Here is a 144179-nt window from a genome sequence, read left to right as displayed (position 1 = left end):
TGAGGCACCATTACATATATCCATTCTTCAAGAATTAACACATTCTCCTCTTGTTTACCTTCGCCATTACAAGGCAAAACCAGTCCAGCATTTTCTTTGTTTGCCTCCTGGATATTCTACTTCACTGGTCTGATACATCCTTATCTTCACACCACCAGTCTCTGCCCATATCTTAACTCCACGGGTCTGATTTACCATATCTTAACTCTACTGGTCTCATCTACCCATATCAACTCCACTTGTCTGATCTACCCATATCAATCCATTAATCTGATTTCCCATGTCTTACATCTCAGAACTCCTCTAACACACGGTAGCTACACAGTAGTTCTGTTTTCATGAATTTCGATAAAAAGAAAAAGAATTTGAGATTTCAAACTATTGCGATGACTGAGTGATGCTGACGTGTGTATTTGCGTGTGTGATTACTGGTTGTTTGTGACGAGGAGAGAGTTTTACACTCGCTTTGTCCTGTCACTTTACCTTATACATATGTATAATGTCTTTCTTCATATAGATAGATAGATAGACATATGATAGATGGATAAACAGATAGATATAGAGATAAATAGATAGATATAGAGATAAATAGATAGATAGACATGTGTTAGATAGATGAATAGATAGATATAGAGATAAATAGATAGATAGATAGATAGATAGATAAATAGATAAATATGGAGATAAATAAATAGATATAGAGATAAATAGATAAATAGATAGATAGATAGACAGATAGATAGATATGCATATTAGGTTTAGTAGAGTTGAGGGACAGTTCAGTTGATGTGTCATTTTCAATGGAAAAATATCGGAGGAATTTTTTTTCTTTTTTTTTTTTTAGATACCTGGGAGTGGACATGACAGTGAATGGAACCATGGAAGCGGAAGGGAGTCATAGGATGAGGAGGGGGCGAAGGTCCTGAGAGCGATGAAGAATGCGTGGAAAGAGAGAACGTTTTCTCGGGGAGCAAAATGGGTATGCGTGAGGGGATAATTGTCCAAATCATTTTCTATGGATGCGAGGCATGGGCTATAGATAAGACTAAGAGAAGGTGGGTAAATGTGCTGCAAATAAAATGTTAGAGGACAATATGTGATGTGAGGTGGTTTGATCGAGTAAGTGATGAATGGGTATAAGATATGCGTGGTAATAAAAAAAAAAGTGTGGTACAGAGAGCTGAAAAAGCGTGTTAAAGTGGTTTGGATATATGGCGAGAATGAGTAAGGAAAGGCTGACAATGAGGATATATGTCAGAAGTGGAGGGAACAAGGAAAACAGTGATACCAAATTGGAGATTGAAGGATGGAAAGAAAAAGACTTTGAGCGATCGGGGCTTGAACTTGTTGGAGATGAAAAGTGTACACGAGATAGAATGAATTGGAACGATGTGGTATACTGGGGTGGACATGCTATCATTGGGCTGAAACAGGACATGTGAAGCTTCTTCGGTAAACCATGGAAAGGCCTAAGGGACCTGAATGTGGATTGGGAGCTGTGGTTTCGGTGCATTACACAATGACAGCTAGAGAATGGATGTGAGTGGATGCAGCCTTTGTTCGCTTGTTCTTGGCGCTACCTCGCTAACTCGGGAGACTGCGATCAAGTATGCAAAAAAAAAAAAATATTCCAGCCCAAGCCACACACCCTTTTGTTGACTCGCCCCGAAGAAAGGATGAACTCCTAGGCTTGATGTGGGCTTAGGATTCGATCCCATGGGGGCCTGACCCCGTGCAAGCCCATGTTGAATCATAGTTAGTAGCGCTAACATCACAGTGGCCCTTAAGTGTGTGTATGTTTGTGTGTATAGATTACTTGTGAGTTTTTGTATGTGTGCATAAGGAAACATTCGTTAATCTGCATGTATAAGTGTGTGAGAATATATGTGTCTTGTAGGTTTTGGTGAAGTTCTTCACTCATACAGACCATCTCTGGCATTTTCTCCTGTACTATCACACAACTTTTTCCATTTGTATACCAATCTGTGAACATGCGTTTGTGTTTAACATGATGTTTCCGTAATTACCTATCTACCTATCTATATTTACCGACTCGAACTGTACTCGTGTTGGCCTTATCTCTTGAAAGTTCTTTACCGTCATAAAACTTTTACAGGACTTCTGCATTCCGTCCACTTTCACAAGTTCATCATTCAGCGTCTTCCATTCCTCCACGACGCCTTTACTGTAAGGTATTTCTTTATATGTTTTCTAAGAAGCAATTTGTTTGGTTTCATGTTATGTCATCTGGGTGTTCCATCTGTGTCTTCGTCGAAGAACTGTTTGTTGTAGACATCATCAAACAGGCGTAGAAACAAAGGTTGTATCAGGTCATCCATGACTCTTCTGACTACCATGGGCGACAAAAATTCAAGGCTAGTAATATCTTCTCGTAGCTCAACTCTCTTGATAATTCTATAATTATATTTACCAACTTTTTCTTGACCATTTAGCTCTTTGTGGTTGGTGTATGGTGACCAAAGCTTGAAAAGCTTTGGCCGAAGATAGAATGTGAATAGATTGCTGAATATTTCCTTATCTACATGTGTGTGTGTGTGTGTGTGTGTGTGCGTGTGTGCGTGTGTGTGTGTGTGTGTGTGTGTGTGTGTGTGTGTGTGTGGTATATATGCCATTCAACAGGTTTACAGCACACATTAAACCTATCCAAAAGCTAGCGAGAGTAAATCTTTACGAAATTATATTTCTGAATCATCGAGAACTATCGCATGACCTTTGACCTACAGTGAATGATGCCCCTCACCTTTTTCTTTACATACACATTTTCAGCTTCGTGATAACTAAACTTAGCCATGAAAAAGCCTCACCAGCCACGACCTGTTGAAACTCACACTAACCACGAGTTTATTCTAAGTAGAAACAGACGTCCGTAACTCATCCTCGTCTGTAGTTTATTCACCTCAATTAGACAAATGGAAAATGTCATGGGGTGTTGGGCTGGGGCTGGTGAGGTGGGGGTGGGTGGGAGCAGCGTCGAGTGTGCCGCGGTTAATGGCTGTTCCAGGAGAATGATGTGGTTGTTTGCTGGCAGGTAATGGCGCCGAGGGGCTACTAACTGGCCTGGAAAAAATCTGGCATGATGGTACATGAATAGTCGGCCTGATGAAAAATGTATCATTATACACACACAAGCACGAATGATTCAGTAACACACACACACACACATACACACACACACACACACACACACAAATACGCGCGCGCGCGCGCACGTAGTGTAGCTGTTAGCTTTACTGACCGTAACTCGTTACGACCTGCTTTGGGTCGGGCCTGCATAGGGTCGAGTCAGATGCATTGCAGCCGGCTTACAGTCAAGCCCAGCTGGTCATCCTCTCCTCAGGGCTCGTCGATAGATGGGTACCTGGCTTAGGCCGGGGTGTGTGTGTGTGTGTGTGTGTGTGTGTGTGTGTACATAAATAGAATTAAGAACATGGCACACGTATGTTAGGTAATGAGACGGGACAACACGAGTGTAAGATTCTCTCCTTGTAACACAGAAGGAGTAATCACACTCACTCACAACATGGAAAAGTGAAGAGTAAGGGGTGACCTGAGCAGAACCTTAAACTTTCTGTTCGATGACGCGAATAATGAACAAATTTTCCCCAGAAATTAAAAAGTATAACAATCGGACGTTATGACAAGACATGCAGCACAAAACCTGTCAGTAAAAATTTAAGGAAGTTCCTCAACGGTAGAGAATTAGTGGATGAATGGAGCAGACTGAATAAGGATATTGTCTATGCAGAGGGGAGGACACAAGGGTCGGGAAAGTTGTATAATTGCACAGAAAGCTCAAGAGACAAGACCTCACAAGCATGAAACTCCCTCCCTTCCCCCTACACTAAAACTAGATCATTAAACAAGAACACAACCAGACTCTAACACGAACATAATTGCGCGTAAATAAAGGCAACGAAGTGCTTGTAAACAACCTTACAACCGTCATAAATAACGCGGGGGAAAAAAACAACTTTCACAGTTGTGTCATTAAGGTCCAGCCAGCCAGGCATGGTGTGTAAATAACAGTCACCTGAGACCAGGATCAGAGTTAGAATAAATACCATGAGGACACCAGCAGCACAGCAGACTGGCTGCTGAGGCTCTGAGCTGCTACTCATCACGCATACGGAGCATGGGATTCACGCACGACGCACGCACGCACGCACGCCAGCAGAAGGACGGACACATGCGTTGGTTCGATGTGTGTCCGGTCGGAGGGCGGGAGTGTCTCATGCTGGGAACCATGTGGTGTTCACCACATCCCATTGGTTTTGCCGTGGGCGCTGAGGCAGGGAGGACCCACCTTACGTAAATAGCACTCTCTCTCTCTCTCTCTCTCTCTCTCTCTCTCTCTCTCTCTCTCTCTCTCTCTCTCTCTCTCTCTCTCCATCCCTCCTCTTTTTTCTAACTAATCCTCCAATAATTCAATGGCAAATGACAGTATATATGTCCCCCCTGCCTTCCACTCCTAACGCCAGACCGACACCATAAATTTACTTATCAGCGCCATTAGAATGATTTCGGTTTTCACGTATTGAGGTATAATTTGGCAATTACTGACGCATGACGTTTCGCCGGATGCATTAGCGTTATGAAGCGGTGATGACCCACGCTTCAACAGTGAAAATGCTCGAAATTATTGACGTGGTTTACTGCCTCAAGACCAGGAGGGTAAGAATCCGAAATCGTTTGAGCTCGATTGAACCAGTGAGTCACCAGCTTTCGTGATCACACCAAACACGTGTCCTGAAGACGCCAGTATCGTATATTGAGGTTCCAGCCTACGGCAGCCAGTAACCTCGGGTGGGCAAAGGAACAAAGCTGCGACAGGCCTAGCCACCCCAGCAGATTGTAATTCGGTTCGAGATTTCCCATGGGGGTGTGTGCTGGTCCGGGGGACATGGCCCACACTGACAGGCCCAATGAGCCTTCCTGGGCCGTCCATGTCCAGGGACATGGCCCTCACTGACAGGCTTTATCAACTATCAAGGGCGTCCTAACCTGGTAAATTCATGGGTTACACTCACAGTGATAACTGAGCCTAGCAGAGGGCGTCCATGCCCTGGCACATGACCCTCACTGACAGGTATAATGATCCAGCCTGAGAATGAGTACAGTAAGTTCTTAAGGACGACAGTTCACCTTAGTTATGATGCCGTAGCATTAAACGTAACCCTTAAGGTTCAGGTCAGAGAAACGCCTTTATTCCCAAGGGTCATAACGTCGTGCTCGACTGACTTGTTCTACCACAAGGATGTGCAGGTGGAGCTTATTTCGAAATCAGTAAACCCCATCATTGGCCAGGTCTCTCTCCGTGGGAGGAGGAACATATTGTTTTTGGTCAATATTTTGATATCTTTTTATTTTTTCTAAACTTTTCGGTTCATCAATCAGCTTTCAATCCTTTGGCCATTAACCTTGTCAGGTCAAAGGTCAGTGGTGTTCAAGGAAGTAATGAAGGATCAGGTCATCAACCGCCGGTGATATCGACGGTGTAAAGTTGCGTCTCTCGAGGCTGAGGAGAGAATGGACTTGCTGAGGGTGAGGTGAAGATGAAGGGTGAAGATGAGTCTGTCGAGGATGAGGTGATGGTGATACTGTCGAGGGTGATGTGAAAATGAGTTTATCGAGGGCGAGGTGAAGATAAAGTCGAAGGTGAAGTTGAGTCTGTCGAGGGTGAGGGGAAGATGAGTTCGTCGAAAGTTTTGTGATATTAGGGATTTTCTAGGGTGTGTGGAGGATGCATTTACCAGTGCCTCTCTCTCAGTTGTAAATATGATATTGAGTAATAGTGATAAGGAAAAGACATACTTTATTTCTTTTCTACTTGGAGTGTGTGTGTGTGTGTGTGGGGGGGGGGGGGGGGGTAAATCAATATAGCGCAATTCGAGTTCACTAGAACCAATTCTTTTCTTTATCTAATCTCTTCATCAGATATTTGATGACCGTTTCAAAAACGTCAAACCTTCCTCTCCTGCACAGATAATGTGAAGATGTTCAAAATAATGGGAAGAACTCCATTTCGACGTCATGTATCGTAACTAGGGCCACCACACCACCAGGGGAACCCCAGCCAACTTGCTCATAACATCACAATGAACGAAGGGGAGAAAGCTGGCACGTAAGGACCTGGGCATTAATGATGCAGAGAAATTTGTGATGACAGTTGTGATGATAGTGACAGTTGTGATGACAGTGACAGTTGTGATGACAGTGACAGTTGTGATGACAGTGACAGTTGTGATGACAGTGACAGTTGTGATGACAGTGACAGTTGTGATGACAGTGACGGTTGTGATGACAGTGACGGTTGTGATGACAGTGACGGTTGTGATGACAGTGACGGTTGTGATGACAGTGACGGTTGTGATGACAGTGACAGTTGTGATGACAGTGACGGTTGTGATGACAGTGACGGTTGTGATGATAGTGACGGTTGTGATGACAGTGACGGTTGTGATGATAGTGACGGTTGTGATGATAGTGACGATGGTGATATAGTAATGGTAGTGACTGTTGTAGATATAGTAATAACCATAAGTAGTGGTGGCGTAAGTGATTGTGACAGTAGTTGTAGATGTAGTGGTGGTTATGTTGTTGACGATCATGATGGTAGTGGTGTTAGTGGTAGTGGCTGGTAGTAGTGCTGATGGTAGTGGTGTTAGTGGTAGTGGCTGGTAGTAGTGCTGATGGTAGTGGTGTTAGTGGTAGTGGCTGGTAGTAGTGCTGATGGTAGTGGTGTTAGTGGTAGTGGCTGGTAGTAGTGTTGATGGGAGTAATAGTTGTGGTGGTATTGGTGGGGATAATATTAGTGGTGGTAGTGGTGAAGGTTGTAGTTGTGGTTTGGAGATAATTGGTAGTGGAATACTGAGGATGGTGGTGGTGCTCGCAGCTGTAGCGATGGTGGTAGTAGGGGTACTGATGGTGATGAGGATGGTGGTAGTACTGGTAGTGGTAGTGGTGGAGATAGGGAGGTGGTAGTGGTGGTGATATTAGTGGTAGTGGTGAAGATAGGGAGGTATAGTGGTGGTGATAATAGTGGTTGTGGTGGAGATAGGGAGGTGGTAGTGATGGTGATGATAGTGGTAGTGGTGGAGATAGGGAGGTATAGTGGTGGTGATAATGATGGTGATGAAGCAGGAGGTTAGGGTTTGGATGGTTGTGGCGATATTGTGGTAATGATAGTGATGGTGATTGTGGTGGTGATGATGATACGGTGGTGGTGGTGGTGGTGATGGTGATGATACGGTGGTGGTGGTGGTGGTGGTGGTGGTGATGATACGGTGGTGGTGGTGGTGGTGATGGTGATGATACGGTGGTGGTGGTGGTGGTGATGGTGATGATACGGTGGTGGTGGTGGTGGTGGTGGTGGTGATGGTGATGATACGGTGGTGGTGGTGGTGGTGATGGTGATGATACGGTGGTGGTGGTGGTGGTGGTGGTGGTGATGGTGATGATACGGTGGTGGTGGTGGTGGTGATGGTGATGATACGGTGGTGGTGGTGGTGGTGGTGGTGGTGGTGATGATACGGTGGTGGTGATGGTGATGATACGGTGGTGGTGGTGGTGGTGATGGTGATGATACGGTGGTGGTGGTGGTGGTGATGGTGATGATACGGTGGTGGTGGTGGTGGTGATGGTGATGATACGGTGGTGGTGGTGGTGGTGATGGTGATGATACGGTGGTGGTGGTGGTGGTGGGTGGTGTGATACGGTGGTGGTGGTGTGTAGGTGGTGGTGGTGGTGGTGGTGGTGGTGGTACGGTGGTGGTGATGGTGATGATACGGTGGTGGTGGTGGTGGTGATGGTGATGATACGGTGGTGGTGGTGGTGGTGGTGGTGATGATACGGTGGTGGTGGTGGTGGTGGTGGGTGGTGATGATACGGTGTGGTGATGGTGATGTACGGTGGTGGTGGTGGTGGTGATGGTGATGATACGGTGGTGGTGGTGGTGGTGGTGGTGGTGGTGATGATACGGTGGTGATGGTGATGATACGGTGGTGGTGGTGGTGGTGATGGTGATGATACGGTGGTGTGGTTGGGTGGTGGTGGTGAGATGGTGGTGGATGTGATGATACGGTGGTGGTGGTGGTGGTGATGGTGATGATACGGTGGTGGTGGTGGTGGTGATGGTGATGATACGGTGGTGGTGGTGGTGGTGGTGGTGGTGGTGGTGGTGGTGGTGATGGTGGTGATGGTGATGATACGGTGGTGGTGGTGGTGGTGATGGTGATGATACGGTGGTGGTGGTGGTGGTGGTGATGGTGATGATACGGTGGTGGTGGTGGTGGTGATGGTGATGATACGGTGGTGGTGATGGTGATGATACGGTGGTGGTGGTGGTGGTGGTGGTGGTGGAGATGCTACTAGTAAGTTTAGCGATGATGGTACCGGACACATAGTGCTTGTTTTGGTTGTATTAGTATTAGTGGTAGCGCAGATGGTGGTAGTGATGGTGGTAGTGATGGTGGTAGTGACGGTAGTGGTAGTGGTTGTGGTAATGGTGGTGGTGGTGGTCGTTGTAGTTGTGGTAGTTGTGATCGTGGTACTGATAGTTGTGGTTATGGTGGTGATGATTGTGGTAGTGGTTGTAGTGGTGGTGGTCAACATCGCTGTGGTTGTGGTTGTTGTGGTGCTGATGATAGCGGTGTTATGATAATGAAATGATAATTAAGGGTATATTCGATTAAATTCAGCCACGGGCTTAAAGCACAGAGAGAAGGTTAATCCAATAACCACTGGCGTTATTAAGGTGAATCATCGACACATTCTTTGTACAAACACAAAACTGGAGGTCAGTACACACAGTCTGCTGTGTGCTGATCGTGTTTACAGTGACGGAGTTATGGTACCGTAGTTATACTGGTGTAGTGGGAGCAGTTATGATCAATGGTACAGATTATTGTCATCATTGTCATCAATATTATCGGTAACTATCATATCATTATCGTTATCATTATCGGTAATAGTAGTTGGAATAGCAGTAGTAATAGCAACAGCAGCAGCAGTAGTAGTAGTAGTAGTAGTAGTAGTAGTAGTAGTAGTAGTAGTAGTGGCAGTAGTAGTATTAGAAGTAATAGTAATAGTGGTAGTACTAGTAATAGAAGTAGCAGTAGTAGTAGTAGTAGTAGTAGTAGTAGTAGTAGTAGTAGTAGTAGAAGTAATAGTAATAGTGGTAGTACTAGTAACAGAAGTAGCAGTAGTAGTAGTAGTAGTAATAGTAGTAGTAATAGTAGTCGTTCATAGTTATATCATTATCATCATCATTACTAAAGGCGATGATACTGTGCTGGGCCTTATCACAGCTTGAGGCATTCGATATCCTAAATTACGAATCCTCACCTCATCTCGAAGACGGTGCTCAGACCTGGTCATCCTGCTTGATGAAAAAGACTGATATGGTTGAGACAAGGTCACCAAGGTCACCAAGACTTCGGAACTGATAAACAAATCCCAAGAAAGCCGTTAGAACGACTTGATCTCACTGAGCTTTGAAAAGAGAGGGTTAACATGTGATCTGATACGAGTATTCGCTATCGTCAAAGGATTTGAAGACGATCTCATGCTGCTGTTGAGGCTAGATATGTCTGATATGAGTCACTCGTATTAACACATACAAATTGCTGATCTAACATTTTGTCTTGAATAACACACTGTACGTTTTCTTTAAATGGACCGTAAGAATACTTTACCAGTGTTATTAGTTGAAAGGAACACCTCAGATACGTTTAATATAACTCTTTATAAAGTATACGACCCGATGATACTTTGCGCCTCTTTTGTCGCAAATGATAATTACAGATACATGTATTTTCTCCATAAAGAATGTTTGATTTACTGCTCTTACCACACCAATCTCGGTGTTTCTAATACCTTCATATTTCATGAACATCACCAAAAGGACGTAGTGGTTTATTGATGATTGCTTTTCTTTGTTATAATAATAATGATGATAATAATAATGATGATACTAATGATGATAATAATAATGACAATAATGATAATAATAATGACAGTAATAATAATAATAATAATAATAATAATAATAATAATAATAATAATAATGATAGTAATAATGATAATAATAATGATAATAATGATGATAATAATGATAATAATAACTATTACCATTATCATTATCATTACTATTATTATTATTGATATTATCATTATCATTACTATCACTATTATCATTATCATTATCATTACTATTATCATTATCATTATTATCATTATTATTATTATCATTATTATTATTATTATTATTATTATTATTATCATTATTACTATCATTATTATTATTTCTAAAACATGTATCTTCCTTCCACTTCTCTTCGCCCATTTTCTCTACATGTCCATACTATTTCAGCATATCCCTCTTCAGCTGTATAAACCATACATCTCTTACTACCACTTCCCTACACCACCTATTGTCCTCAACACATGCATTATCCTCCGTATATTCTCATCTACTGTTCATGCCTCGGATATATACATCATCCTTTGGACTACTGTATCTAATGTATTTTCGCCCTTCCAGATATCACCTACTTTTTCACACATTTCACACTGTTCCCAGAACCTTTACCTCCTTACTCACGCTATGAATCACTTCCACTTCTATGGGTCTATACACTGCCATATCCACTCCCAGGTAACTAAAACTTCCTCAAAGTTTCCTCCATTCAAACTCACAGCCCAGCTAGCCTGTCTCTCTGCACTGCTAAGCCTAATGTTAACCTTACTTTATTCACATCTACTTCCAACTCTCTTTCGCACTCTCTCAGACGCCACTTTCTGCAGTTTCTCAACAGTAGCTGCCACCAGCGCTGTTTCATAAGCAAACAACAACTGACACACCTCCTAGTCCCCCCTCAGTGACCTCCAGCAGACTGCGTACCAGCCCCTGTATTCAAGACACTTGCATTTTTTCCTGCGTCAGCCAGTCTATAAACGAATAGAACAGTCATTGTGACACTATTCGCCTCTGCCAAAGACCCACTTTTACCTCCTCTTTGTCCGCTTACATAAACGTATTCTCTTGATGAAATCTCCTCACTGCTTCTGATAACTTCCCTCATACACCATATAAACTCTATCACTTTCCATATAGCATCTCTATCAACCCTATCGAATGATTTTTCCAGACCCAAAAGTCATAGAAACAGATCCTTTCGTTCCTGTATAAATCACACAAATTCTTTTAAGTAAACACCTGATCCACACACCCTCTACTACTTCTCAAATCACAATATTCCTCCCAATCTAATGCTCTGTTCGTGCCTTCATCCTCTCAATCCCTTATCTCCCATACAACTCACCAGGTACACTTAACAAACTTATGTCTCTGTAGTTTGAACACTCACCTTTATCTCACTTGCCTTTCTACAGTGGAACTATACATGCATTCCACCAATCATCAGGCATCTCACCAAGATTCATTCATACACTGAAAATCCTAACTAACCAATCAACGATACAGTCACCCTCTTTCTTAAGAAAACTTAGCTGCAATACGATCTACTCTAGTAGCAATGCCACATTTCTTCTTAAGTAATGCTTTCAACACCTCTTCTCTCTTCTCTCTTCGCCAAACCACTCACCATTCAAACACCCTTCATCTGCCACCTTAATATCATAAACTTTTAACAGACCTCCAAAATACTTAATCCATGTCCCCTCCACCTCATCACTACCTGTTATCACTTCTTATATGCCCTCTTCACCGATGTTCCTATTTGTTCTCATGTTTTCCGCTCACTATAACCTCCTTCCTAAACATCCTATCCTCCCTGAAGTTTACTGATATTCGCCCACCCCAACTCTCACCTGCCCTCCTTTTCAATTCCCGCACCTTCCACTCGATTTCCTGCCGCTTTTTCTTTTACCTCACCCAATGATTTGCATTTCTTCCCTGTGAGTACCGCCCATATATATCTCTCTTTTCTCATTCACTAGCATCTATACCTCGTCATCCCACCATTCACTATTCTTTCTAATCAGCCTGCCTCCCACCTCACTCATGCCACACGCATCTGTCGCTCATGCCAGCGCTGGTTCCATGAATAACTCCCATTTATCACCCTCTCCCCTGGCTTCGTTTACTCTCACCTTTTGCTTTTCTATTCTCAGTCTCTCCTGGCATTTCTTCACATATGTCTGTTTTCCAAACTCATATACTTTCACCACTCTCTTCTCATCCATAACGTTTCTATTTCTCCATTTTTTCAAATCATCATCCTTGCCTCCACTAGGTCATACATCTCACCAGCTGCACCTTTCAGCATATTCACATCCACAAGTCTCTCATTTGCATGCCTGTCTATTAGTATGTGATCCAGTAACGCCCACTAACCATCTCTCCTACTCACATAAGCATACTTGTACATATTCATCTTCTTAAACCAGGTATTCCGATCTTTAATCTTTTTTCAGCACAAAACTCCACAGGCTGTTTGCCATTTCCCTTCGCATCATTGAATACCTTATGCACCCTAATCATACCTTCAACTACCACATTACTCACTTTCGAATTCAAATCACCCATCACTAATGCCCGGTCTGTTACATGAAAACTGCTCACAAGTTCACTCAGCTGCTCACAGAAAACTTGCCTCCCATGACCTCTCTTCTCATGGCCAGGTGCATAATCACAAACAATCAATCGTCCCACGCAATACACTTTCATTATTGCCCAAAACATTCAGGAGCTCACTTCCTTTCACTCACACATACTCCCAGAATTCCTGTTACAGGTACAATTCTATTCCATCCTTAGCTTTTGCCTTTATGCCATCCCATGACTTTACTCCTGACCATTCTTCCCCGCCACCCGTGAGCTTTGTTTCAGTCAGCGACAGAGCTTCCAGGCACCTTTCCTCACACATACTACCCATCTCTCTTCTCTTCTCATCTTGGTTACATCCACACAAAATCAGACACTCCAGCCTGAGCCTTTGAGTTGATGAGAACTAACACTCGTGTCACATTTCTTTGTGTATTCAATAATAGAAGATTCAGTGATATTTCTCTTGGTAAAGGAGTTGCAGTTAATAACTGAGTTAGCGTTATTCCAGTAAATACAATGGTCATGATTTTTAACATCATTAAAAAAGCATTTGATTCTTATCCTTTTCCTATACTCTACTTATGTTGCTTAAGTTTAACATAAAGATCCTTACCAGTCTGCCCAATATAAAACATATTACAGCTTTTACAAAGTATTCTGTAAGCACAGCCTGGGACTGTTACTCAGAAATTCTTAAAAGTCTTCTTATTGCTGAAGGCTACATTTACATTTAAGGATTTAAGCAACATGGGGAGTAGCATAAAATTATCATAAAATGGGACAACTAAAAGGTTCTGGGTATCAAGGGGTTAACTCTGTGATTTCATTGCCAACTTAAGATATCTATCAATGAAAGATCTAGGATACTCTAACTTAGTTCCAATGGATTATATCTTCTTCATAAATTCTGGACTGCATGTACGTCATGCCGCAAGGAACATCGACTCGAATTACGTCTGTCATGAACCACATTTTGAAATGTTGCAAATGATGACGGTGCCGTCTACATCATGTTGACTAATGTACCGTGTTCCCTCAGAGTTCATGCGCTGTAGTGTGGTCGGTAAGGGCCATATTCGATGGGTCAACGGTTAGCGGGTTTGCCCGAGGTCACCGCACCTGGGAAGTCCTTTTGAGGTAGAGAGTGGGGTCACTGGGATGCGGTAGAGAACAATTGTAGAGTACTAGACTGTCCTGTACTTTGATGATTTATGAAGTATTATATCCCTTATGTACAGGGCTTCTGCTACTTGTAGTTTCGTAGGGTTGTGGCAATCTTTCAGTACTGTCATGTATTTAGTAAGATGCTGACGAGTGAGATTCATGTTAATTTGTTGTTGCATGTGTAGGCTAGGACCTCCACTTTGAAGATGAAGTGTTAAACGTCAATTGAGTGACGTAATGGTCATATCGACGTGGGTCACGTATACCGGTACGTGACCTACAAATCACATGAAGAGGAAAATTAAGATAAAAGAAACAACAACGGAAAGCTCACGAGTGTTGAATATGCATTGGTCTTTAACAAACAGCGTATAAAAGAAAATGTTACTTAAGCCTGGCAAGGAAAGCGTACCTCCAGGCGATCCACCACAACTCACTCTGTGCGTAAACGTAAGATCATCTACAACAGCTGCCAACCTTACCGTAAACTTCTAACAAGTTTGTACTTTTTGAGAGATGGAAGATCTCGAGGCCCTGGGTGCTGAAAGCTCCACTCTAAATCCCAGCGTGACCTGCTGACCTATGCATCTCCTGGACATGTTTTCCAGCTGAGGCAGGATGCCAATCCTGACCTATGTGAAGGCAGTGGGTCAACTGCCCTCCCGCAAATCCACTCTCGTACCCTCCCCTCCAGCAGCGAGGCTTTTGTTTATCACAGGGGGACTGGAAACTTCGTGGGGAGGTGAGGGTTTATCCCAGGAAAATCCTAATGACGGAGGCACTTCCAGTCACTCTATATTCTTGCAATCTGGAGAAGCAGGCGGGACGGCGACTCGTGTGGTGGTAAATGTCTGCTCGTTGCAAATCTTTTCAGTTTGGTAACCTTTCAGGTCTGCCAGCATTCATAAGTCTTTCACTTGTTCTCGTTCCTGGAAATCTCTGGTGGCAGAAATGATCCATCAGGCTCCGGGGCACTGGCAATAATCGTGTTGATTTACGTCATTAAGCAATCAATTGGCTTCCATCACTGCTACGTTTTGCAGAACGTGTCCTCACACACTGCAAGCAGCCAGCCACCTCAATGCCGAAAAAATGTCATGCCTCCTGAAGTAAAAGGTTAGCGAAAGCTCCACAAACCGTACTTCAGGTGAGACCATCAGCGCATAGCACAACCTCCTTATCTTCGGCAACGCCTCCCCCTCTCCCCCACCCACCACCCCCCGTTAGTGGGTAGCAAGGCCATAGATTCTGTCACAAAGGTATTAACTAAATACACTTGAACTGGCAACTAATCTGATTCCTCTCCGTCCCTGTGATGAAAACGACCATAAAACCAACATTCCCGAGAACCTTAACATCAGAGTCCCACTGTGCAGTAAGACAATGACGGCAACACCACTGCTGCATTAAGCAGTGTCACCACTGGGGATACATTAGCACCCGACTCAAGCTCTCCGTAACACTACGATCATCCCAGTGGGAGTATCGTCCCCCTTACAGACGTCTTTCACCCCACCTCACTCTAACCCTTAGTGATTTAAAGGATTATATAACAGCTTTATCTTTCATCTCAGATTCACTTGGATGCATCACTTATGTAAGACCACATCACATTTGAGGCCAATTTAAACTCGTTTTAGGTTCGGTTGATAAGAACTCTTTGATTAAACAAACCAAGTTTTTCTCATCCAGTCCCTTAACAGCAAGATTCCAGCGATAACCGGACCCCTTCTACATATTGAAGAAGAGAAACAGTGGCATCATTACCATTGCCGCTATGAACACCATACGCTGTCAGGTGGTGTCAGTAGTGAGGGAACCACCTTCCAGAGTCGTTAGTGATTTGACTGTGGCATTCTCCTGGGCAGTCGAGCAGCCGCTCACAACAGCGCGAGCCAACACTTGTAATCTCCCCATGATAAACTCATCGTCGTACTTGGGTTCAAAATCTCTCAACCATGATGAAAGAAACACTGTCACTATTGCAGCTCACTATTTTCCTACAGTATTTCCTCTCCGTCGTATGTACTTTTTGGTGAGCATGATGACTGTTTCACTTGAAGGTCGCCAGCACTCCTCTCTCTCGCTCCTGTTTCATTTGCGTCAAGACTCCCAAACAGTAACAGACAGCCTGGCTAGTGAACAGAATCACCTTGGTAGTCACAGAAGAGCTTCTGTCTACTGATGTCACTCGTGAGAAAAAGGGGATAGAAATGATAAAGCTTCACCGTCACGCTAAACGTACCTGACGGCTTATCCGTGATGCTGCTAGGATCCTCGGCAATTAATCCGGTTGGCAACGCTCTACTAGTTAAGCTCTTGGGTTCCAGGGTCATTGATCTCGGTTCAGATAAAGAGATAGTATCACATAAATGGAATCTACATCGTAGTTACTGACCATCATTCAGTACTGCCAGCCTAAGGGAATATGACGAGACAGTGACATCTGCATGTAAGATCTTGCAACTCAGATCAAATGAAACCCACTGAAAGCAAACAGTCTTCGTTCCTAGATTCGGTAATGATCGTACCCTCGCTGCCTTCCAGATCGCCATTCCAGCTTTCTTGGCTTCCACTGGAACCTGGAGTGAACTCCTACCTGAAATTCTACCAGTAGTCCTGCAGCACTCCTCAGGTGTATACACTTTGATCATCTCTGCAGCCAGGCCCGGAATAACCCTTGGCTGTAGACCTAATTGCAAAGCTGCTGGAATGAACCCATCGCGGAAAGCACGATCTTAGTCATACTGGACCGAGCCTCAGCCATGCTGGATCAAGCCTAAGCCATAACTGAGTAGGCCTCAGCCATATTGGACCAGTCCTCTACCATGCTGAACCAAACAAACGTTCACATAAGGAGAACCCACCTTGTTGTCCCTAAACCCTACCCTAGACATTCGTCTCGACTCACATGTTCTGGCCACATCCACACTGGATACCAGTGTATCTGTGGCAGAGATGACCAGTATGGCCAACATACACTGAATTGTAACAATCGTATGGGACGGTACGCCAGACACAGTGAGATCAATGACACTATTTCAATCAGCTTTCCTTCTGACGACGTAATGTGGAAAGAGAACCCCAGTTCCTCAAGGCATGATGGATGTTGCAAGCGGCCATCATGACATGCCTGATAGAGCGACAGGCAGCTGGTATCTGGAACACCACACCTTTGATTCCATCTTGGCAGACTACACGTATATGGTTAGGACCGCAGAAGTTCAAAGTGGTATTGCACACTTCAGGGGCACAGCAAAATACAGCAAAGCGTGAAGCTCCGAGATCACGGTGCCAGTTTGTTTCGACTTGCTCAGGGACGTTGGAACTGTTCTTCACCTCCTCAGTAACCTTGGCTCCAGGCTAATCGAATCAGGTGAGGACAAAACAGCAGACAGGATCCTATCTAAATGAGTCATCATCGCTATCTAGCGGGGGAATGCAAGTTGCATTATCGCTTGACATCCCCCGCTCACAGGGACGGGAGGAACTGAGAAACATGATATTAAGACCTGTTCCACTTTAGATTTTCCTCATTTTCATTTTTGTTATTATGATTTAGTTGAAAGAAATTAGCGGCAGTGAAGTTTTTCTTTATGGCTGATGTTCATTTTCATTCCTAATGCTTGAGACCACTTAGAATCAACGCACAGGTGATGTCCACACACACACACACACACACACACACACACACACACACATATATATATATATATATATGTCAATTGGGAGGTGAGTTTGAATGGAGAAAAACTGGAGGAAGTGAAGTGTTTTAGATATCTGGGAGTGGATCTGGCAGCGGATGGAACCATGGAAGCGGAAGTGGTTCATAGGGTGGGGGAGGGGGCGAAAATTCTGGGGGCCTTGAAGAATGTGTGGAAGTCGAGAACATTATCTCGGAAAGCAAAAATGGGTATGTTTGAAGGAATAGTGGTTCCAACAATGTTGTATGGTTGCGAGGCGTGGGCTATGGATAGAGCTGTGCGCAGGAGGATGGATGTGCTGGAAATGAGATGTTTGAGGACAATGTGTGGTGTGAGGTGGTTTGATCGAGTGAGTAACGTAAGGGTAAGAGAGATGTGTGGAAATAAAAAGAGCGTGGTTGAGAGAGCAGAAGAGGGTGTTTTGAAGTGGTTTGGGCACATGGAGAGGATGAGTGAGGAAAGATTGACCAAGAGGATATATGTGTCGGAGGTGGAGGGAACAAGGAGAAGAGGGAGACCAAATTGGAGGTGGAAAGATGGAGTGAAAAAGATTTTGTGTGATCGGGGCCTGAACATGCAGGAGGGTGAAAGGAGGGCAAGGAATAGAGTGAATTGGAGCGATGTGGTATACCGGGGCTGACGTGCTGTCAGTGGATTGAATCAAGGCATGTGAAGCGTCTGGGGTAAACCATGGAAAGCTGTGTAGGTATGTATATTTGCGTGTGTGGACGTATGTATATACATGTGTATGGGGGGGGGGTTGGGCCATTTCTTTCGTCTGTTTCCTTGCGCTACCTCGCAAACGCGGGAGACAGCGACAAAGTATAAAAAAAAAAAAAAAAAAATATATATATATATATATATATATATATATATATATATATATATATATATATATATATATATATATATATATATTTTCCTCCTCAGTAATTCCCATATCGTCAGGACAACCTTCCCACTCAACAATGAAAATATTTTCCTGAAGATATTTTATCCCAGCAGTGAAAAAATGCTATCCTGCCAAGGAATTATTGGCAACTGTAAATGGTGGGGGGGGTCATGATCGTGCGTCTGTCAGCGTGCTGGACGTGTTTACAACTATGTATGAGAGTTTGATATGCGTCACCCGGCAACAACATCGTCCTGTCTACAGAGAGCTGAGGGAGACAGAAATGCCGTTTTAGAGTATAGGTTAGGTAACTGATAGCTAAGTAATGTTTATTTGATTTACCAATTACTCCACATATGATATGAGAGTTTCCCCTGCATTGTGTTATTTGCTATGTTAAACCAGTTATCATCTTTGTCATTTATATTCTCTACCTCTTTTTACCATGAATTGTATATTATAACACTAGCGCTCAAAAACTTGGATATCCTGTTCCCACGAAATTCTTTAACCATTTGATACCTGAATGTTTGTTTTTATCGGTAAAAACTGTTTATTCATTATTCATTCATTTACGTGTGCTCGCCTTAGGACTCCTTTCTAGGAGAGAGTCTTGTTGTTACGTAGGACATCCCTCCAGTGGTTTCTAAAGTCCACACTGTGCAATTTCTATTACCAGGACAATGTGGACTGCCTGAGAGATGGAACTGAAAAAGGAGAGGAGCTAATAAGATTTTGAACGATCAGGGCCTGAACGTGCAGGAGAGTGAGAGGAGTGCACAGGATAGAGTGAATAGGAATGATATGGTATACTGAGGTCGACGTGTTGTCAGTAAGCTGGCCAACCCATGACACGTGAAGCGTCCGAAGAAAATCGTGGAATTTTCTGTGTAGCTTGGATGTGCATAGGAACTGTGGTTTCGGTGCATCATACATGACAGCTAAAGAATGGATATGAGCGGATGCAGCTTCTCTGTGTCGTTCCTTGCGTTGCTTCGCAAACGCAGGAAACGGCGATAGAATAGATAATCAAATATATATATATATATATATATATATATATATATATATATATATATATATATATATATAACAATGTATGATTTATTTGGGTGCAATGTTCACCTTATTAAAGAATGTGTTGGGTTTGTTATGAGTTGGTCGACTCCGCACGTTCGACCGAGGTACTCACTAGTCCTAAAGTGTATGGTAGACTGGTAGTACGACCAACATACCAGTCATTACAATCAGGACATGCAAATTTTTACATTACATTTGACATGGGGTTCAATGTAATCATGAAATATGTTCCAATAACGCTTCTGAAATAGATCATGGGAACTGCATTATTACCCCAGAATTTTTGAATCACTACATATCAAACCATCTAAACCTGGATTGAACAGAAACAACACATCAGAATCAGAGTTACGTTAGCTTCCCTTTAGTAACATAACGTTGTCTGATATTTTGAGTTTATATTATTACCAATTAAATTATATCTTCTCTACAGAAGAATACTCTTTTGTCGTCTCTATCAACTGTTTGTGCGAAGTGTGAAGAATATTTGTGACCTTTTTACCAGCCCGTAAAATTTGGCTGGAACATGTTAACGGATCTCCGTTGGAGCTAACGACCAAGAATTGGGAAGAAAATGAGTCAGTATCGAAACAGACGCCGTGAAGAGTGGGTACCCTCCTGGTCAAGAAAACTTTGTGCTGTATAGATATTATGTGGAACTTTTTTTTCTGTGAATCTTCTCTTATAATCTTAGATGACTCAGGTAAGTTTTGATCTACCTTCATGTATAGTTCTGTATCTACATAGAGAAGATACTCTTTAAACCCTGAACAACGTTGTTTAATTGTTTGTGAATGTTTCATGAAGTGAATCAATTTGTTATGAATAAATATGTCACATTTTACACAACACACACACACACACACACACACATACATACACGACCAGTGGGATTCTCGAGACCGAGCAGTAGTTAACAAGAGCCTGTGTCAAACTTAACTTTCACAAATCTTTAAACGAACACATTTTGTGAAGTTGTAAGTTTAATTTCACTTGTTATTTCATAATCTTAGTTCTTTTAGATAACTTTTAGAAACTTTATATGAACTTGTAAGTTTCATTTCATGCTTTGGTTTTATTATACATGTATTATTTCAACGAACACTTCAAAATTGGAAGAGATGTCAGAAACGTAGATATGAGTATGTAATATGAATGATTCGTATACCTATAGCACTTTGGCCTTGGCCCTTCTATTCATACGTATGACTTACTTCCCGATTAACTCATCTCTTACTGGAATATATATATATATATATATATATATATATATATATATATATATATATATATATTCTTTTCTTTTTCTTTCAAACTATTCGCCATTTCCCGCGTTAGCGAGGTAGCGTTAAGAACAGAGAACTGGGCCTTTGAGGGAATATCCTCACCTGGCCCCCTTCTCTGTTCCTTCTTTTGGAAAAAAAAAAAAAAAAAAAATAATGAGAGGGGAGGATTTCCAGCCCCCCGCTCCCTCCCCTTTTAGTCGCCTTCTACGACACGCAGGGAATACGTGGGAAGTATTCTTTCTCCCCTATCCCCAGGGAGGGAATATATATATATATATATATATATATATATATATATATATATATATATATATATATATATATATATATATATATTCTTTTTTCTTTCAAATTAGAGGTTCCAGTCAAGGACACGGACAAAAGTCCACATCAAGGCTTGACCCAAATTAAGATATAGAAGGGCTGATGTATGGGAAAAGGAAGAAAATAGAAAAAGTGTTTAAAATGTTTGGAGGAAGTGTTGTTTGAAAACTGTCAGGTCATAGTTATTTTGGAAAGACATGATATGGTAGAGACTTCCAAATCTTTGACGTGTAGGGAAAGAAACAGATATCAAAACGGCCCACTCTTGAGTTATTAACGGCCGCACAGTAAGCTTGTAACGCAGTAGCTTGCCGAGTATAAGGTGGCCTAGTTAGTGGTCGGGGCACACAAACAGCCAGCTCTCGGGAGCAAAAAAGACAACGTAATACCAATAGAAGAGGGAAAGTGAGCCAACATTGCGGAGTGGGACAAATGGTTCAAGTTTTAAAGTTAACTTGGGAGAGTTGATAAGTCTGGTCGCTTTCGACTCGATGCAAGGACGGATCAATCCTTTACATAAAGGGAGTAAGTGTTCGGGCGAAAAATAATTCTACATTTAAACAGGACTCCCAGTTTCCTGGAGGCAGCCATAGTTATTTACTTAATGTGGGGTTTTTAGGGTAGTGTGGCAGCTATACTAATACCAAATATGTTCAATGACGCAAGAGGTGGAATTACAGATCTTTCAAAGGAGACAGGAAAGTTGCAAGGAATTTTCGATAGAGAGATGGGCAGAAACTGGGTCTTTTGTCATTAAACTTAAGCAAATTTTGTCTACCCAACCTAGATATCCTGCTCTAGTCTTAGTTTATTGAGAAAATGTGTCGAAAAGAGATGCAGATCGAGTGAGAGAAGAAGAAACAGATTTGAAGAATGTGGAGGAATGCAGTGTTGGCTCGTCAGCATATGAGTACATTTGGCTATTTGCAAAAGAATGAAAATCGTTGATAGAAAGTAGAGAAGGTATAGGAGACTAGACTGAACCTTGATGGAGAAAGGTGGAGAGTTTGATCCATCAACAACCACGGAGCTAGATTTCCCAAAGAAGAAGCCAGATGTAAGGGAACAAATTGAGGGAGGGAAGCCAGATGAGGGAGCTTAGAGATGAGTCCCAAATGCCTTTGTCAAAAGCTTTGGATATGTTGAGTGCAACTACACATGCCTCCCCAAAATCTTTCAAGGATGATGACCAGACATTAGTAAGATAGGAAAGTTTATCACCAGTGGATCTTGCCTTACGGAAGCCATACTGGTGATTAGAGAGAAGACTGTAAGATTCAAGATGTCTGAGGATATGGGAGTTTAGGAGAGATTCAAAGACTTTGAAGATAGATGTCAAAGCAGCAGGATGATGGTTAGATCGATCATCTTTCTTAGGGATGGAATATACAAATGCTTGCTTCCAAGAAGAAGGAAATGTTCTAGTTTTTAAACAGAAACGTAACAGACGAGCGAGCACAGGCGTAAGTTCGGTAGCGCACTCTTTCAGTACACGGGGATGGATGCCATCAGGACCATAAGCCTTGCTTGAATCCATACAGAGAATCGCTTTTCTAACAGCTCGGAAAGAGATTGCGGGAAGGGACATAGACTTAGTAAGAGGAGCATTAGGGGATGAAGAAATGTCAGGCATCCGAAGCAGAATCAGGGAAGAAGCGTGAACCAAAGAGAGTTGCTTTGTCCGTGGGACAAACAGCAACGGTGCTCTTAGTAGGAAAAACTAAAGGGAAGGTGGAGCGATATGCCTCATCCCTTTCGTGAATGGCTTTAAACCAGGAATGATTGAACCGTGGATTAGGAAAGTGGTCGTTCTTGGAGGAGGAGGGGGAAAAATGCTTCCATTCCAGTAACAATAACCTCTGCTATGCGTGTGGCGGAGACTGAAGCATCGCCTCATAAGCGACAGTAATTTACCCAAGGAAAGTCAGAAAAGAATTTTTGTAAGTTATGTCAGTCAGCTTTGTCGAGGTGACAATATCTACATTTAGAAGGGGCTGCTGGAGGGGGAGGTGCCGTAATAATAGATACATTTACGAGAGTGTGATCAGATAAACAGCCTCATGGGGGAAGTTTAGGAGCTGGTCAAAGAAAGTTATAGAATTTGTAGAATTAGGATAATAGTGGTGTAAGATGATTTGATCGAGTAAGTAATGATAAGGCAAGAAAGAATTGGGGAAATAAGAAAAGTACGGTTGAGAAATTAGTAGAGGATGTGCTGAAATGGTTTGGACATATAGAGAGAATGAGTGAGGATGTTGACAAAGAGGATATTATGTGTCAGAGGTGGCCGGGACAAGGACACCAAATTGAAGATGGAAGGATGGTACAAAATGTTTTGAGTACTCGGGACCTGAACATGCAGGGGGGTGACAGGCGTGCACGAAATTGGAACGATGCCGGGGTAAACCATGGAAAGGTCTGTGGGGCCTGGATGTGAATAGGGAGCTGTGGTTTCGGTGCATTACACATCACAGCTAGAAAATAGATGTGACAGGATGTGGCTTTTCGTACTCTGCTCCTGACGCTACCTCACTAACGCAGGAAACGTTGGGCAAGTATGAAAAAAATTATGAATGTATTTTGTCTATGTAAAGGTTACCTTAAGGCAATGACTAGGGAATATCAGACATAAACGCTAAGGAAAAAGGAAAACTTGAAAAATATTATGTCATTCTTGGCTGGTCGGGAGACTGTAATGAAGCGCTAAGTGGAAAGTTTGTGAAGTTTCTGCACACTCAAGTCGCACTAAATGAAAATACTTCGCAAAGTTCTTGACAAAGTATGTGTTTGGTTGTAGTTTTTGCTGGTACCTGGTGTCATTTGCCGCACACGTTGCTAATATAGAGAGGCAGCCGTGCTATTGCGATGAGGTCATGAGGTGGCCCGGCGGTGTACACGGCTAGCTGGTACAGTGAGGTCATGAGGCGGGCCATTGGTGTACATGGCTAGCTGGTACAGTGAGGTCATGAGGCGGGCCGGCGGTGTACATGGCTAGCTGGTACAGTGAGGTCATGAGGCGGGCCAGTGGTGTACATGGCTAGCTGGTACAGTGAGGTCATGAGGCGGCGCAGCGGTGTACACGGCTAGCTGGTACAGTGAGGTCATGAGGCGAGCCAGTGGTGTACACGGCTAGCTGATACAGTGAGGTCATGAGGCGGGCCAGTGGTGTACATGGCTAGCTGGTACTGTGAGGTCATGAGGCGGCGCAGCGGTGTTCAGGAATCGCTATTGTTGCGAGGTTATGAGGCAGCCTAGCGAAGTGTAGAGGGATCGCTATTGCCATTAGGTCATGAGGCGGACCAGTGTTGTGCAGGGGTCGCTGTTTCTGTGAGGTGTTCAGGAGTTGCTATTGTTGTGAGTTCATGAGGTAGTTCATGCACAGAGCTCGCTTTTGTGACACGACCTTATCATTACAGCACGATTGTAATGTGGCTTCGTGTACAGAACAACTCTTTATGATTCACGAATTCGTTAATTAGCCTTGCGAGACTGGCCAGTGTCCATGACTTCTGTTGCAGAAGCGGGGAAAATTGCTGAACGTACAAGCTCTTATCGTACACGTTGGGCCTGGCGAAAGCACTACATCGTGAGCTGGTTTCGTGCGCACTTCGCTGTTAAGCACACAAGCGTTCGTGAATCCCCCGCGCGACGGCCCGTGTCAGGTGTACAGTAATGCACGGAGGGGAAGTGGAGGAGGGGGTCGGCTGGGCGCTCGATGTGGCATTAAATTCGCCAGTTCTGTTTATGCTGTCTTTGTACTGCAGTACCTCGTCAATACCAGTGTGACGTGAGCCTTCGTTAGATATATACAACAACTGTGTGAAACTGAATATCTAAGTAACCTAAAAGTTGTGTATGCATAGCAATACACTTGGCAATTATCATGGGAACACTAGAAAGAGAAATTCCGAATGCAAAACGACTTAACAAGTGTTCATTCCTAAGCACTGGAATATCAAACAAGCTCAAGATAACTTCTCTATTTTATATTTCCATTAAGAAATCAATCGGGAGTCAATAGAACTAAAAGGATAGCTTAACCTTTCCGTTATTCGCCTGGAGCTAAATGTGCTGCTAAAAGGTTCAAGGAATGTTTAGTGATTAATGTGTTTGCTTTATGTTTACTGGTCAATTGTCGAGCGCGCGTGTGACCAGTAGATGTCACGCCCACTCCGCCTGACACACACTAACCCAGCTTAGCCTGGTGTATGTGTGCATACACACATGGAAGTAAAGACGCAGTTCATATATGCATGGAAGGTTGAAAGGGCAACACGAGTACAAGACTCTCTCTCTCTCTCTCTCTCTCTCCCCGTAACATACAAGTAATGATCACATGTACACACACACGGTGTTAATAGCCCACTCTTCTCCTGCCACCACTCTCGCTACCTACCAGCAATATGCTGTCGTCTACTGTACCAAAAAAAGACACAGACATAATGAAGAGAGCAGAGTGTCAAGCTTCCAAAATGATTCCAAGCCTGAGACACAAATCCTATGAGAGTCGACCAAACGACTTAAATGCATTCAGCTCAGAAAAGAGAAGGTTAAGAGATGATCTAATATAAGTACTCAAAATGATCAAAGGCTTCTTTATAATCTTGATCTACCAAGATACTTAAGAACAGATTCGTTAGGTTACACTTATAGTAATAATCATAAACTCATGGGCCAGTGTGTTATCTCGAATGAGGTGAAGTATTTTTTCTACAAAACAATCGTTAATATATGGAATTTCTTGCCAGTTAGGATGGTTGAAAGAAGTACCAAAGATACGTTTAAGAACAGACTTGATAAATATTTCACTTTAAATCCACGACTGACATCAATTGCGCCTCCTTAGTTACATAGAAAGTTTACCGTATTTTCCTTCTTGAAATACATATTTCAACTCTCATCAAATTGCTGTGTGACTTTCTGATATCTTCTGTCACAAACAGGTTCGGAAGGAGTCGGTGGTATGTAGATGCTCGTATTCCTTTATATTCATTTGTATTTTTCATTAATATCATTATCATCATTCTCAACTTTTTGTCATTCGTACATTTTCTTTACAATGGACATATAGAAAGGTTAACGAAAGGGAGAAAGATGAGACAAAGGAAAGGATTTACGAGTTTTGGAGGAAGTGAAAAAGTTGTCTTTTGAATATGCCAGGTCACGGTGGGAGGGACATGAGAGGGTAGAAAGTTCCAAAGCTTCGAGGTGTAGGAAAACAAACTGTAATGGTCATAACTACCATTCTTTAAAATCATTTTTTGGACAATAGTTTTGCTTCATGTCTCGACCAACACCATTAAAGATAATTCATTAATATCATTATCAGTTGTATGATAATTGCGATTATTTCTATCATTTACCGTTCCCATTAGTAATATTGTTACTTAAAGAAATTAATATTCTGATATTCAAAAAAGTGAAAACGATATTAGAATCATGATAAAAGTATTAGTTTTAGCATTGGACTCCCGTGGTGTAGCGGCTAGGTTCCTAACCATGACGCATTCACGGGCCGCCCAGGGTCGAGTGCATAGGTTCGAATCCTGATGCGGCAGTCGGTCCACAGTCAACCCATCTGTTCATCCACCACTAAGGGTTGGTTATCAATATGGCTACCTGTCTCATGCTAGGTATACATATGTACAGCGATAATGGGTTGGTTTGACTGGGGCTTAAGTTGCCCGTGTCGCCTAAGCTAACATAAAGTAATAAGAAAATCGATTATCACACTTAATCACTATTCTTATTGCTGAACAACAATAATTCTTGTGAGATTTCATCGCAGTCGATATCTACTTTATATTCATAGTTATCATTATTTTATCATTATATCAAAAGTACTATTTTTCTAGATTTTATTAAAATTACGATTATTACTGCGAAAGAATTGTCGGGTTTCACCATGATCATCATTGATATGATTGTTATCCTTAAGATGTAATGTCTTCCAGAAATAACGAGTATAATCTCTCTCTCTCTCTCTCTCTCTCTCTCTCTCTCTCTCTCTCTCTCTCTCTCTCTCTCTCTCTCTCTCTCTCTCTCTCTCGTCTGGGATCATTCATTTTTCGTGCATGAGGAGAGACTTATCCCCTATCCGGCCAGCCAGTCACTTCCCAGCTTTACCTTCAATACAACCTTGTGAGGGAATCAGTTTACTGTACACGCCAGAGTTCCATTATCAAGATGAGTGGCATTTACTCCTTGGTTACTCACTGTAATGTGGAAGTATATATATATTCTCACGTCATTTCTTTTTAATTTCCTTCTTGGTATATCTGATACTGCTCATATCAATCAATTCATCCTTCTTGGTATATCTGATATACTCATATCAATCAATTCATCCTTCTTGGTATATCTGATATACTTACTAATCAATTCATCCTTCTTGGTATATCTGATATACTCTTATTAATCAATCCATCCTTCTTGGTATATCTGATATACTCTTATTGATCGATTCATCCTTCTTGGTATATCTGATATACTCTTAATAAGCGACATTTTTCGTTCTTTCAGATCTGCTTTGACTTGCGTTGTCAAACTGACCAAGTTGTATGTTGTCAGCACGTCTCCTCTCCACTGCTCTCTGTCAGTGCAGGAGGCTAAGCGGCTGCTCATGGATGCAGTCAGTCTTCATCTGCAGTTCACCTTCCGTCTCCCAGGTATAGTCTTTGTTGCATGTCATTAGAGCAAACTGGTAACGGAAACTCAATTTTTTTCAATTTCTCCGTTTTTTTTTTTATTTTTTTGTCGTTTCCCGCGTTAGTTAAGTAGCATCACAACAAACAAAGAACGGGCTCGTTTGTTTTCTTACTCTCTCTTAATGGCATGTAAAATGCACCAAAACCAGAGCCAAAGTGGTATGACTTTCTACAGTCATACCACACAGCCTCTCCGCGGTTTTTCCCGACTGTTTTATATCCGTGGTTCATCCATGTGACAGCACGTCCCACTCCCTTGTTTACTACATGGATTTAATTCTCTTTAACATATGCTCATCCCTTATCCGCCTGCATATTCATGTAGCGATGGTTCAAAGCCTCTTTCACTTCTTCCTTTTATCTTCTTAGTCTCCCCATCTCCGTGTTCCCTCCAGGTCTGACACATATATCGTCTCATTCATTCTCTCTTCACGCATCCTCTTCATATGCCCATATAATTTTAGCACAACCTCCTTAACTCTCTCAGACGTAGTCAGGTTACTACCATCCATCTCTTATACGATATAGTTTCTTACACGATGGATCCTCCTCGCACCACACATTGTTCTCAGATACTTCTTTTCAAACACTTCCACCCTCCAATGTTTTTCCATTTAGACCCCAAGACCCATACCCAACGACGTTGACCCCTCTTTCCAAACACACCATTCAGTGCATCCAGAGTCTTTGCCCTTTCATCTACCCTAGAGTTCATTACATTTACCATGCTTCCATCCACTGCCCTATCCACTTCCAGGCGTCAAAAACACTCATTTCATTCAAAATCATACTCAGTTTGTTCTCGCCCACTTATTAGACCTCATAACCTTACCATTATTCATGTTAACTGTCAAGTTACATTTTTTTCATACATTCTACCAACCTCAGACACCAGCTTCTGCAGTTTCTCACCAGAATCTGCCACCATCGATATGTCATTAGCAAACAGCAACTAACTTACCTCCCTGTTACCTCTCCGCCCCCCAGCCTTAATGTTTTGCAGATCCACCGTTTAGTACCTGACACTCACCTTTACCTTCTTCACCACGCCATCCCTAAACATCGCAACACCCTGAATCTGAACCAATCTTCCTCCTCCCTTCCTTCTCGCACACACACACACCTCACTTTTCCGTTAAAAACTCGTAACTGCATCCAGTAGCTTTTTGTACCACCTTCTACAAGGCGTCTTTGTGAACTTCATCATACGCTTGTTCCGTACACATATATGTCAACCACAAATCCCTCTCTTTCTCAAGGTATTTCTCATACAAATTCTTGAACTCAAACATCTGGTTCGAACATGATGCGCTACTCCTGAAGTTATACTGCTCCTCACCAGCAGGAAATTCTGCAGTCTCCACCACTCTTGCCAAATATATTCAATTGACCTACACCTCTGTAATTCGATCATGCACTTTTGTCTCCCTTGTTTTCATATAATGGTGCTACAAAAACATTCCACCAGTCTTCAGGCACTTCATTTTGGGCCACACATTTAATACCCGACCAACCAATCAACAACTGACACCCAATCTTGAGATGTTGAACTGCAGTCCTATCTCCCACAGCTGTTTTGTGATACACACTAAAGATGGCTTTAATCGCATCTTTATTTTTCGCAAATCATTCGCTGTAAGTCTCTCTCTCTCTCTCTCTCTCTCTCTCTCTCTCTCTCTCTCTCTCTCTCTCTCTCTCTCTCTCTCTCTCACACACACACACACACACACGCACACCTACACACACACACCTCTTCCTTCTAGACAACCCACACAGGCCACCTTATCATCTACCACAATTAACAATAATCAAAAAATGCTTCCTCCGTCTTCACTTTACGTCTTCTTTGCCTGATACCACCTCGCTCTCCACCCCCTTCACTGATGCTCCCAGCTGTTCTCTAGTCCTCCTCACACTATTCATCACCACCTCTAAAACAACTTCTAATTCTCTCTGAAGTTTTCGATACTCTCTCGCCCTATTTCTCATCGCCCTCTGTTTCATCTCTTGCACCTTTCTCTCGACCTCGTGCCACTTTCTCCTGTACGTCTCCCATTCACCCCCATCCTATAGTATCATCCTAACGCCTCCCTTCTCTCCTTCACTAGCATCTAAACTTCCTTCTCCTCCCTATCACTACCAGTTCCCCAACAAACCACATCCCACCTGCGTGCCACGCACTTCCCACATATAAGACACCATTCCTCGCATATTCCCTTAGTATGATTATGCCATTATTCACCCATTCTCTCTTGGTATCTCTGCACACATGTCTTTTCAAAAGCTCACTCACTATCATCACTCTCTTCCCCCGCATGTCCTCTCCGCTTTCCTGAAAGTCACAACCAATTTTACTCTCAGCCATACCAGGAAGTGATCAAACATCTCAACAGCTGCCACTCTCAGCATATTCACTTCCAGATGTCTAACTTTTGCAAACCTGTCATAGAATGCAAAGTATAAAAATGACCGTCGACCCACAACCCTTCCCACACACGTATACAACTTTAAACCAGGTATTCCTGATCGCAAATCTCTTTTCAGCACACAACTGGACAGGCTGTTCATCATTTACATTTATACAGTGTACCCTGTTCCCCTAATGGTACCCTTAACCGACACATGAGCCACTTCTGCATTCAGATCTTCCACTACTATTACGTAATCCCTTACATCAGACACATTCACTTAGCTTCTTTCGGAGTATTTACCTCTTCCTCGCTCCTCTCGCAGAGCTCCCATCTTTCGTGATATACTTTTACCCACATCAGTCTGGTACTCGTATCCTTACATTGTTTATAGTACATTCCCACTACTCCTCCTTCATCAGACGCGCCAGTCTCACGTTTGCTCTTGTCACCACGCAAATCTCACACATTAACACTCGGTTATTGCCAAGCCACACTTCCTACTTCCCCTTGAGTATAGTTTCACTCAAAGTCGAGAACATCCAGGACCCCCTTCCCAAATATACTTCCTATCCCCTCCTCCTGCTTATCCTGGTTACATCCATGCACATTCAAACACACCACCCTGAGTCTTTGAGGAGCACTCCTTGCTCGGCTTCTTCTTCTGTTCCCACTCTTACAATGGAAAATACGAGATATGGCAGTTTCTAGCCTCCGCTCCTGTCCTTTTGAGTCGCTCTCTATGACACGTTAGACATACGTAGGTGTTATTTCTTTATTATCCTGCATACTATAATATTATGAAATATAATGCTATATAATGTATACGAATTAATGTAAGTTGACGTTGTTTATCTTATACTAGTTCCCATGTAGCAAGGAAGCACCAGGAACAGACGAAGAACGGTCTTATTCACTCACATGCATTCTCTAGTTGTCATGTTATGTATGAGTTACCAAAACAAGAGTCTATTACCCACAGCTAAGCCCCTGACTGGTTCAGCATATTGTTTGCACATCACCCCTTGTACACCACATTACTCAAATTTGCTATATCCCATGCATGCTTCACACTTTCCTGCATGTTCAGAAACCTAAGCCCAGAAAGCACCTGTCACTCTATCCCTCCCTCTCCTCTAAGGTTTCCTCATCTTGTTCCCTCCACTTCTGATATGTATACCCTCTTAGCTATCCAATTTTTGCGCAACCACCTCATATGTCCAAACTATTTCAGCACAACGTCTTCAGATCTTTCATGCATACTCTTCTCACTATCACACCTCTCTCATACCCTATTAATTCTTTTCTGATCAATCCTCCCCACACTAAATATTGTTCTAAATTATTCAATTTCCAACATATCCATCCCCTTCCCATGCTTCACATGCACGCACCGTCGGGACCATTGTGCCATGTAACATACCAATCTTTACCCTTAGGGGCAGTGACTTCTCTTTCCACACTCTCCCCAACTCTCCCAGGACCTTAGCCTCCTCACTCACCCAATGTTTCTCTCTACGTGTTGCTGCAGCCTTCATGTCGCTTTTCATATGATTTTAGCATCATGCACAAGCATGTTAATGTATCATTCAAGTTGTATCAAACTATTTACGTAGAGATTAACACCAGCCTCAGGACTTAGCTATGCAGAGCACCAATTTGAAAAGACATATTTAGCATCTTCATTTAAGTTCCTTCCACTTAGATAACAACTGATTTAGTGAAGAAGTCTTATTCTCGTGCTTACATGAAATTTCAGTTGTAACCTCTAATGGAGGACATTGTCCAACCCCACCTGGTAGTCCAGGAACACAGAGTTAACCATCATTCTTGGTCTCCCTTACAAGTCCTTACACTATCATAGAAATCTGGATAATAGTTGGACAAATATTACATAATTTCGATACAAAATGAAAAGTTTGTAAAATTCGAATGCAAAGACTGTCAGTGTCTTCAGATTAAAGTTTATGTTAGTTGTGGCGACATGAGCGACTGAATACCTTAACGAAGGCCATATATGTAGGAGCTCGAAGAAAAAGTGAAGCGAGAAGAGATGATACATTATTATTGCTTGAACTATTTACTAGAGATTATTATTTGACAGTTGATGATGTTCAAATGAGATTGCCATGGGAGACCATAGCCATGGTTTAAGTAAAAACCCTTTAATTCAGACACTAATGACCCAACTTAGCCTGTGGACTGCCAAGCATACCTTGACTACATACTTTCCTGTAGACTTAGGAAGAGTTGATAACCTTCATACTTTTAATACCTAAATAAATTGACACGAGTCCACGTAACATGATAATTAAATGTGGAGTGACTGGAATCTTGATATCTAACTGGTTGCAACACTACTAACATAATCAGTCATCATGCAGGGGTCCGTAGACGTTATTACACTGTCAGAAATAATGTGGCATGCATCCCAACACAAATGCTAGTAGTACCTAAACATCCTAATTCACAATTGCAAGGGACTTCTTGTTCTCTGGTGCTAAACTTTCACTTGAGTGTGTAACACATGGTCTTAGCTGGATTTTTGTGTTGTGGCAGAATTAGACGAGGTTTGGTTAGGTATCGTCCACGACCCGTGCTGCTGGTGAGGGATTCTCCCCACTTAGATGTCGATGTGTTAATATCTCCCACCATGATGGAATTTTGCTCATTACTGTTGTCTGTCAACTGATCAGAAAATCTTTCGTCTACATCTGTTGCCTGTTGTCTGTTATTTTCTACCGAGGTACATGTTTAATATCCACAAAAATGGAATTGATTTTGTCAAAAGTAAAAAGATCTTTATTACGGGATAAAGATTAGATTTAACGAAGAGCAAGATACCTCCGCCATCTTGATTATCACGATCACTGTTAGCAGAGTACAATCAAGAATCACATAATTCGTCGAGGAAATCTCCATTTCTAATACCTAACCAAGAATGAGAAATACCAATCACATCGTAATTTTCGTCCGAAGCAAAAGTTTCTAACTCCTAAATTTTTTGCGAACGTTCGGTGCGTTATTAACACAGAATATTCCGATATATGACTGGAACTCTTCGTCATGGCACGTGTGTGTGTGTGTGTGTGTGTGTGTGTGTGTGTGTGTGTGTGTGTGTGTGTGTGTGTGTGTGTGTGTGTATGTGCGTGTGTGTGTGTGTGTGTGTGTGTGTGTGTGTGTGTGTGTGTGCAGCAATGGGAATGATGATCCGAGCTTTTATGTTCAATAAAATGATTTTCTCCTACGACTTGTGAGCACCTTTGAAATTAGTTTCCTTGGTCAAGTTATTGGCATGTGCGTTTAAAACTCGGTTAGTGTGTGTGTGTGAGTGTGTGTGTGTGTGTGTGTGTGTGTGTGTGTGTGTGTGTGTGTGTGTGTGTGTGCAGCATTAATGGGAGAGAGAGAGGCCCGACGGTAACCCCATATTGACCTGTCCCTCCGCAGCTCCCACCTCCTCCCTACCCCAGACTTGAGACATGGCCTCTACCTGGGAACCACCTACCCTGCTCTCTGCTCCTCTTTCCAAGCCTCCTAAACGTGTTCCTTGTACTCCTGGTCAGACCAACCCTCTGTCTCTACATACCAGCCATGTTCTGTGACTTGATTCCCTCTCTTCGTACTCCCATCTTCTATGTACCTAACTAATCTATGATTATCGAAGAAAGAGCTGCATTCATATCCTCTTCTGACACACTACCAAGGCGGGCTTTCCCTACTCCATTCAGATGGAGACCGTCCCTGGCATACACACTTCCATCAGGAATGAAATGGTCCCATAAATCTATGTAAAAGACTCCGTCCTCCTCCCTCCTACAGGGAGCTCCAACTCTGCTGTTGATCTCCAGCATCCTGCTGAGGATACAGGAGCTGACGTCATATCTAAGGAGCAATTCCGGTACGATTAATCTTCCTACGGCTCTCTTCAAACTTCGATGTGATGTTCCTATATTTTGCAACAAGTTTCTTCCAACTTCACGCTAGCTAGAATCATAGTGCCAACCTTGACTACGGTAATGACCTCCTCCGGAGTGCTTGAGACCGTGTTGTCTAACGTTTGCAGAATATCCTCCATTTTACAACCAGGAAAGCACAGAATTTTTCACCATTTCTCCTCACTACAGAACTCCAGGTCCTGATCCTTAACAAGGGTGTCCCCAACCAGAATGATACTAAGATCATCCAATCCTTCGTCATGTAGTACGCTAAACTTATTCTGAGTAGGAGTCTCCCTGGCCTGAGACTTTGAAATCCTACAAGTCCATTTAGGAGGTTGGGAGGTACAGATATCCTCTGACTTCGTCTTCGTGGCCACAACGCTGGTTTGAAGATGATCTACCTTCCCTGAGACTAAGGATTCCCCTCCGCTCTATCTCAACAGATTTTCCCGTAACAAAACCTGTCTCTCCTTCCCAGAGCTTCATCCTGTTTTCATATTTCTCAATTTTCTCACTGTTCTTCTTGACATCTGAACTAATCCTATCAATATACCTGAGAAAATGAGTATAATATGAAATTGTATTCTTCAAAGAGGAAATCACTTTAGCAGTCCCTCACACACTTGGCACAAGGGAAGCGAAGTGCGGAAGCCATCTTGTTTGTCACAATAGCAACGCTAAGAAATGTCTTCTCGCGAGTGTGGCTAGGTGGAAACTTTGTATGAATGCATATCTTTCTTGCTAACATTTTTTGTGAATATCTTACAAAATCTAGTAGTCAGTAATACCAGCTTATAGCTCAGTCCATCGTCTGCATTGTCTTTCTTTAAGATGGGTAAGACAATTGCTTCCTTTCTCATCATTGTTGCTGATCCTTCCACCAGCGATTTCCTGAAAGGCATTTCATGTGACCAGTCGAATGTTTCTGCAAACAAGTTGATCACATTTCATTCCAACAAGCTCTTGATAAGGATCAAAATAATTCAAAAGCTTAGCTGCATCTTACATATAGAGGAGTCTTAATGCTTTCCATGGTCTCTCTCCTGTCTTAATTCATGCATTGAGGGTAATGATCCGTCACTGTTTAATGCTTTGAAAATTACTTACTTTATCTTTATAAATACATCCTCCTCTGCTCCAGTATCATTTTTATTCACGTTCTTCTATCATACTGTTTGTTCTTCAACTGGGAATCTGCCTTGGATGAGTTTTTTGTTTCGTCCATAATGTCTTTTACATATTTTTCGATTTTGAGCTGTCTGTTCTGCCCTTTGTATCGTCTCACCTCAATTGCTTATCGTTACCTTTCTTAGGTACATGACATCTTTTGTTGACCCATATTTCATGTTTTCTATCTCCTGTTCCCACCATTATCCCAGTATCCTGCCACTGGTTCCCATCCACTGACGACGACCTTATCTTATAAAAGTCAAATAGGCCTCCGTAGTGTAGCAGTTAGCGCTGCTTATCGTGACGCATTTATGGGCCACCCGGGGTCGAGTACACATAGGTTCTATTCCCAGTTGTAGCAGCCGGTCCATAGTTAATCTAGCCGTTCATCTTCTCTTAGGGGTTGATCGATAAAATGGTTACCTAGCTTAGACTAGACTAAATATATATATAGCGTTAATGGGATGGCCTTGGTTAGGAGGACATTCAGTTGCCCGCTCCATCTTGGCTAACATAGCAAAAACTCTCCAAACGTATTTCCATATTGTGTGTGGAGTTCCATAGCCCGGGTTGTGTTACGACGAGTAAAGTAACTGCGTAGCATTGTAGGTATTACCTCACTTGGCGGAGGGTTTCTCTCTGGTTTTAGTTCTTCTGCGTAAGCTACATGCTCAATTCCCAGCGGAGCTTGACCACTTTTCTGCGTACCCGCTTAACGTACGTGAGATGATTATATCAAGTAACTAATGGCGTATCAGCTTATCTGACGTGTTGGCCAAGGGACTTCCCGGTGCAGTAAGGTTTTCTAAAAACTCTCTCAGACTTATTTTCCATAATTCTCTCCCCAGCACCAGCACGTCTGCGCTACAGGGAAGGTTTCAGGCCACCATTACTGCTGGTGGTGATGGCGTATGGGGTGTAGTGTTGGTGATGGCGTATGGGGTGTAGTGTTGGTGAAGGCGTATGGGGTGTAGTGTTGGTGGTGGCGTATGGGGTGTAGTGTTGGTGGTGGTGCATGAGGTAGCAGTGGTGGAGATGGTGATTGTGGTAGTAGAAGTTGTGATACTGATGGTAATGCTGGTTGGATCGTTACGTTGATGTTTGTGATCAGAAGACTGTAGTGGTTGTGGTGGTGATTTTGGTGGAGGTAATGTTGGTGATATCAATGGTGGTGATAATTCTAGTGAGGGTGATCATGGTGGTGATACTGTTGTTGATGCGAGTGGTGGTGTTAAAGATGGGTATGATAATGATAGTGATGGCGGTTGGAGATTACAGTGGTGGTGATGATGTTGTTGGATATGATACGGAAGAAGATGCTATTAATCTGATGGTGGTGATGGCAATGACGGTGTTGGTAATGGTGATGATGATGATGGTGGTGAGGGTGATGACGATTGTGGTAGTACGATAGTGGTGGTGGTGGTGCTGCTGCTGGTAGTTGTTTTGCTTTCCTTATGTTTTGTGGTGTTGATAACGGCCGTATCTAAGTAAACTCTGCCTAAATTCGCTTGATATTTCCCTAGTGCATGTAGCTGAGAAACATACTCGTGAATATAACATGTCAGATTTAGTTCCAGCAACAAACGAGGATTTCATTGATAATATTAAATTTGGAGAAAAGTTTGGTACAAGTGATTACCGGCAAATTACTTTTGCAGTGACTCTTGAAATTGTATGTGATATTGGTCATCAAGAAAGTTGAGAAAAAAAGATAACCAGATTTTAGACTTGCAAAATCTAATGATCTTAGCATAGCTCTTCATAGGCAAATCTAGAATGATATAGTTAATGAAAATAATATGGACGTTGTTTGGAAAAGCTTCAGTATAACTTTCAAAGCAGTTGAGGAAAATATTTGCAAATGCATGAGCCTTTTTCCCAAAACGAGACCAAATTGTTGGAACTATTACATATAGATATTACTTTTGATTATGAGAGTAGCATATTAGAAACTCAATGAGTTCAATAACCTGCATGATAAGATATGCAAATTTGCGTAAAGAAATTAAGAGATACGTCATTGTCGGTAGGAGGGACATGTTGCTGAAAAACGCAGAACCCCTAAGACGTTTTATGGCTACGTTAGAAACAAGTGAGTCATTACCTAGTCAATTATTCTAATAATATTGGAAAACGGTAACTTCGTTCATAGTAATGAACTCGTGGCAAAATCTCAAATGATATTTGGAAATTGTCCAATCTGTACAACGTTTGTGTTTGTAAAACGTATGAAAACCCTCATTCGGTACAAAATTCTAAACCAGTTTGAAGACACCTCTTATCTAACGATGTTCAGCATGGTTTTCGACGGAATATGTTATATGACGTCTGACAAATTTGCTTGTTTTTAAAACATAGTTAACATTTCTAATGAAAGTAAAGCAGCTAATGTCACTTAGCTTTGAAATAAAGCACCCGATAAGGTGCCATATCAAAGGATAGTAGCAAAAGTGATGTCAAATCTTAAGAGAGCCAATCAAAAGATGTAGATTTATCTAGCTTAGAGAAGAGAAGGTTGAGTTGATGATATATAGATATCAAAGAATGACAAAACTGTCGATCATCTGGATATAAGAAGCTACTCAAAGCTTGATTTGTATGATTCCACTTGTAGTAATGGATACGAACTCGTAGGAAAATATGTTACCTCGAATGAGGCGAATTTTTTTTTTTTTACAGGACTGTTAACTTATGAACCGAATTGCTAATTAGAGTTAGTGAAAGCTGCATTTCAGATATGTTTAAGATCAGACTTGAAAAATATTTCGCCTCACATCCACGACTCAAATTGTTTGTAGGTATTACATTGTGAAACATTTGTATGCCTCTCTACTCCCACCACGCTAATATATTGGTCCCTGGCTTCATCCATTATCACAAACTGGTACGAAAGGACGCAGTGGTCAGTCACTGCTTGAGTTCCTTCTTATTTCCTTGTAGTGATGGTGGTAGTGTTGATGATGGTAGTGGTGATGGTGGTAGTCGTGATGGTGGTAGTGGTGATGGTAGTAGTCGTGATGGTGGTAGTGGTGATGGTAGTAGTCGTGATGGTGGTAGTGGTGATGGTGCTACGTAGTGGAGATGCCAGTTGTTCTGGTGACCTTGGTGACGGAGGTGTTGATGGTGTGGGCTCTGGTGACTGCCGCAGTGGTTTTTCGAAAGTGAGAAAAAAAGAAATAGCGAGAGGCAGCAACAGGAGCCATCGTTGCGAAAGGAAAAAATGCTGAAATATTGGATTGGAAAGATAATCCCTTTGGATTTTTGTTTTATTTTCTATATACACCTTTGTCTATACTCTCTGCCAGGAACTCTTCCATTCTTTTATTCATTGATGATTCGTAATGGAACGAACATTGCCAATTCTTTATTAGTATCAGTATTTTCATGCTTCATATATAGTTTATTTGCTTCGAAGAACAAATCATCATTGATCTGATAACCAGAATTGTAATGCACCAAGTAGAATACATTTCTTCGTTGCAAGATATAGAATTTCTTATTTATAACGTAATATAGAAAGTTTCTTATTATCTCTAGATATAAGATTTTCTTTTCCCTCCCCAAACATAATGATATAGCAGCACAAAAGAGGTTTTATAGTCATATACGTTTCTCTTGCCTCAATTCCATTACACCCACACGTCGTTAAGGCAAGTGATCACACACCTCACCCCCATAACAACTACTCTAGACACCAAGTACTATATAGATCCCAGCCTTTATATCCGCCCAATAGGGCTATTTGGATATCCTCCTGGGAGAAAAAAAAGATATCCAAGGAATAACATAATGGTATAACTTCCCCGGACACTAGATGCGAACTCCCCGTCTTACACGACTTGGGAAATGACCTCTAGCGAGGTATTATGAGCAGGGGATCCTAGTTCTTCCCCTCCTACATTAGCTCCCGAGAGATTATTAAAAAGGAAGACGACTTTCAGCGGCTGTCTCATTCAGATCCCGGGACAGGCTGGAGGGAGAGGGACATTTTTGATTCACTGGCCCAGCTTGGAGTAGGGTGGCAGTAATATGAAGCCTGAAGTCAACAGACTTAAGGACTGGCGTCTTCGCTTTTTTTTTCCTGGCTGATACGCGACGTATGTCGGAATGAAAATGAACCTGCCGGTGACTCATGAAGGTGCAGGAGGACAGGGGTCTTGAAGGGTGGGGTGCACGGTGTGTGGGTAGCAAGGAGTAGCAGCTCTCTCTCTCTCTCTCTCTCTCTCTCTCTCTCTCTCTCTCTCTCTCTCTCTCTCTCTCTCTCTCTTGATGACTTTAAGGTTTTGCCCTGATTTTCGAACGTCTTCTTCTTCTTCTTCTTCTTTCTTCTCATTCTTCCTCTTCTTCTCTTCTTCTTTCTTCTCTTTCTTCTTCTTCTTCTTCTTCTTTCTTCTTCTCTCTTCTCTTTCTTCTTCTTCTTTCTTCTCTTTCTTCTTCTTCTTCTTCTTCTTCTTCTTTCTGTTCCTTTTTTACTTTTTCTATTTTCTTCTTCTTCTTCTTCTTCTTCTTCTATTACTGTCTGCTATATTTTTCTTTTTCCTCTTTTTCTTTTCTACTTCTTCTTCATCCTCCTTTCTCTCTCACTCTCTTCCTTCTCCCTGGTCAAGGAATATTCTCATTAAGGCCTGTGTAATGCCTTGCCATGATTACTTTTAAAACTCGCTTAATGGAATTCTTGCCAAGCGAGATGGCACTAGCGCTGGTAAGGGGGATGGGAGGGGGTGTGTTCCACACTTCCTGTTGTGAGCGGGAAAAACTCTCTTTATAGCCTCATCCGCTAAACTGGGAATTACAGAACTACTAGCTCTGGGGTGGTTGTCTCTCACCCTCATTCCTTTATGACACACAGATTGAATGGAACTATCTTCTTCGTACTTACATACCCCGGCCATAATGAAACTACGCTGAGTTAAGTGAGATATTTGGGTAAATGGCGTCGATATCTTGATTTTCTTGTTTACCCAGGACAGTGGCAACACTGGACGTCCTGTAAGATATGATCATACCTAAGGCTTGACAGTGTACAGTAGCTGCGGGACAATGGGTTCAGTTGTACATATATATATATGCAAATCAGCTCTCTAATCGCTTGCTAAAGGCAATTTGCCTCCGTTCTTTCCGTAATTTCAGAGACTAAACTATACTTAAGGACAAAAATGTGAATGATATGTGACTCCTGTAGCAAAGATAATGACTCCTGTACACAAATACAGTCTCTCTCTCTCTCTCTCTCTCTCTCTCTCTCTCTCTCTCTCTCTCTCTCTCTCTCTCTCTTTGTTCTCCCTTTGCAGGAGGCGCCTCCGGGGCAAATTAAGGGAATGTTTTAAGATATTTAAAGGATTCAGCAAAGTTGGTATTGAGCATTTCTTTATGGTATCACAAACATTACCGACGACAATGTTTGGACGTAAGGCTTCGTGGTCAACCAGTTAATCTGGACTGAACGAAATGCTTCTTGACCGACGACATTATTGATGAGTGGAATTTGCTCCCCATTTTTTTTCAGAGCAACACCCTTAACGTCTTCAAGATTAAGCTTGATCATCACTTGTCATTCTCCGATATTGAATAATTCATTTAATCAGGCATCATCACGCAATGATATATGCAAGTTAATATTCGGTACAAATGATAACAAACTTTAACCTGAAGTAAGTTTTCTATACAAATCTTTTCAAAATGATGCGCGCTTACACAGGAATGTTATGGAATTCCATCAGCAACTGATCACTGGGTCCTCCCGAGGCTGTTTGTGATGGTAGATTTTACAGGAAACTCATAGATCAGTGGGGTACAGTAGAATGACCGATGCTTCTATGAGAAGAATACTGTAGCAAAATGTTCCATGTGATTAAGAAAGCGCAAATAATGTCAGTCATGGATCTGAAGCGAAATAATCATTAACGCTTTTCTTAAACCTATCTGTCGTACTGCTTTTAACCACCCCAATTGGCATATCATTAAATATATCAATAATCCTGTTGAAGAAAATTGTACTTCGAAGTAAACAGTTTTCCTCTGAGTTTCCAGCTATTGTTGCGACTAAAGTCAGGCCTATTCTTAAGAAGCTGTTTAGGTTAAGATTATTGAAGCCGTTGAAAACATTTTATATATGCATTAGATCTATTCTTGATTTCTCTTTTCTAAACTAGATAGCTTTATGTCGTTCAGCTCTCGCTATGAATACAAAAATTTTGTCCGCTGTTGTAAATGCTTATTTACACTGATTACTTGGCTTTACATCACCAGAGATTATTGCAACCAAGTGTTTCTTCCCATTTCCCTTTTGCAATACAACAGAATTCATTGTATAGCTTGCCTTTCCGTTTTTACAACCGATATGTAAAACTGTGCATATGTCGATACAGAATTTGTTTGCGAACCTGTGAGCCTTGTCTATTATTTTGTCCATGACTGCTTGAAGCTGCGGACGTTCAATATCTGTTGTAGATGTATTTCCCAACTTAGTATCGTCTGGGAATTTCTATATTGCAATACAGTAAATATATATAATAAAAAAGTAGACCGGTCCTAAAAATGATCCTTGTGAGATTGATCCTTGTGGTAAAGCACTTCGTTACTTCAAACATTCCGAGGTTGGATCTTTTACCACAATTGTTTGATTACGGCCAGTCTACAGATCTTATAAACAAAGTACAACCCCATCAATACCATGTGTCTTCTTGTTGTGAGCTAACAACCATAGATGTGGAACTTTATTGAGGCTTTTTGAAGATGTGAATACATGACATGATCTGCTTTACTTTCATCATATATGTTGATTATGTCATGGAAGATATCAAGCAGATCTGTCACATATGAGCGATAGTGTTGTAAACCCAGCTGAGAAGCTTTTACTTTGTGGTTTTCATGTAACTGGCTTACGTTCGATCTCATCCAAAATGATGGTTTCCATGCGTCTACCACCTACACATGTTAGGCTAAGTATACGATGATTTACTGGCGGTGATTTGGTATCTTTTTTTCTTTTTTAAATGGATGTTACATTAGCAAGCCTCTATTTCTCAGCAACTTTTCCCGTTCAAGAGACTGACTGATAAGAGCAATCGGGCGTTTAACGATCTGGTTTTTCGCCTCTTTCATTGTCTTCGTGTAAAATTGATTTTGGGCATTCCGTTTTATTGACTCTACTTCTGTTTAGTGTTGATGATATATCTCTGACTCTTTCGTCAGTATGTCACAAAACCTTTTCCTCTCTCAGCAATGGAACTGCTTTCGAGACATGAGTTGTGTCTTCATTTGTAAATATAAATGAAAAAATATATATACTTTGATATGTTTACCATTTTCCCGTTGCCTTTAACCAAGGTCGGTGTGTTGACCACATCGAACGGAGGACTGAGGTGAGGTCAGGTCATTTTACGTGTCACGAGGGAAGTCAGATCGAATCCCTTCCTCACCCCAGCAGACAGCGACGGTAGGGGTTCGAGTCATGAGGGCTTGTAACACAGTCTTAAAATAGCCTGTCACCAAATCATGCCACCAGTCTCGTACACAGATTGCTCAAAGAAAATTAGATGGACTTCATATGAATGTAAGGTCCATACTAAAAAAGTATCTGAGTTGCATTTTTTGGTAAAGTTTACCTAAACCCCAACGAAATTCAGACTGCAACGTCTGCTGCTGGTGAACGCTTGTGTGTTCAGATTAGCTCAGTATTTCACCAACTTTACACGAACTTCGTTTACAGATATTGTCTCTGTCATGTATACGACAGTTTACAATAAGCCATACAGGATAAAAACTCAATCATTCTTGAGAATTTGATCTTTCAGTAATTAACTGGCGAACTATATCAGGTGTGGAAAGTGAATCTGATAGACTTATCACATTTATCGAAGACAGTTTTCTGTGCCAAAGCTTCACCAGTTCGACGAGGGAAGCTAATATATTTGATTTAGTTCTTGCATCTTAGGAGTTCCTGGTTACTAATACCCGTATTGGTGAACATACAGGCACTAGAGTAAATATCAAAACCGACTTCCCTAAAGCCAGTATCATTATCCCTAACTTTAGAAGGCCGGATTCTGACGGGCTGCACGACGCATTACTCTCACCCTTGTTGGTTCATGCCCAGAGGAATTATGGGCCAGTTTCAAGCGTCAGTTTGTGCACAATCAATTCACATTCGTTCTCATGCCCGACAGAAACAATAAAATCAACATCAAGCTTGAATGGTACTCCTAAATATTTCTAGAGTTAGACGGCGCAGAAATAAACTCTACAAGCTTATGAAGTCAGACAATGACCCAAATATTACAACGCAATTTATAACACAATGAGAAGGTACATGAAAGGTCTTATTATACAAACCAAGAGAGAAAACGAAGTGAGTATTGCAAGAGATGGCAATAAAGATCCTAAAAGATTTTATAGATATATCAGTAACAAGAAACATCTCAGGAGTGGGCTAGGACCCTAAGTAAACTAGGATTTTTAACCCATTGTGGACGACCAAAACAACGCAACAACCCTGAACAAGCTTTTTAGTTTTGCTTTTAGACTAGAAAGGAACGACGACGAATTTTGAGAGTGATGAATAACACTCACACGATATAAGAACTTACCCCTACAGGTTAGAGAACCACCAACACAGATTGATCAGTTAGAGACTAATAAAATATTAGTTCCTGATCATTTCTATCCACGAGGAATTAAAGACGTCAGACACCAAATTGCCGGAAAGTTAACTCCTATTTTCAATGAATCTCTCCAAGACGGAATATTCCCGCAGGACTGGAGACTGACAGACGTCACTGCCATATATAAAAAGGGAAGCAGCGAGTTGCCTGGGATTTTCTGTCCTATTAGCCTCACATCAGTTATATGTAAACTTCTGGAATCGATCACTAGAGATAAGATCGTAGTCTACCTGGACCAAGATAGCCTGCTCAATAATACACAACATAGTTTTAGAAGGCACAGATCACGCCTTACAAACCTTTTTGAATTTCATCATGAATAACTCGATACCCGCTACAAGATAAAAGCAATTGATGAAATTATTTCTTGACTTAAAGAAAGCTTTCTAAAAGAATCCCCCAGGTTAAACTGATGCATAAAATATTGGCCTTAGGGATCACTGGTTATATAGAAAATTGGATAGAAGCTTGGTGACGTGATGGAGGCAGAGTCGTAATGAATGGTGAATCATCACCTGTGGTCACCCGTTACTACTGGAGTCCCCCAGGGATCCGTACTTGGGCCTAGACTTTCCATTCATTTATACTAACGATATTGACGTAGGGTTGAATAACCTAGTATTCAGATTCTCAGATGACACAGAGAACAGCAATGCCATATCAAATGAAGAAGATAGACTAAGATTACGAGATGATCTAGATAAAATCGCTGAATGATCCAGAAAATGGTAAGTGCCATCAATCGTCAATAAATGTCAGGTGTTACAGGTAGGAAGCCCCATCAAACAATTAGATTATAAACTGATGAACTATAAGACAAAGGACACGCCCTTTACTGTGCGAGATCTAGTCATCAGTGTCTCCAGTAACGTTAAGGTCTCCCACTATTGTACTGAAGCTGCCAAGAAAACAAATAGAATCGTAGTAGTAGGTTTTATTAACAGAAACTTTACGTACAAAAGCAAGGATGTGATATTGCCACTATACCTGAGTCTAGTTAGACCCCCACCTCGAAGCATTGCAGCTTAAAGAGCCACTAAATTGGTTCCATCCTTGCGTAACAAACCATATGAGGAGAGAATGCAAGAATCAAACTTGTTTTCCCTAAGCAAGAGGCGCCTCCAGGGCAATTTAGTAGACTGTTTTAAGATACTTACAGGATTCAACAAAGTCGATACTGAAATATTCTTTACAGTAGCGCCAGCATTACCGGCGGGAGTAATTGGATTATAACTTAGAGGTCACCGAGTTAATCTGAACTGCACGAAATATTTCTTTACCCACGACATTGTTGACGGGTGAAATAAGTTCAAAACAAATATATCTCAGAGCAACATCCTCATATCTTCAAAATTAGGCTTGATCATCAAATGTCAGTCTCCGGTATTGAATGATTTATCTTAATCAGTCATCATGACACAGTGGTATATCATGATACACTCTCAGCCACTGATCTCTCCCTGGCCAAGCTGCGGTAACATACCAACATTGATTAACCCGTGTCACCTGCTTTGAGAGAGTAAGAATTATTGTACCATTCTTCAACATCAAAAATGGTATGGGGATGGTAAGTCGAAAGGCTGGAGCTCAAGTTTGTCCTCAGTATTGTCTGTATAACAAAAAGTGAAGGGATGCATGTCGCTGGTGATGGGATGCATGATATATTCATGCTCATTCTACCATACGACTTTTCTATAAACATTTCCTTCTGGCTTATTTATCCTGAAAGGTATTTTTTTCTACCTGTTTTCCATCCAGCGTATTGCCGAAGGGAGTAGAGGGTGGGGAGAGAACCTTTGCTTTACTTTCCTTTTCTTCTATTGCTTTTAATGGGACCATATTTTTTTTCGGTTTTAGTAGAGTTAAGGCCAGACCAACTCGCTTAGACCTTGGGTCTGCGTGGTCTCTGTATCTATGTAACTCTTTCTCTAGCTTCCCTAGGAAGGCCATACCTTGAATATGCAATCTATTTCTGGTTCCAAGATTACAAAATAGGGTAAGAAAAAATATAATGGCACCTATACAGAAAATGGTAACAAAAGTAATTCCGTTTCTGAGAAATCTGTGGTATGAGGAGAGAGTACGATGATAAAGTTCAATGTAACCTAATTTGACAACGTAAATCATGAAGATCTTGAATTACAAAATTTACAGTAACTAAGGTAAATAGAATATAATTCAACGCTAACAGATGTAACACTGACGTGGGAGAATATATCTTTGTAAATGGATGCGTTGAACACTGAAATGAATTACCATCAAACGCTGTTAATGCGAAAAGTATACATATACCTTCATTAACCTGATGGACCATTTTTTCATCAGTTCAGCTATGTATCAGATGTACAAAAGGAAAAGATACATCACGTATACATGAGTTATTTTATCTCATTCCATCTCTAAGTATATATATTGCAGTGCAGCAGAGGATGGGATGACGTAGTAAAATTTTACAGTAGGGAGTTCTCTTTCGTTCTCCTCTACTAAATACCATACAAGTTCACATTAGAAATGCATGGCTTTGCGTGGTTTCCTTCTCCTTCCGGGTCTTGTTGCCGAAGGAAGTGGAGGGTGGGGAGGAAAGAGCCATCTTGCTGTGGTATTCTTGCCTTTCCACTTGGATGTAAGAGTGCAGGGACTTAAGTCCAAAAACAAAAACTTCTGTACAGGCCAACGAGCTCTCTGTTGTCCGTCTTTCCTAAGTACACATGTTCTCCCTGTGCTCACTAATTATATCAAGTGGAATCAAAAGCCTTATGTCTTGCTGATTCTCCTGGCATCACGTAAATCTGAAATCCCTTTCTCGCTGTCATAATGTTGCTGCTCTCTACTTGTCTGGCAGATATCATTCAGGCCACTGCTCCCACGAGCTGTCTTGACGAATGCTTCCCATCAAGGCTTGGGCCCTTGGCAAGCGTTTGGATGCTGCTTCTTATATTTCCGGTGTGGAGTCTAACTATACGAGGATTGGCCGTTATGATGCCTCCTCTTTTTCTCGAACAGCACAGCTGTGGAATTCTCTTTCGTCTTTGGTTCTTCTACAAACATTTCTGCCTTTGGGAGTGACTCAGGTTCACAAACGCCTGAGGACCTCGTATTCAATTATTCTGTTTCTTCCTCCTTCGTGCATTAGAGTCTTTTCATCCCACATGGTCATGACTGGGGCGTGCTTTGCCCGTGCGATGTCGAACACTGCATGACGGAAACAGAGACAGAAAGAAGCGATTACGTAGATCGAGGAATGCAAACAACATGGCCGAAAAAAAGTCGAGAAGAGAGAGAGAGAGAGAGAGAGAGAGAGAGAGAGAGAGAGAGAGAGAGAGAGAGAGAGAGAGAGAGAGAGAGAGAGACTGGGAAACTCAGTGGCAAATATGCAGATTGACAGAGAGACAGGAAGCATAAAATGTAAATAGAGGGAGACTATTCTTGCATTCAGGTCAAGTGTGAAATAATCACACAAACACATTTTATAGGAAGGTGTAACAAAAGCAAACACACACAGAGATAGGCAGTCAGAAGGACAAATAGTCAAAGACTTTGACAAGCCTTCTTACTGAAGGACACATAGAGACGCAATGACAAAGACAAAGCAGATATCATCCATGTAGGTAGATAGTTGATAGACATCTTTAGTGGACACATAAAAAACAAACAGATATGTTTATTAGCAGGTAAACAACGTACGGAATGAAGACACGCACCCAAGGTGACTGGCAAATAAACAAACAAGCGAGCAGGAAAGGAGACAGAATGATTGAGTAAACAGAATAAAGAAAAACATTATTACGTATAAAACTCGTCATGAAATACGAACTTCTATAAAGGCAGGAGGGAAATGAGGATCTTTGATGTGGCTGGTAAATCCTACAGCCATAACACAGCAGTCTGAAGAGGCTGGTGAAAGCCAGGAGCCACAACACAGTAGTTTGTCTGCAGTACCGAGATCTAAACGAGCCACTGCGGGACTGACATAAACATTATGGCTTTGTTTTGCCACCATCCTGCAGGAACATTATCTGGTGTACACAACTTGGGTAAAGGTTACGAGGATTAAAGTTCTCGGGATGGGAAATCAGCTACGGAACATCCGTTGAGCACCAAAAGTTCGAAAAAAAAAGTATATGACCTCCCTAAAGACAACGGCAACGCTGCTTGAGTATATAAACCTCGCTCATTAAGTTTTCCTTGATTACCTACGGCATAACACTCCTAAGTTAAGGCAAGATGACATCTATAGAGCGATGATATGTCCCCATTACTATGATGAATACAATACTAGGTCGCAAAGACTCGATTTCACCAGATTCACAGCTTGGGAGACAAACGAATAAATTCTTTTCAGTAAGGTGTCTGGTCTCGTGATATGATTCACCACTGTTTACAGTGACTTACCCATCAGATGATGCATTATGTACCCTTGGATAATAATTACACTACTCAGGAATATCACAGAGGTACGTCTACCAACTGAGAGCATTTGATTGCAATACAGCGCCAAGAATTCTTCTATTGGGCTCCTGCATCTATGAATATGCACTTCAAGCAGGAGCAGAGAAATGATGGGAAACGGCCGTTAAGTACACACACACACATATATATATATATATATATATATATATATATATATATATATATATATATATATATATATATATATATATATATATATATATACACACACACAGAAGTGTATGAGCCTAAGGTTACTGCTAGATTTCGTAATGTACCCGTTAGTATTTCTAGGTTATAAAAGTGTTTACAAGTTTAAGCGTAAAATGTTCCCTGGGGGAACATTTTCTTAAGAGTGTGACTTAACTACGTGTGCAGAGTGAATATTAACGTTATACAAACACACAGACACACACGCACGCACGCATATATATATATATATATATATATATATATATATATATATATATATATATATATATATCCCTAGGGATAGGGGGAAAAGAACACTTCATAGAAGGCGACTAAAGGGGACGGGAGCGGGGGAGCTAGAAACCCTCCCCTCCTTGTATTTTAACTTTCTAAAAGAGGAAACAGAAGAAGGAGTCACGCGGGGAGTGTTCATCCTCCTCGAAGGCTCAGATTGGGGAAGCTAAATGTGTGTGGATGTAACAAAGATGAGAAAAAGGAGAGATAGGTAGTATGTTTAAGGAAAGGAGCCTGGATGTTTTGGCTCTGAGTGAAACGAAGCTCAAAAGTAAAGGGGAAGAGTGGTCTTGGGAGTATAGTCAGGGGTTGGTGAGAGGACAAGAGCAAAGGAAGGAGTAGCATTACTCCTGAAGCAGGAGTTGCGGGAGTATGTGATTGAGCGTAAGAAAGTAAACACTAGATTGATATGGGTAAAATTGAAAGTGGATGGAGAGAGAGATTGGTGATTACTGGTGCCTATGCACCTGGTCATGAGAAGAAAGATCATGAGAGGCAAGTGTTTTGGGAACCGCAGAGTGAGTGTGTTAGCAGCTTTGATGCACTAAATCGGGTTATAGTGATGGGTGACTTGAATGCATAGTTGAGTAATGTGGCAGTTTAGGGTATAATTGGTGTACATGTGGTGGTCACTGTTGTAAATGGAAATGAAGAGCTTGTAGATCTGTGTGCTGAAAAAGGACAGGTGATTGGGAATACTGGTTTAAAAAGAGAGATATAAATAAGTATACGTATGTAGGTAGGAGAGATGGCCAGAGAGCGTTATTGGATTACGTGTTAATTGATAGGCGCGTGAAAGAGAGACTTTTGGATGTTAATGTGCTGAGAGGGGGAACTGGAGGGATGTCTGATCATTATCTTGTGGAGGCGAAGGTGAAGACTTGTAGAGGTTTTCAGAAAAGAAGAGAGAATGTTGGGATGAAGGGAGTGGTGAGAGTTAGTGAGCTAAGAAAGGAGACCTGTGTGAGGAATTACCAAGAGAGATTGAGTGCAGAATGGAAAAAGGTGAGAGCAAATGACGTAAGACCAGTGGGGGAGGAATGGGATGTATTCAGGGAAGCAGTGATGGCTTGCGCAAAAGATGCTTGTGGCATGAGAAAAGTGGTAGGTGGGCATATTAGAAAAAGTAGTGAGTGGTGGAATGAAGAAGTAAGATTGTTAGTTAAGAGAAGAAAGAGGCGTTTGGACGATTTTTTGCAGGGAAGTAGTGCGAATGACTGGAAGATGTATAAAAGAAAAAGGCAGGAAGTCAAGAGAAAGGTGCAAGAGGTGAAAAAGAGGGCAAATAAGAGTTGGGATGGGAGAGTATCATTATATTCTAGAGGATGAAAGATGTTTTGGAAGGAGGTAAATAAAGTGCGTAAGACAAGAGAATAAATGGGAACATCGGTGGAGAGGGCTAATGGGGAGGTAATAAGTAGTGGTGAAGTGAGAAGATGGAGTGAGTATTTTGAAGGTTTGTTGAATGTGTTTGATGATAGAGTGGAATATATAGGGTGTTCTGGTCGAGCTGGTGTGCGAAGTGAGAGGAGTCAGGGAGAATGGTTTCGTGAACAGAGAAGAGGTAGTGAAAGCACTGCGAAAGATGAAAGCCCGCAAGGAGGGTTTGGATGGTATTGCAACGGAATTTATTAAAAACGGGGTGACTGTGTTGTTGACTGGTTGGCAAGGATATGTAATTATTTATGGTTCATGGTGAAGTGCCTGAGGATTGGCGGAATGCATGCATAGTGCCATTGTATAAAGGCAAAGTGGAAGAAGGTGTGTTCAAATTACAGAGGTATAAGTTTGTTGAGTATTCCTTGGAAATTATATTGCAGGGTATTGATTGAGAGGGTAAAGGCGTGTACAGAGCATCAGACTGGGGAAGAGCAGTGTAATTTCAGAAGTGGTAGAGGATGCGTGGATCAGGTGTTTCAAGAACGTATGTGAGAAATACTTAGAAAAACAGATGAATTTGTGTGTAGCATCTATTGATCTGGAGAAGGTATATGATACAGTTGATAGAGATGCTTTGTGGAAGGTATTAAGAGTATATGGTGTGGGAGGTAAGTTGCTAGAAGCAAAGTTTTTATCAAGGATGCGAGGCATGTGTATGAGTAGGAGGAGAGGAAAGTGATTGGTTCCCATGGTTGTTTAATTTGTTTATGGATGGGGTTGTTAGGGAGGTGAATGCAAGAGTTTTGGAAAGAGGGGCAAGTATGCAGTCTGTTGTGGATGAGAGAGCTAAGGAAGTGAGTCAGTTGTTGTTCGCTGATGATACAGCGCTGGTGGCTGATTCGTGTGAGAAACTACAGAAGCTAGTGACTGAGTTTGGTAAAGTGTGTGAAAGAAAAAAGCTGAGATAAATGTGAATAAGAGCTAGGTTATTAGGTACAGTAGGGTTGAGGGTCAAGTCAATTGGGGAGGTAAGTTTGAATGGAGAAAAACTGGAAAAAGTGAAGTGTTTTAGATATCTGGGAGTGGATTTGGTAGCGGATGGAACCCTGGACGCAGAAGTGAGTTTTGTGGATGGTAGACATAGGCAATGGAAGAAAATGTTCGGGGGAAGGTGAATGTGTTGGAAATTAAATGTTTGAACACAATATGTGGTGCAACGAAGGCTGAGCAAGCAAGTAATAAAACGGCAAGGGAAAGATGTAGGCAGTTTTGATAACTGTTTCTTTCCCCACACCTTGAAGCCTTGGAGGTTTCTACGTTATCATGACTTTCCCAATAACTATGAACCGGCACATATTAAAAGACGGGTTTTTCACCTCTTCCATAGTTCTTAGATACTTTCCCTTTTCTTTTCTTTTTCCGTTTCATAATTCTCTCTGTATTTCAATCAAGGCCCGGCCTTGATGTGGACTTTTCTCCGAGACTGAAGCTCTCAACATAAAAGAAATAGTATGGTTGAGGGAGTTGAAGATGGTATGTCGAAGTGATTTGGATATATGGAGAGAATAAGAGGTTGACGAAGAAGATATATACGTCGGAAGGGAGGGAGACAAAGTAAAGGCGGAGACCATATTGGAGATGCAAAGTTGGAATGAAAAGGATTTTCGTATTTAGGGCCTGAACATACAAAAGCATGAAAGATGTGTACAGGATAGAATGAAATTAATCTATTTGGTAAACATGGGTCATCGTCTTGTCAATGGACTGAGCCAAAGCATAAGAAGCGGCCGAAGGAAACCATGGAAAGGTCTCTAGGGTCTGGTTTGATACCGAGCTATGGTTTCTGTGTATTACACATGGCAGCCAGAGAAGGAATGTGAGCGAATGAGGCGTTTTCTTCGTCTGTTCCTGGTGTTATCTCGCTAACGCGGGAAACGGCAAACAAGTATGTATGGGGTAGGGGAGAATATGTTCTGTCTCCGTACTCCTTGTATTTCGTGGAAAGCGACTAAAGGGGGCATGAGAGGGGCAGATGGAACCTCCTTCTTGTTTTTCGGTTTCTAAAAGAAGGAACAGAAGAAGGAGCCAAGCAGGAGTGCTCGAAGGCTCAGGCTGGGGTGTCTAAATGTGTGTTCGTGTAATTAAGATGCGAAAGGTAGTATGTTAGAGGAAAGAAACCTGAATGTTCTGGCTATGAGTAAAATAAAGCTCAAGAGTAGGAATGGCTAGGAAATGTCTTAAGAGGAAAGTCAGAGGTTGGTGAGAGGACAAGAGATAAGGAAGAAGTAGTGCTACTCCTGAACCAGGGGCTGTGAGAGTGTGTGACAGAGTGTGAGGAGGAAATTTTGGGTGGATATGGATAAAGCTTAAAGTGGATGGCGAAAGATGGGTGACCATTAGTGCTTAAACATCTGGTCATGAGAAGAAAGATCATGAGAGACAACAGTTTTGGGAGCAGCTGACTGAGTGTGTTAGCAGCTTTGATGCACGAGACTGAGTATTAGTGATGGATGATTTAAATGCGGTGAATAATGTGGCATTTGAGGGTATAATTGATGGACACTGAGTATTCAGTGTTGTGAATGGAAGTGGAGAACACCTTGTGGAGTTGTGTGCTGAAAAAGGACTGGTGACTGGGAATAATTGGTTTAAAAAGAGAGAGACAAATATACGAGTGTGAGTAGGGAAGGTGGTCAGCGGATATCATCAGAAGTATTTCTAATACCTGGAATTGCATGAATGAATGGAACCGTGAAAGAGGAAGAGATTCATAGGGTGGGTGGGGAGATAAGGCTCTTAGAACGCTAAAGAATGTGTAGGAGAGAATGTTATCTCGGAAAGCAAAAATGGGTATGTTTGAAGGTATAGTAGTTCTAACGATGTTATTTGGTTGCAAGGCGTGGGCTATTGGTAGGGTTGTGCGGAGAAGGGTGGATGTGTTGGAAATGAAATGTTTGAGGACAGTATGTGGTGTGAGGTGGTTTGATCGAATAAGTAATGAAAGGGTAAGAGAGATGTGTGGAATTCTAAGAGTTTGGTTGAGAGAGCTGAAATGGTTAAGACATATAGAGAAAATGAAGAGAGAAAGTTTGACAAAGAGGATATATGTGTCAAGTGGAGGGAACAAGGAGAACCGGGAGACCAAATTGGAGAGGGAAGGATGGAGTGAAAAAGATTGACCGATCGGGGCCTGAACATGCAGGAGCTAAAAGTCGTGCACGTAATAGAGTGAATTGGAATGATATGGTACACAAGAGTCGACGTGCTGTCAGTCTACTGAACCAGATCATGTGAAGCGTCCTGGGTAGGCCATGAAGAGGTCTGTGAGACTTGATTGCTGATGGCGAACTGCTGTTTCAGTGCATTACACATGATAACTTTAGAATGGATGTAAGCAGAAGTGACCTCTCTTCGTCTATTTCCTGGCGCTACCTCGCTAACGCGGGAAATGTTATCTATATCTCTTGCTGTTGTTAGTTACATCTTCTTTGTATTAATTTCGTTAACAGTCTATGACCAGTTTAAGTTTTAGTCCTTTTCACTACTTATTTTCGGAGTCACCTTTTTCTACAATTCATCGCTATTCCTACAGCTCTTGCTGTGCAACTTACTTCATAGGTCATTACTGGGTCTTCCTCCTCTTGATACTTTTATAACACAGGTTATTCAGCTGGTCCCTAACTGGGTTGTCAATGCTGGCCGAGTCTAGACTGTAAAGCTAAATATTCATATCTTATCATATCATATCATATCACATCATGTCATATCATACCATAATCATATCTTTTTGAAGCGCTTTTATCCTCCATTTTCTTTTAACTATTTTCATTCCAGGATTTAAGGTCATCAGTATATTTCTTAAGCTTACTCACTTTAACGTGCAGGTCCTGACCCATTCTTTTCTGTTCGTCATATACTTTAAAAAATGTTCATTTTTCTGCAAGCATATATACCTTCGTACATTAAGTTCTGGTTTGGTCATCCACAGGTGTCCATATCATCCGAAATAAGAGCATTTCAATAAAGATGTGACCAATTCCCTATACTTTAACAGAATGAAGCAAATGAGTGATAAACCCGTGCATATGACACCTTCTAAAGCCTTAGTGATATATTTTTCTCTCTCGTCACAACTTGGCTGTTTCCTTTAGCCTCTCTCGAACAAGACACGTATTGTTCTCGAGGTGATTCTTCTCAAAATATCAATCCAATTACTATTCGCCATCACGTCATTGACCTATTTCCAGTTCATGTAGTTAAACTGGAACTTTAAAAGTCTTCGCCTCTCTTTCCCTTGGCAACAATTATACCACTTTCCCCGCCTCTTTTTCTTGCCCTCATTTCAGTTTTAACTTATAACCCAACTTTGTCGTCATCCGTAATTTCATTACTGACTTTACACTTGACACGAGAATACTGTTACTGACCACCCAAACTCCACTCCATTGTTCTCTATATCTTCTTACTGACTGTCTTGTCCAGTTGCATTTTCCTCGTCCCATTAGTATCAAAATCATTATCTTTATTATTACATTATCGTTGTTAGCTATAGTGGCAGTAGTAGTAAAAGTGGTAGTTGAAGTATTATCATTATTATCATTATTATTCATTATTGTTATAATCATTATCATCATAATTAGTTATTATTATTATTATTATTATTATTACTATTATTATTATAATAATAATTATAATTATTATATAATTATTATTATTATCATTATCATTAGTATTATTATAATTATTATTATTATCATTATTATTATTATTATCATTTGCTTAAGATATTTGGGGGTTACGGGTGGCAAATGAGTTTCAAGCTTTGAACTACAAATGTAAATGAAGGAAAAGACTTGAGCGTAATAATCTCTGGTGACCTAAAGCCAAGTGAGCTGAGCACAGAAGCGGTGAAAAAGATGAGCAAAAATTGTGGATTCTTAGTCTCAGGGTCTTCGAATTTTGAGAGACTATCCTCACTATCTACATCCACCTTGAATGATTGTGTTCAAGTTTGGTCATTAAGCTTGAAAAAGAAAGACGTTGAAGGTTCCAGTCATGGGCAGAAGTCCCCATCAAGGCCGGGCCTTAACTGAAGTATACAGAGGAATATGAAAGGGAAAAAGAAAAGACTAGGGAAAGTATTTACGAATTTTGGAGTGAAAAATCTGTCTTTTGAAATGTGTCAGGTCATAGTTATGGGGAAAGACGTGAGAGGATAGAGAATTCCAAAGCTTCGACGTGTATTGAAAGAAACTAATCAAAACGGCCCACCCTTGAACTGCTAACGGCCGCAGAGTAAACATATGACACAGTAGCTTGCAGAGTATTGCGTGGTCTAGCTAGTGGTGGAGGCACACAAGCAGCCAGCTCTCGGGAGCAAAAATCAAAGTAATAGGTATAGAAGAGGGAAAGCGAACCAACATCGCGGCGTAGGGCAGGGAGATAAAGTTTGGAAGTTATCCCGGTAGAGTCTGTAAGTAAGACCGCTTTCGTCTCAACTCTAAGTGAAGATGCAGAATTAGAACCATCCCAAATGTGAGAGTATTACTCCAAATAAATGCTTTGTATAAACGGAGAAACTGATCACGACGGAAGAAATTTTGACATTTAAGCAGGACATCCTGTTTCTTGTAGGCAGACTTAGCTCTTCCCGTAATATGGAGTTTCCAAGAAATAAATCTAATGAGCCAAATACATTACATAAATCAATTTCGCTAAGAAAACAGAAGGTTAAGATGTGATTTAGTATAGGTTCTCATACTTTTCAAAGGCTTTGCTTATATCAATTTAAAAAGCCACTTTAAGGAACATTTGTCTAGTTTCATTAGCTGTGATGATTTGAAGATGGTTGGCACTCCTTTTATTTCGGATACGGCAAAGAACATTTTCTTCTCGTAAAGAGATTTTTAACATGAATAATAATCAATTGGTCAGACTTGCTGAAAGTAGTACCACACATATGTTTATGAATAGGCATGACATGTACTTAGCTTAAAATCCACGTCTAACATTATTTGCGCCTCCGAAGTTGATTTTATAGTTTACGACTCTCCATCAATCATCCAAATGCTTTTCTATTCTCACTTCACCAACCTCTGGCTCTCTGATATCACAAAGTGCCTGGAAAGGAGCAAATGATACGTTGGTGCTTGACTTCCTCTGTACTCCATGACATGTTTTCCTTGTGTGTGTGTGTGTGTGTGTGTGTGTGTGTGTGTGTGTGTGTGTGTATGTGTGTATGTGTGTATGTGTGTGTGTGTGTGTGTATGCGTAGTGTGTGTTTGTGTGTGTGCGCGTACTGTGTGCTTTCTATATAAGTGTGTCTGTATCTATGCTCAATATGTGTTTGACAGTGTTTATTGGTACATTTGTATAAATTCCTGTGTATGTGTATTTTTGCAGACCATGTCTGTCTGCATATGCTTGTTTATGTTTGTATGTTTCAGTGAGTTGTGTGGTTATCATCTATATATGGGGGTATAGATTTGTGTGAATGTTCAAGTGTAAACTTGTGTGTGCGTATGTGTGTGAGCGTGTTAGATTGTGTGTATGTTTGTTTGTCTGTTTGTTTGTAAATGTGTCATTTTTACTACATGTGTTTGTCCTTTGTTTCTGTGTGTGTGTGTGTGTGTGTGTGTGTGTGTGTGTGTGTGTGTGTGTGTGTGTGTGTGTGCATATATGCGTGCGTCCACATCTGTTTATATTTTCTGTGTGTGTGAGTGTGTGTGTGTGTGTGTGTGTACGTGCGTCCGTGTCTGCACCAAGGAGACGTATGAAAAATTCATTGCTTTAATCTAGTTTTCCAGAGATAACTTTCCCCAAGAATTCCGTTTCCCGCTGTGTCCTCCCTCGCACTTATGTATAAGAGGCGCATGTATTCCGGTTAGAACGGCCACCGAATCTAATCTCAGGAGCGAATTTCTCCCGAGGAAAGAATCACCACCATGCATTTCCTTCCTCTTTATTATCTTATTTTCACAGGCTGATTATAAAAGCAATTTAATAATGGCGGGCGAGAAAAATGGCTGTGTGTGTCTGTGTGTGTGTGAGAGAGAGAGAGAGAGAGAGAGAGAGAGAGAGAGAGAGAGAGAGAGAGAGAGAGAGAGAGAGAGAGAGAATATCTATGATACAGAGGGGTGGTGAGTTTGCCACCCCCAGCCACCTGAGTTATGTCTCCAGCCTCACAACACTACCGGTGCGATTTTAATCTCAGGCGCTCCCAACGGTGGAGCAGGGTCGTGGTGGTGCCTTTGTTTTTTATTTTTTATTTCTTAAATGAAGTGGCAACAGAGGTGTGTATGGGGGTGGGGTGGTTTAGGTTACCTCGTGGGTCGGAGGAGTTCGTGAGGGTGTATTTGTGGGTTCGTGTTCGTATATGTTTATGGTAATCTTATTTATGTGCATGGGTTTTTTTGTGATTACTACACGAAAGTGTACTTGGGAACTTATCGTATTTCATTTCCCCCATGGATTCAGAAAAAAGAATGTATATATATATATATATATATATATATATATATATATATATATATATATATATATATATATATATATATCCCTGGGGATAGGGGATTAAGAATACTTCCCACGTATTCCCTGCGTGTCGTAGAAGGCGACTAAAAGGGGAGGGAGCGGGGGGCTGGAAATCCTCCCCTCTCGTTTTTTTTTTTAATTTTCCAAAGGAAGGAACAGAGGGGGCCAGGTGAGGATATTCCAAAAAAGGCCCAGTCCTCTGTTCTTAACGCTACCTCGCTAACGCGGGAAATGGCAAATAGTTTAAAAGGAAAAGGATATATATATATATATATATATATATATATATATATATATATATATATATATATATATATATATATATACTGCAGTAAACTCACGTTAATGCCTGTGATCCTCGTATTTACTGACAACCACAAGAGAAATGAAACACAGTAAGTCCCGAGTGTACGTTCGCGTACGTTATGTCTTGAGGGAGAAATTCAGAGCAATGGTTCAGATGATTTTGTTCATTATGTAATTTTTCAATACATGAAACACTACATGTTTCACGGAAACAATCCGCTTCATCAAGGTGCAAACAAGTCAAAGGTTTTTCTAAATCCCAACACCAACACAAATATTTCGTCTCTCCTCTTCCGTTCAAGACGAAACACTCTAACTCTGAACACAAGCTCTTACGTATGTCCTCTTGTGTCTCAGCGACACCTGCCTGAGTGAGTCCACCACATTAATCAACTGTGACTTTTATGCTTTCATATTCGCCGAGTAGTCAAGAATTACAACTTCAATTATTCCATTCATTTTTCTCAATTCCTGTGTTGTTACTTCCATAATCTATGATACTTACAAACCTTTCTCTCCTGTACCTTTCATACGCTGTCTTGCTGCTCCACCATATGTATCACCCTCCTTGTACCACTCTACCGCCTGTGGCCTCATAACATCAATTGAATCACGTCCCTTTCATCTCTTGTCTTCCTAGTCTTATAATGGCACAATCGGCACCCATATACTGGACTCCCTCGTCCCAGACTTCAAACAACCTTATACAACACAGTTCCTTACCGTCACAGTGAAATTCTCTATCAGATGAGATTCAGTTTAATATAAATGACTTCCATACATATCCCCTTGGTGTGTGGAATATCCTCTCAATTCTTATTAATGTTATTCACTAAGTTAAGTCTTCCTGAGGATAGATAACAGCTATCACCCGCCGGGTGGATGTAGAGAGCAAATCTAGTAACAATGACCCTCATATGTTTCATGGTTTATTTGTACAGTTAGTTTTCTTGTAAAGATTTTACCAGTTTACCATGCCGTGTCCTATCATATCCCTTTGATCTAAGCTTTTCCTCTCAATTTCCCCGCAGTTAAACTCACCCTAACACTACTTGTCTTGCTCCCTCGTACATCTTAATATGAATTTATCATTGTAAAGAACGCTTGGTCTGGTTTTGTTTCAGACGACTGTAGACTTTAAAACCTCTGAGGAAGGCTTTCCTCGCTATTATTTCCCGCATTATATACTAACTCCCTAATCCTTCTCCCACATCTTGTTCCAATGTGCTTCGGGATATGGTGTGTGTGTGTGTGTGTGTGTGTGTGTGTGTGTGTGTGTGTAGCTACCTATCTGTGTTGTACGGGAAGGGAGTTATACATTGTTAAGGACCAATCTTAAAAACTTTCTCGACTGTCATAAAACATTTTATACTTCTGTACGCTGACCACATTCCTTAACTCAGTTTATTCCCTTCATCCACCGCTCTTATACCGTAAAACTATTTCTTTAAGTCATTTCTAACAAGTTTCTTTCACACGTTCATGTGCATCTGGTTGTTCTATCTTAACATCTTTTGAAAACTGTTCAATGTTTACATCACTGAACTGGCTTAAAGACTTGAAGGTTATGATCAACCACTCAACGCTCTTGTTTCTTCCATTATGAGGAAATTAAAGGCCTCTTACCTTCTCCTTTAAATCATATTTCTTAACCAAAATACTATCTTTATTGCTTTACTCTGGACTTTATTGATTATTTGTGATCCATTAAATGCGCAGACCAAGCTTAAGAAGCACCTAGCTTTGGCGCACTGTAGGATGTGAACTGCTTGCTGAATATTTCCTCATCCGTGCACTTGAATACTATCTTAGCAGCTGCTCGTAGGTAGCTTGTCTCCTTTGATTTTCTCCCAATGTAGGACTGGCAGAAGGAGAGGGACAATGTCCTCTCCCAAGTCTTCTTCACAGACAGATTCTGCATCTTACCTCATACTGGATGACTTTCATACTTAGGCCATCTTTCTGCGAGTCAAGTTTCTTCACTGATCCTCCGTATGTGTTCCCTTTAGCCATACATTTAGAATGCAGCTCCCTTTTGAGCACCGTTCCCTGTCGACGTAGCATACTTGACTTCCACTTACGTCATTTAAGGTGAGGGGACCAGGTCAAGTAGTGAAGCTGAATCATTGGTGGTCTCTCTGACTCCGATATACTCAGTGATGTTCATCGGTTCTTGCAAATTACTGAGGTATCTGTTCTTGGAAACACCTAAAGTATCTGTTCTTGGAAACACCTGAAGTATCTGTTCTTGATGTATACTTCAGGAACTTGAGTCTTTATGACTGTATTTCCACACCAATGTAGATTCTCCAGTCTATCTCCATGAAGCTGTTACCCTCCAGTATCTTATCTTGGACTAGTTAGTGTCTCACTCCATCCCTCAGCATCCTAAATGTTCCTTCGTTGTTTTTGTTGTACAATCGTTATCTCTCACGATTGTGAATTATCAGAACCACTGTGTTCGTCTTTCCCGGGGTAGCTCTTCCGTCTACATGCTGCCTGAATGGGCCGCCCGACAATATTTTCTGGAACTTAATGTCATTCCTTATCAAGAGCGCCATTCCTCCCTGACCGTATATCTTTCCAGTCCCTCCCAGCTGATGTGTACCCCTCTGAACACATCTCCCAAGACGTTACTTCTTCAGTGAGTGTAGTTTCCGTACCGCAGTTATAGTAGCATAGTCTTCCCTCACTGCAAATGAACTTTAGCACTTTACCGTTTACTGCCAGCCTCGTGTGTGTGTGTGTGTGTGTGTGTGTGTGTGTGTGTGTGTGTGTGTGTGTGTGTGTGTGTGCGTACGTGATTGCGTGTGTAAATAGATAAGCAGATAAATAAGTTGTGACGGTTTGTTGGATGTAGGCAGCCATTTGGCTGAAAATACAAAGTTGAGGTATTACAGATATTACAGAACTGGGAAGTCATGATAGTTGTTTGTCAACTAATTATATAAAAGCTAAAGATCAAGGTGCGCTGGATACTTCCACGCTTTGGATAAGCCACTGGGTGTAGCATATCTAGATGAACAGGGTGGCAGATATACAGCGATGTTTACAACGTAAACAGTATGGTTTATATAGTATGCACTTAGATGAACATCAAAGTGATGAATACATACAGTAGTGAAGTAGTTGACATACTACATAGCCTAACCAACAAAAACTGGGATGTTCTTTTGCATACTATACACTTATTCATGGTCTGTTTGTGAGGATTACAGCGGTATATATAAAGGAATGCTCTCATACCTGATTGCACGAGATGTGATCAAAACAAACCAATTGTGGTGACGAACGTGGTGGAGGGGCGTCGAGGTGAAAGAGTCTTCTGTGACGGGAGTGTGTCAGCAGTGCATTGCTAAACTGCCGTGTGAGCTGCGTGATCTGCCAGTGTTGGTCTGAGAGGATGAACAGTTTCAACAAGCTGAAGCCTCTTGATAGACGGTGTGAAAAGGGCTCAGAATGATTCTGCATGTCATATTTCACACTTTCTTAGCTGGTCCCTCTCTGTGGCTGTTAGTGAGGAGGACCAGGTTGGGAACGCGTAGGTAAGCTTAGGTAGAATGAAGATGGTCTGGGTGTTCCTGAGCTCAATTGGTAGGACGCCAAGTGATTCCAGTTGATGGAGAAGGTACAGAAGGTATGACGAAGATCTGATAACACAGCTGACATGACTCTTCCATTTTAAACCGTCGGGTACAGTGACAGCAAGATGCTTGAATTCTCTGATTACCTGAAAGATATCAGGGCTTAGTGTGATGTCATAGGGGCAGATGATGTCTGCACTCAGGTTGATATGCAAAGTCAGTCTTGGTGTGGTCGTTGGTCTTATCCTTCCATTCATCCACCACTCTTAAAGTACTTTGTTACGTCACTTCATCTTATATTTGGTTTCTGGTTGGGTTGTGTGCTGCTATACTCTGGTTCTTCTGTCATACATCCTTCAAAGAACTGTTCACTGTCTTCGTCATCAGAATGATTTCAGAGCTTAAAGGCTGTGATCAAGTTACCCCTCCCTTTTCTCTCTTCCACTGTTGGCAAATTTAATTAAGGAGGAGCCTAACCTTCCCCTGTGACTCAGCTCCCTTAATTCCAGTGCTATTTTTGTTACCCAACTCTGGGCCTTCTCTATTAGTCCTCTGTCGTCTGCGCTCCTTTAAGTGTGGTGACCAAACTTGAGAAGCAGAGTCTAGCTTCGGCCTAATGTAGTTTAAGACCAGCTCGCTTGATACATCCTTATCAATACCTGGATGGCGGTCTGATATGTGCCAGCAGATAGTGTGCTTCTTTTATCATATTCCTTTTTCAAGACTCTGGAGATGGGTTACGGACGATAATCGCTCCCAGATCCCTCTCATACACAGGTTCCTGCAGTTTATTCCCTACCAGATAATATTCATATTTAGGTCTTCTTTCATTGTGTCACATTCTCAGCACTTTATATTTACGCGGATGAATTTCATCAGTTATGAATAGGACCAGCTTTGAGGATTCTTTGTAAGCTAATACAGGGCTCCCCACTTTTTACTTCCCTTATGATCACGGCATCATCTGCAAACATGTTCGAGTAGGAGTCCACCTCTCCTGGCGAGGCATTGCGCCAACACCCAGATTAACGCTCAGAACACTTTCCTAGAAAATCTTGCGCTAAGCGAAGCAGTGCTTTACGGGGTCATGTACCACTGCATATATATATATATATATATATATATATATATATATATGTTCTCCTGATGACGTTGTTCTTTTTACTATGAGATATATATAGTATGATATATGAAGGTTACAGGTATTAACAAATACAGAGTATTGCGTAAGCACACTTTTGCCCATAAATGAATAATGAATAAACAGGGCAAACTATCATATCGTGAATGACAGTCGTTTGATGAATAGTGACAACTGTTGTAGAATGAGAGGAGCAGCGTGTTGGTGAGAGGCGGTGGTGGGTGGGTGGGAGGCGGGAGGCGATGGAATATCTCACGGCTCCGCACCGGATGAAGCTAATCTACCTCTTTATAACTGGAATTATAATATAGGTGGTGATGATAGTAGTAGCGGTGATGATAGGGGATGGATGATGATGCTGGAGGTGATGGTGGTGGTGATGAGGGAGACTGTGGTAAGTGGTGATGCGCCCGTCGGTCTCTTGGGTAACATCGGCCGCAGAACTGCCAGACACTACAGAACAGCCAATGGCCACCTTCAAGATTAGGTGTAGAATGCAAGAAGGTGTGGTAACCCGCGACGGGTGTATTACTCAGCGCTCCTCACAACTGCTGACAGTCAACCCTCCACCACGCCCACCACATACGCTACCACCACACCTGCCACATACCCTACCACCACACCCACCTCATACCCTATCACCACACCCACACACTTACCGCATACCCTCCCATCACTAGCCTATCCTCTATCTCTTTCTTCACCAACTGCTCCTTGTATGAGTCACCTTCGTTGCTGTTAACTTCGTGTTTTGTCATGGCTGAGGCTGTTATTTTGTCTGCATTCTTCAAAATGGGTCAAACCTTCGATGAAGCCAATTTGAAAGAGTCACTGACATCGACCTGACCTTCACCAAATTCCAACCGCCTCAACTCGTAAATTCACACCCAAGATGAGGCATTTTCTAGGCACTTTAAATGCACTAACAGTGATAGAACTTGCAGGCTATGTCTTCCAAAGATGATAAGTCAATGATAGTCACAATAATATTGAAAACTCAGCGAGTCAGCAAGAATATGTATACAGAGGAAACGCAGCAAAAAGATAAAAAAAAAAAAAGGTACTGTACCAATAGATATGAACACTCGACGCTGATTGGTGTAATCGTATATGTGTACAGCACTATGATTGGCTAAGTATAAACAAAGAGAGCTGCTTTCGGCGCAGTGTGAGTGTTCGAACTCGTGACTTTTGACTTCTATAGTTTTCTATAATTCTCTTTGTCTTGTAAAACTAGATCTCAAAGATGCAAGCAAGAGCGCTACAAAAAAAATGCGCTCTACGGTGAAGCGCCAGCAGGGGCATAAGTGTACATAGATAAAAAGCAATGGTCCCAGGACGTAACCCTGCAACACACCTCTGGTGACCTCAAATCATTAACCCATTTTGAGAAGTCTCCCCTTGACATGAGCCTTTTGTTCCCTTCCAGTAAGATAATGACTATCTACCCATCAATCGAAGACATCAAAGATGATACTATAATTAAGAAAGCTGAAGCACAATGAGGAATTAAAGGCCGCAGACTTTTCCAAAATGAAAGAGAGAAGAGTAAAACATAACTTGATCACAAACTTTAAGCTTCTAGCCAGTTTGATGGTGTCAATATTGAAATGTTCATTGGATGATGAAAAGATAGAACAAAACCTGCCAGAAATTTGTAAGAAACTACATGAAAAGTGCTTTTATATCATTAGAGTAGTGGACAAAATGGAAGATGATATAAATTATGAATTAATCATTGCTAAAAGCGCTCAAAGCTTTCGAATGAGTAAGATAATAGGGAAAGTTCAAGAGATGAGGCCCACTTACTTAGGCCTAATTTCCCGCACAGTATGAATACGTAAATTTGAATATAAAAATGAGAAGACTAAAGGAATTTTTGGTCACATGTTCATATATAGAGGAAGGAAGAGTATGGGTTGTGACTTGATCACAAACTTTCATTCTTCAAACCAGTGTGAAGGTTTCACCACTGAACACTTCTTAGAAAAGAGGTAAAGATACAACGGAGAGAGGTCATGAAATAAGATTAAGCACAAAATTTTAAATATTCGCATGATAATAGAAAAAGTTCAAACGATGGGGGGTGTCTCGCGTAATTAGAAATCCATTCCCGTACCGTAGAAATGAATGTAAACAAAAGTTAATTCTGTAAACAAGCACACGCACACCCTTAGACACACACACACACACACACACACACACACACACACACGCATTCAGCTGGGATTCCTTCATAACATTCCCACAAATTAATATTAATAATTCCCAACTTTCAATTAAGAGAAGTAATGCAGCTCTTTCATCTCGGATGCATATTCTTTACGTCATCACTTAACAGAAATACCAGCCACATCCAATTGGTATTTACGCTCTGGGCTCAAAAGAAGTAACGCGGGACGGATGCTTCCAACAAGCAGGATTGCAATACTTTCCCTCAGCACCATGAAATGAATATTCCTGTCTGCGTTGCCATGGAGATGAGAGAGAGACAGGCAGCCTGAGGCACAACGTCGCCTAAGGCTTTTAATAATTCTTCAATTGACATTCTCTCTATGTGTAACCCACTTTCCAACACACCCTGATTTCGTCGTATGATATGAGCACGTATGAGCATAAGCATGATATGAGTATGCGTGGAGGAATAATGCTAAATTGCTAGGTATATCGTAGGTATAATATGCATATGCATGTGTGCTATTTTACAAGCACTCAACATCCATAAAATATAAACAAAGATCATCCCAGCGCAATCCCACCTCAGTATGTTCAACTCACAGTTCTTTCCAACAACACTTACATCCATCCCATTAACTGTTCCATAGATGATAACCAGCCTCTACGTAGAATTAAATGAATTACCCCTACTTCACACTTCAACAACCCATATCTACAGATCTCCTCACCTAGCAACCACCCTCCCGACACAGTCATCAAACATGATCTCATCACATACACACATCGACACTTTGAAACCAAACGCCCCAGGCATTTACGAGTTACACTCTCTCTGCTCACTAAACACAACCTATCTCTACAACATTACCAACGCAGACTTGTTATATCACAAGGCCTCCCATGTCTAAGATGCAACTTTCATGCTGAACTCACAGATAATTTTCCCCGAGTCTGTATTGTATGTATTTTTGTTTCATATTGCAGGTGCCAAAAGTTTGTAGCTAGGAGGCAGGTGGTGATTATTCTGAGTGCTCTGTTTTTTCGAGTTTATCATATTTGCCTTTGATAGAATGGACGACCAAGTGGGATAAGTTTATTTTGTGAAGTGGATGAACTGCACAGAGGCAAGCCGTGTAAGGGTGTGGTGATTTACATGCACATATGTGGAAAAAATGTATAGAAAGACAGAAGAATTTGCATGTTGCATTCATGGACTAGGAGAGGATGCATGGGAGGGTTGATAAAGATGCTTTTGGAAGACGTTACGAATATATAGTGAGGAAGGAAAGTTAAATGAAGCAGTGAAGAGTTTTTATCAAGAGAGTAAGGGGTTTGTGCGAGTAGGAAAGGGATGGGGGTGAATAGTATCCCAGGAATACTCAACAAACTTATACCTCTGAAATATGAACACTCACCTTTATCCCCTTTGCCTTTGTACAATGGCACTATACATGCATTCCGCCAATCCTCAGGCACTTCACCATGAACTAAACATACATTGAATATCCTCACCAACCAGTCAACAACACAGTCACCCCTTTTTTAATAAATTCCACAGCAATACCATCCAAACCCGCCTCCTTGCCGGCTTTCATCTTCCGCAAAGCTTTCACTGCCTCTTCTCTGTTTACCAAACCATTCTCCCTGACCCTTCTCACTTCGCACACCACCTCGACCAAAGCACCCTATATTTGCCACTCTATCATCAAACACATTCAATAGACTTTCAAAATATTCACGTCATCTCACTTCATCACTACTTGTTATTACCTTCCCATTAGCCCCCTTCACCGATGTTCCCATTTTTTCTCTTGTGCCTTTTCTCTTGACCTCTTGCCTCTTTCTTTTATATATCTCCCTGTAATTTGCGTTATATATATATATATATATATATATATATATATATATTATAATTATTATTATTATTTATATTTTGCTTTGTCGCTGTCTCCCGCGTTAGCGAGATAGCGCAAGGAAACAGACGAAAGAATGGCCCAACCCGCCCACATACACATGTATATACATACACGTCCACACACGCAAATATACATACCTATACATCTCAATGTACACATATATATATATATATAAATATATATATATATATATATATATATATATATATATATATATATACACACACACAGACATATACATATATACACATGTACATAATTCATACTGTCTGCCTTTATTTGTTCCCATCGCCACCTCGCCACACATGGAATAACAACCCCCTCCCCCCTCATGTGTGTGAGGTAGCGCTAGGAAAAGACACCAAAGGCCCCATTCGTTCACACTCGTCTCTAGCTGTCATGTAATAGTGCACCGAAACCACAGCTCCCTTTCCACATCCAAGCCCCACACACCTTCCATGGTTCATATATATATATATATATATATATATATATATATATATATATATATATATATATATATATATATATATATATATCCTCTCCTCTCGTTTTTAATTTTCCAAAAGAAGGAACAGAGAAAGGGGCCAAGTGAGGATATTCCCTCAAAGGCTTAGACCTCTGTTCTTAACGCAACCTCGCTAACGCGGGAAATGGCGAATAGTAAAAAAAAAAAAAAAAAAAAAAAATATATATATATATATATATATATATATATATATATATATATATATATATATATATACATATATATATATACATATATATATATATATATATATATATATATATATATATATATATATATATATATATAAACTATCATCCCCTGGGATAGGGGAGAAAGAATACTACCCATGTAGTAGAAGGCGACTTAAAGAGGCGGGAGCGGGTGGTTGGAAATCTTATACTTCCTGTATTACTTTCCAAAAGAAGCAACAAAGCAAAGCGCTGGGAATTTTCCCTCCATGGCTCTGTCACCTGTTCTTGACGATACCTCGCTAACGCGGGAAATGGCGAGCATATAGTAAAATATATATGAATATATGTTGGCATGTGCTTGTAATTACATATTTGTGCTGTACGAGGAGAGCGTGAGTGCTCTTGTGTGTGTGTGTGTGTGTGTGTGTGTGTGTACATTGTACCCGAGTGTAATTATGAGTATAAACAGGTAACTTAATTAATGTATTCATGATTTAAATCTTATACACTGAGTCGAGGATTTACATAGCTTAAATAACAATAGGTTGACTGGGTCATCTCAGGTTAAGATCTTCTATTTACCAAAGTAATGAATCATATAAGTAACGCATATTTCTTCTAATATGTTCATATGATACTTTTCTTCAGTGCCATAAATGTAGTATCAATTTTCTATTATGAATATTTTCTGAATACAATTCTTATCATCATAGTGAGCATACGATAGTCTCGATCATTGAGGGAACAGACGAAGATAAAATACACAGGTGTTTGATGCCTCTCTGCCATTACCCGTGGAGATATCGCACGAGAGATACAGCGAGAGGCGAACATGTGTGTGTGTCAAAGGCTTGCTGGGTTCACTGATCAGATGCTGAGCTTCGTGCCGGAATAAGTTCTATTAAACCAAGCGAGCAGTTCGCCTCCTGTCTCGCCCCATTACCAGAAGACAAAAGTGAAGCATTATGATACGTGTGTGTATATATATATATATATATATATATATATATATATATATATATATATATATATATATATATATATATATATATTTCATCATTACTATCATTATGATATTACTTGATCGCCGTTTCCCGCGCCAGCGAGGTAGCGCCAAGAAACAGACGAAGAATGGCTCATCCACTCACATACACATATAAATATCAACATATACATGCACAGTCATATACATATATGCACATGTACATATTCATACTCGCTTGCCTTCATCTATTATCGGCACCACCGCGCCACACAGAAGACGGCATCGCCACCCGCTGCAGTACAGCCAGGAAAACAAACAAAAAAGGCTACATTCGTCCACACTCAGTCTCTAGCTGTCATGTGTAATGTACCGAAACCAAAACTCCCTATCCCCACATCCAGGCCCCACAAACCTTTCCATGGTTTACCCCAGACATTTCACGTGCCTTGGTTCAATCCATTGACAGCACGTCGACCCCGGTATGCCACATCGTTCCAATTCACTCTATTCCTTGCACGCCTCTCACCCTCCTGCATGTTCAGCCCCGATCACTCAAAATCTCTTTCACTCCATCCTTTCACCTCCAGTTTGGTCGTCCGCTTCTCCTTGTTTCCTCCACCTCTGACACATATATCCTCTTCGTCAATCTTTCCTCACTCATTCTCTCCATATGCCCAAACCATTTCAACATACCCTCTTCTGCTCTCTCAACCACACTCTTTTTATTTCCACACATCTCTCTTACCCTTCCATTATTTACTCGATCAAGCATCTCATTTCAAACACATCTATCCTCCTCTGTACAACCACATCTATTGCCCATGCCTAGTAACCATATAACATTGTTGGAATCACTATTCCCTCAAACATACCCATTCTTTGCTATCTGAGATAACGTTCTCTCCTTCCGCATTTGGTGGCATGCAACGGTTATATACCTCTCTTCGCTGTCCACGGTCACCACATGTCTTTCAGTTTATTCCATTTATGCAATACTAATATACTATAAAGTATTTCTTTACGTCTTTTACCGCAAGATTCTTGCTTGATTTCATGTTGCGTCCTCTGATTGTCCCATCCCAAAATCTTTCGAAGTACTATTTACTGATTACTTCATAATCTAAGTTAAAAAAAAAACTTAAAAGATATTATCAGTTTCACCTTACTCTTTCCTCTTCTATTATGAGCAAACTTAAGGCCTCAAGCCTTTCCCTGTAACTCAGCTCTCATAATTCTGGTAACACCTTTGTTGCCTTCCTCTGGACCTTCTCTGATAACTCTTTTTGCCTCTATTGGTATTTTGACCAAACCTGAGATGCGTATTCTATTTCTGTCTTTCTTAATGATATGAACAGCTTGCTAAGTCTATCTTTATCCATTTTCTTCCTCTACTATTCTCCAAATGTGGGACTCTGGCTTTAGGTTTAGGGACGGTGTCAACTCTCAAGTCCATTTCACACATAGCATCCTGTAGCTTATTTCTTGTTCGATAATAACTATATTGAGGTCTTCTTTCACTATGTCCAATTTTCAATACTTTACATTTGCTCGGGTCGGACCTCATCAATCAAGTATCAGACCAATTCTGAGGTCTGTCTAGGTGTGTATGTGTGAGTGTCTGTGATTGAAAATACACAGTTGAGGTATCACATACATTACAGAGCTGGGACGCCATGATAGTTCCTAGTTAACTAATCAAACAAGAACTTAAGATCAGTTTTGGCTGGATATCTCCACACTTTGGATAAGCACATGGGCGAGGTGCATTGGGATAGCAAGGATGGCAGGTATACAGGGATGTTTAGAGAGTAATTTTTATACATGATGAGCTTGATTGAACATTAAGTGATGAATGGTTACAGTAATACAGTAGCTGACATACCACATAACCTAACTAACAGAAGATTGATCTGTTCATTTGCATACTTGTCCACTGATTCATGGATTGTTGATGAGGCTCACAACGGCAGGTATAGAACTGTTGATATGTGTGGACGAGCTCTGCTTGTGGTCCGTGGTGTAGAGGCGCCTGGGAGAGGAGGTCTCTGTGACGTGGGTGTGGCAACAGTTTATCGCCAGTCTGCCGTGTGAGCTGCCACTGTTGATTCAGCGAAATGATGGCCTTTTGGTCGGTAGTGCAAGAAGGACACAGGATGATCCTGCATGCCCTTATCTGCACTCTCTCTCTCTCTCTAGCTGGTCCCTCTGTGTGGCAGTTAGTGACGAGGACCACACGGAGGTGAGCTTATGTCATATGAATATGGTGTAGATACACATTCCTGAGCTCAGCTGGTGGAAGTCTTAGTAATTTCAGTTGGTGGAGAAGATATTGACGGCGACGCATGAGGAAGATTTGATGACAATGATAACGTGACATAGTTTAAACCGTCGTCCATTAAGAAGTTTGAAGTGTGTGTGTGTGTGTGTGTGTGTGTGTGTGTGTGTGTGTGTGTGCGTGGGTGTGTGGGTGGATGTGTGTATTTCTGTGTGTGTACGTGTGTGTGTGTGTGCGTGTGTATGTGTGTTTAGATATTCATTACTTTTATACATTAAATTCCTCTGAGTGATATTTTGCAGGCGATATCAAGTTTACCATGTTGAAAACATCTGTACTAACCATTGTATATCTTTGGTGTACTACACGATATGAATATCACATACCGCCGGATATGAATATCATAAATTGATTCTCTTTTATGTCCTACACGCAATGCATCTATTCTTTTCTAGAATTGTAATATTCATTAATCCATTCGCACAGAGATAAGCGCTTCACATTCCTGGAGAGATGAACAGTGGGTTCATGATCTGAAGGCAAAAGACTTCAGAATCCATGATAATCAGATGGAAGTATTTCATTATAAGACACTGGATCCCGGGCCATGTTGAGCTGAGCAATAGTTATACATTCCAACATTCCTTGATAGACATTTGAATCCCTTATTTTTGTCTATACATGTGACTGGATGGAGCATATGATGCCAAGTATACCATCCAGACGGTTCCTGCAGAACACAAGTGGTGTGTGGACTCCAGGCTGGGAGCCAGTGTTGTACAAAGAACGCCACACACACACACACACACACACACACACACACACACACACACACACACACACAGGGAACAGCCGTGTCAGCGTCGGGAGGGAGAGCGCATCACGCACAGAGTTCAACGACCAGATGTCCTGCTTTGTACCCCCCACAGGCGCTGTGTCAGGCCGACGGGCGGGGAAATAGCGAGCCTTTTTCCAGTTTTCATAAAAGAGAGAGAGAGAGAACCATAAGCTCTATATATTGTATACACCTTTGGAGGTACCAGGATGTCTATTTATCTGTATGTCATCCCTTTGATTTCACAAACAAATGACCTGTTTTGTGTGTGTGTGTGTGTGTGTGTGTGTGTGTGTGGGTGCGCACGTGCAGTCATGATGATAATGATTATGGGTTTATTGAATTAACTCCAGCCAAAAGCTGAAAACATACTGACAAATTATATATAGCTCTGAACAGGGGAGATCGAGGTCATAAAGGGATGCGGCTCTTTTAAACACCGATGTTTTATAGTGTGTGTATATATATATATATATATATATATATATATATATATATATATATATATATATATATGTGTGTGTGTGTGTGTGTGTGCACTGAACCAGGGCACGTGAAGCGTCTGGGGTAAACGATGGAAAGGTGTGTGGAACCTGGATGTGGATAGGGAGCTGTAGTTTCGGTGGATTACACATAACAGCTAGAGACTGAGTGTGGACGAATGTGGCCTTTTTGTATGTATTCCTGGCGCTGCCTCGCTGAAGCAGAGGATAGCGATGCTGTTTTCTTGTGGGGCGGGGTAGTGACAGAATGGATGAGGGCAAGCAAGTATAAGTGTGTACATGTGTATATATGTAATATCTGCGTATGTGGATATGCGTATGTGGGCGTTTATATATATATATATATATATATATATATATATATATATATATATATATATATATATATATATATATATTTGAATGCAAAGGTGAGTAATGTGGCAGTTGAGGGAATAATTGGCATACATGGGGTGTTCAGTGTTGTAAATGAAAATGGTGAAGAGCTTGTAGATTTATGTGCTGAAAAAGGACTGGTGATTGGGAATACCTGGTTTAAAAAGCGAGATATACATAAGTATACGTATGTAAGTAGGAGAGATGGCCAGAGAGCGTTATTGGATTACGTGTTAATTGACAGGCGCGCGAAAGAGAGACTTTTGGATGTTAATGTGTTGAGAGGTGCAACTGGAGGGATGTCTGAACATTATCTTGTGGAGGCTAAGGTGAAGATTTGTATGGGTTTTCAGAAAAGAAGAATGAATGTTGGGGTGAAGAGGGTGGTGAGAGTAAGTGAGCTTGGGAAGGAGACTTGTGTGAGGAAGTACCAGGACAGACTGAGTACAGAATGGAAAAAGGTGAGAACAATGGAAGTAAGGGGAGTGGGGGAGGAATGGGATGTATTTAGGGAATCAGTGATGGATTGCGCAAAAGATGCTTGTGGCATGAGAAGAGTGGGAGGTGGGTTGATTAGAAAGGGTAGTGACTGGTGGGATGAAGAAGTAAGAGTATTAGTGAAAGAGAAGAGAGAGGCATTTGGACGATTTTTGCAGGGAAAAAATGCAATTCAGTGGGAGATGTATAAAAGAAAGAGACAGGAGGTTAAGAGAAAGGTGCATGAGGTGAAAAAGAGGGCAAATGAGAGTTGGGGTGAGAGAGTATCATTAAATTTTAGGGAGAATAAAAAGATGTTCTGGAAGGAGGTAAATAAAGTGCGTAAGACAAGGGAGCAAATGGGAACTTCGGTGAAGGCTCAAATGGGGAGGTGATAACAAGTAGTGGTGAAGTGAGAAGGAGATGGAGTGAGTATTTTGAAGGTTTGTTGAATGTGTTTGATGATAGAGTGGCAGATATAGGGTGTATTGGTCGAGGTGGTGTGCAAAGTGAGAGGGTTAGGGAAAATGATTTGGTAAACAGAGAAGAGGTAGTAAAAGCTTTGCGGAAGATGAAAGCCGGCAAGGCAGCAGGTTTGGATGGTATTGCAGTGGATCTTATTAAAAAAGGGGGTGACTGTATTATTGACTGGTTGGTAAGGTTATTTAATGTATGTATGACTCATGGTGAGGTGCCTGAAGATTGGCGGAATGCGTGCATTATGCCATTGTACAAAGGCAAAGGGGATAAGAGTGAGTGCTCAAATTACAGATGTATAAGTTTGTTGAGTATTCCTGGTAAATTATATCGGAGGGTATTGATTGAGAGGGTGAAGGCATGTACAGAGCATCAGATTGGGGAAGAGCAGTGTGGTTTCAGAAGTGGTAGAGGATGTGTGGATCAGGTGTTTGCTTTGAAGAATGTATGTGAGAAATACTTAGAAAAGCAAATGGATTTGTATGTAGCATTTATGGATCTGGAGAAGGCATATGATAGAGTTGATAGAGATGCCCTGTGGAAGGTATTAAGAATATATGGTGTGGGAGGCAAGTTGTTAGAAGCAGTGAAAAGTTTTTATCGAGGATGTAAGGCATATGTACGTGTAGGAAGAGAGGAAAGTGATTGGTTCTCAGTGAATGTAGGTTTGCGGCAGGGGTGTGTGATGTCTCCATGGTTGTTTAATTTGTTTATGGATGGGGTTGTTAGGGAGGTAAATGCAAGAGTTTTGGAAAGAGGGGCAAGTATGAAGTCTGTTGGGGATGAGAGAGCTTGGGATGTGAGTCAGTTGTTGTTCGCTGATGATACAGCGCTGGTGGCCGATACATGTGACAAACTGCAGAAACTGGTGACTGAGTTTGGTAAAGTGTGTGAAAGAAGAAAGTTAAGAGTAAATGTGAATAAGAGCAAGGTTATTAGGTACAGTAGGGTTGAGGGTCAAGTCAATTGGGAGGTAAGTTTGAATGGAGCAAAACTGGAGGAAGTAAAGTGTTTTAGATATCTGGGAGTGGATCTGGCAGCGGATGGAACCATGGAAGCGGAAGTGGATCATAGGGTGGGGGAGGGGGCGAAATTCCTGGGAGCCTTGAAGAATGTGTGGAAGTCGAGAACATTATCTCGGAAAGCAAAAATGGGTACGTTTGAAGGAATAGTGGTTCCAACAATGTTGTATGGTTGCGAGGCGTGGGCTATGGATAGAGTTGTGCGCAGGAGGATGGATGTGCTGGAAATGAGATGTTTGAGGACAATGTGTGGTGAGAGGTGGTTTGATCGAGTAAGTAACGTAAGGGTAAGAGAGATGTGTGGAAATAAAAAGAGCGTGGTTGAGAGAGCAGAAGAGGGTGTTTTGAAATGGTTTGGGCACATGGAGAGAATGAGTGAGGAAAGATTGACCAAGAGGATATATGTGTCGGAGGTGGAGGGAACGAGGAGAAGTGGGAGACCAAGTTGGAGGTGGAAAGATGGAGTGAAAAAGATTTTGTGTGATCGGGGCCTGAACATGCAGGAGGGTGAAAGGAGGGCAAGGAATAGAGTGAATTGGATCGATGTGGTATACCGGGGTTGACGTGCTGTCAGTGGATTGAATCAGGGCATGTGAAGCGTCTGGGGTAAACCATGGAAAGCTGTGTAGGTATGTATATTTGCGTGTGTGGACGTATGTATATACATGTGCATGAGGGTGGGTTGGGCCACTTCTTTCGTCTGTTTCCTTGCGCTACCTCGCAAACGCGGGAGACAGCGACAAAGCAAAAAAAAAAAAAAAAGAAAAAAAAAAAAAATATATACATATATATATATATATATATATATATATATATATATATATATATATATATATATATATATATATATATATACCATCGTAGAAGATCAAATTCGTTTGATAATAATTGATAAATGATCAAGTTCACAGTATTGTGTACAGGGGTTCGATGCGGTATAGTCCCACACACAGTTTAATGATCGAGAAGAAACTGATAAGGATTACAATGAGGAGGCAATCACGATGGCATATATGTAGCAGTAAAACATGCACTTCTCAGGGATGAGAAAATCATAATGATGGATAATTTGAAGTATTAGGAGGGAGACTTGGAGGATTTGGGAGTCTCGTGGTGACAGGGAGTCGGTGAGAGAGACAAGTTTTTGGAGTGTGCAGAAATAAACTTCTACCAACATGTCAGTGAGCACGCTTAGGTGTGGAAGGTGGACACACTATCATTCCTAGATCTTATGTTCACACATTCTACCATGGATATTGAGAACATCATATATGATGCACTAACTGGAATATGTAATGCATAAGTTTAGTTATGAGGTAAAGATGAGAACGTGAAATGAGCAAAGACGAGACACAATCTAGAGAAGAGTCATAGTCGTGGGTACGGCACAGAAGCTTTTAATATCTATGGTAACGTAAAGCAGGGGGTATTGCCCTGTGAAATTTACAGACTAGGAGCAAGAACATGGGCATGTGTAGCCTCAATGACAGATGGAATATTTTAAAAGAAAGAGACAACCGTCCTACCATACTCTTCACCGAAGTTCTATTACAACTCGCTCGATATTCTCTACAATATTCTCTATATCTTGAACACCTGGTGTATCAAAGATATTCCACCATAGCTCTCACATATCCTGCATAGCTTTTGGAATATTAGGCATACTGTCTGCCATTCTTTATTTATAAACTTCAGTCGTTGGGATTTAATGTTAACCCTTCCTGTTCGAGCAATGCTGTAAGCCTACCATCTACATCCATTGTCTCTGCATTACCGATGTGTTTGCAGCCATTCATATTTGCTATACTAATAGGGACTCTCTGTGGGTCGATCATATTTCAGTTGCATCTCGTCTGAGTCTTCCAGTGGTATATCGAGTATATTTTTCTTTAGATAATCCGTCCTTATCATATTAAGTTCATTTGGGCTTAAGATAAACTCACTTTTTTGACCTCTGATATAACCGTCAAATTCTGCTTTCCTAAAACTCGTGGATACGGTCACTCTGACCTTTGTCTGTTTCATATACGTCTTTTCAGTGAGTCTTCCCATTATAAACATATCATTTCTCATACATCAACCAATTAATGTTTCATCCTTTTTATTCCTTGTTCGTCCCCCATAGGTCTCAAGGATGTTTTCTGAATGACATGTATCGCCACCAACTCCTCCATTCAAGTCACCAACTATAATCATTTCGTTTTCATATCATCAGGAAACATTTCAATATCATCATCTAATTCCTCATAAGATCGTATTTCAACCTGCAGTGGGAGGCGCTGTTGAGGAGCAGAGACCTAGAAAATGTGATATCTTCACAGTGACTGAAGGGTAATCCTTATGATTCTTTCATTTGTGAATTTACATTTTTCAAGTTTTCCTAAAGCTTTTGGTCGAGCTATCATGGCAGCACCACATTTTCTTCGTTTCCTTCCTCAGCAACACAAACTGGAACGTAATCACTCTCTACATCATTACTTGTTTCCTTACTTCTTAAATTGATTTGTACTAATTCAAGACCATCTAAGTGTCTCTCCATTATGAGCTAAAGAAACATTTCATCTTTCTTTGTGTGGGTACTTATATTAAGTGTACCAGTCCATTTCTCTGTTACCTGGCGCCACCTCGCTGACTCGGGAAACGGCGATCAAGTATGATAAATAATGGATGAAGAAATATATATATATATATATATATATATATATATATATATATATATATATATATATATATATATATATATATATATATATATATATATATATTCCTCTATGAGTCCACGGGAAAATGAGACGATAAGTTCCCAAGTGCACTTTCTTGTAATAATTTCATCATCAGGGGACACACAAGAGAGAAATATAACAGACAGGTGATACACAACGAAGAGATGTAGCTAGAACGCCATTTGGTAAACATATATATACATACTATATATATATATATATATATATATATATATATATATATATATATATATATATATATATATATATATATATATATATTCTTTTTTTTTTTTTTGCTTTGTCGCTGTCTCCCGCGTTTGCGAGGTAGCGCAAGGAAACAGACGAAAGAAATGGCCCAACCCACCCCCATACACATGTATATACATACGTCCACACACGCAAATATACATACCTACACAGATTTCCATGGTTTACCCCAGACGCTTCACATGCCCTGATTCAATCCACTGACAGCACGTCAACCCCGGTATACCACATCGCTCCAATTCACTCTATTCCTTGCCCTCCTTTCACCCTCCTGCATGTTCAGGCCCCGATCACACAAAATCTTTTTCACTCCATCTTTCCACCTCCAATTTGGTCTCCCACTTCTTCTCGTTCCCTCCACCTCCGACACATATATCCTCTTGGTCAATCTTTCCTCACTCATTCTCTCTATGTGCCCAAACCACTTCAAAACACCCTCTTCTGCTCTCTCAACCACGCTCTTTTTATTTCCACACATCTCTCTTACCCTTACGTTACTTACTCGATCAAACCACCTCTCACCACACATTGTCCTCAAACATCTCATTTCCAGCACATCCACCCTCCTGCGCACAACTCTATCCATAGCCCACGCCTCGCAACCATACAAAATTGTTGGAACCACTATTCCTTCAAACATACCCATTTTTGCTTTCCGAGATAATGTTCTCGACTTCCACACATTCTTCAAGGCTCCCAGGATTTTCGCCCCCTCCCCCACCCTATGATCCACTTCAGCTTCCATGGTTCCATCTGCTGCCAGATCCACTCCCAGATATCTAAAACACTTTACTTCCTCCAGTTTTTCTCCATTTAAACTTACCTCCCAATTGACTTGACCCTCAACCCTACTGTACCTAATAACCTTGCTCTTATTCACATTTACTCTTAACTTTCTTCTTTCACACACTTTACCAAACTCAGTCACCAGCTTCTGCAGTTTCTCACATGAATCAGCCACCAGCGATGTATCATCAGCGAACAACAACTGACTCACTTCCCAAGCTCTCTCATCCACAACAGACTTCATACTTGCCCCTCTGTCGAAAACTCTTGCATTCACCTCCCAAACAACCCCATCTATAAACAAATCAAACAACCATGGAGACATCACACACCCCTGCCGCAAACCTACATTCACTGAGAACCAATCACTTTCCTCTCTTCCTACACGTACACATGCCTTACAACCTCGATAAAAACTTTTCACTGCTTCTAATAACTTGCCTCCCACACCATATATTCTTAATACCTTCCACAGAGCATCTCTATCAACTCTATCATATGCCTTCTCCAGATCCATAAATGCTACACACAAATCCATATATATATATATATATATATATATATATATATATATATATATATAATCCCTGGGGATAGGGGAGAAAGAATACTTCCCACGTATTCCCTGCGTGTCGTAGAAGGCGACTAAAAGGGAAGGGAGCGGGGGGGGGGGGGGGGTTGGAAATCCTCCCCTCTCGTTTTTTTTTTTAACTTTCCAAAAGAAGGAACAGAGAAGGGGGTCAGGCGAGGATATTCCGTCTAAGGCCCAGTCCTCTGTTCTTAACGCTACCTCGCTAATGCGGGAAATGGCGAATAGTATGAAAGAAATATATATATATATATATATATATATATATATATATATATATATATATATATATATATACATATATATCCCTGGGGATAGGGGAGAAAGAATACTTCCCACGTATTCCCTGCGTGTCGTAGAAGGCGACTAAAAGGGAAGGGAGCGGGGGGCTGGAAATCCTCCCCTCTCGTTTTTTTTTTTTTTTTTTTTTTTCTTTTTTTCAAAAAGAAGGAACAGAGAAGAGGGCCAGGTGAGGATATTTCCTCAAAGGCCCAGTCCTCTGTTCTTAACGCTACCTCGCTGTCGCGGGAAATGGCGGATAGTATGAAAGAAAAAAAAAAAATATATATATATATATATATATATATATATATATATATATATATTTCTTTTTTTTTTTTTTTTATTATACTTTGTCGCTGTCTCCCGCGTTTGCGAGGTAGCGCAAGGAAACAGACGAAAGAAATGGCCCAACCCCCCCCCATACACATGTATATACATACGTCCACACACGCAAATATACATACCTACACAGCTTTCCATGGCTTACCCCAGACGCTTCACATGCCTTGATTCAATCCACTGACAGCACGTCAACCCCGGTATACCACATCGCTGCAATTCACTCTATTCCTTGCCCTCCTTTCACCCTCCTGCATGTTCAGGCCCCGATCACACAAAATCTTTTTCACTCCATCTTTCCACCTCCAATTTGGTCTCCCTCTTCTCCTTGTTCCCTCCACCTCCGACACATATATCATCTTGGTCAATCTTTCCTCACTCATCCTCTCCATGTGCCCAAACCACTTCAAAACACCCTCTTCTGCTCTCTCAACCACGCTCTTTTTATTTCCACACATCTCTCTTACCCTTACGTTACTCACTCGATCAAACCACCTCACACCACACATTGTCCTCAAACATCTCATTTCCAGCACATCCATCCTCCTGCGCACAACTCTATCCATAGCCCACGCCTCGCAACCATACAACATTGTTGGAACCACTATTCCTTCAAACATACCCATTTTTGCTTTCCGAGATAATGTTCTCGACTTCCACACATTCTTCAAGGCCCCCAGAATTTTCGCCCCCTCCCCCACCCTATGATGCACTTCCGCTTCCATGGTTCCATCCGCTGCCAGATCCACTCCCAGATATCTAAAACACTTCACTTCCTCCAGTTTTTCTCCATTCAAACTCACCTCCCAATTGACTTGACCCTCAACCCTACTGTACCTAATAACCTTGCTCTTATTCACATTTACTCTTAACTTTCTTCTTCCACACACTTTACCAAACTCAGTCACCAGCTTCTGCAGTTTCTCACATGAATCAGCCACCAGCGCTGTATCATCAGCGAACAACAACTGACTCACTTCCCAAGCTCTCTCATCCCCAACAGACTTCATACTTGCCCCTCTTTCCAAAACTCTTGCATTTACCTCCCTAACAACCCCATCCATAAACAAATTAAACAACCATGGAGACATCACACACCCCTGCCGCAAACCTACATTCACTGAGAACCAATCACTTTCCTCTCTTCCTACACGTACACATGCCTTACATCCTCGATAAAAACTTTTCACTGCTTCTAACAACTTTCCTCCCACACCATATATTCTTAATACCTTCCACAGAGCATCTCTATCAACTCTATCATATGCCTTCTCCAGATCCATAAATGCTACATACAAATCCATTTGCTTTTCTAAGTATTTCTCACATACATTCTTCAAAGCAAACACCTGATCCACACATCCTCTACCACTTCTGAAACCACACTGCTCTTCCCCAATCTGATGCTCTGTACATGCCTTCACCCTCTCAATCAATACCCTCCCATATAATTTACTAGGAATACTCAACAAACTTATACCTCTGTAATTTGAGCACTCACTCTTATCCCCTTTGCCTTTGTACAATGGCACTATGCACGCATTCCGCCAATCCTCAGGCACCTCACCATGAGTCATACATACATTAAATAACCTTACCAACCAGTCAACAATATATATATATATATATATATATATATATATATATATATATATATATATATATATATATATAAAACCACCCACATATTGCATCATTTTGCAATGTCATTGTGTACTGAACACTGTGTAATGTAAAAGCAATACATTACAGGAACTGTTGAAACATAGCCCGATAGGTAGTAGCGTATTTACCAACTGTGCAATAACCCTTACCCCCCCCCCCACGTAATCAGCCGTGTAAATTTAGTTAGCAAAACTATTTCTGATACTTAAGAATATATACTGCCACGTTATCTCATGATACCAGATACACTACTTCACCTGGTCATGGGCTGGGGTGGGTGGGCGATGCAGCGTGGGCGGCCGCTTGACTGGCAGCTCGCCAGGATTACAAGGCTGCCAAAATGCCACCAGAACACCAGCCATCCCACTACCTATCGTCTTTAGTCTCAAAATGCTCACACTCGAATATGTACCGATACTTTCTGGAACTAGTGTACGTGTATCTTTAAACAGTTTTGCCACTAACTAGCATATCTATTGCATCCAAACCTCTTCAGTTTGGTTTATCTGTCAACATTCGGTTCCCTCCCGCAAGAAGGCTCCTCAACCCTCTTCCCAACGATAAAATTTTCATAACTTGGCCTCATTCGTCTTTGTTCTAGTTCCATATCTCTCTTGTTACGCTAGTCTTGAGTGTGAAAATTCCTTTCGTTTAAGTATATTTCGATCCTGAATATCAACCATTTCTCCCATTTACTTTATATCCCCTCCTTTGCGGAGAAACAACATCAGATCCAAGACTGAACCCTGCATGACACCACTTGTAATTTTTTACCCAGGGTTAACAAGCGCCTCTGACATGTGCTCTTAGTTCTCATCCAACTAGAAGGCTTCAGAGCCAGTAAAAGGTCTTACCTCTAGTTCTTTTCCATTGAGTGTTCTGTGACGGACGATGTCAAACGTCTGGCACTAAAGAGACTAAACGGTCCATCTACTCATCTTTACCAATCATCTAAGCTAATGTTCATTGTAGCACAGCGGCTTAGATTTGCTCTTCGAGACCTATTCCTTCTCAATTCATTGCTTTTCTTTCGCAATTGATGATGGATTTACTTGCATAGGTAGTAGTAGTACTGGAATGAAATTAAATGTTCTCTTTTTCTACTTCTTCCTCGTTAACTGGCACAGTCTCAGCTCTCTCGTGTTCTTTTTGTAGTGATCCTCATTACATGTGCTCTTATATAACATTTCAAATGACCTGTTACGCGTATCTGCTCCTCTTCTTGAGAATATAGAACGAAATACCATCGTTCTTATGCTTAATAAAGCCCAAGATACTTTATGAAACATGATATATCCCATCTAACGAACATATCACTTTTAACGATGTATCCTCAACCCACGCACTTACTGTTGGGGACAGAGTATCTTCATATGTAAGTGCTTCTTGAAAGTTAGAATTTATCCTATTGTATATTTTTTCTTCAGTTGCATCTTCCTTCACGGTCATTAGTTTCTCTGTCTGTTCTTTAAATGGCATTTACATCTTGCATATTGAGAGTTATGAATTCTCATTCATCTATCCACATCATATGTCTTATAATTCCTTTGTTCTTGGTTTAATTTTCTACAACATTACCTCCTTTAGTTTCTGAACCTTTTAAATGTTACAAAGCTTCATTGCAACTAGGGTGGTGTCAGCAGTGGATCTCGACTTTCTGAAGATTTTTGACATCTCTTTCCCTCCTGTCTCGCATCACAACCATCAGTCAGCTGATTCTCTCATGATAATCTTCACCTGAGCTCGTCTACCATTGTAGTGTGTCCCGACTTTGGACATTAATGACCCAGTTTATGTTCCCTAAAGGAATTACTTGGCCCTGAAAAGTCTCTTCCTTTGTCCCATCCCCTCGACACTTGGACTGGTTTCGGTCATCCTTGCCGTCGTTAACGACGTATTCAAACACTCAAGCAGTGAGTGAGTGATCAACCTGCCCCTAATCGGATCAACCATTGTTGTCACTATATTTCCGGCTCATATGAACTGAAAATTTGCTCCCATATCTATTGTGTTTATAGCTTCTGATACCACTGAGGCTACTCATTGGTATCCTGATTTAAAAAAAATTTGCACGCTCATGATTCACTTCCCTTGTGTGCATCGAAATTCTCTCTCTCTCGTGATCACACCGCAGTTAAAGGCATGTATCACTGGTCTTCCATAACCTGGCCATACCTGCACTTGGCTATACATGCACCTGGACATCCTTCTCCCTTGTTATCCTTGTACCTGGACATACGTTCCGCTGTTCAAATCAGTACCTGTGCCTGGCTATAACTGTACCTGGCTACCAGCGTATAATAATTAGCGTCAGCGTCATTCAACGTTTCCGCCTGCTGGCCAAACACTAATGGGCGGCCAGAACGTTGCTACCTGGGCTTTTGTGAAGGGAAGCCTCTGTTGTTAGTTTATCATCCGGCTGCTGATAGAGCGAAATTCATGAATGTGGAATTTAAGAGACCCACGTCATGAAATGGTAGGTTCCAACTCTCATTTCTGCTTTTTGATCAATGGACAGTTGTGCGTAATTCTAATTTGCTCTCTCTCTCTCTCTCTTATATATATATATATATATATATATATATATATATATATATATATATATATATATATATATATATATATATATATATATATATAAATGGGTATGTTAAAGGAATAGTGGTTCCAACAATGTTGTATGGTTGCGAGGCGTGGGCTATGGATAGAGTTGTGCGCAGGAGGATGGATGTGCTGGAAATGAGATATTTGAGGACAATGTGTGGTGTGAGGTGGTTTGATCGAGTAAGTAACGTAAGGGTAAGAGAGATGTGTGGAAATAAAAAGAGCGTGGTTGAGAGAGCAGAAGAGGGTGTTTTGAAATGGTTTGGGCACATGGAGAGAATGAGTGAGGAAAGATTGACTAAGAGGATATATGTGTCGGAGGTGGAGGGAACGAGAAGTGGGAGACCAAATTGGAGGTGGAAAGATGGAGTGAAAAAGATTTTGAGTGATCGGGGCCTGAACATGCAGGAGGGTGAAAGGCGTGCAAGGAATAGAGTGAATTGGAACGATGTGGTATACCGGGGTCGACGTGCTGTCAATGGATTGAACCAGGGCATGTGAAGCGTCTGGGGTAAACCATGGAAAGTTCTGTGGGGCCTGGATGTGGAAAGGGAGCTGTTGTTTCGGTGCATTATTACATGACAGCTAGAGACTGAGTGTGAACGAATGGGGCCTTTTGTGTCTTTTCCTGGCGCTACCTCGCACACATGAGGAGGGAGGGGGTTGTTATTTCATGTGTGGCGAGGTGGCGATGGGAACAAATAAAGGCAGACAGTATGAATTATGTACATGTGTATATATGTATATGTATGTGTGTGTATATAAATGTGTACATTGAGATGTATAGGTATGTATATTTGCGTGTGTGGACGTGTATGTATATACATGTGTATGTGGGCGGGTTGGGCCATTCTTTGTCTGTTTCCTTGCACTACCTCGCTAACGCGGGAGACAGCGACAAAGCAAAATAAAAATAAATAAAATATTTTTTTCTTTTTTTTTTGCCGCTGTCTCCCGCGTTTGCGAGGTAGCGCAAGGAAACAGACGAAAGAAATGGCCCAACCCACCTCCATACACATGTATATACATACACGTCCACGCACGCAAATATACGTACCTACACAGCTTTCCATGGTTTACCCCAGACGCTTCACATGCCCTGATTCAACCCACTGACAGCACGTCAACCCCGGTATACCACATCGATCCAATTCACTCTATTCCTTGCCCTCCTTTCACCCTCCTGCATGTTCAGGCCCCGATCACACAAAATCTTTTTCACTCCATCTTTCCACCTCCAATTTGGTCTCCCACTTCTCCTCGTTCCCTTCACCTCTGACACATATATCCTCTTGGTCAATCTTTCCTCACTCATTTTCTCCATGTGACCAAACCATTTCAAAACACCCTCTTCTGCTCTCTCAACCACACTCTTTTTATTTCCACACATCTCTCTTACCCTTACATTACTTACTCGATCAAACCACCTCACACCACATATTGTCCTCAAACATCTCATTTCCAGCACATCCACCCTCCTGCGCACAACTCTAACCATAGCCCACGCCTCGCAACCATACAACATTGTTGGAACCACTATTCCTTCAAACATACCCATTTTTGCTTTCCGAGATAATGTTCTCGACTTCCAAACATTCTTCAAGGCTCCCAGAATTTTCGCCCCCTCCCCCACCCTATGATTCGCTTCCGCTTCCTTGGTTCCATCCGCTGCCAGATCCACTCCCAGATATCTAAAACACTTCACTTTCTCCAGTTTTTCTCCATTCAAACTTACCTCCCAATTGACTTGACCCTCAACCCTACTGTACCTAATAACCTTGCTCTTATTCACATTTACTCTTAACTTTCTTCTTTCACACACTTTACGAAACTCAGTCACCAGCTTCTGCAGTTTCTTACATGAATCAGCCACCAGCGCTGTATCATGAGCGAACAACAACTGACTCACTTCCCAAGCTCTCTCATCCACAACAGACTGCATACTTGCCCCTCTTTCCAAAACCCTTGCATTCACCTCCCTAACAACCCCATCCATAAACAAATTAAACAACCACGGAGACATCACACACCCCTGCCGCAAACCTACATTCACTGAGAACCAATCACTTTCCTCTCTTCCTATATATCAAAAACAATTATTTAACAATCAAATTGTCTGTCTTTCTATACAGTAACGGAACCTTTGAACCAGTATGTAATAATTAAAACCTCGCAATTTTATTCCAAGTAACTGGTATTATGTGAACTTTCAAAAGAGACTCCACATAGCCTTATGGAAATCTGTCACTCGGCCAATTAACCTTCTCCGCTCTATGTTATCCGTGTGCTCTGTTATGTTACTGCTGGAGTAACCAAGGTAACTGGTAACACATGTCTATCTGAATCATGTGTTTACAACATACTCACCTTATACTTGGGTATACCATACACTCGCCATATACCTGGGTATACCACATACTCACCTTATACCTAGATATACCGCACACAGCCTCGGGCCTCACCTTATGTGCTGCTGATGCGTGGTTCTCCACTGGAGGGTTCGGATAAACCAGCACAGCAGCAGTACGTTGGGGTACAGGGGAAAGACTGCTGAACCTGGGACTCGAACCCATGTAGGCCCAACTCTGAGCCGTGCGGGTTCGTGCTGTCTTAAGAGCCAACAGTGCTAACCACTACACTACTGAGACCGTGTGTGTGAGTGTGTGTGAATACTTTTTGTTATTACTGTTTGTGTTCGCCTGTCTCAACTTTTATACATGTACCATATCTTTACTCTCTCTCTCTCTCTCTCTCTCTCTCTCTCTCTCTCTCTCTCTCTCTCTCTCTCTCCAATTTTACCATTGCGCTGCCAGAGTCGAACCCAGGCTATCGAGAACAGATGGCGGTCAGCATACCACTGGACCGCTGAAGCTGTAAATAGCAGTTCCAGAGAGATAGATTTTGTCCCATCAACAGTTCAGTGGTACTGTGTTCGCCAGTTGTTTCGGTACCTTTTGGTTTACCAAATGGCGTCCTAACTTCGTCTCTCCGATGTATATCAACTGACATTTATTTCTCTCTTGTGCCTCCGCTGAAGATGTGATTATTACACGAAAGTGCACTTGGGAACTTATCGTGTCTCATTTTCCTCGTGGACTCATAGGAATATCTTGATCACGCGCGAAATTGTGATCCTTTCCAATAAGTATACGTATGTAAGCAGGAGAGATAGATGGCCAGACAGCGTTATTGGATTACGTGTTAATTGATAAGCGCGTAAAAGTGAGACTTTTGGATGTTAATGTGCTGAGAGGTGTAACTGGAGGGATGTCTGATCATAATCTTGTAGAGGCGAAGGTGAAGATTAGTAAATGTTTTCAGAAAAGAGGAGAAAACGTTGGGGTGAAGAGGGTGGTGAGAGTAAGTGAACTTGGGAAGGAGACTTGTGTGAGGAAGTACCAGGAGAGACTGAGTGAGTGCAGAATGGAAAAAGGTGAGACTTAGTGCAGAATGGAAAAAGGTGAGAGCAAAGGACGTGAGAGTGGGGGAGGAATGGTAAGTATTTAGGGAATCAGTGATGACTTGCGCAAAAGATGCTTGTGGCGTGAGAAACGTGGGAGGTGGGCAGATTTGAAAGGGTAGTGAGTGGTGGGATGAAGAAGTAAGATTATTAGTGAAAGAGAAGAGAGAGGCATTTAGACGATTTTTGCAGGGAAATAGTGCAAATGACTGGGAGATGTATAAAAGAAAGAGGCAAGAGGTCCAGAGAGAGGTGCAAGAGGCGAAAAAGGAAGCAAATGAGAGTTGGGTTGAGAGAGTATCATTAAATTGTAGGAAAAATAAAAAGATGTTTTGGAAGGAGTTAAAGTGCCTAAGACAAGAGAACACCTGGGAACATCGGTGAAGGGGGTTAATATGGAGGTAATAAGTATTGGTGATGTGAGAAGGAGATGGAGTGAGTATTTTGAAGGTTTGTTGAATGTGTTTGATAATAGAGTGGCAGACATAGGGTGTTTTGATCGAGGTGGTGCGAAGTGAGAGGGTCAGGGAGAATGGTTTGGTAAACGGAGAAGAGGTAGTGAAAGCTTTGCGGAAGATGAAAGCCGGCAAGGCGGCGGGTTTGGATGGTATTGCTGTGGAATTTATTAAAAATGGGGTGATTGTGTTGTTGACTGGTTGGTGAGGATACTCAATGTATGTATGACACATGGTGAAGTGCCTGAGGATAGGCGGGATGCACGCATAGTGCCATTGTACAAAGGCAAAGGGGATAAAGGTGAGTGTTCAAATTACAGAGGTATAAGTTTGTCGAGTATTCCTGGGAAATTGTATGGGAGGGTATTGATTGAGAGGTTGAAGGCATGTACAGAGCATCAGATTGGGGAAGAGGAGTGTGGTTCCAGAAGTGGTAGAGGATGTGTAGATCAGATGTTTGCTTTGAAGAATGTATGTGATAAGATTTTGATATGTTGCCATAATTCTGATTACCATTATTATGGACATCATTATCATCATTATTATAATTAATATCGTTATTATCATCATCATCATTATCGTCCCAATGGTCTGTTGCTGTTTGAATTCCTATATATTTCTGTATAATCCCATGTATCATCTCATAAAACCTCAATTTATCGAACTTCGGAAACAACGTCCACTGTCCACCAGTCCCGAAAAACTGGCCCATATTGAAATGATATTGGCCGATATCTCAAGCATGAGTCGACTTACGGCGTCTATCTCACACGCAGGTGTTTGTCTTTTTGCGATACTAGCATATAAAATGAACATAACAAAGCAACTATAGCCGCAAAAGATAGCGGTGCGATAAGAAAAAAGTGAGCTTCAGTGTTGCAAAAAAACAAGCAAAGATATTTCAAATGACGTTATTTACAAAAATTTACAACGTTGATATTATGTCAGTGTGTTTTCCGACCGTAAGATATAGTCATAACTCGACAGTGTATTATACATCATAATAGACCATCCGGATTTACTGGAAATCAAAGGACGTCCCTTCTCCTCCCTATCTCTCCGTTGAATCCAAGTTATGCCATATCATTATTGTTGTTTTTGATGATCATTACTATCATTACTGTTAACACTATCTCTATGAACACATTAAAAGAGGTGTATATATATTCAAAATTAATGATTATTATAAACGGCAGACAGGAACAATTTCATCATCAGTATCTTTATGATATGAAAAACTATCCTCTGATCAACAGTATCCCGTTTCTTATAGCATCCTACAAACGTCATAATGCACATCCTTTTTACATTTACGAAATGTATGATAGAAACCCATAGATCAGTCACACTGACATTTGATATATTATTCTTCCACCAGGTCACTAATTTTCAACTAGAAATAGAAATATTTCCTCCAGATCACTAATTTTCAACTAGAAATAGAAATATTTCCTCCAGATCACTAATTTTCAACTAGAAATAGAAATATCAGTTTCATGGGGGAAATATAAAAGCATAAACGAATTAAATACACGTTGATGTCATTACATGTGTGTGACGTGCGTAGGAAACTAACCAGGGATCAGGTGGGGCTTACTTTTTACATTCAAGCGTCCACTGATGAATACGATTATCTACTCTGAAAAACGAAACAGATAAACTTCGACATTCGATGACAAAAAGTGCAAAGGTGGTGAGGATAATGATGCATATTTTCTCATCTTAATAAAGGTATTGTTTATGTATTGTTTATCAGAGTTATGATAGATATTATAGTTATTATAGATAGAGAGATATTGTAGTTATCACAGATAGACGTGGGCACTCGCTGACAAAGAGTGCAAAAGTGGTGAAGATAATCATGCATGGTTTTAATCTTACTAAACGTATCGTTTGTCAATTGTTTATCAGAGAGATTTTTATCAGATACATTAACAAGGTTTCCATTTGTAAGTTCAATGGATCAACAGAATCTCTCTGGATTCCTAATGACGAAGGTTGAGCGAAAGGATTTAATAGCATTTTCAATTCCTTTGGGATGGGTCATGACCATCCCATGGGACATAGACTGACTATGAAGAATAATGTGATCGTAGTATCAAAACAATTTAGGGAAATTTTAAGACCGTTTCGAAAAAGCGGTTGACGTTCATCCATTATGTGGACCACGATGGAGAAATCACGATTATGGAAGCGAGACTTCGTAGAAAGAGAATTTCTAACCATGTGAGGACTTCCATGAAGTGAAAAGAAGAGGGACATTGTGGACAGTAGAAATAAAAGTTAAACGATTTCCTTTTTCTTTCTTTTCTAAGGGGAAATAAACAGACATTACGTTACTGGAAAAGAAAATCCTGCACCCAGTATTGACTTTAACAGGGGTTTATCTGGCAAAAAGAGAATACGTTTTATTTAGCTTAGCTTTTGCTGGCTACCAGTTGAGGTACGAAGTTGCAGTGGTGTATATCATATATATATATATATATATATATATATATATATATATATATATATATATATATATATATATATATATATATATATTACTTTATCGCTGTCTCCTACGTTAGCGAGGTAGTGCAAAGAAACAGACGAGAGAATGGCCCAACCCACCCACCCACACACACATGTATATACATACACGTCCATACACGCACATATACATACCTATATATTTCAACGTATACATACAGACATATACATATATACACATGTACATAATTCATACTTGCTGCTTTTAATCATTCCCGTCGCCACCCCGCCACACATGAAATGACAACTCCCTCATTTCCAGCGTCAGCGAGTTAGGGCCAGAAACAGACGAAGAAAGGCCACACCCGGGTACGTCCATTCTCTAGCTTTATACGCAATGCACCGAAACCACAGCTCCCTATCCACATCCAGGCCCCACAGCCCTTTCTATAGTTTACCCGGGACGTTTCACATGCCCTAGTTCAATCCATTGACAGCACATCGACCTCAGTATACCACATAGTTCCAATCTACTCTATCCCCAGCACGCCTATCCCCTTCCTACATGTTCAGGCCATGAGCGCTCAAAATCTTTCTCACTCCATCCTTCCATCTCCAAGCTGGTCTCCCAGTTCTACTTGTTCCCTCCACCTCAGACACATATATCCTCTTTGTCAACCTTTCCTCACTCATCTTCTCCATATGTCCAGATAACTGTGTGTCTGTGTGCAGAAATTTCAGGACAATCAACAATAAGTGTACGATGTCTTCCCAGTGGTAGGTAAATCGTGTGTTTCAAGGGTATTGGGATATGTTGAAACGGTGTTTGTGAAGTAGCTGTGATGGGTGACGTCCAGAGAGTAAGCGGAAGAGTATGATTCGTGTTTGTCTGGGATGTGTCCTTTATGATGGGTGTACGTCTGGTGGGGTGGAGTTTAAGACTGAGTTGGGAGGCCGGTTGTTTAGTGCTTGACGGGTTATTTCATCATGAGTGTGTTTCGTTAGTGTTCTATTTGTTGGGAGTTGGGGAATTGTGAATGGAGGATACTGGAGTGCGAGGCTAGAGAAAACCTTTTGTTGCTATTCTGTGGGTTGGTTATTGGTTTTGAGATTGGTCTGGATGCGAGAGGTCTAGTGCTGTTGTACTGAACTGACTGGCAAGCATTTAGAAGTGGAACTGTTGTAGCGAGATCATTTGTTTCTTTGTGAAGGTGTTTAGATTCTATTGTCATTAGGCAGCCTGTGATTGTTCTGAGTGCACAGTGTTTTGTAGTTTGCAGTGTTGTCGTTTGCTTTTTGTGAGGGTGGAAGACCAAGGGGATGGGGCGTAGTTTAATTTCAAGCGAATGCATTGTTTGTAAGCGATGTTGGGGAATTCTTTTTCGTGTCCAATTCTGGCGTCATTAGTGTTATGAAAGTTTCTTTGTTTGCTGTTCTTATACTAACGTTACTAGTTTTGGGAGTAAATGTCCTGCGTGTTTCCTATGTGATGTCCAGAATGGCTGGTGTTCTGCTCAGTGGGAGAAATTGTCCATTTGCTGTAAGTGGATAGTGTGAGTAGGATTTACATCTGCTTAGGGTTAAAAACAGAAGAATTGAAGGCTTTTGTGGAGACGCAGACACTCTGTTCTGCGTGAGCCATTGTTCCAGCTGTGTAATGTACCGTTGCATGTTTGATGTTGCTACTGTGGTGTCTGTGATGTGGTTGTGAGGTCGTCTGTATATGAGAGAACCTTCAGGTCGAGGATTGCTGAGGTAATGGGAAGTCGTCTAAGAAGAGATTAAAAATATTTGGAGAAAGAACCACTACCTGGGAACTCAATTGTAGAGTTCAAGTGTTTTAGAGGAGAAGCCATAGTGACTGACTGTTATGGCGGTCGGCGCCGAAATGGCCAACCACTTTTTATCAGTGTTGTGGAGGGCGTTATCAAGTGCTTTGTGTGTGTGTCATGATGTATGTGGGGACTGTATCAAATATTGATGTCCATTGCCACTAATGCTGTGTGAGGGGATTGCGGTTTGTTCACACACACACACACACACACACACACACACACACACACACACACACTCTCTTTCTCATATTATATATATATATATATATATATATATATATATATATATATATATATATATATATGCAAGAGTCCTGGAAAGAGGGGCAAGTATGAAGTCTGTTGGGGATGAGAGAGCTTGGGAAGTGAGTCAGTTGTTGTTCGCTGATGATACAGCGCTGGTGGCTGATTCATGTGAGAAACTGCAGAAGCTGGTGACTGAGTTTGGTAAAGTGTGTGGAAGAAGAAAGTTAAGAGTAAATGTGAATAAGAGCAAGGTTATTAGGTACAGTAGGGTTGAGGGTCAAGTCAATTGGGAGGTGAGTTTGAATGGAGAAAAACTGGAGGAAGTGAAGTGTTTTAGATATCTGGGAGTGGATCTGTCAGCGGATGGAACCATGGAAGCGGAAGTGGATCATAGGGTGGGGGAGGGGGCGAAAATTTTGGGAGCCTTGAAAAATGTGTGGAAGTCGAGAACATTATCTCGGAAAGCAAAAATGGGTATGTTTGAAGGAATAGTGGTTCCAACAATGTTGTATGGTTGCGAGGCGTGGGCTATGGATAGAGTTGTGCGCAGGAGGATGGATGTGCTGGAAATGAGATGTTTGAGGACTATGTGTGGTGTGAGGTGGTTTGATCGAGTAAGTAACGTAAGGGTAAGAGAGATGTGTGGAAATAAAAAGAGCGTGGTTGAGAGAGCAGAAGAGGGTGTTTTGAAATGGTTTGGGCACATGGAGAGAATGAGTGAGGAAAGATTGACCAAGAGGATATATGTGTCGGAGGTGGAGGGAACGAGGAGAAGAGGGAGACCAAATTGGAGGTGGAAAGATGGAGTGAAAAAGATTTTGTGTGATCGGGGCCTGAACATGCAGGAGGGTGAAAGGAGGGCAAGGAATAGAGTGAATTGGAGCGATGTGGTATACAGGGTTTGACGTGCTGTCAGTGGATTGAATCAAGGCATGTGAAGCGTCTGGGGTAAACCATGGAAAGCTGTGTAGGTATGTATATTTGCGTGTGTGGACGTGTGTATGTACATGTGTATGGGGGGGGGGGGGGTTGGGCCATTTCTTTCGTCTGTTTCCTTGCGCTACCTCGCAAACGCGGGAGACAGCGACAAAGTATAAAAAAAAAAAAAAAAAAAAAAAAAAATATATATATATATATATATATATATATATATATATATATGCTGCCACTTTATGCATATATAGCGTCAAGAACAGAGAACAGAGCCTTATAGATGGAGAAATCCTCACTTAGCCCCCATTTCTGTTCCTTCTTTTGGAAAAGTATAACAGAAGCGTAGGATTTCCAGCCTCCCGCTCCCTCCCGGTTTGTTCGCCTTCTACAACATACAGGGAATTCGTGGGAAGTATTCATTCTTCCCTACCCCCAGGGATAACATTATATATATATATATATATATATATATATATATATATATATATATATATATATATATATATATATATATATATATTATATATATATATATATATATATATATATATATATATATATATATATATATATATATATATATGATACGATTATCAATAACTAGAAATGGCAAACATTATGGAAACCCTGGCGTGATGTATATTGGCAACACTCGACATGATTTCACTCCGCAATTTCAGCACCAATATAGATGAAAGAACATCCTGGGAAAGTAATTAAAAGGGGGAGGACAGTGTGGCAGCTATTCTGGGCTGTGTGTGTTTACCGAGGGTAGTGACCCTTGGCCATCCCTGGCCTTAGGTTCAGGGAAGAGCCCGGCCAACCACTCCCACTCTGTCTTAAAGCTAACTTCCCCAATAAAGTCTCGGAGCCAGCCAGCCATTTGTGTTCTTATCACAGCCTAACGTGCGCCTCTCCATCGGGTACAACAATGGTATTACTATTCGATCTTGATATCTTTACTGAGGATCCAACACTTATCTGGAAACTGTTCACTTGTTCTTCACGTCAGGAAGGCTGCTGATGCTAAGACTGTTCAAGGACAGTCTCGCTGGTCTCGAGTTTTCAACAAGTTACTTGATGAAGATATCATCAAAATTCTTCCTCAGCCAGAATAAGGACAACTTACGACGTATAAGAAACCTATGGTAATGGTAGGAGACGGGATGTGTCAAAAGAAAACAAAACGTAAATCTTAGATAGGCTTATCCGGGAATCACGTCAAGAAACATTGATGACAAAATAACAAAGCAGATAACCTTGACCAAAGAGAAAAGTATCTCTGCTGACTACACTCTTACAAGTGAGGGTTAAGTAAGATTCTCTGCCCCATGTTTTATAGCTCTAATCTTCAATAGCATGAGGCATTCCACAAGAATACGAACCAAAAAGTTTACATATTTGTGACTAGACTTTGTCAGAGACACGTTAGAGCTCGAGAGTTAACTAGCTAAACGGGAGGGACTGATGATCTGTCTGTTTGATAGTCGTTTGACGAAAACAGGCAAACAACAAGAGGCCCCAGTGAATCCAAAGCCGACATAACACTAGGAATGTCTGTAACCTTTCAATAACAGCCAAGAAACAAATGTCAAAGAGAACAGCCTTAAATTGCAATCTTGGGTGTAAACAAGCGATAGCAGCTATGAACCAAACTCTCCGATACTGGCCATAGACACAATAAACCATGTAACGCTGAACCTAAGCACAGCTAAAGGTATTCCTGAAACCCAGACTTAAACATCGCTAAAGACAGCCCTTAGCCTGCCTGTAACCCTGGATTTATGCAATGATTGAGGGCATCTCTGACATTGTAATTCAGAACACCCAAAGTAATCTCTGAACATTCAACTTTACACTTGGGTACTTCGATTTGTGGAGAGCTGAGGGCATCCCTAAACAGGTAACCCTGAGCCTGGGAACAAGAGAAGGCAGCCCTTAGCCTGTGATTATAGACCTATATACAATTTGGGGCAGCTCGAAATTTGTGAACTTGGCATTCCTAAGTACATGACGTTTTGCTTGGGTACATATGATAGGCTCTTCTAGACCAGTAACTTTGCAAAGGACTTAACTAAGGGCACCCACAAAGTTGCAATCGCAGGCTTGGTCACGTCTGAGGGCGTCCCTGTACCGGAAAATCTATACACGGACACAGCAGAGTGCAGCGTCGAGCCTGTGACTTTAATCTAATATACAACATTGTCACACACGGGGTCAGACACATCCACGAGGGGATCCTCCTCCTACGAGGAACCATGTAACACAGACTTTACACATGACACAGGCGAGTGGCCCAGCAGAGAATCAAGAGTTTCCCTGCTGACGTGTGTGTTGGCTGGTGACCTTACACATTACGGAAGGAAACATTACCTGTTAATCACTTTACTCATGGACACAAAGGAAGCAAAGAACTTCCTTTGCAGCAGTTTAATGCATGCAAATTTCCCTCTCTACTACTTAGTATATGTTCATATCTCTGCACACCTTGCCTGAAGTTCTCCCATTTCAACGATTAGACATTTATCTTAACTTTGTCACACGAAAAGAATTTAACGACAGTATCCAAAAGTCACCTTAAAACAGAGAATTTCGACAGAATCTCCCGGTATGTCCTTTTGGTCTTATGATTAAAACGTATCACTAATACAGTCAAGTCTTTACAAGTAAAACGTAATTTCCCTCAGAGGTTTGGGAAGGTGTGACACCTGATACATGATGTATGAGTTGTCTGGAAAGTGTAATCGGTGATTCATACTGTAATGTCGAGCTACAGTTAGGGAAGCGTAACCCCTGTTACATGCTGTAATGTATGAGCTGCTGTTTGGGAAGCGTCACCACTGATATATCCTGTAACGTACGAGGTGCCACCACTGGAGGTGCTGAATCCACCTACAATCAAAACAAGCTGGAAGTCTATGAAGATCAATCCTAGATAAACTTAATTGGACCTTACTAATAACAGTAATAACAAAATGTTACACTATATCGTAGTTCAAGATGATCTGTGATCCTACTAAACCTTGCTATATGGTTTATAACCAGTTAGTTGAGCCTGTTTACCCCCTGGTGGAGCAGGAAGAGGCACGGTGCACATTACTCTACAAGACGTTTAGGCCATAACCAATCCGGGTTTCTACCTCAGCCCTGGTCACAAAAGACCAAGTCGAAAATGTAATTAGATCCTTGATAAAGGTATTTCTAGAGTGACATGTTATACCCTCAACCACTCAAATGGTCAGCAGACACGCTATCCACATGTAGTCACATTACCGTAAAATGTGGGTATGTTTTCTGGGGCCCAAGCTTCTGATCCACACAGCACCGCCGGGACCACTTTACTACTAAACATTCCCGTCTTTCCCCTCACAGACAGTGTCTTCTCTCTACACACAGTCCTCAGTGCACACTGGACCATAGCCTCCTCACTCATCCTATGACGTCAGTCTTTCAACCCCCATGGATCCATCCGCTGCCACGTCGACTCCCACGTACCTAAAAGATTCCACTGCTTTCTCTCACATACACTTGGTGTTTCCTGTCATCCAGGATGGGTATGATAAAGGCATGTCTCACACCTTGCAATAAAAGAGGAAGAAAAAGTGTGTGGAGTGTACCTTAACTATACCTTGTAATCTTGTCTGATATGGTAATCGAGAACTTTCATTGTATTCAGAACTCTCCAAAAAGTCATTTCATGTTGTATACTGACACGAAGAGAGGCAATGTGAACCTAGGATGACTAGGTGCTTCATATCCTGCTTAAGTTACTGTAATGTAATTTGCAATATGCTTTTACGCTAGCCTAGGGGTATGTTAGTGCCAACATTAACTCTGAACATACATCTCTGTTTCCGGGCTACGTATCTCATAAATCACACTAACGACTAAGTTTCTTACCTCCACAGTGTCATGATATATTCAGAAATAATTGACAAATGTGACTTGTTTAAGAAAACTTGAATACTGAAGCCCCGCGGTCGTTAATAGAGTTAAGAGTCCCTCTCGCTCAGGTGGAAGTACTACAAGTCTCTCCTTGCTTCTCTGTATATGAACTTTATAACCTTGAAATCAGTAATTTCAGATCATATTTACAGATCGATCAAAAAGCTCGGATCAGTAAAACAGTTCATTTCAGTCTGCATCATACAGAGATCGTAAACCAAGGAGACATATCAAAAATAGTTGAACCAAATTTTCAAAGTGTAGCCAATTTTACTTGCAAATTTTCAAAGTGTATCCTATGCCACTTGCAAAGTCACACTAAAAAACAAAGAAAAGTGAAAGCTAAGCTGTTTCAATAGTCATGTCGCTGAGCAAGCACATCACAAACACAGACGACCTCTAAACATTAACCAGAAATTGGCAGCGAGAGGATACAGCATATATCATGAATTGAAAGACTTATGGTTGTCAGATTCTGTTTATGTTATGTAAACTGGATCGTTAATATCCTTAATCAAGGTTATGTAAACTGGATCGTTAATATCCTTAAACAAGGTCATGTAAACTGGATCGTTAATATCCTTAAACAAGATTATGTAAACTGGATCGTTAATATCCTTAAACAAGGGTTTACATATTAGAAGCATGCCTCAAATATCTTTAGATTTTTTTTTGTAGTTTAACAATTATCTGTGAATCCTGAAGGGTCTGGTACGTATGATGTAGTCAATACACCTGTGTACCAAACTAAACTGTCATATTTAATGAATGAGGTTAAAGATTACTGAAAATGGCCTCGAGAAAAGAGAGAATCTATCTATCATGTTCATCATGTACTGCACCTCCACAGGCGGAGTCTCTGGTATTAAATCTTGTATGCCGGTGGGAATTCGTTTTCTTTCCTTTGTGGACCAAATACAACGGTGGTATTTTCTCTGTGTTTGCTCTTTTCACCAATGGTTGGGAGGACATCCATCGTGTGCATACCACATGCTTGAAGACCTTCTATATTCCCATAACTTTAGCAGTTATAACATAGTTGATATAGGATGTAAATTAACACCAGACTTCAGGACCATTTCATGATCTTTATGTATTATGATCTCAGTGGGGTGGACGAAACCTGGTTGTTTGATACCCATTTCTCATCGAAAGTTCCTCAACTTTCCTCTCTCTTTTTATAGTTCTGTAATTCTACATCTTGACTCAATGAACATACTTGACATTACCGAAACATTCACTGTGTCTTGGAAACCTACATTACAGGAATACCAAGTCCGTCTCTAAGGAACTGGCAGTCATGTTTAGATGTCGCAATTATTTTTCCTTTTTACAGTTGCTCCGTTTATACAAAGGATTGACCCGTCCTTTTATGGAGGAGTGTTATCATATCCTGAGTGGTTGTATCTCTGCATTATTACCTGACGAAGTCGAACTGAAAGCGGTTCGACTAATGAACTCACAACCCTCCTAAGCTAACTTTCAAAGGTGACTCCCTTGCCCTACGCAACAATGTTGGTTCACTTTGCCTTTTCTATAGATACTACTTTGGATTTTGCTCCACAGAACTGTATGCTGGAGTGCCTCCACCACTTGCTAGACCACGCAATATTCGGCTTGCTCTGTGGCAGATTATTACTCTGTGACCGTTGGCAACTCACGTATGGGTCGTTTTGATAACTGTTTCTTTCCCTGCACGTTGAAGCTTTGGAACTCTCTACCTTCACATGTCTTTCCCAATAATTATGACCTGATACATTCTAAAAGACAGGTTTTTCACTTTCTCCAAACCTCGTAAATACTTTCCCTTGTCTCTTCTTTTTCCCATTCATGATCCCTCTATATCTCAATCAAGGCCTGGCCTTGATCACTTTTGTTTGAGTGGAACCTTCAACGTAAAGAAGGAAGAAGAATGATAATAATAATAACGATAATAGCAATAATAATAATAATGATAGTAATAACTAATAATATTAATAATAATAATGATGATTTCAAAAAATAAACTCTTCCATAAATCCTCTGTCCTAATATCGAAATCAAATTTCGAATTATCTGGTCAGCAAACATACGACTAATATTCTGTATTGCATAATACCACTCTATATGCCTTTCTTGCATTTCACCGAATGATTCGGTTTTTTTCGATACCTCTCTGAACTGATTCCAGCCAGCCATGTTTGCAAGTATGTATATATGACGAGAGTGAAGCTGTGCTTACTATGTGATATATTACCCATGACTGCTGTCAACAAAGCCACCTTCAGTTTCCTATGTTCTGTATTACACACTTCCACTGTTGCCAGAGCCACTTCCAATGTACTTCTACATGCTCTCTCTTACTTACTACTGTTATAACCATAACCACTTCCTCATAGCTGTAATTTGTTACTCTTAACTACTGTAACCAAAATGTTTCTACACCACTGTGTGACACATTACTTAGCAAATAAAACTTATTGAGAGTAGAATCGTCTAGTTTTTGAATATTTGTTTTAAGGATAGGACATTTGATCATGAATTGTAGAATTTTAATCTCGACCAGGAAATCCTGCCTCTGTTGAAATTACACAAGTCGTCTTTTAAAGTATTTTCGATAAAGTAGGATTTCATTTTGTTCAAAATTATTCTTTATTCTTTTTCGCTTATTCATTTTACGTTGAGATTTAACGATGTATACTTTCCCAAGGAATGATATAATTTTTGATTTGAATAGAAACTCACAATGTAGATGTTCCACATATAATATTTCTTTATAGGTTGGGATAATAGTATACGTAATTACTGAAACGTAGGAAATGTAGGATGTTTTGAAAATGAAATGTTTCAGGACAATATATGGTGTGAGGTGGTTTGATCGAGTAAGTAATGAAAGGGTAAGAAAGATGTGTGGTAATAAAAAGAGAAAGAGTGTGGTTGAGGGAGCAGAAGAGGGTGTATTGAAATGGTTTGGTCACATGGAGAGAATGAGAGAGGAAAGATTGACAAAGAGGATATACGTGTCAGAGGTGGAGGGAGCAAGGAGAAGCGGGAAACCAAAGTGGAGGTAGAAAGATGAAGTGTAAAAGATTTTGAGTGATCGGGGCTTGAACATGCAGGAGGGCGAGAGGCGTACAATTGGAACGATGTAGTATACCGGGGTCGACGTTCTGTCAATGGACTGAACCAGGGCATGTGAAGCGTCTGGGGTAAACCATGAAAAGTTCTGTGGGACCTAGCTGAGGAAAAGGGAGCAATGGTTTCGGTGCATTACACATGACAGCTAGAGATTGAGTGTGAACGAATGTGGCCTGTTTGTCTGTTTTCCTGGCGGTACCTCGTTGAAGCAGGGTGTGGAGATGCTGTGTCCTGTGGGGAGGGTCAGCGTCGAGAATGGATAAAGGCAAGTATATATATATATATATATATATATATATATATATATATATATATATATATATGTGTGTGTGTGTGTGTGTGTGTGTGTATGTCTATGTATCTGTATATACGTATATATATGTATGTATGTCAATTGGGAGGTAAGTTTGAATGGAGAAAAACTGGAGGAAGTAAAGTGCTTTAGATATCTGGGAGTGGATCTGGCAGCGGATGGAACCATGGAAGCGGAAGTGGATCATAGGGTGGGGGAGGGGGCGAAAATCCTGGGAGCCTTGAAGAATGTGTGGAAGTCGAGAACATTATCTCGGAAAGCAAAAATAGGTATGTTTGATGGAATAGTGGTTCCAACAATGTTGTATGGTTCCGAGGCGTGGGCTATGGATAGAGTTGTGCGCAGGAGGATGGATGTGCTGGAAATGAGATGTTTGAGGACAATGTGTGGTGTGAGGTGGTTTGATCGAGTAAGTAGTGTAAGGGTAAGAGAGATGTGTGGAAATAAAAAGAGCGAGGTTGAGAGAGCAGAAGAGGGTGTTTTGAAATGGTTTGGGCACATGGAGAGAATGAGTGAGGAAAGATTGACCAAGAGGATATATGTGTCGGAGGTGGAGGGAACGAGGAGAAGTGGGAGACCAAATTGGAGGTGGAAAGATGGAGTGAAAAAGATTTTGAGTGATCGGGGCCTGAACATGCAAGAGGGTGAAAGGCGGGCAAGGAATAGAGTGAATTGGATCGATGTGGTATACGGGGGTTGACGTGCTGTCAGTGGATCGAATCAGGGCATTTGAAGCGTCTGGGGTAAACCATGGAAAGCTGTGTGGGGCCTGGATGTGGAAAGGGAGCTGTGGTCTCGGGCATTATTGCATGACAGCTAGAGACTGAGTGTGAACCTTTGTTGAGGCCTTTGTTGTCTTTTCCTAGCGCTACCCCGCACACATTGGGGGGGGGGGGATGGTATTCCATGTGTGGCGAGGTGGCGATGGGAATGAATAAAAGCAGATAGTGTGAATTGTGTGCATGGGTATATATGTATGTGTCTGTGTGTATATATATATATGTGTACATTGAGATGTGTAGGTATGTATATTTGCGTGTGTGGACGTGTATGTATATACATGTGTATGGGGGTGGGTTGGGCCATTTCTTTCGTCTGTTTCCTTGCGCTACCTCGCAAACGCGGGAGACAGCGACAAAGCAAAATAAATATGATAAATAAATAATGTATGTATGTATATGTGTATATGCTCGATTCGTTTAATCTAATCCTAGAAATGAAGCGAATTACTTTTTCTTCAACAAGATTCTTAATATGTAGAACAATCTATAAATGAGGATGGTTGAAGAGGCACCATAGATACGTTCAAGAGCAAACCTGATAATTTCAAGTCCACGACCGACATTGATTACTCCTCCCTAGTTACTGTATGTGAATTGCTTATAGGTGTTGCTCGTTCAAACATCTGTCTGCTTCTGTATTCTCACCACACCATTCTGTGAGCTTCTGAGATCTCCCACCGTCACAAACAGCCTCGAGAATACCGAGTGGTCTGTTGATGTTTGAATTCCTCTTTGTATTCCTTTGTCACATCTCTGTGATTACTCGTTCGTCTCCAGGAGCCATACCACATTTCACTTCTTGCATGGCCTTTGTTTTCCTCTGGGTAACCAATCTCGCTCCGCAGTTGTTTTCAGTCTCAGGTTCACTCCACGAGGACACAAAAAGGTATATGTCTGATTCTCTGGAGCTATTCAAATACAGATATTCCATCTATACTTTTCCTGCATCATCTTGTTCTGAAAACTGTCAACTATTTATATGCTTTGTATTATCTGGTTCACAGAATCATCCTAACAATCGAGCTTGTCATAAAGTTTCCTTTTTATCTACGATGAACTGAAGGTCTCTTCTTATTCACAGGTCCTCGTATATTCGTCACACAACTGTCACCAGTATCTGTCTAACGTGTCTATTCATACCTCTCATTGGGCTGTGAAGTTCATCCAGATCAAAGTACTTCTTATTAGATAAATAATGAATACCTTACCTACGTTCTCTCTAATGTATATCAAATCAAGCAAACTATGCTTGTCCTCGCTTTGTCTCCACTTAAATCTTACACATACACATACCCATCTTGATCACCTATACCTGGACACGTCATACAGTTACTATTCATCTGAATCTAACGTTCCTGTCTGCTCATTACTCGCTCATATTTAGCTAATAACCTATGAACGCATATTCCACAGATGATAATCCTCGTAATTCTTTACACCCTTCATAAATTACTACATTATTCAAAGCAAAAACATTCAAAAGATATGAACAGACGAATAAGCAAACTAGCTGCTCTTGTTTCATCTATTCAAACCTACACCAAAGACTGTATGTAGACGTATTTTCTTCCTACGAGATTATCAATTCTACGACCTGTCTTTTTCAGTTGCGTTAGTGACACTTGTAAGCCATAGACATTAACGACAGCTCCAGGTTCCTCTCTGGCCTTCACACCAGCACACTGTCTACCACTCGTTCGCATCCATGTCAACACTATCAGATTTGGCGACTTACTTGCCATGATTGCCTTAAGCTTTTTCGGAGTCTTTAAGGGAAAATACTGGGATAGCATTAGAATAAATTATGATGTGTGCACACACACCTGAAGGTGATGTGGGACATTAAAATAGTATAACTGAATGATGCAATACACACTTTTTCCCACTTCGTGCGAAAATTTTTCTCGACAAGAATGCAATGGATCCGAGCTTCTTCAAGGCGTGGTGGCTTGTGTTGCAATAATATTCATTCCACATACTTCCAGAACTATCACATGTTTACGTTGTCTTATTGCATATCGTCGAGTTCTCCGACCTTCGTTTTCAAAACTGATGTCATATTTAACTTTTTCAGGACCTGAATCGAGTGTGATAGCAAGGGGAACCGAAGGGTGATGCACATGTTCGACGGTGGAGATGCGCGTGGAGAAATCTGACACGTTCACTTCTTACTTCGAAGACGAGTGCGTGAGGGAGTCATGGCTATTTCCACATTAACAAAATCTCTTTTCCAACACCAGATGACACGCACAAGCCGAGAAGAACGAAGACTCGCAAACTGTTCTTGCGATAAATCAACTAGTTGTTACAGCCACTCTGAAGGACCTGTGGCTGATCATACAGTAGGCAACGTATCCTCACCGTGATCGGGTGGACACAGGTTCTGATAGGGATGGTCGTCTGCAACAGTTGAGTAACTCAACACTAAATGCTTCATGCATCAGCACTGGGTCTGCAACTTGTGGAGAGAAAGAACCTCTTGGTCATTTGAGTCGTTCCTCACGAGTTCGCATCCATTTCTACGAATGAAAGCAGATGAATCAAGTTTTAAGAAGCTTGTTAGATCAGGATTATAAAAGACTTTTATAATCATGAATACTTGTATTAGATCACCTCTTAACCTTCTTTTGTCCAGGGTAAATATATCTAAGTCGCTTGATCGGCTCTCATAGGATTTGTTTCTCTGTCCGGGAATCATCTTGGCAGCTCGACGTGCACTCACTCCAGTCTGTCTACTTCTCTTTTAAGGAAAGATGACCTAAACTGAGCACTTCAGTTCACTGCTTACTTGGTTTTAGGTCACTAGAGATTATTCCGCCTGCCTTTTCCTAATATTCCTTTTGCAGTTCAGCAGAAATCATGCCATAGTTTGCCTTTACGGTTTTACTACTAATATGCAAAACTTTGCACTTATCCATGTTAGAATTCACTTGCCACCCGTGAGCCCAATTTATATATGTCAGTTTGAAGTTTGATCCGATTCAGAAACACAACAGCTTTTGACGTCCAACTCTAGAACTTTTCTCCAGTCTTACTGAGGATCGACCGACAACCAGGATTCGAACCTATACACATGTGCGCGGAAACAGCACATTTTCGCCATCCATATATATATATATATATATATATATATATATATATATATATATATATGGATGGCGGAATGCGTGCATAGTGCCATTGTACAAAGGCAAAGGGGATAAGAGTGAGTGCTCAAATTAAAGAGGTATAAGTTTGTTGAGTATTCCTGGTAAATTATATGGGAGGGTATTGATTGAGAGGGTGAAGGCATGTACAGAGCATCAGATTGGGGAAGAGCAGTGTGGTTTCAGAAGTGGTAGAGGATGTGTGGATCAGGTGTTTGCTTTGAAGAATGTATGTGAGAAATACTTAGAAAAGCAAATGGATTTGTATGTAGCATTTATGGATCTGGAGAAGGCATATGATAGAGTTGATAGAGATGCTCTGTGGAAGGTATTAAGAATATATGGTGTGGGAGGAAAGTTGTTAGAAGCAGTGAAAAGTTTTTATCGAGGATGTAAGGCATGTGTACGTGTAGGAAGAGAGGAAAGTGATTGGTTCTCAGTGAATGTAGGTTTGCGGCAGGGGTGTGTGATGTCTCCATGGTTGTTTAATTTGTTTATGGATGGGGTTGTTAGGGAGGTAAATGCAAGAGTTTTGGAAAGAGGGGCAAGTATGAAGTCTGTTGGGGATGAGAGAGCTTGGGAAGTGAGTCAGTTGTTGCTCGCTGATGATACAGCGCTGGTGGCTGATTCATGTGAGAAACTGCAGAAGCTGGTGACTGAGTTTGGTAAAGTGTGTGGAAGAAGAAAGTTAAGAGTAAATGTGAATAAGAGCAAGGTTATTAGGTACAGTAGGGTTGAGGGTCAAGTCTATTGGGAGGTGAGTTTGAATGGAGAAAAACTGGAGGAAGTGAAGTGTTTTAGATATCTGGGAGTGGATCTGGCAGCGGATGGAACCATGGAAGCGGAAGTGGATCATAGGGTGGGGGAGGGGGCGAAAATTCTGGGGGCCTTGAAGAATGTGTGGAAGTCGAGAACATTATCTCGGAAAGCAAAAATGGGTATGTTTGAAGGAATAGTGGTTCCAACAATGTTGTATGGTTGCGAGGCGTGGGCTATGGATAGAGTTGTGCGCAGGAGGATGGATGTGCTGGAAATGAGATGTTTGAGGACAATGTGTGGTGTGAGGTGGTTTGATCGAGTGAGTAACGTAAGGGTAAGAGAGATGTGTGGAAATAAAAAGAGCGTGGTTGAGAGAGCAGAAGAGGGTGTTTTGAAGTGGTTTGGGCACATGGAGAGGATGAGTGAGGAAAGATTGACCAAGAGGATATATGTGTCGGAGGTGGAGGGAGCAAGGAGAAGAGGGAGACCAAATTGGAGGTGGAAAGATGGAGTGAAAAAGATTTTGTGTGATCGGGGCCTGAACATGCAGGAGGGTGAAAGGAGGGCAAGGAATAGAGTGAATTGGAGCGATGTGGTATACCGGGGTTGACGTGCTGTCAGTGGATTGAATCAAGGCATGTGAAGCGTCTGGGGTAAACCATGGAAAGCTGTGTAGGTATGTATATTTGCGTGTGTGGACTTATGTATATACATGTGTATGGGGGGGGTTGGGCCATTTCTTTCGTCTGTTTCCTTGCGCTACCTCGCAAACGCGGGAGACAGCGACAAAGTATAAAAAAAAAATATATATATATACATATATATATATATATATATATATATATATATATATATATATATATATATATATATATATTTATATATATATATATATATATATATATATATATATATATATATATATTCTAACATATACCGGGTACAGGATGCACGACAACAATTTACCTATGGGCGAGGAGGATTCGAACCCAGTTCTATCGCGCGGCATGCTGGTACACTTCCCATGGACCATGAGATGGAAAGCTTTTGTCGCTTCATGGTCCAGCGAGTTATGTTGCCGCGTGGAAGGACAGGGTCCGAGACCTCCTCACCCATAGTTAAATTGTTATACAAAGGAATGAAAAATACAAAGAAATTCAAACAGCAACAGACCACTGGTTCCTTTAGAGGCTCTGTGTGATAATGGAAGATATCAGAACCTCACATATTAGTGTGGTACGAGTTGGAAAGTATACAGATGATTTAAAGACAACCTACAAATCGTCGGTGTGACTTAGGAAGCGCAAATAATGAAAGTCGTGGACTTGAAGCGAAATATTTATAGAGTTTATTCCTAAACGTATCTATAGTTTTGTTTTCATCCACTCTAATTAGCAAATCGTCCCATATGTTACCAATCTTCTTTGAAGATGTAGTGTTTCGTCTCATTCAAGGTAAACCGTTTGCCCACGAGTTTGCATCCATTACCGCGAGTGAAATTTTACGAATCAAGTCTTAATAACTTGATAGAACAAGACTATCAACGCCCTTGATAATTTTGAACAAATGTATTAGATCACCTCTTAGGCTTCTCTTGTCTAAGCTAAATGGATTCAAGTCGTTCAATATGCTCTCCTAGCAAATGTTCCTCAGCCCGGGAATAATCTTAGTAGTACTCTCACCATTTTATTTCTGTCCCTTTTTTTTTTAAGGTAGATTGACCAAAACTGAAGTGAGTATTCAAGATGTAGATGACCCAGTGAATCGTATAGAGTGAAGTTGATTTCCCTGGACTTATATTCGAAGGCTCTACCTAAGGAACCAAGAATTCTATTCCCCCTTTTCACTGCTTCTGTACGCAACTCAATATTAGGTCATCAGAGATTAAGCCCAAGATTTTTCCCTCGTTTACCTTCTGCAACCCAGAGCTACTGGAAAGTCATTCTCCCCATTTAGATGCCGATATGTTAAAATCTCCCACGATGACAGAATTCTGCTCATTACTGATCCCCTGATGATGTGGCAATACACAAAAGCGCTCAAAAAAGATAGAATAACGGGAAAATGAAACACGAAAAGTTCACAAGTGCACTTTCCTGTAACAATCACATCGTCAGGGGAGATACAAAAAGGAGACAGAAGACGTAGAACACTCAGTTGATATACAAGGCAGAGACGTAGCTAAGACGCCATTGGTTACCAGATGGTGGTGTTCGGGTCTGGCAACATGCCTGCCATAAAACTTTTATTGTATCTTACATTTTACTGTCTTTTTTGCATATATGTGTGTGTGCGTATGTATATATATATATATATATATATATATATATATATATATATATATATATATATATATATATATATATGTACGTTTTTATATGTGTGTATGTGTAGTTAGAATAACGGATGGGGACAACTATACTCCGTCTGCCTGAGATCGAATGATTTTTGGACAACTTAATTTATATCGAGAACCAACAATCGTGTGCCTCTGCGACCAGCACAACTCAAGCCACAAGAATAGAGCCAAAATATCGGTGTGTCTTTCCCAACGTTGCTGCAAGCCCTCATATTTGTAGTCTTGAGCTCATGGTTGATGAGGCAAGGAGAATTTTGCACACAGTCTTGGGCTTCAAGTACGGCACAGCCATCATTAGAACCTCCTTGAAACGAGGGAAAAAGACGTTGCTTAACGCAATCCCTTAAGCAGTCCTATTGGTGACGTAATCAATTGTGACTTTGTTTTTAATTACTTCACCGGCGGGTGGCTCACCAGCGTCTGGTTCAGAAATAGAAAAGGAAATTTGAATGAAATCAGAAAGCGAGATGTGTGTATTTTTCCCTCACATCTTCGCTGGCTGGTGATCCAAAAACACAAAGGGACCTCTCATGTTTGAGTAAAGTTTGGGTTATTTTCAACATGACGATTACTCCAAAAAACTGAATTTCATTATCTTAAAGCTGCTGAGCATGAAGCTTAATAACACCAAAGCATTTTAAAGCTGCTGAGCTTGAATATACCAACGCATTATAAAGCTGGTGAGCATCAGATTTGTACCAACACATGAAATACCTTAGTGTTGCATACGTTGTTTCAAACCTTAATGAGCCAAATGCATAGCGAGAGTCTACGTGGCCTTAGAATTAGATCTTCAACACTGGAAGGTGTTATAGATTAGTCGGTTGATGGATGTTTTAGCTTGAGGCTAACGACCTTTATGATCCTCTTAGTTGATAGGCTTGAAGAACAAATATTCAAAAGGTTCGAGGACACAATCTACTGTTCACCATTAGTTCAACAAATGTTCACATTACACGGCATGAGCTTATGTACACACAGTCATGAGGAAGTCGTACCAATGTCTGAGTGAACGCAAGTTCATGGCATGCAATCTAATCATTTATCGATATAAAAGTATAAAGTAAATTTTGTCAGACAGGAATTCAGAGACACCGTGTGTGTGTGTGGGTATATATATATATATATATATATATATATATATATATATATATATATATATATATATATATATGCATATATATATATATATATATATATATATATATATATATATATATATATATATATATATATATATTTTTTTTTTTTTTTTTGCTTTGTCGCTGTCTCCCGCGTTTGCGAGGTAGCGCAAGGAAACAGACGAAAGAAATGGCCCAACCCACCCCCATACACATGTATATACATACGTCCACACACGCAAATATACATACCTACACAGCTTTCCATGGTTTACCCCAGACGCTTAACATGCCCCGATTCAATCCACTGACAGCACATCAACCCCGGTATACCACATCGCTCCAATTCACTCTATTCCTTGCCCTCCTTTCACCCTCCTGCATGTTCAGGCCCCGATCACACAAAATCTTTTTCACTCCATCTTTCCACCTCCAATTTGGTCTCCCTCTTCTCCTCGTTCCCTCCACCTCCGACACACATATCCTCTTGGTCAATCTTTCCTCACTCATTCTCTCCATGTGCCCAAACCATTTCAAAACACCCTCTTCTGCTCTCTCAACCACGCTCTTTCTATTTCCACACATCTCTCTTACCCTTACGTTACTTACTCGATCAAACCACCTCACACCACACATTGTCCTCAAACATCTCATTTCCAGCACATCCATCCTCCTGCGCACAACTCTATCCATAGCCCACGCCTCGCAACCATACAACATTGTTGGAACCACTATTCCTTCAAACATACCCATTTTTGCTTTCCGAGATAATGTTCTCGACTTCCACACATTCTTCAAGGCCCCCAGAATTTTCGCCCCCTCCCCCACCCTATGATCCACTTCCGCTTCCATGGTTCCATCCACTGCCAGATCCACTCCCAGATATCTAAAACACTTCACTTCCTCCAGTTTTTCTCCATTCAAACTTACCTCCCAACTGACTTGACCCTCAACCCTACTGTACCTAATAACCTTGCTCTTATTCACATTTACTCTTAACTTTCTTCTTTCACACACTTTACCAAACTCAGCCACCAGCTTCTGCAGTTTCTCACATGAATCAGCCACCAGCGCTGTATCATCAGCGAACAACAACTGACTCACTTCCCAAGCTCTCTCATCCCCAACAGACTTCATACTTGCCCCTCTTTCCAAAACTCTTGCATTCGCCTCCCTAACAACCCCATCCATAAACAAATTAAACAACCATGGAGACATCACACACCCCTGCCGCAAACCTACATTCACTGAGAACCAATCACTTCCCTCTCTTCCTACACGTACACATGCCTTACATCCTCGATAAAAACTTTTCACTGCTTCTAACAACTTGCCTCCCACACCATATATTCTTAATACCTTCCACAGAGCATCTCTATCAACTCTGTCATATGCCTTCTCCAGATCCATAAATGCTACATACAAATCCATTTGCTTTTCTAAGTATTTCTCACATACATTCTTCAAAGCAAACACCTGATCCACACATCCTCTACCAATATATATATATATATATATATATATATATTGGAAAGGATCACAATTTTGCGTGTGATCAAGTATATTCTTAAGAGTCCATGGGGAAAATGAAACACGATAAGTTCCCAAGTGCACTTTCGTGTAATAATCACATCATCAGGGAAGACACAAGAGAGAAATATAACGAAGAGACGTAGCTAGGACGCCATTTGGTAAACATGCGATTGTCAGACAAGACAATCGCATATGTGTGTGTGTATATATATATATATATATATATATATATATATATATATATATATATATATTTTTTTTTTTTTTTTTCATACGATTCGCCATTTCCCGCATTTGCGAGGTAGCGTTAAGAACAGAGGACTGGGCCTTAGAGGGAAAATCCTCACCTGGCCCCCTTCTGTTCCTTCTTTTGGAAAATTAAAAAAAAAACGAGAGGGAAGGATTTCCAGCCACCCGCTCCCTCCCCTTTTAGTCGCCTTCTACGACACGCAGGGAATACGTGGGAAGTATTCTTTCTCCCCTATCCCCAGGGATATCCCCCAGGATATATATATATATATATATATATATATATATAAACTCTCACTTTCATAGATCACATGATTCTTCAACAGCAGCAAGGATTCGACCCCGGGACCTTTTACGTAGCATTTGGGGAACGCTAACCACTCAGCTATGATCGCCCCTGATATAGAAATGACTTCGATTACAAGTAATCGAATACCCTTCATCTCACATCCATGAGCAACGGGTTCGAGTTCTAGACCGGTCAAAATCCATCAGGCTTACAGTACAAACAGTTAGCATTTTACAAAACTGACTGTCAAACGCGGAAGTATATGAAGACGAATATATTAGTGCAGATGAACGTACAGTTTCACGGAGCACATAATGCCCTTAAACAGCAAGGATTCGAACCCAGAACTTTTGTGTGGTAGTTGGCGGTAAGTTCTGTAAAATGCTCACTACCTAGAATGCAAGTCTGATGAGATTTGACTGGTCTAGAAACCGTTCTTCATGGATGCAAGACGAGGGGTCTTCGATTACTTCTAATCGGATAGTCATTTCCCTAATAGAGACGATCATAGCCGAACGGTTAGCGTTTCCAATTACCACGCATAAGGTCCCGGGTTTCAATTCTTGCAGTTGTAGACCATTATGTGATATATATATATATATATATATATATATATATATATATATATATATAGAGAGAGAGAGAGAGAGAGAGAGAGAGAGAGAGAGAGAGAGAGAGAGAGAGCCAAAGCTTTAGGTGTTGCAGAGTTTAGAGTGTAAAAGATGAAAATGGGCAAAAATGATTAAGAATTTAGGAGCAAAGAAGGATCAGGAGAAGGAGAAAGAGAAGGAAAAATTGAAGAAACAGAAGACTGAGTATTCTAAGAAATTTTGCACGTATCTTTCGTAGAGGGTTAGGTCAGAGCTGCGTAACAAAACACGAGAAGACAAATAGTTCCACAGCTTAAGTAGTGGAAGGAAAGAAAAAGATATCACAACAACCCACCCAACAGTTGGCAACATGTGACCTGTGACGCAGTTGTTTGACGAGTGATGTGGATGTACTAATGTTAGAGAAACAAAAGTTAGATTTTAAAGGCAGAACCCAACGTGATATCTGTAAAAGAGTAATGAGAGCAAGACAAGTATTACTGAGTCAGGAAAAGGGAATTAAATTCTGAGGCAATATCAAGAGATGACGGGAAAACTGTTTGCTTTAGGTTCGCGCACATGAAAACGGTGATCTGTAGGAAAACGAATCAACCTTCAATATTACTGCAATAAACTCTGCAGAGGAAAAGAATTCTTGACATCGAGGGATTTTCTTTTTTTTTTTATTTAACTGGAGCGGCATGGGCAGCTGAATGCCCTAAACATGGTATATCTATATCTATTTATCTATAAATTCTTTTTCTTACATATTCGCCATTTTCCGCGCACAAAGAACGTACGCTGGGTGCACCGCGCTGCATGTGAACAGTGTAGGCACAGGCCGACTGACCGGGAACTGACCCGTCCGCTTAGCAACGACTGCCGCACGCCCGGATCCCCGTGCACGTATAGACCAAATTGACCAGAATGGTCACCATTGAATGTCCGCTTAAGTGAACTTTTACCACCAGAGACTAAGCAAAGCCGCAAGTCAGTACAATGCTGTGCGGCAGGAATTACAGGGTATTGATTGTTTTGAGGTTTTAGGTTCATTACTAATTGTTTTCTTATACTTTGTGAATAGACTGTATAGTTATTACCGAGCAGGGTGCTAGAATGCATGCCACAATCATTCCTATAAATGCTTTAAGGTTAGAATATTTAATGTAAGAATATTCACGGCTCAGCCTACAGGAATGCGAGTGGTCATGAAGCTGGCAGTGCATATATATATATAATATATATTTTTTTTTTTTTTATACTTTGTCGCTGTCTCCCGCGTTTGCGAGGTAGCGCAAGGAAACAACGAAAGAAATGGCCCAACCCCCCCCATACACATGTACATACACACGACCACACACGCAAATATACATACCTACACAGCTTTCCATGGTTTACCCCAGACGCTTCACATGCCTTGATTCACTCCACTGACAGCACGTCAACCCCTGTATACCACATCGCTCCAATTCACTCTATTCCTTGCCCTCCTTTCACCCTCCTGCATGTTCAGGCCCCGATCACACAAAATCTTTTTCACTCCATCTTTCCACCTCCAATTTGGTCTCCCTCTTCTCCTCGTTCCCTCCACCTCCGACACATATATCCTCTTGGTCAATCTTTCCTCACTCATTCTCTCCATGTGCCCGAACCATTTCAAAACACCCTCTTCTGCTCTCTCAACCACGCTCTTTCTATTTCCACACATCTCTCTTACCCTTACGTTACTTACTCGATCAAACCACCTCACACCACACATTGTCCTCAAACATCTCATTTCCAGCACATCCATCCTCCTGCGCACAACTCTATCCATAGCCCACGCCTCGCAACCATACAACATTGTTGGAACCACTATTCCTTCAAACATACCCATTTTTGCTTTCCGAGATAATGTTCTCGACTTCCACACATTCTTCAAGGCTCCCAGAATTTTCGCCCCCTCCCCCACCCTATGATCCACTTCCGCTTCCATGGTTCCATCCGCTGCCAGATCCACTCCCAGATATCTAAAACACTTCACTTCCTCCAGTTTTTCTCCATTCAAACTTACCTCCCAATTGACTTGACCCTCAACCCTACTGTACCTAATAACCTTGCTCTTATTCACATTTACTCTTAACTTTCTTCTTTCACACACTTTACCAAACTCAGTCACCAGCTTCTGCAGTTTCTCACATGAATCAGCCACCAGCGCTGTATCATCAGCGAACAACAACTGGCTCACTTCCCAAGCTCTCTCATCCCCAACAGACTTCATACTTGCCCCTCTTTCCAAAACTCTTGCATTCACCTCCCTAACAACCCCATCCATAAACAAATTAAACAACCATGGAGACATCACACACCCCTGCCGCAAACCTACATTCACTGAGAACCAATCACTTTCCTCTCTTCCTACACGTACACATGCCTTACATCCTCGATAAAAACTTTTCACTGCTTCTAACAACTTGCCTCCCACACCATATATTCTTAATATCTTCCACAGAGCATCTCTATCAACTCTGTCATATGCCTTCTCCAGATCCATAAATGCTACATACAAATCCATTTGCTTTTCTAAGTATTTCTCACATACATTCTTCAAAGCAAACACCTGATCCACACATCCTCTACCAATATATATATATATTGGAAAGGATCACAATTTTGCATGTGATCAAGTATATTCTTAAGAGTCCATGGGGAAAATGAAATACGATAAGTTCCCAAGTGCACTTTCGTGTAATAATCACATCATCAGGGAAGACACAAGAGAGAAATATAACGAAGAGACGTAGCTAGGACGCCATTTGGTAAACATGCGATTGTCCAAGACAAGACAATCGCATATGTGTGTGTGTATATATATATATATATATATATATATATATATATATATATATATATATATTTTTTTTTTTTTTTTTCATACGATTCGCCATTTCCCGCATTTGCGAGGTAGCGTTAAGAACAGAGGACTGGGCCTTAGAGGGAAAATCCTCACCTGGCCCCCTTCTGTTCCTTCTTTTGGAAAATTAAAAAAAAACGAGAGGGAAGGATTTCCAGCCACCCGCTCCCTCCCCTTTTAGTCGCCTTCTACGACACGCAGGGAATACGTGGGAAGTATTCTTTCTCCCCTATCCCCAGGGATATCCCCCAGGATATATATATATATATATATATATATATATATAAACTCTCACTTTCATAGATCACATGATTCTTCAACAGCAGCAAGGATTCGACCCCGGGACCTTTTACGTAGCATTTGGGAACGCTAACCACTCAGCTATGATCGCCCCTGATATAGAAATGACTTCGATTACAAGTAATCGAATACCCTTCATCTCACATCCATGAGCAACGGGTTCGAGTTCTAGACCGGTCAAAATCCATCAGGCTTACAGTACAAACAGTTAGCATTTTACAAAACTGACTGTCAAACGCGGAAGTATATGAAGACGAATATATTAGTGCAGATGAACGTACAGTTTCACGGAGCACATAATGCCCTTAAACAGCAAGGATTCGAACCCAGAACTTTTGTGTGGTAGTTGGCGGTAAGTTCTGTAAAATGCTCACTACCTAGAATGCAAGTCTGATGAGATTTGACTGGTCTAGAAACCGTTCTTCATGGATGCAAGACGAGGGGTCTTCGATTACTTCTAATCGGATAGTCATTTCCCTAATAGAGACGATCATAGCCGAACGGTTAGCGTTTCCAATTACCACGCATAAGGTCCCGGGTTTCAATTCTTGCAGTTGTAGACCATTATGTGATATATATATATATATATATATATATATATATATATATATATATATATATATATATAGAGAGAGAGAGAGAGAGAGAGAGAGAGAGAGAGAGAGAGAGAGAGAGAGAGAGCCAAGGCTTTAGGTGTTGCAGAGTTTAGAGTGTAAAAGATGAAAATGGGCAAAAATGATTAAGAATTTAGGAGCAAAGAAGGATCAGGAGAAGGAGAAAGAGAAGGAAAAATTGAAGAAACAGAAGACTGAGTATTCTAAGAAATTTTGCACGTATCTTTCGTAGAGGGTTAGGTCAGAGCTGCGTAACAAAACACGAGAAGACAAATAGTTCCACAGCTTAAGTAGTGGAAGGAAAGAAAAAGATATCACAACGACCCACCCAACAGTTGGCAACATGTGACCTGTGACGCAGTTGTTTGACGAGTGATGTGGATGTACTAATGTTAGAGAAACAAAAGTTAGATTTTAAAGGCAGAACCCAACGTGATATCTGTAAAAGAGTAATGAGAGCAAGACAAGTATTACTGAGTCAGGAAAAGGGAATTAAATTCTGAGGCAATATCAAGAGATGACGGGAAACTGTTTGCTTTAGGTTCGCGCACATGAAAACGGTGATCTGTAGGAAAACGAATCAACCTTCAATATTACTGCAATAAACTCTGCAGAGGAAAAGAATTCTTGACATCGAGGGATTTTCTTTTTTTTTTTATTTAACTGGAGCGGCATGGGCAGCTGAATGCCCTAAACATGGTATATCTATATCTATTTATCTATAAATTCTTTTTCTTACATATTCGCCATTTTCCGCGCACAAAGAACGTACGCTGGGTGCACCGCGCTGCATGTGAACAGTGTAGGCACAGGCCGACTTGACCTGGGGAACGTGACCGTCGCTTAGCAACGACTGCCGCACGCCCGGATCCCCGTGCACGTATAGACCAAATTGACCAGGACATGGGTCACCAATTGATGTTCCCTTAAGTGAACTTTTACCACCAGAGACTAAGCAAAGCCGCAAGTCAGTACAATGCTGTGCGGCAGGAATTACAGGGTATTGATTGTTTTGAGGTGTTTAGGTTCATTAGCTAATTTTTTCTTATACTTGTGAATTAGACTGTTATAGTTATTACCAGCAGGTGTGCTAGAATGCATGCCACATCATTTCTATAAATGCTTTAAGGTTTAGATATTAGATGTAAGAATATTCACGGCTCAGCCTACAGGAATGCGAGTGGTCATGATGCTTGGCAGTGCATATATATATATATATATATTTTTTTTTTTTTTATACTTTGTCGCTGTCTCCCGCGTTTGCGAGGTAGCGCAAGGAAACAGACGAAAGAAATGGCCCAACCCCCCCCATACACATGTACATACACACGACCACACACGCAAATATACATACCTACACAGCTTTCCATGGTTTACCCCAGACGCTTCACATGCCTTGATTCACTCCACTGACAGCACGTCAACCCCTGTATACCACATCGCTCCAATTCACTCTATTCCTTGCCCTCCTTTCACCCTCCTGCATGTTCAGGCCCCGATCACACAAAATCTTTTTCACTCCATCTTTCCACCTCCAATTTGGTCTCCCTCTTCTCCTCGTTCCCTCCACCTCCGACACATATATCCTCTTGGTCAATCTTTCCTCACTCATTCTCTCCATGTGCCCAAACCATTTCAAAACACCCTCTTCTGCTCTCTCAACCACACTCTTTTTATTTCCACACATCTCTCTTACCCTTACATTACTTACTCGATCAAACCACCTCACACCACATATTGTCCTCAAACATCTCATTTCCAGCACATCCACCCTCCTGCGCACAACTCTATCCATAGCCCACGCCTCGCAACCATACAACATTGTTGGAACCACTATTCCTTCAAACATACCCATTTTTGCTTTCCGAGATAATGTTCTCGACTTCCAAACATTCTTCAAGGCTCCCAGAATTTTCGCCCCCTCCCCCACCCTATGATTCGCTTCCGCTTCCTTGGTTCCATCCGCTGCCAGATCCACTCCCAGATATCTAAAACACTTCACTTTCTCCAGTTTTTCTCCATTCAAACTTACCTCCCAATTGACTTGACCCTCAACCCTACTGTACCTAATAACCTTGCTCTTATTCACATTTACTCTTAACTTTCTTCTTTCACACACTTTACGAAACTCAGTCACCAGCTTCTGCAGTTTCTTACATGAATCAGCCACCAGCGCTGTATCATCAGCGAACAACAACTGACTCACTTCCCAAGCTCTCTCATCCACAACAGACTGCATACTTGCCCCTCTTTCCAAAACCCTTGCATTCACCTCCCTAACAACCCCATCCATAAGCAAATTAAACAACCACGGAGACATCACACACCCCTGCCGCAAACCTACATTCACTGAGAACCAATCACTTTCCTCTCTTCCTACACGTACACATGCCTTACATCCTCGATAAAAACTTTTCACTGCTTCTAACAACTTGCCTCCCACACCATATATTCTTAATACCTTCCACAGAGCATCTCTATCAACTCTATCATATGCCTTCTCCAGATCCATAAATGCTACATACAAATCCATTTGCTTTTCTAAGTATTTCTCACATACATTCTTCAAAGCAAACACCTGATCCACACATCCTCTACCACTTCTGAAACCGCACTGCTCTTCCCCAATCTTCCCCAATATATATATATATATATATATATATATATATATATATATATATATATATATATATATATATATATATACCGAAATCCAGGTACCCAATGGAATGAAATTGGCTTAAAAACAACTATATTAAGTATCACGCTGAGAAATACACAATTAATATTATGATTAGATGAATATATAACAAAAGAATATATCAGTAAATACGCATACTTTCTCGCAGTAAACAAAGCAACTAAACGTCCTCTAAAAATCCCACAGTAAATCTCAACAATCAATTCATCCACTTTACCCTGGACTGCACCTCGTCTCCCTGGTCGCCCACCCTGTTTAAAGCCAACATAGCCAGGCTACAGAGCAAACAAAGCATGGCTCTCGGATCAATCACTAACTGCCTAGCAACCATAAACACAACACCTCCACAACGAAACAAAGATACCACCTGTACAACAAGCCCACTTTAGTAAGTTCGGCGACCGCATACTTGCAACAGCCCCAGACACATCCCGCCCAGACAGCACCATAACCAGTCACTATACCATTAGTAGAAAGAAAACTTCCCTCCGTTTCACACTTTAGTGACCCATAATCACAATTCCTTGTCAAAACATATGCACAAAACAGTGACATGACGACCACTAAAAAAAACACAGCCCTCCGGACTCGGTCATAAACTCTGCTCCACCAAATATACACTTATCTGAAACTTCGATCCCCAGGCATGTACAAACGACACTCGCTCTCCTCCAGTACTTATTTCTACAGCCATACAACATACTCATTAATTCTACACTCACAGTAACCTCCCTGGGGATAGGATATCCCTGGGGACGGGGAGGGGATACTTCCCACTCATTTCCAGTATGTCATAGAAGGCGATTAAAAGGGAGGGGAGTAGGGGCTGGAAATCCTCCTCTGCAGTTTCTTGAATTCATCGCTCTGCATGAGGATGTAACTAACTTTACGGATGCTTATGTATTCTATGATGCTTGCTTTGTCTTTTGGCTTCAATACTTGAAGTTGTGTTCGAGTGTACCTTTTAGACAGATTAAGGAAATCTCAGTACCAAGTGTGACTTTCTAGCGAGATAGAAATGTGGAGTAATCAAAGCATATTTGATAACGAGGTTACATGAGCTATTCAAATATGGTTCACCAAAATGTAAATACAGCTGATATCCAAGACCTGTGACCTTCCTACGACATCTCCTCAAATCTCATTTCCTTAAGCGTCTTCAGTCACAACCTCAAGTTTTAACTTTTGTTATATAGAAGATTTCTGATAGGCTGTGGCACAGGGAGTCTAACCTCACTGCTTCACTTATTCGGTTTTCTTCTCCCTCTGTTTTCACGTTTCCCGTTTTCTCTTCGTCTGGCTTACTTTCATTATTTTCAACTGCTTACAAAGTCTTTTTACCAAATTTTTCCATTTCCTCTAATTACATCGATTTTACTCAGGCTTTGTCTTCTCTTTCTTTCATCCATCAAAGACGTTTCTTCCTTTAACAAATTACACAAGTTCACTCATCCTCTGGTGACCCGACTCTTCTGCATTCCTCCGATTCTTTCAAATCTTCTCCATCTTCTTTTGCTTGATCTACGTCGTGGCTCGTTACAAACACTTCTGTAAACTTAGATCTGGATTGGATCTCTCAGTAAGGCGGACGTAACGTAGTTAGGTTTAATGCCTCAGAGAATCCAGCGTCTTCCTACACGTCTTTTTAAGACTCTTCGCAAGATAGATAGAAAGGAAGATATAGACTAATATTACCTTCGTTGAAATTTGTTTTACACAAGATAACGTGGAAAACTTCATTGAAATATGCTTTTACTCATTCAATATACATTGAGTGAATACATATACATGTATATATATATATATATATATATATATATATATATATATATATATATATATACACACACACGTTATGACAGACATTGGGCAAGAAGGATTTCCTATTTCCTTTGAAGCGTCAATGATTTCAGCACTTACCACGGTACACATACTTGACATCACCGTAACATCTATCCTAGAGACTCCACTTTATAGACAAAAAATTAATCTATTTCTAAGAAACTACTCGTGTTAGTCCCATTCTCATGATTTTGTAATGATGTGCGAAAAACATGAGAACAAATTGGAATATCGGTGAAAGGGCACAAGATGAAGTGATAATCCAAGATGGAATGACGAGGAGATAAAGTGAGAATTTTGAAGGAGTATTGAATGTGATGATAGAGTGCAGATGTAGGGTGTTTAGGTCGGGGTGGTGTGCGAGGTGAGAGAATCATGGAGAGTGGTTTAATGAGGATAGAAGAGATGGTGAAAACTTTACGCAAGATGAAATGCTGCAAGACAGCTAGACTGGATGGTACTGCAGTTTAATTTCTTAAGAAAAGGGGTGACTATGTTGCTGATTGATTGGCAAGGATTTTTATTATATGTACAGATCATGGTGAGGTACCCGAGAATTAGAGGAATGCATGTATTGTGCCATTGTACAAAGGCAAGGGGGATAAAGGTGATTGTTCAAATTACTAAGGTATAAGTTTGTTGAGTAATCCTGATGTTATATGAGAGGGTACTGATTGATTGGGAAGTAGCAATATAGTTTCAGAAGTGGTAGAGGATATGTGGATCAGGTGTCTGCTTTGAAGAATGTGTGCGAAAAGTACTTAGATGGATCTGTGTATGGCATTTATGGACATGGAGAAAGCATATGATAGGGTTGATAGAGATGCCTTGTGGATGATCTTAAGAATATACAGTGTTGGAGAAAAGGTTCTAAAAGCAATGAGAAGTTTTAATCAAGGGCGTAAGGCATGTGTGCGAGTAGGAGAGGAGAGTGAATGGTTCCGAGTGAAGGTTAGTCTGCAGCAGGGGTGTGTGATGTCACCATGGTTGTTCAATTTGTTTATAGACGAGTGGTGAGGTAGGTATATGTGAAAGTCTTAGAAAGAGGCGAGTATGCAGTCTCCAGGGGATGAGAGGACCTTGGAAGCGAGTCGGTGCTTCTTCACCGATGATACAGCACTGGTGGCGGATTGGAGTGGGAAACTGCAGAAGTTGGTGACAGTTTGGAAGAGTGTGTAACAGGAGGAAGTTGAGAGTAAGCGTGAATAAAAACAAAATTATTAAGTTTAGCAGGATTGAGGAAAAGGTTACTTGTTGAGAGTTTGAATGAAAAGAAAACTGGGGAAGTGAAGTATTTTTGATGTCTGGGAGTGGACATCGAAGCGAATGGAACCATCGGAGCGGAAGCGAGTTATAAGGTGGGAGCACTGAATAATGTGTAGAAAGAGAGAACGCTATATAAGATGGCAAAAATGGATATATCTGAAGGAAAAGTAGTCCCAAAAATATCTTATGGATGCAAGGCATGGGTAATAGATAAGGATGTGCGGAGGAGGATGGACGTGTTGAAAACGAAAAGTTTGACGACAATATGTGGTGTAAGGTGGTTTGATCGAGTAAGTAATGAAAGGTTAAGAGATGCGTGGTAATAAAAAGAGTGGTTGAAAGAGGTGAATAGATTATGCTGAAATGGTTTGGACATGTGGAGAGAATGAGTGAGAAAAAGTTGACAAAACGAGTCTATATGTGTCAGAAGTGGAGAGAATAAGGAGAGCTGGGAGACTAAATTGCAGACGGAATAAAGAAGATTTTGAGCAACTGGGGCCTGAACACGCAGGAGGGTGAAAGGCATTCACAGAATACAGTAAATTGGAACGATATGATATAGTGGGGTAGACGTTCTCTCAAATGACTGGACCAGGGCATGTGAAGCGTCCGGGGTAAACCATGGAAAGATGCGCTGGGCCTGATTGTGGATAGGGAGCTGTGGTTTTGGTTCATAACACATGACATCTAGAGACTGGATGCTAAAGGATGCAGATTTTCTTCGTTTGTTCCTGGGGTTATCTCGCTAATGGCGATGATATATATATATATATATATATATATATATATATATATATATATATATATATATATATACATATGTAAGGTGGTTGACAAACAACGACCAGAGAAGTACTACTCCTTGGGTGTCAGGAGGAGTAATGAATTGACAGCTATGCAGAGAGTCAGCAGTGCAGTAGCTTTCGCCTTCTCCTTCCTTAACCCAGGTTCTTGTCTTTCCTCTTCTGTTTCATATGCACGTGCAATGCTGGAGCTCAATCCATAAACACAAACACTCTCTTCACCTTTCACATAACTTTTGACAACACGATGATACACTCCTTTATCCTAACTACCCATTTATCTCCAGCGTCTCGTAGGAAGCAACTAATGGGAGTGGGAGGAGTGGAAAGTGAAATCCTTTCTATTCTTGTGTAATCCGATTGAAGAAAGAATACGTCGCCTCATTCGAGGTGAAACATTTGCCTATGAGTTTGTATCCATTACAACGATTGAATCAAGACGAATCAAGATTTATCTTGTTCAATCAAGATTATCAAAGCCTTTGATAAATTTGGATACCGATATTAGATCATCTCTTAACCTGCTTTTTTCTAAGCTAAATCTATTCAAGTCGTTTAGTCGGCTCTCATCGGATTGGTTTCTCAGTCCGGGAATCATCTTGACAGCTCAGGGCTGTACTCTCTCCATTTTGTCCGTGTTCAAGTAGGGTGATTAAATCTGAACACAGTATTCAAGATGGGGACGAACCAGTGAATTGTAAAGAGCGAGGGTTTAGGTTGGAAAGACCCAGCAATAAATCCAAGAATTTTGTTCGCCTATTTCATTGCTGCTGTGTAGCAATTACTTGGCTTTAAGTCAGAGATTTTTTTTCTCCCAAGTCTTCTTCCTTCTTTACTTCTCGTTGTTAATCAAAATCTATACCGTAGTATAAACAGAACCTTGTACTTACTACAATTTGAATTAATTTGCCATCTATAAAAATGGTCCATCAGCCTTATATATGTTATCATGAAGATGCAGATGTTCAAATTTAACGGTAGATATATTTCCCAGCTTGGTATTCTCTATGAATTTCGATACCTCACATCGCAACCTATTATCAGTATACATAATTGTAGTGGCGATTGAGAATACTTATCTTAAGAACATGTGCATGCATAATCTTACCTTAATGAGTGGGACTGGAGCCAATAGGCCTTACTGGATTGTGTGTTAATTGGCAAGCGCTTAAAGGAAAAGTTGCTGGATGTGAGCGAGCTGAAATGGACACCTTTTGAATATCTGAATATTTCTTTGTGAAACAGAATGAGATTGTAATGGTTTTGGTAAAGAGAATATACTATTAGTGGGAAGAGGATGGTGAAAGTAAGTGATCCTGAAAGATATGTCTGTGTGAAGAGAGACTGAATTAATAGTTGCATAAAGCGAGATTTATGATGCAAGAAATGAGTGGATTTTAGGGAGAACGTTATGTCTGCGGTCAGGTAGGAGTTGGGGGTGTTTGGGAGACGAGTCAGTTCCTGTGTGCCGAGGACACAAGGCTCTTTCCAGATTCAAGTGAAAGCCTGCAAGAATTAGTTTCTGATTATAGAAGAGTGAGTGAGTGGCAACAGTCGAGAGTGAACGTGTATACAGGCGAGATTATTAGGTCTAGTAGGGCAAAGAGACAGGTTATCTGGGATGAGAGTTTCGATGGAGAAAAATATTGGAGGACGCAATGTGTTTTAGATATCTAGGAGTGGCATGACAGCGAGTGGAGCCATGGAAGCTGAAGCGAGTCTTAGTGTGGGGAGGGTGGTAAAGATCCCGAGAGTGCTATAGAATGTGTGGCAAGACGGATCACTATGTGGGAGGGCGAAATCGAGTATATTTGGAGGTATGGTTGTCTCACTGGTGTTGTATGGACGACACACTGGCCAGTGTGTCGTCCAGAATGGCAGAGTTGAGACCGAGGTTTTGTGGTGGTGTTGCGATTTAAAAACTTTACGAATTATTGGCACCTGATGAGACGGATTGGCTCCACGAAACATGTCGTGCCACATGTTTAGAAAAATTACTTGTTAGACAGAATCATACGAACTATCGAATTGCGATTTCACCTTCCCAAGTATCAGCACGGACTAGTGTGATGAACAGATCAATATATACGTACACATACACACATTATTAGAAAAAGAGAGAGAGAGACAGAGTTTACATAGAGTTACATCGGTACACAGACCACGACGATCCAAGGTCCAGGCGATGTGGACTGGCGTTAATACAACTGATGAAATACAAACAAGCAAACAATGTGGTCCTTTTAAAAGAAGCTGAAGAAAAGAAGAGTAAATTAAAGCCCCTCTCCCCGACCTACTCTCCCTCCGGCGGCAACACACAGGACGGTGAAGATGTAGAAAAACTATGTTGCAGGATTGATACGCCTTATGGAAATTTTTCACGAGTCAGAATAGTGGACGATTGTGAATGCGTACGTCATTCATTCCATTACCAACGACATGCATCACATGCATCCCAACATCATTTTTTTTTATCAAAACAATACTCAGGATAAGCTCCGACCTGCAGCTTCGCAACTTGCCATGCCCATATAACTCCTGCTGTGGGGAAATGATACAATAATTCTTTCTCGTTCCCTTATAGCAGGCAACACGGGTTAATCAGCATTGGTAAGTTCCTGTAGCATGGCGCCAGAGCAATATCAGTGGATGAAAAGGTAGCACATTACACAACCATGTTATGACGACTAATTATAAGAACCATTCAACACCAGGAACTCACAAGAGATGATCGAACCTAATTTTGAAGGTATTAACAGTGTTGCTCCATACAACATGTCTCGGAAGCTTACTCCTCGAGTCAGTAAAGTTTCTGATCCTAATGTCCCACTTGTTCTCTCGGTACCTTCGTTACAGAACTGGGAGAAGTTATACATGCTGGAGACCGTGACGCCTAGATCTATCACACTAGGGGATGTCCTTTACCTAGTGGCCCACGTCAGTTCATAAAAGAATTTTTGTTTAAGTTTCCAGTTTTCAACAACTTACATTTATTGATGTTAAATGGCATTTGCCAATACTTAGATTATTCAATTATCTCATATATATATATATATATCCTTTTGTAATCTTAGTTTATTTTCTTCAGTTACTATAGCATTGCCGATCTTTGTGTCATCTGCTAATGTGGACACGAAAGTATTCAGCCCTACGTCAATATCGTCGATATAGATGAAAAGTATGGGCCCAAAGACGGATCCGTGATGGATCCTCTCTTGTAGCAGGTGATCACAGTGACGATTCTCCATTCACTGCGACTCTCTGCCATATCCAGGCTTCTATCTAGTTTCCTATACAGCCGGTAATCCCCAAGTCCCAGACTTTATGCGTTAATTCAACGTGGGGGACTTTGTCGAATGATTTCTGGAAGTCCAGGAATATGAGATTTATTGTTTTAGTCTTGTGGCTGATAGTAAATAATTCATGAGAAAGCTGAAGTTAGTTTGCAGGGTATGATCTGTGGCTTTTATAACCATTCTGTATATTACTGATTGGAATATGTTGTTCAAAGTAAGCTATGATTTTATATATTATCATCTACTGCTGAAGTTTACATATAACTGATGAGAGGCTAATTGGACGATAATTGCCAGGCATTTCACGGTTTCCTTTTTAAACATAGGAGTGACGTCTGCCAGCCTCCAGTCTTGCGGGATTATTCCATCCTGGAGAGAATCATTATGAATATAGGTTAAAGGTTTGGCAATTTCGTATCTGACAGAAAGAAAGTCAGTTAAACCTAACCCTCATACTTCATGCTCATTAACTGATTGCTCTAATGGTTTTCCTCTTGCAACATCAAAACCTTTTCTTCCCGGGACAAGTCTTTACATATAGGAATTAAGAAAAGTTAATACAAGACTTTTTCAACCTAGTAGCGAAAAACGTAATCATGCACCAAAAATCTCACAACACCAATAAACACATCTTGCCACGTTACCAATACACAATCACTAACAGACATATATATATATATATATATATATATATATATATATATATATATATATATATATATATCATTCATTCCATCCCATGCATGCCTTTCACCATCCTGCATGTGTAGGCCCCATCTCTCAAATTCATTTCATCTTTCCATCTCCAGTTTGGTCTCTCTGTTCTTGTTCCCTCCATTTCTGATACACATATCCTTTTTATTAACCTTTCCTCACTCATTTTCTCCATACGTTCAAACAATTTCAGCACTCCCTCTTTAGCTTTCTTAACCACACTTTACTTTTAGAGCTCTTTCTTATCCTTTTTATTACTTACTCGATCAGACCAACTCACAACACAGATTGTCCTCAAACATTATCTATTTCTATTACATACACTTTTTCCACACATCATCTATAGCCCATGCCTTACATCCACATAACATCGTTGGGAATACTGTACCTTTAAGCATGCCCATTTGTGCCCTCCCAGATCACGACCTCTTTCCACATTCTTCAGTGCTCCCAGAACCTTCGTCTCCTCCCCCACTCCATGACTCGCTTCCGCTTCCATGGTTCCAAATGCCGACATATCCACTCTCAGGTATTCAAGAATTTCAATTCATCCATTTTTCTCAATTCAGACTCACAACCAAACTAACCTGTTCCTCAACCCTGCTAAAACTGTCAACTTCGCTTTTATTATCATTTACTTTCAACGTTCCATTACACGATCTCCAAGACTGTCACCAACTTTTGCCGTTTCTCGCTGGAATCTGCTACCAGTGATGCATCATCAGCAACAACAGCTGACTTATTCCCAAACTCTCTCATCGCCTACAGATTACATATTCGCCACTCTCTAAAAAAATTCATTTACCTTCCTAACCTCCCCATCCAACCTTCATTTCAAATCAATCAATCACCTTTCTTCCTAATCACTCGTATCACTTAAATCCTTGATAAAAACGTTTTACTGCTTCTAACAGCTTTCCTTCCACGATATGTATATTCTTAAGATCTTCCTCAAAGCACCTCTATCAGTCCTAGCACGTGCTTTCTCAAGATCCATGAATACTACATACAAATCTATCAGTTTTTCTAGGTATTTGTCACACACATCACATAAAGCAAACACCTGATCCACACATCATCTATCACTTCTGAAACCACAGTTCCGCCCCAGTCTGATGCTTCGTACATGACTTCACTCTTTCAATTACAATTTGCCCAGACAGCTTACCAGATACACTTAGACTTATTCCTCTGAAGCCTGAACACACGTCTTTATCTCTTTTGCCTTTGCACAGTGGCATTAAACATGCATATCGCCAATCCTCAGGCACGTCACCATGATCCATATATACACTGAAAATCCTACTGAGCCTATCAACACAGTCACCCCCTTTCTTAAATGTTCACTTCAGCAGCCAAATTTTCACTACATCTTCTCTCCTCATCAGATCACTCTCGTGGCACGACCCTCATTTTGCATATCAACCCGCCGCAAACACCCCACATCTGCCAGGCTATTATCAAGCACATTCAACTGTCCTTCAGAATACCTACACCATCTCCTCCTCACTTCATCACTAACTTATCACATCCCCATTGCCCCCTTCACCGATGTTCCCACCTGCATTACTAAACTCTTTCCAGAGCATCTTATTCTCCCTAAAGTTTACCGATACTCTCTCACCCCAACTCTCATTTGCCCTCCTTTTTAAACCTTGCACCTTCCTCTTGACCTTCTGCCGCTTTCTTTTATACATTTCCCAGTTGTGTGCAATCCTTCTCTGTAAATTCTTCTATAACTCTTTTTCCTCTCACTAACAACTTTATTTCCTCCCAACACTCAATGCCCTTTCTGATCTCCTCACCTTCAATCTTACACATGCCACACGCATCTCTCACACACGCCAGCATCGCTTCCCTAAGTACCTTCTATTCCTCACCGACTCCCATGGCTTCGTTTGCTCTCACCTTTTGCCATTCTACACGCGGTCTTTCTTGGAATTTCTTCACAAAAGCTTCTTTTCCAGGCTCACTTACTCTTACCACTCTTTCCTCACCCATAATGTTTCTTCCTTTCCACAAACCTCTACAAGGGAATGATCAGACATCCCACCAGCTGCCTCCCTCAACGCACTTACATCCAGAAGTTTCTCTTTTACACGCCTATCAACTTGCGCACAATCCAATAATACCCGCTCACAATCTTTCCTACTAACATACATCTATTTGTGCATGTCCCTCTTTTTAATCCAGTCATTCTCAATCACCAGTCCTTTTACAAAAATTTTTCATCATTTACATGCACACTACTGAACACCCTGTGCCACCAATTGTCCCCATAACTAACACATTATTCATCTTCACATTTCAATCACCCATCACTAATACCCGGTCTCCAACATTAGAACTCATATCACAGCCAAGTTTCCATATCAAGATCAAACATCTACTATTAGTTGCATCCATTTATCATCAACACCAAATACTCAACATCCACTCCAAACATTCACTATAACAAACATTCATTTTCTTACACCAGTTAACAAAGACACAACGTTGCTCTCCATCATACTGGTGATTATTGTCAAACCTTTTAGTTGTATCTCATGCCTGAACTGCCTTTGTGTAAAGTGAATCGTGTGTAATCTAGTTTCCATTAATTTTCTCAATCAATTTAATGTCCCCCTAATATTTTACGGTTCCATTTATTCTCCAGCTCCTGGAAGCGTATTCAGGTCTTCTAGCCTCCAAGGTATCACTTTCAGTCTATTTCAATTTCATTTCATATTGACATGATACCTTACAAGTGTTCAGTGTCTCTCTATTTCAGGATAAAGTCATATCCGTTGTCATTTTCTATACAAAGCTTGTATGATACCTTAGAGTTTAACAGACTCATTTCTATTTCAAGCTAGTCTAATACGTCAAAGTTTTCTATTTCTCTAAATCAAACCTATATGGTACTGAAAATGGTTATCAGTTTCTAAGTTGGTAAAAAGCTTTACTGGCTACGACTGTAATACATGTTTCCATCATATCTTTGAATTTCGAACTTTCTTGGACTTTTCAAGCTGTCATAGAACCTGAAACATGTTTCTCTTTCGAACTTCCGTCATAACTCATGGATCATCAGTAACTGCTATATGCTGGTATGCCATTAAAAGGCATTATATTTTCAGACTAACATGAACGCTTTAAAAGTAATATTTCTGTTTGCATGAACTGTATAAAGGTTTTATATCTACTTCAAGCTGGTATTATGAACCTTCAAAACAATTTATTTCTGTCTCATACTGGGATGAGCCCTAGGTTCCAGATCTCTCCCAAGCTGGCATCAGTCCTTCAAAGTTATATGCTTACACTTCAATCTGATATGTTCTCAAAAGTTATCACTTATTTCATAATAGCATTAGCTGTTGAAGGTTAAGATTATTTCCGTTCGCTCTAAAGTGAATGCATTAAAATGTATAACAAATTTCAGGTCTCATTTCAGTTATTTTTTAAAAGATGAAGATAATTGTAACGAATATGAAATACCTCAGTGAGGAGAACATCAAGAGATAGTTTTGTCCAAAGTGCATCCATGTGTTCCGGAACTTCTTCGTGAAACACACTGTCAAAATAGTAATTCATGAACTGCCAAGAAGAGGGAGAGGGGATGAGGGAAAAAAAATGAGAGAGAGAGGGAGAGATATAGAGAGTTGAAGAGACAGACATGGGGAAAAATAGATTTGAAATAGAATAAGAACCAAAGTAATACCTATAAAAACTCGAGAATAATTCTATCTATGATACCAATGGAGTCGATGTATTACTATTCTACAGATTAAGCAGAAAATGTCTGACTGAGGGACTAAAAAACTTTCTTTTATGCTTGGTACTACTGCAGTAGCTCCCACTATTGCCAGCACCGCCTTCTCTGACTACCCCTACGGCCAGTGTTGCCACTGCCAATACCTCTATGTCCTCTACACATTCCCAATAAGACGGTTGTTGAACATCAATTTATTCTGACCACAGAGGAAAGGGGAAAGGCAGAGGGTGAGGCAGGCACGTTGAGAGAGGGGAACGTGTGAAAATGAAAGCTTGGGGTGAGGCAGAGAGAGGGAGAGGGAAGGATCGCCAACAAGAAGAAAGAGGAGGACTTTCATCTGGTATGGTATCCTTTAACGATGATGATGGCATATTCTATCATGGCGTGATGGAGATCCTCCCCTCCTGGTTTACTTTCCCGAAAGAAGGAACAGAGAAGGGGCCAAATGAGGATTTTTCCCTCTCAGGCTCAATCATCCGTTCTTGGCGCTACCTCGTTAGCGCGGGAAATAGCGAATATGTATGAAAAGGAAATATACATATACATCAGCATCTGCGAATAAATCTCCAATCACTTTCTTAACCCCAGACAGATATGAATCCAACTCACGTAGTTCAAAAGAATGAATCCTGTAGCTTGTCTTCTTTTTGCTACCGATATGTATCACTTTGCAAGGATCGATATTAGAATTCATTTGCCACCTTTGAGCTCTTCATCAGTTTCAAGCCGTTGACGTTTGAATTTTTTTTGCAGATTTGTTTCCTAGCTTTGTATCATCAACGAATTTTGATACCTTGCAATGAAGAACATTATTGATATCATTGCCATATATGAGGGAACTAACCGGTCCCAAGACTGATCCTTGTGGCACTCCACTTCTTACGCCTAACCATTCTGAGCCTTCGCTATTAATCGCAACTGTCTGTTTACGGCCAGTCTACCAGATTCCTAATCACTAAAGTACAATCACATCAATGCCCTGTGAATTAATTTTTGGAAGTAACCTTTGAAAATCTAAAGAGATTATATCAATTGATTATTCTTTACCATACGTGTTGACTACCTCATAAATGAAAACCAGATTTACCGACACGAGTGATTTCGTCAAAAATCTTGCCGAGGACTGGTTATCAAGTATTGATCTTCTGAATGGTTTACATTTCTTTTTCAAATGATGATTTCCATCAGTTTTTCTAACTACAGATGTTAAACTAATTAGATGATAATTTCCGGGCGGTTATTTATTACATTTCTTTATGAATATCGGTGTTACAATGGCAAACTTCCATTCATCATGAACTTTTCCGGTATTGAAAAGAGTTTGGCAGTCAAGGGCGTAACTAACATATCTTTCGCCAGTGTCACTGTTCTGATAGGGCTTTATTCTATTCATCTATATTTCGTTTATTGCTGATAAGACGTGTTTATCTTACGTCACTTTGTTGAAGAAAGTTTTCCTCTCTCATTAAAGAAACTGGATTTAGAACATGGGTTGTGTCCTCTTTTGAAAATACAGATACAAGAAAAACTCTTGATGCTCCTGACATGGCTTAGTTGCCAAATTAAGGTTTTCCGTAACTAATGCACAAAGTGACCAGGTAACTACTCTCTTGCTTCCAAGTTAATTGTCAAACTCCGAAAGGTATCATACTATTTTCAGCAATATACGCTTCATATTGACGTTTACTTTGTCGTATAACTCTCTTCGATTCTCTACGCAAAGTTACATTACTTCCTCAACCATATTGATTATTGGTCTCCGAGTTTCTTATGAGCTGCTTTCTTAAACAACAGAATTACTGAGGAATATATCCCTCTCCAAGGCAAAGTTGGTTTAGGTACGTAGATGTTCTTTGTATCTGGCCAACAAATGTGAATTTACACATTTCTCCTCTTGCTTAGAATTTGGTGCTTATCAAGTTTATCGATAAAACAGAGAAATTATATGTTAACAGCCTTGGAATGCTTAATCCATAGAGTTGGCAACATATCAAATTTCAGCATTTACGTCAAACCTACCAATTTTTTGGTTCACATATTCGTTATCACTCAGCACAACGTGAAGAATTAAACAATCAACTTTCCCACCAATGTTCCTTCGGGCATCACATAAACAGCATGCATTCCACAATTCTTGGATGAAGCGTTTGAAAATATATACAGTATTGGATGCAGTACTTTAAGTATGATCTCAAATTTGGCACAGAAATCATTTTTTTTAGTTAACCCCGAATCTTCACGTGATTCCAAGAATATTTCAGTTTTGCCATTTAATAATAAGTTTCCGACCTTCAGAAATACTAACGAGAATATTTCAATAAAAAAAATCACCAGAAAATTCTACTGACTGTGTTGACAGAATACCCGGCAAAAGCTGTAATACGTTTTTCACATGGCAGACGGACAAGGATCTCTCTGCAAGACTAAAGCAACATAACTATTGTAAAAGAACATGGCAGGTTACCGATGCTTTGTTTGTTCACGTTAGAAATTATGACAATTCTTTTATTTAGACTAATACTATAGTAAAACCTTGAACTTTCTCAAGAGAAATATCACCGAATCTTCCCATATCAAATACTCAAAGAACTGCAACATAGATATCTGTGAAGATCAATATTAACTGAATAGCTTTGTCGCATGCAAAACTTGTAAACAGCTTTATCTGTCAAGAGAGAGAGAGAGAGAGAGAGAGAGAGAGAGAGAGAGAGAGAGAGAGAGAGAGAGTCCAGCACTCGTAGATGCCACACGATACGATAACAGAGGTGCATATTTTCGTATCCTCTGTCGTTAGGGTCAATGCATGTTTCCTCTCGTGGACCTGCTTAGGTATTCCCTCGTTGAAGAATGTAGACAAGGGAAATCCATCACCAGCTGCCTTATGTATCCCAATGCACACTTCCCAGCAGACAGTCAGCCGCTTCAAAGACGATGCTGTTCGCTAACACACCCATGCAGCCTGCAGCCTGGCCTGTAGTAAAGTTGCTTGCAGGCTTATTTACACGTACATAGTCAGCTACCGTGACGACAGTGTGCGAAAGAGGGACACCAACACGCCTGTGGTTCCAACCTTCAGGGTCAGGTACCTGCTGCCTCACAGCTAAATCCGTGTTGTTACCTAGACTCACCCCAACCTGCGCTCACCTAGCCGGAAAGCCACCTCTTACAATGAAGTCTTGGGCTATAGAAACGTCTAGGGTGTTCAGTGAGGCGGGCTCATCTACAGGGTATATCGCTCCACTCTCTGTTGTCGTTTAAAGGGAACAAGGCACCGTGCCTTCCCCTGCAGCAGCAGAATTATGGTGGCCAGACAACATCCACTCGCTAGCAGGACCCAACATTGCAACATCCTTTCCTCAGCAGGAGCCAATATTGTAACATCCTCTTCCCAGCAGCACTCAATATTGCAGTAGGAATCAACATTGCAACATTCTCTCCTCAGCAGGATTCAAATTGCAATATCTGCCCTAGCACGACCCATCACTGCACCATCCACTGCTTCAGAGTTACGAATCTTTAGCGTTACCTCTGCTGTAGTTTCAGGAGAGCAAAGCATAGCATCTTTCTCTGCAGAAGATGGGAAACAACGCATCACTCCTTCCCCTACACCTGCACAATCAGGCTGGAGCAATACATCTGTGGCAACACAACTGGACTCAAGCATTCCTTCACCTCCCTTGTAGCAGGAGCAGCAACAACCTGCACCAAAAGATCGACATAAAACGAAGCAAGTCGTTCCATATGAACACGCAACGAATATCACTTTGCCCATCAGCACCCGTATAGTTATACAATACAGTCTGCTTCACAACACCTCAGCAGGGGAGGAAGGTCATCATCCAGTCTGTCCCGTGAAGGGATATGTGACCTCAGGTGAACTAGATCGCACTGCCCACACACCAATATCCGGATGTTGGCTGTCGTATACAGCGATTCCCGAGACAGTAGTGATGTGGATGACTTTCATAATGCGCAGTTACTGCGCACCAAAACACTCGTGAAAGTCGTACCAACTTTCTGCCAAGGTTCAACATATCAAAAGTCTTGTAGAAGAACAGAGATATTCACTCTAGCTTATCGTAGCTAGAGAACAGCTGCAGTTAGTCAGGCAGCAGTTACCTGTGTAGCCGTTACCGGTAGGTTTAGAAAACGGATATGCGTTGTTGTAGGAGAAACTACAGTGCGATGAATTTCGACGAGGTTGATTTTGTGAATGTCGCACTTGGTCCTCATATACTCACAACAAAATGAAATTCACTGCAAGATTTTACAAAATCAATAGTTATCAACCTTGCTCATTGCACGATCTTCCTCATCCATATACCGCAGTTTTCTCTTGTATGGGTAACATAATACGTGACCAAACATATAAGTCCATCCTATCATCACCAAGTAACACCTGTTCATTGCACTACAGTCTACATTCATGTCAATACACAGCTATAGCCGTGTATTAAACAAGCCTGATCACCCCCCTCCCCCCCTCCCCCGACCTGGCACCCCATAGTCTTGCTATGAAGAAGGTAAATAAGGCGGTAATTCTCCAGTCATAATGTACAGCACGACGCCTGGCGTACCACAAGCATCCACATATTTATGCGTAAACATTTATATCATGTGTCTGTTGCGTATATTGCAAGATCACTCAGTATCACTTAACGAGAGTCCTGGTGCAAACAATTCCAGACTTTGTAAAGTGGATCCTCGTAAACAATCGTATAACCACTGGCTATGGCGTCAGCAGTGATGGCATACACACCTCAGCCGACGGCAGAGGAGAGTCAGCCTCACCTCTGAGCATGGCCAAGCGACGTGCGTCAACCAACCAGCCAGGCAGCCAAACGTTCAACCACCGATGCAACTTGTCCACACGTTGGCATAGTTATAAGTGGGGAATCCTTGGGCGTCCTCTCTCTCTCTCTCTCTCTCTCTCTCTCTCTCTCTCTCTCTCATCAGGGTAGAACTGGTTCTCGCGAGACACGTCTTCGAGTCAACGCCAGGTCACGTCTTTGAGGGTGAATTGATGATGATAATAGTGTCCCCCTGGACCATGAGTTCAGATACCTATACACATTTGGTGTTCCTTTATAACGCACGAATCTTTCGCCTAAATCTTACTTCACATGTCAACATTTTTGTTTATCACAAAAGACGAGTATAATCCAAAACAATTACAATCTAAAACAACTGACAAATTGTCTACATCCTTCGTACACTAACATTTATTATGTATCACTTGTAACTGATAAAGGATTTAACATAGGTATCGCGAACACTTATATCGTTTTTTCATAAGAGTTCCAAACTGACATTTACCATTTATCCCCGACACCACACAGTTCAGCAGAACATTGTTACAAATGTATAAGACAACTCACATCTGTAGGAGGAGGTAAGCTTGAACCGCAGGTATTACGGGTGTACCAGAACCACTCAAGCTGGCCCACGCCAACGTGATGTCTACTGCGTTTCCACTTAATCTAACCAACGAGAATATACGAGGCGATTCCAATATCCCGATGCCTGTAGGCTACGAATGACTCGCTGTAGCTGTGAGTTTCTGACGTGATCTGTTGCCGTCCAGTCCTACCCTCTACTATCCTACCACAACTGGACTCCTCAGCCAATCAGTTTCCCTTCCTCATATCCGGCTGAGCCAATCATATCTCTACCCTCGACTCGCTATGCAGCTGTGGGGACGTGGATCACTGGAACTTCTAACTGCCGGCGCGCGTCGCTTGTTAACTTGTCATAACACATTACTCTAAACACTGATAAACGTTTGATTTACTGTCTCGCGTTTTTGATATTTCTTTCATTGACGTATTTTTGATTTGGTATGGTTCGTATTCTAGTAAATAGACCAATGAGATAATTGCTATATCGGGACATTTCGGATAACTCGTTACATTATATGACTGGAAATATTATACGGTCAACCCGATCATGATTAATCTAATTCATGATTAATGTATGATCAGCCTGTAAATAAATCATCGATTATAAGTCACGAACAGATGGCCTAATACGCTTTTAATTTCAGCTTAATATATTTTATGTGAGGGAAAACAGCTCAAGCGTGACTGACCCAGATCTGTTATTTTACTTTTTTAGTCTTATATATGCAAGTTGTCCTTCCGCTCTTCTGTTATACATTATATGTTTCTTGAATACGAGTCTATTTTTCATCCAGAAAATTTTCATAATCGTATAGTCGCCCACATAATGGAACCCTGATATTACCGCACTAGAAATGTGTATCGTAATTAAAACTACCTCTCACGTACAATATCTTATGAATTCAGGAATAATTTGAATAAAACGCCAGATATAAACGTATAAATAATAGCAGTAATGGGGACACTAGAAGGCTAATGTGCAGCAGCGTGGAGTTGGTGATAGCTTGAAAAAGTACTGAGTGGAATTGAATTTTTCGGGCCAGGTTAAATCATTTTCTTTTTTCAGACAACCCAGTCGTGGTATAATCAGTGCTCCTGTTGTCTGTCTTTCTCATGTGAACTCATGTGTGATTGACGATTAAGTTTTATAACCAGTGAGGGGTTTTGCCATATCATTTATCTACCTATCATAATCTAACTGATAATTCAATGATAATATTGTACATCCTTAGTAATGGCTTGACAATTCGTAGTCTCGTTACGAAGACACAGTCAGATGTTGATTATCACCTCAAGCTTCGGTATTTCCAGAAACAGATTAATTCCAGTACGTCATGAGTGGTCTCACTGTAATTACACTCTCATATGACCTGTCGCATCTCTGCTTGACGAAGATTTTAGACACATACTCGTAAAGATCAATAGCCGGTTTACTGTTACATTACGTGTTTATGTTCAGTTAAGGACGCGATCTGTATCTGTTTAAATTACGGAAGTAAGTCAAGAATCAAAGTTTCTTCAGCTACCGTACAGAATGACGGAACCTCGTTGGTCTTTACAAAAAGGGTTATAAGCCACTAGACAACCATCGAGCTTTCAACTTCGTAATAACATGATGCAAGTCTATGTCAGTATCATTAACCTTCCCAGCGTCACTCCATCCTTCGTTGTACACGTGCAAAGCAGCTGAAAAAAAACAAGAATCATCTACTGTCAACATAGCTTCTTCATATGACCCTATTAAGGGTCTACACATACAGCGGGTCCATAACACAACATTAACTAAAGAACTAATCGTCTCACACACACAGGACGGGCCAGTGGTGGGCAAAGATTTAAGATCGTAAGTTGCCGGTATCCAGACCCTGTTTACCTCCCTAACAGATGAGGCAAAGTTTTGAACAGTGATTTGTTGCAGTGGGTGAAACACTGGGACCAAAAGTTCTGGCACACAAGACTTAAATGTTTCTTTGACACACAGAACAGGTGCTGGAGGACACCCACTTCTTGTTTACATTTGGCAAGGCACACATGATATCTAGGTCACGAAAGCACATACAGCAATATGCAGGTGACATTTTCCATCACGCTATCAATGCTGAATTACATCTGTGGTTCAGAAGTCTTGCAAATTATACCAACACTCACCTTCTTTTTCCATGTTCACGTCTGACTTGTGAAGCACATTGACTTATCTTAAAGTAGCCACAGATTTTTCAGTGAATCATCAACAGTAGCTGTGTTATGCCTCGACACAATAATAATACGGGTTGATGGACCTAAAAGAACTCAAAACACTTCCTAAATGAGCGAAGAAAATATATGGCTAAACTTCAGGTATAGTACAAGGCGTCACAGAAAGAAGTTTTTATAAGTATGTTATTTTTCTTCAGCCTCATGGATGTGTTGATAGTAGTTTAAACCAGTACCACAATTACCGTAAGAAGAAACTTGATATACATTTCACTTCAGATCCACAGCTGACGTTATATTTCACCTCCTTAGTTACATGAAAAGTATACAGATTTTTCCTTCGTCTCTTTGGAACATTAGTATGCCTTTCCACACCACTCATTGTGTTCCTGATATCTTCCACTATCAAAGAACAGCCTCAGAAGGCCAGACATATCTGTTGCCCTTAATAAAGTTCCTTTATATCATGCAGATCTCTCAATAAGCAGTGTCTCAGGACTAAAAAACAAAATGAACCTAGAATACAAGGTTTAAGCTTGATCTCGAAGTCTTTACAAAGAAGAGAGAGATTCCTGGATGTGAAGAATTATCCAAAATGAAGAGGATATATAACTTCCTGAGGATAAAACACAAGGCCATCATCACTGCAAAATATTTTGTGAAGACTTACGCTGAGCAGAAAGTAGAAATAAAGACTTTCGTTTTCTATGTGAAGGACACAGAGGACCCTGATGGTACACTCTAATTTCAACTTTACCCAAACACTCTTTAGAAAACGGCGCTCACTTCGGAACATATCGTTTAAAAAGTTTATTATTATTTTCTTTTATTATTACTATCATTATCATCATTATCATTGTTATTGTTATTTTTTCGTTATTATTAATCATTATTATTAACATTATCATTACTATTACTATCATTATCATTATAATTGACACACTTTGCGCCTCGAAGTGACTTTCTGTGGTGAAGTTCAGTCTTTAGACGTATTCAAAATACGAGTTGTTCTTTGTACACAGGTTCCCTCTCTTGTGACGCTCTGTTTTTATATAGAAACTCGGCAAAGATCCTGATACCAGGCGTCGATATGTTGATCAGGGACGCAGTTCACTGAGGGGAGTCAGCACCAGGGTCATGATGGGTTTTATCTTCATTACCTGAATTCAGGCTTAGCAGACAGTGGCTTTGATTTAAAATGTGCCACCAGCAAACACTAAAATAGACTGCCACACATTCAATTCTTCAGAGAAAATTATATATATATATATATATATATATATATATATATATATATATATATATATATATATATATATATATATATACGCTAACTTAATTTCCCACGATGATAAACATTCTATCCACCTAGGTAACCTTACCTTAACCACACACAGCAACCCCCACGTCCCCCTCAGGAAAGCCCCGCCGCAGAAATGAACCCTCCAAAAATAAACCGACACATAACACCACTCCATTACCGTGGTAAGAACCCCGGCGTGTCACCCAGGTGTAAAGTGTGTGATTCACTCCTCCCCTGCATGCACGAGACCAGCAGGGTCTCTGATCCAGTCACTATAACTCTACGGTGAGGTGATATTACCTACCCTGCACGTAACCCAGGCAACAGACTTTGTTTTATAGATGAATGTAAACACTTCAGAACTGGTCTGTGCGACCCTTGAGTAAGTCTCGTTCCTGTTTGTAGTTGTATCACACGGTGTGACCCCTCTAAAGTCCCTTTTCTCCTGTTAGCAATTGTATCACACGGCGTGACCGCTCCATAAGGCCCCTCTTCTTTGCATCAGTTGTTTCATACCGTGTGAAGCTCCTGCATAAATACGTTCCCTCGCTCCTGTTGCAGTTGTATCACATTATGTGACCCCCTACATAAGTCCCCTCTTTCCAGTGACAGTTATGATACATGATACACCTGTGTTACGTCATACACCTGCCAGGATGATTAACTTTACGTCGTTAACACTCCCGATGTACACTCAGAGTTGTGTGAAGATTTCCATCATACTGTACACGAAATAGTTCACACCTAAACAGCAAATTACTCCGGGATCCACTTTCTTTGTCGTGACAATATTCTATATTGATGATCACATGCAAAACCAGAAGCCGTGCATAACCCTGGTATATTTTTTCTACGTTGCAAATGCAACAGTAAAAGTATATTCGTCCGGTAATACTGCGTGAAGATAATGTCTGAGACATTATGATCGAGCGGTTTCTTCATAATATATAAATAAGTCCCTGCGCCAGTGTTTGGAAAATCTTTATTTGTTAAATGGAATGCCTGTCCTAGCCAAGTTTGTGGATATACAAGAGCTTCGCTGAAATCCATCTGAACATAATTAAATTCTTCGTTATTTCAGAGCCGTTGCTAATAGAACGGCATGAACATACTATATCTTTCAACTAGATATTGTATCTTCATGATACTAAAACAACACAACCCAGCGCTCTCGACTTCTCTGGTGGGTCATAAGAGTGATAACTGATTATCCCCATCTGTTCCATGAACCATTAGAGACACTAGAATGAACCGCATTTCAGTATAGGAAGCCTCAGAGAAGCCGTGATGAGAGATGAATGTGAGAGATGATGCGTATCAATTTGATGTCATAATAATATAAATAGTACACTCGGTTGTACTGATTCCAATACAGTTTTCCTGCGCTGGGATATAACAAGAGACAGATTAAATTTCACAAATGAGCAATGCACATTAATTACTAAAGTGTTTACCACATGTTATAAGCCTTAATTACATGTAGCATGTCAGTAATGCATATAATTAAAGCTGGGTCACTGGTCTTCTACAATAATCAGATTGAGAGTCATAATGTCCAATTAATGATATCAAGAGTAGCTTTTACATAGGATTATGGTCACCAGGACATCAAAGCTGTCAAGATTTGCATTTATGCTGTCTTGCATGAATTAATAATCAACAGAGCATTATCAAAGGTTAATTTCCATGGGAATTTTAATGTCAGAATACACACACACACACACACACACACACACACAAACACACACACGGGCTTCCGAGGTGAACCACGGTGAGTCACTGACTATAATGCACACACGGGCCGGCGCGGGTTCTAGTCCTGGGTGCGACAGTCAGCCTTAAGGTCACCAGCGGAGTCCCGCAAGTGCTTGTTCTGGGACTATCACTCATCTTCATTCAAATGAATAACTTCCCTGAATTAGAGACTCCCATCTACACACGTCAGCAGATGATGCAGAGGTCATAACAACATTGAAAGGCGAGTATAATTGTGTCAACATACAACAATGAGTAGTAGATAGACTTTAAAGTTGGTCTGAAACACGGCTGATGACATTCAACCCAAGCAAATACAAAGTGGTCATGATGGGGCACAGTGAAGGATGATGGTATTGATGTGAGGTTCGTCTGGATGGAGTTAAGCTTCAGGTATGTGTGTGTGTGTGTGTGTGTGTGTGAGGGGATTTGGGAGTTCAGAACTCCCTGAACACGTTGCCAGAATTTCACCTCACGAGAATAGTAAAGGAGACCACTGACTACTTATGTATATTAGAATTGATTTCAAGAATTCGAACAGGGAAACACTGAACAAACTCATCAAATCCTACATGGTACCAAAACATGTTTCTCATATTTGGTCACGCATCTCAAGATGTACAAAATTAACAAAGAAGGTGCAGAGGAAAGCAACAAAGATGGCGACAAAGTTTAGAGACCTAATTCATCGGGAAAGATCAGAAACCTTAAGTTTGCTCTCCATAGAAGAGAGAGGTGTGAAGGGTGACCTGATCGCTTTAAGTCTTTAATTGAAATTGTTATACTAGACAGTAAACACTTCATCGAAAGAGGTAGGAACAGAACAACCCGAGATCACAACATGAAATTAAGTAAGAAACTTACCACAACATAATATGAAATCAAATAAGAAAGATGCAAAGATAGACTCGAATAGTATAAGAATGGTGGGTGAATGCAATAAACACACAGCATATACAAGTTTAAATGCTCATGAGATGTAGCTCCACGAGCGTAAAAATCTCCATCCGAACAGCACAAATACACAGATACACACACTCGCACCAATGTTACCCTGACACGTGCAGGAGCTTTGCCGTGTTATACCTCGAACTAAGAGAAAGTTTTGGGATAAAGTGAGAGATTTACTGCCATTAGCTGTAGTATAACACATGTGCTCTAGATATTAAGTGAAGAGTCTTAGAACAATCCGAACCAAGAATCGATGATTCCTAGTGACGCTTAGAGCTTGTCCTCCATTAACAATGAGAAATGCATGATAGAGTGCCATAAGGATCCGAGATACACTTCCCCGAGAATATACGACGTGATTCATAATGCAGACCGCATCGAGCTGACTTAACACTTGCGTTAGAATTCAATTCCTACACAAGTCACTATGATTTAGACTCCTGCCTGTAGCTTTGCATTAAGCGCCTTCCTCTGCTTGTGTCATCAGCTGCTTTGGTAGACAATCACAATGTGAGTCAGTCGCGATGGTTTACGCTTACTCGGAATAATTCACGACATTGTGAAAAGTTTATTGTATTTCAAGAGATACGTGGAAAACCTAATATAGTGATTACAGAGCTATGATGTACTGAACACAGAGCCCGCAGTGCATACAGAACCCTGATGTAATGCATACGGAACTTAGGTGTAGTACATACAGCCCTGATGTACTGCATACAGAACCTAAGTGTATTGCGTACAGAGCCCTGATATAGTGGATACAAACCCCTGATTCAGTGCTTACAGAACCCTGATGTTGTACATAGAGAGCCCTATGTACTGTTTACATAACTCTGATGCACCGTATAAAGGATTCTGATGTACGACATGCAAGACCCTGCAGTAAAATAGATAGAACACCCTGATGTATTATACACAGAACCCTGAAGTAGTATTGAGTGAAGAATCCTGATACAGCATGTACAGATCCCTGTGGTAAAAGTGAATGAAAACCTTGATACAATGTAGTATATAGACCATGAAGTAATAGTGAATAAGAACACTGGTGCACTGCATATAGAAACCAACAGTATAAGAGTATAAAGAAACCCGAAGTAATTCTAAATAAGAAAATTAATACAATGTGTATAGAAACTAGAATAAGAACCCAGATGCAGTGAGTGCATACAATGTATGAACTCTCTAAAAACTCAATATAACAAGTATTTTTCATGCTGAATACAAATCTGGTGTTAAAATATCGTTTAGCTACTTTTATGACATTCATTTAAGATGCTAAATTAAGACAATTTCGAAATATTATCTGCACCTTTGCATCCTATTTACTGGGTATGTATCAATGATAAAGAGCACTATGATATATTTTACATGACTATTTCACGTATAGAAGTGTTTGAATATCTTATCTTTCAATTTTAAAGCAAGAAGTTTTTTGACCTAAGAAATACCCTGAACTTCAATTTTTGGCATTTTACTCAGAAAAATAGATTTCTTCTAAAAACTCATTATAAGAAGTATTTTTCATGCTGAATACAAATTTGGTGTTAAAATATCGTTTAGTTGCTTTTATGACATCCATTGAAGATGTTAAATGAAGACAAATATGAAATATTATCTGCACCTTTGCATCCTATTTACTGGGTATGTATCAATGATAAAGAGCACTATGATATATTTTCCATGATTATTGCAAGTATAGAAGTGCTTGAATATCTTATGTTTCAATTTTAAAACAAAAAGTTTTTTTGAGCTAAAAAATACCTTGAACTATAACCTGCAATTTTTGGCATTTTCGCTCAAAAATCATTCTGCTTTGAAATTGAAAGATAAGATGTTCAAACACTTCTATACTTGAAATAATCATAGAAAATGTATAACAGTGGTCTTTATCATTGATACATACCCAGTAAATAGAATGCAAAGGTGAAGATATTATTTCAAAATTGTCTTCAATTAACATCTTAAATAAATGTCATGAAAGCAACTAAACATATTTTAACACCAGATTTGTATTCAGCATGGAAAATACTTCTTATAATTTTTTAGAGGAAATCTATTTTTCTGAGTAAAATGCCAAAAATTGAAGGGTATTTTTAAGCTCAAAAAACTTTTTGTTTCAAAATTGAAAGATAAGATATTCAAACACTTTTATACTTGAAATAATCATGGAAAATATATCATAGTGCTCTTTATCATTGATAAATACCCAGAAAATAGGATGCAAAGGTGCAGATAATATTTCAAAATTCTCTTTATTTAACATCTTAAATGATGGTCATGAAAGCAATTAAACGATATTTTAACACCAGATTTATATCCAGCATGAAAAATTCTTTATGTAATGAGTTTTTAGATGAAATCTATTTTTCTGAGTAAAATACCAAAACTTGAAGGTAATACTTCAGGGTATTTCTTAGCTGAAAAAACTTTTTGCTTTAAAATTGAAAGAAAAGATATTCAAACAATTCTACACTTCAAATAATAATGGAAAATATATCATAGTGCTCTTTATCATTGATATATACCCAGTAAATAGGATGCAAAGGTGCAGATAACATTTCAAAATTGTCTTCATTTAACAACTTAAATGAAGGTCATAAAAGCACCTAAACGATATTTTAACACCAGATTTGTATTCACCAAGGAAAATACTTCTTATAATGAGTTTTTAGAGAAACCTGTCTGAGTAAAATGCAAAAAATTGATGGTAATAGTTTATGGTATTTTTTAGCTGAAAAAACTTTTTGTCTTAAAATTGAAAGATAAGATATCAAAACACTTCTATACTTGAAATAATCATAGAAAATATATCATAGTCCTCTTTATCATTGATACACACCCATTAAATACGATCCAAAGGTGCAGATAATATTTCAAAATCGTCTTGATTAAACATCTTAAATGGATGTCATAAAAGCAACTAAAGGATATTTTGACTCCAGATTCCTATTCAGCATGAAAAATACTTCTCATAATAAGTT

The 144179-nt window shown here is 40.8% G+C and overlaps 1 long non-coding RNA gene across 1 annotated transcript; it reads right to left on the bottom strand.

Annotated features, from left to right (window-relative positions):
- Window positions 1–39463: 39463 nt before the first annotated feature.
- On the bottom strand, window positions 39464–135152 carry LOC139752946 (uncharacterized). The gene is made up of 2 exons (XR_011713625.1): window positions 134976–135152; window positions 39464–40252 (listed from the first exon to the last, which is right to left on the bottom strand). It is a non-coding gene; the product is annotated as an uncharacterized lncRNA (long non-coding RNA).
- Window positions 135153–144179: the final 9027 nt, after the last annotated feature.

The sequence above is a fragment of the Panulirus ornatus genome, chromosome 1, assembly GCF_036320965.1.
Source record: "Panulirus ornatus isolate Po-2019 chromosome 1, ASM3632096v1, whole genome shotgun sequence".
NCBI classification, from domain to species: Eukaryota; Metazoa; Arthropoda; class Malacostraca; order Decapoda; family Palinuridae; genus Panulirus; species Panulirus ornatus.
The sequence above is the reverse complement of the archived record's forward strand: the minus strand, read 5'-3'. Positions and strand labels throughout refer to the sequence as shown.